The following is a 144,179-nucleotide window of genomic DNA, read 5'->3' on the forward strand; positions in this document are numbered from 1 at the left end:
CCTTTTATTATTAATTTTAATTCATCTTTTATGTGAACTTGGGATCACTAAGGCAATCCGAATTCCACACAAAAGAGACTGACAGAGTCGCCACCTAGATGTGGGATCTAGGACCCATAATTAACCAGAAATCTAGACTCGCTACCTGGTTACAAGAATGGAAGGTATGGGGATTTATCCACCACATGCACCATTCCTGCCCGATAATCGGTCTTCAATTCCAAAAGTTAACTCTTTTAAATTCATTTTTAATGGCTCATTCAACTCTCTGTTAATGTGCTATCTATGTGACATGCATCCTATGATCTAATTTCAATGTGAATCCTAAATGTGTATCTTGATTTCTTAATTGGTTTGGATTCAATCTAAGTGAAAGTTCTCATAAAATTCTAATTTCATGGAAAATCCTAAGTGATTTGATTGTTTCAACAGTTTTAAAAGTGATTAGCCCGAGTCCTCAGATGATCTGGTATTCATCCAAAGAAGCCTACGTATCCCCGCCTCCACGAGAATCAAGGCAACGTAGTTCTCCGCGCCTATTCTAAGCTAGGATGCCTAAGACACCTAGACTTCTATCCTAGACTCGATCTAAAAGACCGAACCGGTTATTAAAGTTTCTTGTACGATTATTTAAATTTCAGTGAATTGTGGATTTTATGACACCCTATATGCCCTAACTAAATGCAGATTAGCCCTAAGCTAATGCAGGTGGTTCTTACAACCTATGTGTGACTAGGCTGTATTTCCTAAGGAAAACCAAGGGTGGACTAGCGTATCCTACTCTAGTCATCACTCGGCGATATGGATCGCCGACTGACCGGACGGAGGCGCTCCTATAACTCTAGGACAGACCCCTAACTCTAAAAACAAGCACACAACAAACAAACAATCAAACAACCTATCAAAAGAAAAAACCCTAACTCTAAAACTCTCTATCTAGGAGAAACTCCTAACTCTAGAGGAAGATCTTTTGAAAATAAGATTTTAAAGGTTTTTGAAGAAAGTTTAAGATATTATTTACAAAAAAGGTTTGGCTGGACTTGGGATATAAATCCCAAGCTGCACTACGTACCTCGGAAGAGGATCAAGCCAACGTAGTTCGAAACGAACTCTCAAACTACGCTTCTAAAAGAAACACTCAACACTTTAGATTTTTTTAAGGTTTTTGATGTTTTCAAATGTTTTTTAAGTTTTAAATTTCTAATGTTTTTGGATTTTAAAGCTTTTCCAATGCTCAGGACCTTAAAATATTTTTAATCTTAAAGGGAACACGCAAGTAATACCACAAACTAGGGCAAAGCCCTAAAGCAAAAGGGGAAACCCCGAATAAGCAATTAGCGTCTCAAAGAGACAAACCACAACAAGAAAGATAGCGTCCCAAGAAGAGAGAAAACGATCCAAGATCCCAAGCAAGCAAAGCTCTAATAAGACTGAGTTAGCCTCTAATCAAAGCGAAGTAATCAACAACTCTAAAGGAGAAACTCCGAACTAACAACACTAAAGAGGGGAACAAATGAGTCAGAGACTCTCTAATACTACAACTTAGAGGAGGAATGAGTCAAAGACTCCCAAAAAACGCCAACAGAAGAACCAATGAGTCAAAGACTCCCTAGTAATACCACAAAAGAACGAATGAGTCAAAGACTCTCTAAAAGAAATGGAAACATGAGTCAAAGACTCCAATAACACCAACTAAAGGATAGATGAGTCAAAGACTCTCTAAAAGAAAAGGAAACACGAATTTGCACATTTGGCAGAGGTAAAACACCAAGCCGGGCCGGACAGCTACCTAGCCCTAGGGTGCAACAAATGTGCAACCCAATACCCATAAGGGTAGGGGTATGAAGCCAAGCCGAGTAGGGTGTTCTCCCAAAACCAAACGGCGCACAAAGAGGACTAACGAGAGAATGAGACCTGGCGGGTCTCCCAAACACACACAAAGATGGGCTCCAAGTAACCTTATCATTGCCCTTGCAAGGGGGAAGCAAGGCTAAGACAACTAATTGACCAAATTGGTCTCTAATTAACAGAGGCACAAATTGAGGTGCAACCTCAGAGAGGATTCTACAAATGAGGCAAAGCAGACCTTCTTAAGGAATTAAGATGTGACAGAATTTAAGGTCCTTTAAAGATTTTAAGATGATTTTCAATTAATTTCGGATTTTCAATGAATTTTATCAATTTTAATCATATGAGTAATTTTACAAGTGAAGTTGTTGCAAACGAACTCGAAATGAGTTGAAACTTCTCCAGAAACAAGATATGATGAGATGTAACTTACTGGAATATTTTTACAGATTATTACATTAAACTCATATTTAATTTGGATTTAAAAATTAATTGACCAGATTGCAAAAATAACACAGAAACTACTAGAAATAGAAATCTAAATTCCATGAAATTTCTACAGTAGTAAGATATAAGTGAAAATAGCATGCTGTGAGATTTTCATGAATTTAGAAAACTATTTACTATCAGTTTCGGATTTTTCAAATGTCAAACCAGATTATGAATTAAGACTACAGCTCATAGGAAAAAAGATCAAAATCACTTGAAACTTTTACAGAAGCAAGAAGTATAGAATTTAAGACTACTGTAAAAATTTGGAGAATTGTATCTGTGATTTGACATTAGTAACAATTCTCCCAAAATCTGATAATTTTCAAAGAATGCGTAAAATAATATACCAAACAAAATCCAAAAATTCTCACAAATTCATGGTAGAATGTATCATTATCATATTATTTTCTCACGAAATTTCATTATTTTTGGAATCTGTTTAGTATATCGTTTAGTTTTCTTTGTTAAAAATCATGCAAAAATCCGAAAATATACCAAATAATTCTAAAAAAAATTCCGAGAACGGTGTACCTACCTGTGATCGAAATCCCCGCCGAATCCGAGAGCCGAAAAACTCAAAAATTCCGCCTCCGTGCGATCGCTTCCGCTTTCTTTCTCTTTTTGCTTCTTTTTTGTTTCTTTTTCTTCTTTTCTTGTTTCTTTTCTTTTTTTTTCTTTTCAACCCCTCATAGCAACTTTGTTAGAACACATGATAGAAGAGAAATGAGTTCTCTCCCTCTTACTCACCCTCATTGAACCATTTATAGCAAAGGAATGGGAGGGTGGTGGCCACCATTGTGGACTTATTCCATGGTAGGTGGCCACCATTGTGGACATATTCCATGGTAGGTGGCCACCATTGTGGACATTGAATTTTGACATGTGTGTGGCCCCATGCATGTTTTTTAAAGTTCTTTTGAGTAGGTAAAAGATAACCCAAATGGGTCCCATATGTGACCAAATTCCCAATTGTGCATAAAATCATATGCCCCACTCCAAAGTATGATCGGAACCGTTCATTTGATGGGCGACAATGTGATTTAATTTGTGCTCCGCTAATCAATCCTATGGGCTGATCCAAGCCATCCAATAGATCAAAATGTGAATATGTTACCCCATTTTTAAATCACTCCTATTTGATGATCCGAACCGTCCATTTGATGGGCGACAATTGATGATCTTGACCGTTCAAATAGTGGGCTGCGATGTGATTTAATTTGTGCTCCACTAATCAATCCTATGGGCTGATCCAAACCATCCAATAGATCAAAATGTGAATATGTTACCCCATTTTTAAATCACTCCCATTTGATGATCCGAACCGTCCATTTGATGGGCGACAATTGATGATCTTGACCGTTCAAATGGTGGGTCGCAATGTAAATTGGTTGTGCCCCCTTAAATCATTCCTCTATGAAGATCCAGACCATCCAATTGATGGGTCCCCTACCTAAGTAGGTTGTGTCCTCCTAAATCATTTCAATGGGCTGATCCGAGTAACTCAACCTGATGATCGAAACAAAATTGGTTGTTAAAACGACTTCTCTGAGATCTTGACCGTTCTCTTGATGATCATCTTTAGGTGTTGGATCGAAGTAGGTTCAAAACTCATTTTTCACTAAAACAATGTGCGGGCCACCCTGTTTGATCCAAATCTAAACAAATGCTCAAGACGGGCCCATCAATCGGATCCAAATTCTCTCTTGTTCGGATTCTTGGGAATAATCTCTCTCAACACTTAACGGAAAAGTGCGAAACATGGCGGAAATGATTGAACGGGATTTCGCCCAAGCATAGCGAACTTGGGTCCGGTCAAAATGGGGTGTCTACAGATGCCCCTCTTTGGCAGAGCGTGTGTAACACGCGAATGGCAAAGCTGAACAGACGACACATTTTGACTGACCCAAAAGCAAAGCAAATTTTTGGGTTCTCGGTTTCTAAGGGTGGTATTCACAAGGGCACACAACAAAGTAACATTAAGAGACTCATAAACAACAAGCAAATGGGAGATAACCTCTCACCGACCCGTAACTCGGCAATCACGACATCTCAATGAGATGGCTTCTCTCTAATACTCACAACTCAACTATTTAAATCAATACGCAAAGACTCTTTTAAAGCAAACACAAACATACTCTGTTAAAATAAAGCTTTTAAGAAAACGAACCCAATGAAATTACCTCAAAGAAAGCAGACCACTATCGATGCAGACGTAAATCAACCCTTCAAACAATATCAAATCAAATTACTCAAAGAGTATGTAACACTCATAGAGTCTCAAATCAAACACTCAGAGAGCTTCAAACACATAGAAATCTTTATACTCAAAGAGCCTCAACTACCCGAAGAGTCTGTAACACTCAAAGGGCCTTAACTACTCAAAGAGTCTCAAATTAACGCAAAACATTTATACTAAAAAAAGGTCTCAACTACCCGAAGAGTCTGTAACACTCAAAGGGTCTCAACTACTCAAAGAGTCTCAAATCAACACAAAAAACATTTATACTCAAAGAGCCTCAACTACCCGAAGAGTCTGTAACACTCAAATGGTCTCAACTACTCAAAGAGTCTCAAATACATCAAAAACTATTTATACTCAAAGAGTCTCAACTACCCGAAGAGTCTGTAACACTCAAAGGGTCTCAACTACTCAAAGAGTCTCAAATACATCAAAAACTATTTATACTCAAAGAGTCTCAACTACCCGAAGAGTCTGTAACACTCAAAGGGTCCCAACTACTCAAAGAGTCTCAAACCAACACAAAACATTTATACTCAAGGAGTCTCAACTACCCGAAGAGTCTGTAACACTCAAAGGGTCTCAACTACTCATAGAGTCTGAAATCAACAAAAACATTTATACTCAAAGAGTCTCAACTACCCGAAGAGTCTGTAACACTCGAAGGGTCTCAACTACTCAAAGAGTCTCAAATCAACACAAAACATTTATACTCAAAGAGTCTCAACTACCCGAAGAGTCTGTAACACTCGAAGGGTCTCAACTACTCAAAGAGTCTCAAATCAACACAAAACATTTATACTCAAAGAGTCTCAACTACCCGAAGAGTCTGTAACACTCGAAGGGTCTCAACTACTCAAAGAGTCTCAAATCAACACAAAACATTTATACTCAAAGAGTCTCAACTACCCGAAGAGTCTGTAACACTCAAAGGGTCTCAACTACTCAAAGAGTCTCAAATTAACACAAAACATTTATACTCAAAGAGTCTCAACTACCCGAAGAGTCTGTAACACTCAAAGGGTCTCAACTACTCAAAGAGTCTCAAAACAAATCAAAACATTTATACTCAGAGAGTCTCAACTACCCGAAGAGTCTGTAACACTCAAAGGGCCTTAACTACTCAAAGAGTCTCAAATCAACACAAAAATATTTATCGATCTTATATCGAGTTCATTGATAGCATAGCGATCTCCTGCCGAGAATAAATGGAGTGCATGATCTTTGCTGAAAGCAAAACTCAAGTAGATTGATGAGATTTTTAGGTGCTGACTCTCTTTAACAGATGAAAAGCATTCTAATGAGGTTTGAAGGATGTAGGAGTAGATTATATACCCCGCTGGAAATTGAAGTTTATGAAACTTTGACTCCAAAAGAAACAACTTGATCAAGGAATTCAACTCAAAGAGTATGTTCAAGCTTCTCTGGTTTCTATTTGCTAAGAATAGATATCCCAGTTATCATTGTGTAATATCTTTTATGACGCAAGTCATAAAAGATGCCCCTAGTATGATGTGCTTCCATGACAAGGTCTTAAGAAAGCAAAACCAAGGTAAGTAGGAAAAATTTGAGTTTGCATGGGTTCTTTCTTTGGTATAGTGGTAAAACCAACTTCACAAAGGCTAGATCTAAGATTCTTCCTTTCATTGCTGAACATTACTTGAGGCTTGATGTCTCTGGTAGGTTTGGACCAAATGTTTCTTGCCCCTTCCTTGATTCTTAAACCAGGATCTACTCTAGATTTTTCTTTACATTTCGGAAGGTGTACATCCATTCTCTCCAGTGCCAAACACTTTGGATTCTAAAAGAAAACAATGAGAAACAAGGAACAGACTCCTAAGGACTCTTTCAAAAGAAGACTTACAATATTCAAGGGACTTGACTAAATTTTGATTCACCCTTAAATCAAATGTATCATTTTTTAAATGGTAAGGTCAGCCACTCTTAGACTAGTCTCAAAAACCAAGTCAAGATGCTCTAATTTCCTCCATCGGGATTTCCGTCATGGTTACTACCCCTTCGGATTGCTCGGTTTTAATGCCCCTAGTTTAAAAAGGTGTCAAAGTAAGCCTTGCTGACACTATTCGGATTCCAGGATCCTGCCCTATAGAGGTTGCTTCTCAGTCTCCTTGATTTGTCTTTTCGGAAGAAGTCAAAATTAATGTCTTCCAAGTTTTCAGTCTAAAAGACCACTTATCTCAACTTTTGCTTTCCAAGCTTTTAGTCTAAAAGACTACTTATCTCAATTTTTGCTTGTACTCAAACTTGGGAATTCTACATAACTGATGAACTCCTTCTGCTCCTATTCAACTCAACTTTTCATAGGAAGTATTTGCCTCTGACTAGATTGTCTCTTCAAGTTTTCAATCCAGCAGACCACTACCCTTATTTTCTGATAAGTCAATCTCTATGCTTGTTGACTAAGCAAGAAAAACGACTTTCACCTTTCTCTAGGCCGCCCTTTCGGGTTTTCAACCTAGTGGGTCTTCAGACTCTCATTCTTTTCTTTCTGTTTTTCTTTTCATTCGCCTCGAACCTTTACTTGTTTCACCAGAAGGACTTTCTAGGTGGGCTCGGGTTCAAAAGGGTTGAATACCTAAGGTTCTAAGGATTTGGACCGAATCCGGTCTAGCCAGACTACCTACGTACCCCAAAAATGGAGGATCAGGTCCGCGTAGTTCGCTTAAGGATTTTTCAAAGAATGGTTTAGCATTTAGCTTCAAAATTTTGAAAAGGGATTTTATCCCAAGGTTTGACCGAACCTGAATTAATCAAGTTGCCTACGTACCCCTGAAGAAATGGGGATCAGGTCCGACGTAGTTCGGGTGCATAAATGCCCCGGATTTATAATGTGTTTGAAAAGAAACATTGGCTTTAAATTGTTGGCCCAAAGGGTTCTCAAAAGGATTTTAGGATTTTGGCTATTAAGGCTCAAATGTCCAATGATGGCCTACTGATGTATATGATGTACAAGCTCTTGAATGCTGAGGTTCAAAGACTTAGAATTTTTTTTTTTTTTTATCGAGGAGTCTGGCGGTTTTCTGGCAAAACTTCAACCACTGTGCTCCACTCTCATCTCAAAGATCTTGGATTTATGCTCAAGATTCCACAACTCCTTGTCCGAAAATCTTCTCTCAGTATTTCATCAGCTCCACAGGATGTCTGATGCTTATCTCTTTAAAATTTTACTCTTCAACTGGATGTCTAAAGCAGATGAAGTCTTGCTTTGCTCAACGACAGGGCATTCCCCTGGTTTATCCTTATAGGATCAAGCAAGACTACCTCAAACCCCTCTAAACAGGTTTATCAATTCTTTGCGCTCCTTAGGAGATAAAGTTTTTCCAATCCATTTCTCCCGAATTTCGGATTTCGATACCACTATCAATGGCTTCGATTTCTTCTTTAAGTGGCTATGCTCGACGCTCTTCCTCTCGTTCGACCATCTTTCAGATCTCGAGGTGAATTTCGTCTGCATTCTCATCCGAAAAGGGGGTCTTTAGTTGTTTAAACATTAGATCTAAGAGTGAATCATAGAGTATCAAAGATACGAAATCAACCATTTTATTGAATTGAAGACTGTAAGTACATTGATGATTTTTGACACACCTCAATGGGCTCTTTATCAGTTCTGATAGAAAACAGAACACTGACTCTATATAAGAAAGACTGGCAGATATGACACTTCTCTCTTCTTCTTTTTTAACATCTACATAACTGAACTTTTTCAACTTAGAGAGAAGAAAGTTGATGTACACTCAATGAAAGATAAATCTAAAGACACAGGACACTTCTTCAAAGGTAGTGAACTGACACTGAAAGTTTATAGATGATACACCTTTCCCCATGATAATGATAACTATAAAGTTCAATCCCAGAGTAGGAATCCCAGAAAAGGCAACTCCACAAGGTCTAGGTTAAATGGGGCAACAAAGGCTTATGTTGACAATGTGGGTAAAACAATAGACTGCCTGGATCAAGTATGATTGGAAATGGTCAGTCTTTAGAAAGAATGGTCTTTCGCTAAACATAGACTCTTGACTTGGAAGCACACACACTAGATCAATAGTCATGGGATAAAGATTCTGAACAAATAGAGAAAAGAGTAATCTTGAAACACACCAAAGGGTATTTTATTCTGAAAATCAAAGAAATACTGTCTATGAAGGTTAAAGAAAAATAGACAATGATAATATGACCTACATCAACAACGTCTCAATGAATTCTCAATCCACACCTTTAAGTCTCATTTGAGTATGACTTGTCTTCTTTTGGGAATGAAAGAGTCAGGAACGATAAACATCCCTAATCAAAATAAGTTTCGATCTCAGCAACGATCATGCACTCAAAGAATACAGGTGAGATCAAACTTTTTCATCAATGATTTCGATATGATCCAGGGGTAAAAGATATATGATAAACATTGGATCAATCAATGGCTCAGATAATAGACCATGGCCATAAGAATGACAAAAGTAGGGTCAAGGACCAGATCTAAAATCTGAATGATGGATATCAACAACAAGATGAGATCAAGATGAGATGAGATAGCATAAGATTGCTTTCAACAGATGGATCATGAATGAGTAATCCTATGAGATCTTTGTAAATGAATGGGATTTACATCCTAACCCCAAAGGAAAAGTTTTTTAATCTTCGCACATTTTATCAGTGTTACCTGAAGGCATCAACCCTAACCCTAATCTAGCGGAGTGGAGAGAGGATCTCGACTCATGACTTTGTTTGTGTACCTAGGACCGATCGTAGCCATTGGAAGATGGACTACGGCTTAATCTAGACACAAATGGGTTGGATATCCTAAACTAGGCTCACACACGTGATGCACATGTGTTCGTATACTACATGCATGTGTGGGTTAATCTAGGGGTAAGGCCAAGAGTTCCCTTAGCGCGAATCCATGTTCGATATACTGTACCAGTGTCCGGTGTATCAGTACGTGAACAAGAGATCCGTTTACGTACCATAAAGGTACTAGGCTAAGGGTGGAATGCTTCTCTAGCACAGAGGCACCAGGTGATGAAATCCCAGTCAACCATGCTAGATAACACTCCGGGTTCCTAAAATAGGACGTGTGTGCATGTGAGATGCAGGGGTTTAGATGAAAGTGATGTAAGTGTGTGCAATAAGTTCGCGCAATCTATGATGCCTTCAGGTTTTGTTAGATTAAGTTTGAGTAAATGTGATGAGAAAATAAAGCATACAAAGTAATCTAACAAGCATAAAAGAGATAGAGTTTTCATGAGCCAGTTGAAATAGATTCAAATGAGTAATCCTTTGGAATTGTAATGAAGTTAGGTTATCCCCAGCAGAGTCGCCAGTCTGTGGGCCCCGATCCCGCGAGAGGGGTGGTGGCGCGAGAGCCGCCACGCACTATCTCTTGGTCTCTCGTACCCACGCGATTGGCGTGTGCCTTTTATTATTAATTTTAATTCATCTTTTATGTGAACTTGGGATCACTAAGGCAATCCGAATTCCACACAAAAGAGACTGACAGAGTCGCCACCTAGATGTGGGATCTAGGACCCATAATTAACCAGAAATCTAGACTCGCTACCTGGTTACAAGAATGGAAGGTATGGGGATTTATCCACCACATGCACCATTCCTGCCCGATAATCGGTCTTCAATTCCAAAAGTTAACTCTTTTAAATTCATTTTTAATGGCTCATTCAACTCTCTGTTAATGTGCTATCTATGTGACATGCATCCTATGATCTAATTTCAATGTGAATCCTAAATGTGTATCTTGATTTCTTAATTGGTTTGGATTCAATCTAAGTGAAAGTTCTCATAAAATTCTAATTTCATGGAAAATCCTAAGTGATTTGATTGTTTCAACAGTTTTAAAAGTGATTAGCCCGAGTCCTCAGATGATCTGGTATTCATCCAAAGAAGCCTACGTATCCCCGCCTCCACGAGAATCAAGGCAACGTAGTTCTCCGCGCCTATTCTAAGCTAGGATGCCTAAGACACCTAGACTTCTATCCTAGACTCGATCTAAAAGACCGAACCGGTTATTAAAGTTTCTTGTACGATTATTTAAATTTCAGTGAATTGTGGATTTTATGACACCCTATATGCCCTAACTAAATGCAGATTAGCCCTAAGCTAATGCAGGTGGTTCTTACAACCTATGTGTGACTAGGCTGTATTTCCTAAGGAAAACCAAGGGTGGACTAGCGTATCCTACTCTAGTCATCACTCGGCGATATGGATCGCCGACTGACCGGACGGAGGCGCTCCTATAACTCTAGGACAGACCCCTAACTCTAAAAACAAGCACACAACAAACAAACAATCAAACAACCTATCAAAAGAAAAAACCCTAACTCTAAAACTCTCTATCTAGGAGAAACTCCTAACTCTAGAGGAAGATCTTTTGAAAATAAGATTTTAAAGGTTTTTGAAGAAAGTTTAAGATATTATTTACAAAAAAGGTTTGGCTGGACTTGGGATATAAATCCCAAGCTGCACTACGTACCTCGGAAGAGGATCAAGCCAACGTAGTTCGAAACGAACTCTCAAACTACGCTTCTAAAAGAAACACTCAACACTTTAGATTTTTTTAAGGTTTTTGATGTTTTCAAATGTTTTTTAAGTTTTAAATTTCTAATGTTTTTGGATTTTAAAGCTTTTCCAATGCTCAGGACCTTAAAATATTTTTAATCTTAAAGGGAACACGCAAGTAATACCACAAACTAGGGCAAAGCCCTAAAGCAAAAGGGGAAACCCCGAATGAGCAATTAGCGTCTCAAAGAGACAAACCACAACAAGAAAGATAGCGTCCCAAGAAGAGAGAAAACGATCCAAGATCCCAAGCAAGCAAAGCTCTAATAAGACTGAGTTAGCCTCTAATCAAAGCGAAGTAATCAACAACTCTAAAGGAGAAACTCCGAACTAACAACACTAAAGAGGGGAACAAATGAGTCAGAGACTCTCTAATACTACAACTTAGAGGAGGAATGAGTCAAAGACTCCCAAAAAACGCCAACAGAAGAACCAATGAGTCAAAGACTCCCTAGTAATACCACAAAAGAACGAATGAGTCAAAGACTCTCTAAAAGAAATGGAAACATGAGTCAAAGACTCCAATAACACCAACTAAAGGATAGATGAGTCAAAGACTCTCTAAAAGAAAAGGAAACACGAATTTGCACATTTGGCAGAGGTAAAACACCAAGCCGGGCCGGACAGCTACCTAGCCCTAGGGTGCAACAAATGTGCAACCCAATACCCATAAGGGTAGGGGTATGAAGCCAAGCCGAGTAGGGTGTTCTCCCAAAACCAAACGGCGCACAAAGAGGACTAACGAGAGAATGAGACCTGGCGGGTCTCCCAAACACACACAAAGATGGGCTCCAAGTAACCTTATCATTGCCCTTGCAAGGGGGAAGCAAGGCTAAGACAACTAATTGACCAAATTGGTCTCTAATTAACAGAGGCACAAATTGAGGTGCAACCTCAGAGAGGATTCTACAAATGAGGCAAAGCAGACCTTCTTAAGGAATTAAGATGTGACAGAATTTAAGGTCCTTTAAAGATTTTAAGATGATTTTCAATTAATTTCGGATTTTCAATGAATTTTATCAATTTTAATCATATGAGTAATTTTACAAGTGAAGTTGTTGCAAACGAACTCGAAATGAGTTGAAACTTCTCCAGAAACAAGATATGATGAGATGTAACTTACTGGAATATTTTTACAGATTATTACATTAAACTCATATTTAATTTGGATTTAAAAATTAATTGACCAGATTGCAAAAATAACACAGAAACTACTAGAAATAGAAATCTAAATTCCATGAAATTTCTACAGTAGTAAGATATAAGTGAAAATAGCATGCTGTGAGATTTTCATGAATTTAGAAAACTATTTACTATCAGTTTCGGATTTTTCAAATGTCAAACCAGATTATGAATTAAGACTACAGCTCATAGGAAAAAAGATCAAAATCACTTGAAACTTTTACAGAAGCAAGAAGTATAGAATTTAAGACTACTGTAAAAATTTGGAGAATTGTATCTGTGATTTGACATTAGTAACAATTCTCCCAAAATCTGATAATTTTCAAAGAATGCGTAAAATAATATACCAAACAAAATCCAAAAATTCTCACAAATTCATGGTAGAATGTATCATTATCATATTATTTTCTCACGAAATTTCATTATTTTTGGAATCTGTTTAGTATATCGTTTAGTTTTCTTTGTTAAAAATCATGCAAAAATCCGAAAATATACCAAATAATTCTAAAAAAAATTCCGAGAACGGTGTACCTACCTGTGATCGAAATCCCCGCCGAATCCGAGAGCCGAAAAACTCAAAAATTCCGCCTCCGTGCGATCGCTTCCGCTTTCTTTCTCTTTTTGCTTCTTTTTTGTTTCTTTTTCTTCTTTTCTTGTTTCTTTTCTTTTTTTTTCTTTTCAACCCCTCATAGCAACTTTGTTAGAACACATGATAGAAGAGAAATGAGTTCTCTCCCTCTTACTCACCCTCATTGAACCATTTATAGCAAAGGAATGGGAGGGTGGTGGCCACCATTGTGGACTTATTCCATGGTAGGTGGCCACCATTGTGGACATATTCCATGGTAGGTGGCCACCATTGTGGACATTGAATTTTGACATGTGTGTGGCCCCATGCATGTTTTTTAAAGTTCTTTTGAGTAGGTAAAAGATAACCCAAATGGGTCCCATATGTGACCAAATTCCCAATTGTGCATAAAATCATATGCCCCACTCCAAAGTATGATCGGAACCGTTCATTTGATGGGCGACAATGTGATTTAATTTGTGCTCCGCTAATCAATCCTATGGGCTGATCCAAGCCATCCAATAGATCAAAATGTGAATATGTTACCCCATTTTTAAATCACTCCTATTTGATGATCCGAACCGTCCATTTGATGGGCGACAATTGATGATCTTGACCGTTCAAATAGTGGGCTGCGATGTGATTTAATTTGTGCTCCACTAATCAATCCTATGGGCTGATCCAAACCATCCAATAGATCAAAATGTGAATATGTTACCCCATTTTTAAATCACTCCCATTTGATGATCCGAACCGTCCATTTGATGGGCGACAATTGATGATCTTGACCGTTCAAATGGTGGGTCGCAATGTAAATTGGTTGTGCCCCCTTAAATCATTCCTCTATGAAGATCCAGACCATCCAATTGATGGGTCCCCTACCTAAGTAGGTTGTGTCCTCCTAAATCATTTCAATGGGCTGATCCGAGTAACTCAACCTGATGATCGAAACAAAATTGGTTGTTAAAACGACTTCTCTGAGATCTTGACCGTTCTCTTGATGATCATCTTTAGGTGTTGGATCGAAGTAGGTTCAAAACTCATTTTTCACTAAAACAATGTGCGGGCCACCCTGTTTGATCCAAATCTAAACAAATGCTCAAGACGGGCCCATCAATCGGATCCAAATTCTCTCTTGTTCGGATTCTTGGGAATAATCTCTCTCAACACTTAACGGAAAAGTGCGAAACATGGCGGAAATGATTGAACGGGATTTCGCCCAAGCATAGCGAACTTGGGTCCGGTCAAAATGGGGTGTCTACAACACCCCATTTTGCTCTACCTTAATCGATAAAGAAATTAGGGTTTGTTTTCCGTCGGTTTTCCAATGTCTTTCTTTCCCGCATCCGTTTGTTACATTTCTAAATATTTTTGGTCGTTTCCGTCGTGTTTCGTATTTTCCCGCTAAATGTTGAGAAGGATTATTCAGAAAAATCTAAACCAGAGAGAATTGGGACCCGTTTGGTGGGCCCGCATTGGGTGCTTCGATTAAATTTGGATCGAGAAAGTTGGACCCATTTGGTGGGGCCGCATGATGCATTTTGATTAAATTTGGACTCGTTTGGTGGGCCCGCATTGAACATTTGCTTAAAATCGAATCAACCGAGGGCCCACATTGTGGGGCCCGCGTTGTGGGGCCTCAGTGGGGCCTCTTGTGAGGCCTCTTATGAAGAGCAATGATGGTAGCTCTCCACTAAGACAACATGATGGGCCCTCCACTAAGAGCAATAATGATGGACTCTCCACTAAGAAACATGATGGGCCCTCCACTAAGAGCAATAATGATGGACTCTCCACTAAGAAACATGATGGGCCCTCCACTAAGAGCAATAATGATGGACTCTCCACTAAGAAACATGATGGGCCCTCCACTAAGAGCAATAATGATGGACTCTCCACTAAGAAACATGATGGGCCCTCCACTAAGAACAATAATGATGGATTCTCCACTAAGAGGGACAGCATGATGAGCTCTCCACCAACATATCTCTCTCTCTCTCTTTCTCTCCCTATATATATCTCCCTTCCCATCCATAAGAGGGAGGAAAAAAAAAAGAAATTTATCTTCCATTATCTCTTTCTCTTCCATTATCTCTTCTAATCACTCCCTCCAATCCCTTTCCTCAATATATTCTTCCATCCCTCTCCCTAATATTCTTCTTCCATTATCTCTTCACTCCCTCAATCACTCCCTCTAAACACTCCAGAGAAAGCGAAAGACGGCGGAGCGGATCGGCGGCGGCAGGATTTTTTATATTTTTTTGGATTGGGCGGAGATCTTCACCACAGGTAGGTGCATTGTTCTCAAAATATTTCTGTATTTTTCCGAATTTTTCTGATTTTTTTCCGCAAATTGTGTTTTAAAAATGGAAAACTCTTCAAAAAACATCTTTTGACGAAGAAAAATTAAATTATATACCAAACAGATTCTAAAATTAATGAAATTTCGTGGGAAAATAATATGTTACTGATTCATTTTACCATGAATTTGTAAAGATTTTTGGAGTTTATTTGGTATATTATTTAATATTTTCTTTGAAACTTATCAGATTTTAGGAGAATTTTTACTAACATCAGATCATCATTAAAATTCATAAAATTTTTACAGTAGTCTTATCTTCCATATTACTTGTTACTGTAAAGTTTTCGTGTGATTTGGATCTGTTTTAATATGGGATGTAGTGTTAATTTATAATCTGGTCTGGAAATTGTAAAATCCGAAATTGGTAGTAAATAATTTCTAAAATTCATGAAAATCTCACTGCATGCTATTTTGATTCATATAGTATTTCTGTAGAAATTTCATAGAATTTAGAGTTATATTTCTACTAGTTTATGTGTTAATTGTGCAATCTGGACATTTAATGGTTTAATCAAGATTAAATGTGAATTTAATGTAAAAATATGCAAAACTCATCCTGTAAGCTACATACATTTTCATCTTGCTGCTGTAGAAATTTCAAATCATTTCGAATTTATTTGCAACAATTTCACTTGTAAAACCGCTCATATGCTTAAAATTGATAAAATCCATGGAAAATTCGAAATTAATTGAAAATCATATAAAAATTCCTAAAGAACTTTAAAATTCTGTCACATGTTCACTCCTTAATCCATTGAAACAGAAATTTTAGGATCTTTAGATTTTCCTGGAAAAATGGCCCGTGCATCCATAATCGTATCCCAATTGCAACTTGATCTTTGACAATTTGAATATTTAAGTTATAGCATGTTGTTGGCTCCGAGGTTAGTGTCCACGGAAATCCTGAGATTCTGCCAGGCAATAAGATGCTATAACCTAAGTATTAAATTGCACAAGGAAAGAGCGCACGATTCCCTCCTTTGGATGCCATTCAAGGCCGAAATTGGCGAACCCTAGAACCATTGGTAATCCTTAAATGTCTAGAAACTGAAAATCTTCGAAATCTGAAACTCATTAACCTCGAGAACTTAAATCGATTTATCTTGTGTCTTTCGGAACCATTGGATTATGGTTTCCAATCTAAGAACCATTAGAGCCCAATTTAGGAACACTGGTGTCGTGCCGTGTCCTAGGTTTTAGGAAGTCCTATAGTTAGGAGTTCAGCCTCATCACGGACGCTTGCTATGAATAGCAACCGTACCATAGGTCTAGTTACACTAGTCACCCAATCCTTCCCTAGGACAAGCCTAGTAAACTAGGATGTAGGCAAACCTGCATTAGTCTAAGGGACAACTTGCATTCAGATAAGAATCATATAGCATCTTAGATGAAATCCTAAGATAATAAAATCCTCAACTTGAATTAAATAATTCCTCTTAAAACTGTTGAAACAGTCAAATCCGTCTAAGTCGGTGTCCTAGTTGAGTTAGGCATATGTAGCTTAGCTTAGGTGCACCGAACTACGTCGACTCTGATCCCAGTGAGGCTTGGGTACGTAGGCAGCTTGGATGTCTGACGGCATACCACCCGCGAGTCGGCACCACAACAAATTGTGGTGTTTTGTATATTAATTTTCTTGTAAATACTTAATCAAATCAGTTAGGGTTTTCCATGAAATTAGAATTCTAGGAGAACTTTCACTTAGAATGAATCCAGACAAATTAATAAATCAAGATACACATCTAGGATTCACATTGAAATTAGATTCTAGGATGCATGTCACTTAGTTCGCACATTAACATAGAGTTGAATGAGCCATTTAAAATAAATTTAAAAGAGTTAGCTTTTGAAATCGAAGACCGATTATCGGACAAGAATGGTGCATGTGGTGGATAACTCCCCATACCTTCCATTCTCGTAACCAGGTAGCGAGTCTAGATTTCTGGTTAATTATGGGTCCTAGATCCCACATCTAGGTGGCGACTCTGTCAGTCTCTTTCGTGTGGAATTCGGATTGCCTTAGTGATCCCAAGTCCACAGGAAAGACGAATTCAAATCAACAAATAAAATGCACACGCCAATCGCGTGGGAACGAGAGACCAAAGGGAGCGCGCGGCGGCTCGCGCCCCACGCCCCTCTCGCGGGATCATGTCCCACAGACTCCCCATTTTGCTCTACCTTAATCGATAAAGAAATTAGGGTTTGTTTTCCGTCGGTTTTCCAATGTCTTTCTTTCCCGCATCCGTTTGTTACATTTCTAAATATTTTTGGTCATTTCCGTCGTGTTTCGCATTTTCCCGCTAAATGTTGAGAAGGATTATTCAGAAAAATCTAAACTAGGGAGAATTTGTACCCGTTTGTGTGGGACCCGCTGATGTGGGACCCGTTTGTGTGGGACCCGCTGATGTGGGACCCGTTTGTGTGGGACCCGCTGATGTGGGACCCGCTTGTGTAGGGCCCGCTGATGTGGGACCCGCTTGTGCGGAACCCGCTGATGTGGGACTCACCATTAGCATGACTTAACTTTCTCTACCATTTCCACTAACTTCATTTTTCCCTTTAAAATAACACCATTATCTCCATTACCATTATATATTCCATTATCCCCACCACCATTCCCACCATTACCATTATATATTCCATTATCCCCACCACCATTCCCACCATTACCATTATATATTCCATTATTCCCACCACCATTCCCACCATTACCATTATATATTCCATTATCCCCACCACCATTCCCACCATTACCATTATATATTCCATTATTCCCACCACCATTCCCACCATTACCATTATATATTCCATTATTCCCACCACCATTCCCACAATTACCATTGTTTATTTCCATTATTCTCCACCACACCCACCATTCACATTATATATTCCATTATTCCCCACCACAATTCCCACCATTACCATTATATATTTCATTATTCTCCACCACACCCACCATTCTCATTGTTTATTTCCATTATTCTCCACCACACCCACCATTCTCATTGTTTATTTCCACCTCTCCACTAAGTTTTTCACTATATAAAGAGAGGTGATGAGAGGAAGAAAAAAGAAAAAACAACACATTGTTTTTGGATAGTTTTCTCTTTCTCTCCCTCAATATCTCTCACTCTCTCACTCTCACACTATCATTATCTACTTTCTCTCCTTATTTGTTTCTCCCCATCTCTCTCCCTTGTTCCATATAAAAAAAATATAAAAGAAAATAAAACAAAGAAAAAGAGAAAGAAAGCGGAAGCGGATCAAGCGGCGGTGCGATTTTCGAATTTTTCGGCTCTCGGATTCGGCGAGGATTTCGATCACAGGTAGGTACTTATTTTTTAGATTTTTCTAGAATTATTTGGTATATTTGCATGATTTTTAGTATTTAATTGGATTTAGTTGAAAATTAAATATGTATGCTCAAAATCATGATCTCCATGAGTGTTTCGAAAATAAAATATATACTAAATGAATTCCAAAATTAATGAAATTTCGTGGGAAACTAATATGATACCAGTACATTCTACCATGAAATTTTGAGAATTTTGAGAATTTGTTTGGTATATTATTTTATGCTTTCTTTGAAATTTACCAGCTTTTGGAGGAATTGTTACTGACATCAGATCACAACTAAAATTCTTAACATTTTTACAGTAGTCTTCAATCTCACATTTCGAGTTACTGTAAAAGTTTCAAGTGATTTGGATCTGTTTTCATATGGGATGTAGGGTTAATTCATAATCTGGTCTGAAAATTAAAAAATCTGAAACTGATAGTAAATGGTTTCCAAAATTCATGAACATTTCTCAGTATGTTATTTTTACTTATATCTTATTAATGTAGAAATTTCATTGAATTTAGATTCATATTTCTAGTGGTTTCTGTGTTATTTGTGCAATCTGGTCAATCAATTGTTAAATCGAAATTAAATATGAGCTTAATGTAAAAATCTGTAAAACTCTTTCCATAAGCTACATTTCATCATATCTTGCTGCTGTAGAAATTTCAACTCATTTCGAATTCGTTTGCTACAATTTCACTTGTAAAATCACTCATATGTTTAAAATTGATAAAATTCATTGAAAATCCGAAATTAATTGAAAATCATCTGAATATTTCTAAAGAACCTTAAATCTCTGTCACACATTAACTCCTTAATCCATTGAAACAGAAATCTTAGGATCATTAGAATTCCCTGGAAAAATGGTCAGTGCATCCATAATCGTATCCCAATTGCAACCGATCTTTGACAATTTGAATACTTAAGCTATAGCATGTTGTTGGCTCCGAGGTTACTGTCCACGGAAATCCTGAGATATGCCAGGCAATAAGATGTTATAACCTAAGTATTAAATTGCGCAAGGAAAGAACGCACGATTCCCTTCCTTGGATGCTATTCTGGGCCGAAATTGGTGAACCCTAGAACCATTGGTAATCCTCAAGTGTCCATAAATCGAAAATCCAGGAAATCTGAAATTAATTAACTTCAAGAATTTGAATTGATTTGTCTCGAGTCTTCCGGAACCATTGGATTATGGTTTCCAATCTAAGAACCATTAGAGCCCAATTTAGGAACACTAGTGTTGTGTCGTGTCCTAAGTTTTAGGGAGTCCTAGAGTTAGGAGTCCAGCCTCATCACGGACGCTTGCTATGTATAGCAACCGTACCATAGGTCTAGTTACACTAGTCACCCGATCTTTCCCTAGGACAAGCCTAGTAAACTAGGATGTAGGCAAACCTGCATTAGTCTAAGGGACAACTTGCATTCAGATAAGAATCATATAGCATCTTAGATGAAATCCTAAGATAATAAAATCCTCAACTTGAATTAAATAATTCCTCTTAAAACTGTTGAAACAGTCAAATCCGTCTAAGTCGGTGTCCTAGTTGAGTTAGGCATATGTAGCTTAGCTTAGGTGCACCGAACTACGTCGACTCTGATCCCAGTGAGGCTTGGGTACGTAGGCAGCTTGGATGTCTGACGGCATACCACCCGCGAGTCGGCACCACAACAAATTGTGGTGTTTTGTATATTAATTTTCTTCTAAATACTTAATCAAATCAGTTAGGGTTTTCCATGAGATTAGAATCTTAGGAGAACTTGCACTTAGATTGAATCCAAACAAATCAAGAAATCAAAATACACATTTAGGATTCACATTGAAATTAAATCATAGGATGCATGTCCCGTAGATAACATATTAACATAGAGTTTTCATGAGCCATTTAAAATAAATTTAAAAGAGTTAGCTTTTGGAATCGAAGACCGATTATCGGGCAGGAATGGTGCATGTGGTGGATAAATCCCCATACCTTCCATTCTTGTAACCAGGTAGCGAGTCTAGATTTCTGGTTAATTACGGGTCCTAGATCCCACATCTAGGTGGCGACTCTGTCAGTCTCTTTTATGTGGAATTCGGATTGTCTTAGTGATCCCAAGTTCACATAAAAGACGAATCTAAATCAACACTAAGAAGCACACGCCAATCGCGTGGGTACTAGAGACCAAGAGAGCGCGTGGCGGCCCGCGCCCCACCCCTCTCGCGGGATCATGTCCCACAGTCTGGCGACTCTGCTGGGGAACACCTAACTTCATTACAATTCCAAAGGATAACTCATTTGAATCTATTTTAACTGGCTCATGAAAACTCTATCTCTTTTATGCTTGTTAGATTAGTTTGTATGCTTTATTTTCTCATCACATATACTCAAACTTAATCTAACAAAACCTGAAGGCATCATAGATTGCGCGAACTTATTGCACACACTTACATCACTTTCATCTAAACCCCTGCATCTCACATGCACACACGTCCTATTTTAGGAACCCGGAGTGTTATCTAGCATGGTTGACTGGGATTTCATCACCTGGTGCCTCTGTGCTAGAGAAGCATTCCACCCTTAGCCTAGTACCTTTATGGTACGTAAACGGATCTCTTGTTCACGTACTGATACGCCGGACACTGGTACAGTATATCGAACAGGGATTCGCGCTAAGGGAACTCTTGGCCTTACCCCTAGATTAACCCACACATGCATGTAGTATACGAACACATGTGCATCACGTGTGTGAGCCTAGTTTAGGATATCCTACCTATTTGTGTCTAGATTAGGCCGTAGACCATCTTCTAATGGCTACGATCGGTCCTAGGTACACAAACAAAGTCATGAGTCGAGATCCTCTCTCCACTCCGCTAGATTAGGATTAGGGTTGATGCCTTCAGGTAACACTGTTAAAATGTGCGAAGACTAAAAACTTTTCCTTTGGGGTTAGGATATAAATCCCATCATTTCCAAAGATCTCATAGGATTAGTTATTCTTGATCTACCCGTTGAAAGTAATCCTATGCAATCTCACATTTTGATCATGTGTCTATCATTCGTCTCTTGTGGGATTCGATTGTGTCTTCATTGGCGGAAATTGTGTCTCAATCATTTGATCGTGCAATCTTGATGATCCAATCTTGCCTGTACCCTTGATCTCTTCCTCCTCTAGGGGCTACCTTTTTCAAGAATATTTCTGCTAAATCCTTCAGAGTTTACTCTCATAATCCTTGAACTAAGGGCATTCCCCTCATCATTTGGATTCATTCTATTGTCCCAATTACTTGCTTAAATGTGTAATATTTTTCAGTCATTGAGAAGAAACACTCCATGAATGCCAAGCTCATATACCTCGTGTTCATTATTTCCATGACAGGGCACTAAACACCATAGCTAACCCTACTATTCCTTGGGTTCGGATCTCTTCTCGATTGCAGAGGAAATCTGTCTCCCCGCCACCTTCTCTGAGGACCCCAGCATCTCCTTCTTTCCCATCCTCATCCTCCCCAATGGCAGAAAACCAGAACAGTAGTCTTCCACCCGCTGCTATTACCGATACTCTCACCTTGATTCTCCGGCAGCTTCAAGAACTCAAAGAAGAGAACCAAGTTATCAAGGCCCAGCTTTCTGAAAAGTTGGGGCCATCGTTGTCCAAAGATAAAGGGTCCATGCACCATACAGTTACTTCAGCCGCACCTGCCCAGCCAGTGTTCATTCCTATCCCTGACAAAACTGAAGAAGATTTTGAAAAAGAGCAGTACAGCGAAGATCGCAGCAGGCCTTCTCAGTCCATGGTTGATAAAGTAGTTATGGAGAAATTAGAAAGTCTTACCAGGAAGGTTCAGGACATTCAGTTTCAGGACCAGGGTGGTTTCAATCCAAGTGACCTCACACTGTTCCCAGAAATCCGTCTCCCAGCCAATTTTCAAATGCCGGACTTTGATAAATATGATGGTGTGGGTTGTCCAATCACACATTTGCAAATGTTCACCATCATGTGTCAACCTCAAGGCTTATCTTCTGAGCAAATGGCTCAATTGTTCCCGGTTTCCCTAACCAAGGTTGCCAGGAGGTGGTTCATGGTCTTGGACAAGACTCGTTACAGGACATGGAAGGATATCGGCGAGCAGTTCATCAGGCAATTCAAATATGATGACGGGACAGAAATCACCAGAAAGGATTTGGAAAGGACAAAGCAAGACTTGAGGGAATCCTTTCTGACCTTTGTGAAAAGATGGAGGAGAATAGCAGCTCAGATGATGGAGCGCCCTTCTGAGGAAGAGCAGGTCCAAATAATCATGAAAAATATTTCCCCCCAGCTCCAGTATCACATGTCGTTGCAGTATTATCCGGACTTCAAACACTTTATCGTGGCAGGCACCCAAATAGAGGAGGCTATGGCTCAAGGTGTGTTCAACCGAAGTAACCCGAATACCAAAGAATTCAGGAAGCCTCCATCAGCTGAAATTAATAACCTTTCCCGCTCCAAGCCTCAGCCTTCAAAACCTCAGAACCCCATGGTGATGGATTATACCCAACCTGCTGTCGCACCTCGGCCACAGGCCCAGACAGAATTTACCCCTCTCCCTCTTCCACCATCTGTGATACTCAAGGAGTGTCTAGCCTCAGGTCGCATAATCCTGCCCGACATTAGGGCTCTTCCTAATCCTTTACCAGCAAATTGGCGAACAGATCAACACTGCGAATACCATAGAAATTCTGGCCATCTCACTGATAATTGCATTGCCCTAAAATTCAGAATCCAGAGGTTGCTCGACAATAAAAGCCTTGTGTTTGAGCCAAGTCCCGTTGCTACCAATAACCCATTATCAAATCATGCAGTACTGCCGCCAGCCGTTCGCAATGCTTAAATAACTGAAGGTTCAAAGGGGCACAGGTCCGGTTGCAATGAAAAGAATCAGAAGTTGAAAGTACCATTTATGAGCCAGCTTTCGCCGAGCCTCCGAAGCTAGACAGTTGCGGCAGTTAAAGTTTTAGTCGTTTATTATTTTATTTTGAGTCAGCCATCATGGTCAGTACAATTGTTGAGTCCGGTTCTACAGTTCAAGGTTAATGCCTAGTCCAGGCAAGTTATCTTTTGCTTTTCTTTTAGAGTTGTGAATCATGAACATGTTCAGGATAGGTTGTGAGATGTAGTATCTTTTTCTTTAAATAAAATTTCAGTTCCAAGAGTTCACTTGTGTCTATTTCTTAAGTGTGCTTCTGATCTTAAAATAAGACTCCCTCATCAAATGAGGACAAAATTGACGAAACTCCACTTGAGTCACAACGATTACTTGAACAAGAGGAGGAGCGCCAATCTCAGCCTTTCAAAGATGAAATTAAAGTGGTAAACACTTGCACTGAAACCTTGATCCAGTAAATGCCGATTGAAAATACATTACCCTCTGAAGAGTGTGAAGAATTGGTAAACCCATTTTGAGGATAAAAAGATGGTCCGGTAAGCGTTACCATTAATGCCAAGAGAAAGACCCAGATAGAAGGTTCAAGAAAGAATGAAGTGAATATCATATGCTATGCAAAGGGCATGGAGTGGAAACAACTTTCATATTTCTAATCAATGACCTTGGTTCTCAAATTCATAACATGAAGCTAACAAATTCAAGATAAGAAGTTCAAGAGCAAGTATTGAAAAGTGGTCATCAGATATCAAGAGTTACAAATCCATAAATGGACGATGTCAAAGAACAAGTTTCGCTCTATGAAAGTCGAAAGCACGTATTAGAATCTTGAAAGAAGAAGATCCATTATCTCTTACCTGGAAATGCCGTCAAACTCCGAAAAAAAAAAATGAAAAAAAAAATAATAATCAGTACCAGAGGGACTCTAGTAACCTAGATCGATTCCCAATCTGAACATCGGAAGGCCTCCTTTGGCTGAATAAATCCCAAAATCAGAACCCAACGTCAAAAGAATACTGGTTTGCAAACCCTTCGAGCCTAAATGAAATTTTCTTGAAAACCCATCAAACTAGGGGCATTCGCCCCGAACTACGCGAGACCTGATCCCTACACTGGGGTACGTAGGCAGCTCGGTTAAACTGAGTTCGGTCAATTCAAAAAAGAAAAGCAATTCAATCAATCCAAAAAAAAAAAAGAAATTCAATCCTTTCAGAAAAAAAAAGGGGACAAGTTCCTAAAGAAGAGAAGTCAATTATTCCAGAAAGAAGAAAAAAAAAGAAAAATCAATAAACTTTCGAACAATTTATCTTCAAACTAGGGGCATTCGCCCTGAACTATACACGACCTGATTCCTACCTTGGGATATGTAGGCAACCTATTCACAGGTTCGGTCGAAATCTTTGTTGAACCTTAAGCCATTCTTTGAAAAGCCCTATCCTACCTATAAAGTCCTTCCGGTGTTCAGAACTAATGATCTAGGTCCCGAAACAAAAAAAAAAATGATGATGAATAAAAAAAATGGAGTTTGAAGATCTGCTAGACTGAAAACCTGAAAGGGCGGTTTAGGCAAAATTTAAGATCATTCCCTGCTAAGTTGAAAACGCGAAAGGGCGGCTTAGGCAAAAGCTAAGGGGATAGCCTGCTGAATCGAAAACCTAGAAGGGCGGTTCAGGCAAAAGTTAAGGCTACCACGGTCCGCCAAGTTAAAAACCCTGAAGAGGTGACTTGGTCATGGTAAGAGAATCATTGTAAGAAGGCTACAGCCGGTATCAGGACTGAAGATCAACTGAAGTTCAAGCAAATTCAAGTGACATCCTCAAAACTGGGGGCATTGGAGCTAAGCAATCCTAGGAGTTGTAATTAAATCATTGAGGCATTACTATTTTAAGGAAAAAGTCCAGTGTTTACCAATTGAAAAAAATATTCCTTGAAAGGATAGACTTACCAAATAAAACGTTAACTAAGTCAGAAGCATTACTGTGTCTGTCAGTGTAGTTAATCAATCGTTGTTATTCTATGTTCATTCCTTCAGAGCTCCTCAATCCTTTGAGTAGTGTCTTTTATCTAAGTTTTCTCTTTAAAAAGAGTCAATCGTCGTCCTTGTGTCCAAAATGATGCAACTGTCTCGGTGAAGGAGGCCCGGCTTCGTCAGCTCCCTGCGATTGTACCTGAAAGAGCTTGAGAATCCAGTCAAACAGCTTCATTTCAAAGATGATCAACTCAGAAGAGTTCAGAAGTAGAAACATCAGAAAGCCCAGCTTCCGTAAAAAGATCATACCCCAGGAAGGCATCTTAAGCTTGGAAGAGCCTCAGATGCAATGATGGTCGAGCCAATTTCTCAGAAAGATGAACCGTTAAAATTCAGAATTTCCTTCCAGTTAGTTAAATACTTTCCTGGTCAAGAAATGTTTATCTAAACACCTATCAAGAGGCAAGTCCCACTTTTCCATGATTATATCCAAGAGAGCCGTTGTTCTAGATTACCAATTTCAAGTGTCTTGTTCAAGGTTTCAGTCATTCAAATCCCCAAAGACAAGACCAGCAGTCTCTTTGAGAAAAATCTTGTTGAAGTTTCATAAAAGTGTTTCTAATCCATTCTTGTTAGTAATGGTTCTTCGGTTTGCCGTTTCATCATTCGTCAAAGTCCTAGTTTCCGATATCTTTGTCAGGCACGATCTATAACATCCTCGATTTCATTAAGTTCAAAAAAATCAAAAATTCATCAAATCCAATCCTATGTCAAATTCAAGTTCATGAAAAATCTCTAAATTCTTCGTTATTGAATTCATCAATCAAAGCTATCTTGTTTCTTTGAGCCTGTTTGTGAACGGTGCCTCTTTTCTCGAGTCCATTTGTAAATGGTCTCGTCTTCTCCTTGAACCCGTTTGTGAACGGTGTCTCATTTTTCTGAGTCCATTTACGGTCTCATGTCCTCCTTGAGCCCGTTTGTGGACGGTGCCTTATTTCTGAAAAATCAAAAATTCATCAAATCCAATCCTATGTCAAATTCAAGTTCATGAAAAAACTCTAAATTCTTCGTTGTTGAATTCATCAATCAAAGCTATCTTGTTTCTTTGAGCCTGTTTGTGAACGGTGCCTCTTTTCTCGAGTCCATTTGTAAATGGTCTCGTCTTCTCCTTGAACCCGTTTGTGAACGGTGTCTCATTTTTCTGAGTCCATTTACGGTCTCATGTCCTCCTTGAGCCCGTTTGTGGACGGTGCCTTATTTCTGAAAAATCAAAAATTCATCAAATCCAATCCTATGTCAAATTCAAGTTCATGAAAAAACTCTAAATTCTTCGTTGTTGAGTTCATCAATCAAAGCTATCTTGTTTCTTTGAGCCCGTTTGTGAACGGTGCCTCATTTCTCGAGTCCATTTGTAAATGGTCCCGTCTTCTCCTTAAGCCCGTTTGTGAACGGTACTTCATTTTCTGAGTCTATTTGTGAATGGTCTCATGTCCTCCTTGAGCCCGTTTGTGGACGCTGCCTTATTTCTGAAAAATCAAAAATTCATCAAATCCAATCCTACGTCAAATTCAAGTTTATGAAAAATCTCTAAATTCTTCGTGGTTGAAGCTATCTTGTTTCTTTGAGCCCATTTGTGAACGGTGCCTCATTTCTCGAGTCCATTTATGAATGGTCTCATGTTCTCCTAGAGCCCGTTTGTGAACGGTGCCTCGTTTCTCGAGTCCATTTGTGAATGGTCTCGTCTTCTCCTTAAGCCCGTTTGTGAACGGTACCTCATTTTCTGAGTCTATTTGTGAATGGTCTCATGTTTTCCTTGAGCCCGTTTGTGAACGGTGCCTCGTTTCTCGAATCCATTTGTGAATGGTCTCGTCTTCTCCTTGAGCCCGTTGGTGAACAGTACCTCATTTTCTGAGCCCATTTGTGAATGGTCTTTTTATTCTCCTTGAGCCCGTTTGTGAACGGTACCTCATTTTCTGAGTCTATTTGTGAATGGTCTCATGTTTTCCTTGAGCCCGTTTGTGAACGGTGCCTCGTTTCTCGAATCCATTTGTGAATGGTCTCGTCTTCTCCTTGAGCCCGTTGGTGAACGGTACCTCATTTTCTGAGCCCATTTGTGAATGGTCTTTTTATTCTCCTTGAGCCCGTTTGTGAACGGTACCTCATTTTCTGAGTCCATTTGTGAATGGTCTCATGTTCTCCTTGAGCCCGTTTGTGAACGGTGCCTCGTTTCTCGAGTCCATTTGTGAATGGTCATGTGTTCTCTTTAAGCCCGTTTGTAAACGGTACCTCATTTTCGAGTCCATTTGTGAATGGTCTCGTCTTCTCCTTGAGCCCGTTTGTGAACGGTACCTCATTTTCTGAATCCATTTGTGAATGGTCTCTTATCCTCCTTGAGCCCGCTTGTGAAAGATGTCTCATTTTCTTTTTTTTAAAAAAAAAAAAAAAAACCGCTTGAGAACGATCTTTGTTCTTTCTGTTCGGAATCCATTCGAAAGTGGTATCTCATTCTCTCGTTGCCCGTTTGTGAACGGCACCGCATCAGGATTTCTTATTATGTTCTAATTCTAGGATTTCATTTAGGGCCTTGCATTAGGTAGTAAATGTTTGCGTCTAAGTTCCGTTTGTGTAGAGTCTTTTGTCGATTAAAGCTACGCAAAATGGCTCTGTCATTTTGACTTTGGTATTCGATGACTACGTCATCTCTACCAAAGAGGGGCATCTGTAGACACCCCATTTTGCTCTACCTTAATCGATAAAGAAATTAGGGTTTGTTTTCCGTCGGTTTTCCAATGTCTTTCTTTCCCGCATCCGTTTGTTACATTTCTAAATATTTTTGGTCATTTCCGTCGTGTTTCGCATTTTCCCGCTAAATGTTGAGAAGGATTATTCAGAAAAATCTAAACTAGGGAGAATTTGTACCCGTTTGTGTGGGACCCGCTGATGTGGGACCCGTTTGTGTGGGACCCGCTGATGTGGGACCCGTTTGTGTGGGACCCGCTGATGTGGGACCCGCTTGTGTAGGGCCCGCTGATGTGGGACCCGCTTGTGCGGAACCCGCTGATGTGGGACTCACCATTAGCATGACTTAACTTTCTCTACCATTTCCACTAACTTCATTTTTCCCTTTAAAATAACACCATTATCTCCATTACCATTATATATTCCATTATCCCCACCACCATTCCCACCATTACCATTATATATTCCATTATCCCCACCACCATTCCCACCATTACCATTATATATTCCATTATTCCCACCACCATTCCCACCATTACCATTATATATTCCATTATCCCCACCACCATTCCCACCATTACCATTATATATTCCATTATTCCCACCACCATTCCCACCATTACCATTATATATTCCATTATTCCCACCACCATTCCCACAATTACCATTGTTTATTTCCATTATTCTCCACCACACCCACCATTCACATTATATATTCCATTATTCCCCACCACAATTCCCACCATTACCATTATATATTTCATTATTCTCCACCACACCCACCATTCTCATTGTTTATTTCCATTATTCTCCACCACACCCACCATTCTCATTGTTTATTTCCACCTCTCCACTAAGTTTTTCACTATATAAAGAGAGGTGATGAGAGGAAGAAAAAAGAAAAAACAACACATTGTTTTTGGATAGTTTTCTCTTTCTCTCCCTCAATATCTCTCACTCTCTCACTCTCACACTATCATTATCTACTTTCTCTCCTTATTTGTTTCTCCCCATCTCTCTCCCTTGTTCCATATAAAAAAAATATAAAAGAAAATAAAACAAAGAAAAAGAGAAAGAAAGCGGAAGCGGATCAAGCGGCGGTGCGATTTTCGAATTTTTCGGCTCTCGGATTCGGCGAGGATTTCGATCACAGGTAGGTACTTAATTTTTAGATTTTTCTAGAATTATTTGGTATATTTGCATGATTTTTAGTATTTAATTGGATTTAGTTGAAAATTAAATATGTATGCTCAAAATCATGATCTCCATGAGTGTTTCGAAAATAAAATATATACTAAATGAATTCCAAAATTAATGAAATTTCGTGGGAAACTAATATGATACCAGTACATTCTACCATGAAATTTTGAGAATTTTGAGAATTTGTTTGGTATATTATTTTATGCTTTCTTTGAAATTTACCAGCTTTTGGAGGAATTGTTACTGACATCAGATCACAACTAAAATTCTTAAAATTTTTACAGTAGTCTTCAATCTCACATTTCTAGTTACTGTAAAAGTTTCAAGTGATTTGGATCTGTTTTCATATGGGATGTAGGGTTAATTCATAATCTGGTCTGAAAATTAAAAAATCTGAAACTGATAGTAAATGGTTTCCAAAATTCATGAAAATTTCTCAGTATGTTATTTTTACTTATATCTTATTAATGTAGAAATTTCATTGAATTTAGATTCATATTTCTAGTGGTTTCTGTGTTATTTGTGCAATCTGGTCAATCAATTGTTAAATCGAAATTAAATATGAGCTTAATGTAAAAATCTGTAAAACTCTTTCCATAAGCTACATTTCATCATATCTTGCTGCTGTAGAAATTTCAACTCATTTCGAATTCGTTTGCTACAATTTCACTTGTAAAATCACTCATATGTTTAAAATTGATAAAATTCATTGAAAATCCGAAATTAATTGAAAATCATCTGAATATTTCTAAAGAACCTTAAATCTCTGTCACACATTAACTCCTTAATCCATTGAAACAGAAATCTTAGGATCATTAGAATTCCCTGGAAAAATGGTCAGTGCATCCATAATCGTATCCCAATTGCAACCGATCTTTGACAATTTGAATACTTAAGCTATAGCATGTTGTTGGCTCCGAGGTTACTGTCCACGGAAATCCTGAGATATGCCAGGCAATAAGATGTTATAACCTAAGTATTAAATTGCGCAAGGAAAGAACGCACGATTCCCTTCCTTGGATGCTATTCTGGGCCGAAATTGGTGAACCCTAGAACCATTGGTAATCCTCAAGTGTCCATAAATCGAAAATCCAGGAAATCTGAAATTAATTAACTTCAAGAATTTGAATTGATTTGTCTCGAGTCTTCCGGAACCATTGGATTATGGTTTCCAATCTAAGAACCATTAGAGCCCAATTTAGGAACACTAGTGTTGTGTCGTGTCCTAAGTTTTAGGGAGTCCTAGAGTTAGGAGTCCAGCCTCATCACGGACGCTTGCTATGTATAGCAACCGTACCATAGGTCTAGTTACACTAGTCACCCGATCTTTCCCTAGGACAAGCCTAGTAAACTAGGATGTAGGCAAACCTGCATTAGTCTAAGGGACAACTTGCATTCAGATAAGAATCATATAGCATCTTAGATGAAATCCTAAGATAATAAAATCCTCAACTTGAATTAAATAATTCCTCTTAAAACTGTTGAAACAGTCAAATCCGTCTAAGTCGGTGTCCTAGTTGAGTTAGGCATATGTAGCTTAGCTTAGGTGCACCGAACTACGTCGACTCTGATCCCAGTGAGGCTTGGGTACGTAGGCAGCTTGGATGTCTGACGGCATACCACCCGCGAGTCGGCACCACAACAAATTGTGGTGTTTTGTATATTAATTTTCTTCTAAATACTTAATCAAATCAGTTAGGGTTTTCCATGAGATTAGAATCTTAGGAGAACTTGCACTTAGATTGAATCCAAACAAATCAAGAAATCAAAATACACATTTAGGATTCACATTGAAATTAAATCATAGGATGCATGTCCCGTAGATAACATATTAACATAGAGTTGAATGAGCCATTTAAAATAAATTTAAAAGAGTTAGCTTTTGGAATCGAAGACCGATTATCGGGCAGGAATGGTGCATGTGGTGGATAAATCCCCATACCTTCCATTCTTGTAACCAGGTAGCGAGTCTAGATTTCTGGTTAATTACGGGTCCTAGATCCCACATCTAGGTGGCGACTCTGTCAGTCTCTTTTATGTGGAATTCGGATTGTCTTAGTGATCCCAAGTTCACATAAAAGACGAATCTAAATCAACACTAAGAAGCACACGCCAATCGCGTGGGTACTAGAGACCAAGAGAGCGCGTGGCGGCCCGCGCCCCACCCCTCTCGCGGGATCATGTCCCACACTGGCCATCAATACTGGAGGTCTTTAGGAACTCCATGCGGATTTCTCTGAGAGCGGTGTAGCCTGATGCCGCTAGCTTTGAGAGCACATCAGCCTTTGTATTTTCAGTCCGGGGGACTCTGATGACCTCAAAACTTCCGAACTTGCTGGCCAGGCCACGGACCCTTTGCAGATATTTTATCATTCGCTCTTCTCGGGCCTCATATACTCCTTGGATCTGACATACGACTAACTGTGAATCGCAGTACGCCTTCAGTCTCTGAGCGCGGGCCTGAATGGCGAGGTTCATTCCTGCGATGAGCGCTTCGTACTCTGCCTCATTGTTTGACGCACGGAATCCAAACCTCAGGGCATAATTCAGGACAAAGTCCTCTGGTCCTGTGAGAACTAGTCCGGCACCGCTGCCACTTTTATTTGAAGATCCGTCGACATATACCTCCCAGAGCGGCTCTTCAGAACATCGAAGCGGGCTGGTTGGTGGAGCTGCACTCTCAAGCCCGGGAAGCGGAACCGCTTCGGCTTCGGTCTGCTGCTTGGATATAACCGGTTCTGCTTCTGAAGGAAGCGCTGCTTCTGACCCGGGGTCTGAATCTGGCATTGTACATTCAGCTATGAAGTCTGCAAGAACCTGAGCTTTGATTGCTGGCCTGGGCAGATATTTGATGTCAAACTCACTGAGGTCCACGGCCCACTTCACAAGTCGGCCTGAAGTGTCTGGACGGTGGAGGATCTGCCTGAGGGGCTGTCCCGTCAGGACCTTGATCGTATGCGCCTGGAAATACGGCCTTAATTTTCTGGCCGCCATAACGAGGGCGTATACGAGCTTCTCGACTTGCTGATATCTCGTCTCTGCATCATGAAGGACCTTACTGACATAGTAGATCGGCTTTTGCTGGTGGTACTCCTCTCTGATCAGTACTGCTGCAACTGCCAAAGGTCCCGCTGAGAGATACAGAATCAGCTCTTCTCCTGGCTCTGGCTTGGACAGCAACGGCGGAGAGGACAAGTACTGCTTCAGCTATTCAAATGCCGCTTGACACTCCGAAGTCCAGGGCGCGGTTTTTATACCCTTGACTGCGTTGAAGAACGGAAGGCATCTTTCTGCGGACTTAGAGATGAACCGCCCTAGGGCAGCTACTAATCCGGTCAGGCACTGTACTTCTCTGATAGTTCTGGGCGGAGTCAGCTCCATCACCGCCTTGATTTTCTCAGGATTTGCCTCTATCCCTCTCTGGCTTACCATGGAGCCCAGAAAGTTGCCTGTTCCGACGCCGAACGTACACTTGGTCGGATTGAGCTTCATGTTGTGCTCCCTCAAGACTTGAAACGCTTCTTTGAGGTCGGCAACATGATTGCAGGCAGCTCTGCTCTTGACCAGCATATCATCCACATACACTTCCATATTGCGGCCGATCTGCTCTTTGAACAGCCTGTTGACGAGCCGCTGGTAGGTGGCTCCTGCGTTCTTCAGTCCAAAAGGCATAACTCGATAGCAATAAGTCCCCTGATCGGTTACAAAGGATGTCTTCGGAATGTCGGACTCATGCATTCTGATCTGATTGTATCCTGAGAAGGCGTCCATGAAGCTTAGCAGCTCGTGACCTGCAGTAGCGTCGATGAGCTGATCGATCTTTGGGAGCGGGTAGCTGTCCTTCGGGCAGGCCTTATTCAGATCCGTAAAATCTATGCAGGTCCTCCACTTCCCATTAGACTTCTTCACCATCACAACATTCGCGAGCTAGTCCGGGTACTGGATCTCGCGGATGAAGTCGGCCTTCAGAAGCCTTTCCACCTCTTCTCTAATGGCCCTTCGCCTTTCCGGTGCAAAGTGCCTCCTCTTCTGTTTCACGGGCTTGCAGGTCTGATCAACCCCGAGCTCATGGGTGCTGATTGCAGGGACGATGCCGGGCATGTCTGAAGGAGCCCAGGGGAAGACATCTGCATTGGCTCTGAGGAACTGAGCAAGATCCTGCTGCGCGGCCTCTGGCAGGGCAGAGCCGATCTGAACAACCCTCTGGTCGTCATCGCTATACAACGGGATAGATATAAGGTCCTCGGCCGGCTCGTTTACTGTGATCTGGACTTCGTCCCTTAGATCAAACAGCTCGATCGGCAGAGACTCGGACGCATTCTTCCCTTTCAGTGCCGCTGCATAGCACTGCCTCGACTGGGGCTGGTCCCCTCTGACTTCCCCTACGCCCCCTGGTGTACTGAACTTCATCTTCTGATGATAGGCGGAGGGAACGGCTCGAAGGAGATTCTGGCCGGGGCGACCCAGGATAGCATTGTAGGCGGACTTGGCCCTTACCACCAAGAAGTTCACCATGGCGACGGACTGGCAGGGCGGCTCCCCAACAAGAACTGGAAGCTCGATCTGCCCTTCAACTTTGACAACTTCTCTGGAGAACCCGAACAGATCAGAGTTGGCCGGCTTCAGACGGTCGGTTCCGATCAGCATCCGCTCGAAGGCGTGATAATAGAGGATGTCTGCGGAGCTCCCGTTGTCGACCAAGATCTTCTTCATTTCCCAGTTCGCCACCAGCATGGTGATGACCAGGGCATCATCATGCGGGAGGATCAGGCCGTCGAGATCTGCATCTGAAAATGATATCTCGTTCTCTAGCCTGGCCTTCTTGCTGCAGGTATGGACGGCGTTGATCTGACGGGCATAAGTCCTGCGGGCTGATGATGAGGTTCCTCCTGCGGTCGGCCCTCCTGAAATGGTACCAATAACACCATGAGGTTGAGGTTGAGGTACCTGAGGAGGGGGGCTGGCCGGGGCCGGAGCTTGAATGCGGTCGCCTAGAGGTTGAGCGCTCCGGGGGCTTCTGCCTCTGGGCCTCGGCTTGTCCTTGCGCTCTTTTTGTTGTCATCATTTTTCAAGTACCTTCCGAGGTACCCTCTACTGATCAGCTGCTCGATCTCCTCCTTCAAATGAAGGCACGCGTTGGTGTCGTGGCCGTGGTCTTTGTGGAACCTGCAGTACTGGGACATGTTTCTTTTTGCCGACGAGGTCTGCCTCTCCGGCCACCGGATGAAGTCCTCTTCCCGAATGGCTGCCAGGATCTGTGCTCTGGACGCGGTCAGCCGCGTGTAGTGCTCTCTTGGGTGGGGGCTTCTCCCCTTTCGAGAAGGGCTTCTCTCCCTGCGGGAAGGGCTTCTCTCATTCTTCTGAGACTTATCATCCCTACTCTGCTTGGTAGGGTTCTTCTCCTCGGGCCTTCTCTTGCTAGCAGAGTCTAGGGCGGTGAGAGTTTCCTCCACCGAGATGTACTCCTCCGCCCAGGCCATCAGGTCTGCGAGGGACTGCGGATTGCGCCGGGCCACTGCTCGCCTGAAGTCAGTTGATCGGGCACCGGCCAGAAGGGCATTCGTGGCCGCGGAGGGATCCAGGTTGGGAACCTGAAGGGCTTCCCTATTAATGCGACCAACGAACACTTTCAAGGCCTCATCATCTCCCTGCTTGAGGGCCATCAGCGAAGCCGTCGTCTTCCTGGGTCTTCTGCTGCTCATGAAATGACGGGCCAGGTCGTCCCCAAAATCATCAAAATTGTCCACGGATCTGGGTTTGAGCCGCGAGTACCAGTCCCTCGCTGCTCCAGTCAACGTGGTGGGGAATGCCCAGCAAAGGAATCCATCCGACGCCCCGTGGAGGAGCATTGTGGTCTTGAAAGTCTCCAAGTGGTCCACGGGGTCGGTGGTCCCGTCATACTGCGAAATCTGCGGCATCTTCCAGCCCGCGGGGGCCTCCGCGCTGAGCACTCTGTCCGAAAATGGTTGAGCGCTTGTGAAGATCCGGGAGGTAGGCCGGCCCTGCTCTCTAGCGAGCTCTTCAATCCGGTGGTCGATCTGCTGGATCCTTCGTAACATCGGGTCGTCTCTTTCCTCAGCCCGGTGGACGGGCCTCTCTCTTCTTGCTGGCGGGCTCATAGCCGATCCAGACTGACTGGACGGACTCCTTCGCCGGTGCCGCGATCCCTCTCCTTGCGTGGCGTCTCTCTTGCTGCCATGCCTTTGTACGGAGGGAGATCTTGACCGGTGATGTAGGCGAGGCTCGGGGCGCACATGCTTGTCCCGGGAGAGGTGATCTCATCTTGTAGAGTGACGAGTCTGCTCTCGGGGCGGGGGCGTGTACTCTCTGCGGGAGCTTCCCCTCCTCTGAGTGGGTTGAGAGGCCTCGGCTGGGTGCTGCTGGAGTGCGGGGGCCGGATTCCTGAACTGCGCAATCACAGCAGTCATTTCCTGGAAAAGGGCCCGCATCTCCCTAGGGGTCGGGGTAGGGTCTGAACGGTCCGAGCGAGTCGGACTTCGCTCCCCTGCCGCCCCGACCTCTATCTGCGAGGCCAGTCGCTCGCTTCTTCCTTCGCGGGGGGCTGTAGCCCCTGGTCGTCCGGGAGGTTGGCACATGCCTTCCGTTTTTCCCTACCATTTCTTAAGTGAGGTTCCGAACAGCTTTTTGTTGCGGGGTCCCACGGATGGCGCCAAATCTGTTAGGTCTAAAATTGGTAACAGGTTATAGTAGGGCCGGAAGGGCTGATCTGACAAGCCACAGCTGAAGGGCTGGTGGAGTCCTGCGCTGCACAAGGGCACAGACAAGAAGACAAAGGGTTAGAAGACCAACCCGGAGTGTTGCTCCGGACGGGCGCTTCGACACTCAAGTCAGTATGAGCAGGAGTGCAGAGCAATGTCAGAGCAGAAAGCTTAGGGTTTTTTATTTCAGATCCCTCACCTTAGCACAAGTGAAGGCTATTTATAGTGATTTTGAGCCACCTGTCCAGGACAGGTGGTGGCCCCTGTATGGACCAGGTCTCATACCTAGGAGGGGCAGGTGGAAGTCCCTGATTGGTCCAGGTGTCACACCTAGCAGGGACAGGTGTTGGCTTTGCAGTGGTCCCTGTGAAGGCCACGTGTCAACAGCCAATTGGTTGCTGAGTTCGGACCCCATCGCTGAGTTCGGACCCCATCACAACTCAACTGAGCTTTGTCCCAAACTAGTTGGGGTCGGCTAAATGAATCCTTTAGAAAAGCTAAATGAGTCCTTTAGAAAAAAGGAAAAAAGGATCACCATACCATTGCAAAAAAGGAAAAAAAGAACAGAAAAAAATAATCACCATTAACAAAAATAAGGAGACTCTAATTTCTCCAAATATGAAAAGAACCAAAGATATTTCTATTAAACATGGAAATCTCAGTAACCGTTTCGTCATATAAGGCCACTTTAGAACAGGCATCTTCTGCATACAGTGACTTTAGTTAACAGAATCACGCATGAAATAAAAAGATCTCTAAATGAAATTTTAAAAGTTGAAAACTACTAATAGTTCTGGATAACTCAACAACTAAAATTACCATTTTGGCAAATGTGCAACCGAATGAGTACATAATACTATTGAAATAAGATAGCAAAAAGTAGACAATAAACAATACAAATATGAAGGTTATGAAACCTCCATGTGACCACATTGACAGGGTCACTTCACATTTTTTTTTTTGAAAAGTGATATATTTCATTAATATTAAGATAGCAATCGGGACCAGTAGTCCCATCCTTCATTACAAAATATTAATGTGGGCTGGACCGACATGCCGGCACTTGTCCAAAGTAAACATAACATTGACATTGGATTTTATACATCCCTGTACTGCACAAAAGCTGTAATCTTTACATTGTCTTTTGACCACAAAACATGTACCATCTATTCTTGATTAAGCCACCACTCACTACTAACCAACACCCTGGAACCGGACTAGACCACTACAGACTCATGGTTTTATTTGCCAAACCCATGAAAAGAAACACAAATACAAAATGGACTATCTGATATATCTTACTTAGGAAGCCCAGTTTTAGGATGGATAAGAGCTTGACCTCTTTAACCTCGTTTTCTTTTACTAACAATCTTTGATTCTCATCTTTGATGCATTTTATATGATTCAAGTCTCTGCTCTTCCTTTCTCTCATCTTAGCAAGCTTGTAAACATCTTTTTCACCCTCTTTCGTACCTAACATGTGGTAGAAATCCTCATATGCGTTGCCTCTAGCTTTTCTTACTGCATTCTTAGCTTCTTTTCTAGCCAATCTATACTTCTCCTATTCTCCTCATTTTTATACTTATGCAAGCATTTATAACACTCTCTTTAAGACATAATCGCCTATTGGACCTCCTCATTCCACCACCATGCACGAACAATATTATTACAAATAATAATAATAATATATGGGTTAATTAAGAATCAAGAGCTTAAATTTATGGGTCAGCTATCCAAATGATCATTGTTAAAATAAGATTCTTGTGATTAACTGTAAGCCCAAGGGTCTACTCTCCTATCTTGTTTTGATGATTCTAAACATAATTGATTGTGTTTTTGAATACTAATCAATTTGCTTTGAAGTGTTGTGTTTGAGATAGGATTGATCATTGAAGAAACCAACACACAACATGGTCATGCTTGGAGATATCCCATACAAGAGTCAAAGGAGCTAAGTGAAGCTCACCTCATCTCTCAAGCAAGCATACACAAGATGGAAGATCAATTGAAGACCAAGACTAAAGAGAAGTTGGAAGCTACATAGGTATCATTGTACATCCTTTCTCTTTAGATTTTCAAGTCAAGGCAAAACGTTTTTCAAAGTGTTTTCAACTTGGTTTTCAAAGAACACTTAAGAACTTAAAATGCATTAGTGAATGGTTATGTGGTGGACCAACATGTTGGGACCCTCATAAACATTCCAAAATAACCATAGGAGTTGAGTTCCAAAAGCTAAAAATCAAACAAGCAATAAAAATCAAAAACTGCGGATTTTTAGGCTTCTCGGAGCTCCGAGCTCGGAACTCCGAGAGTTCCCTCGGAACTCCGAGAAAAGGTGGGACATTTTCTCGGAACTCCGAGAAAATTTCTCGGAACTCCGAGAAATGGTCCAGTAGAAATTTTATTTCTTCTGGCCGTTGTCTCGGAACTCCGAGAATATTTCTCGGAACTCCGAGAACCTTGCGACAGCTCAAAAAAGAGCCGTTGGGTTTTGAATTAAAATTTGATTTTTGTTATCTACACCCCCAAACGGTCATATTTTGAGGAGAGACTATTTATACAATATCTAGAGGATTATTTCCCCTCTCTTAATTTTTGAAAAACCCTCTTAAGCACTCAAGCAAACTTGCAACCCTTTCAAGCTTAAGATTTTTGATTTTTCCCAAACTTGCCTTTTACTTGTGAACCTATTGAGTTTGGATTTAGAGCTATCACTTGCAATCTTTGTTGAAGAGCAATCAAGGAACTACAAAGGGCATCAAGCTTTCAAGAAGAAGCCAAGCTATCAAATCTTCCATATCTTGTATAGGTGGCTAGGGCATTCCTTTTTTAATTCCCTAGAGAGCAACCGCTTAGAACTCGGCGGAGAAGGAGAGTCTTTGTAAAGGTGTAAGGGCATCCTTGTTTAATATCCCTTGGAATTGTAACCGCCTCGGAGCCGGGCATCGTGGAGGTCTCCAATAGTGGAATCCCTCAAGTGCGACCTTGAGTAGAGTGGAGTAGGCCGTTGGCCGAACCACTATATATCGGTGTGTCATTTCTCACTCTTGCATTTCCATTATTGTTTTGGTTTGGCATTTCACTTTGTTCTTTCAATTATATTTGCACTAACCAAATATTTAATTAAGTGAAGAAAAATTCCAATTAGGGTTTATAGATAATTTTCAAAAGGCCTAATATTGAGTTAAATTCAATTCACCCCCCCCTCTTGAGTATTTCAATTGGTATCAGAGCCTCGTCTCTAATTTTTAGAAAACCCTAACCGGTCTAGAGTAAAGATTCTAAAATGGCAAACTACCCTCAACACCATGAAGGTTATTCAAACACTAGGCCACCCTATTTTGATGGAACAAACTATAGTTTTTGGAAAACCAAAATGAAAATCTTTTTAACCCAAGACTATCAAATGTGGAGAGCAATTAATAATGAATACATCTTACCCACAAGAAATTTAAATGATTGGACCGAAGCCGAACAACAAGCTTCGAATTATAATGCCAAAGCCATGAATTCTCTTATTTGTGCTCTATCTCCCGGAGAATTCAATAGAGTATCAAATTTGAATTCGGCTAAGGAAATTTGGGACACTTTAGAAGTCACCCATGAGGGAACCAATCAAGTAAAAGAATCTAAAATGAACCATCTCTTTCGGCAATACGAACTCTTTCAAATGACATCCGATGAAACAATTGCCGACATGTACACTAGATTCACCAATCTTGTAAATGGATTAAGGGGTCTTGGAAAACAATTTTCCAATAGAGATTTAGTGACTAAAATCCTTAGGTCCTTACCTTTGTCTTGGGAATCCAAAACCTCCGCAATCACCGAAGCCAAGGACATGAACACATTGAACCTAGATGAACTAATAGGGTCCTTGATCACCCATGAAATGATTTTCAAAACAAAAGCACCCGAAATTGAAACTAAAATCGAAAAAGGAAAAGGAATTGCTTTTGCTTGTAATATAGGTGAAAATGAAGATGCAAAAGAAGACATGGAAGATGAAGTTGCCCTCCTAACAAGAAGGATCAAATTCTTGCAAAGGAACATGGGAGGGATGAGAAATAGAAGGACAAACCCTCCATTCAAGAAGAAAGAAGAACTCGGTGATAGATCTTCTCAACCACGATGTTACGGTTGCAAGAACCTTGGACACATTCGCCCGGATTGTCCACTCAACAATGAACCCACTTCAAACAACCGCTTCAAGAGAAGAGAAGGCAAGAAAGGAATGACCGCCACGTGGGATGAAGAAATTGAAAGCGAAGGCAAACAAAATGATGGCGAAGATTGCTTGATAGCAAGGAACGTATGCTTCATGGCCTCAACAAACGACAACAATGAGGTAAACACTTTAAATGATGTTATTGTTTTAAAAGAAGTTCTTGATTCTCTACAAAATGCAAATGATGAACTTGAAATTCAATTTGATAAAATTGCATCTCTTGAAAATTCTCTTGCTAACATGACAAAAGAATTTGGTTGGTTGAAAAAGGATCATGAATTTTTAGATGATAAGAATGAAAAATACAAAGTAGAAATTCATGAGTTAAATGCTTCTATCAAAATCTTAAATAAAAACCGACAAGAACTCTCAAATGAAAACAACAATCTAAAGCATGAAAATGGTAGATTATCTTTTGAGTATGATGAACTAAAGAAACTTTTTGAAAAATTTGAAAATAGTTCATTAAAATTGGATAGGCTTGTAAATCTTCAAAGAATGTCAAGTGACAAAAGTGGACTTGGACATAAATGGAACACCACAATATCCAACTATAAAACTAAACTTGAAAAGGTTTCTTCTAGCGGTACCAAAATTTGCTTTTATTGTGGTCTAGAAGGTCATTACAAGGTTGCTTGCTTACATGCTAAACAAGATAAGATTAAGTTGAACTCTAATGTGAAAACAAATGAACATAGCAAGATTAGGAAGATTTGGGTACCTAAGGGATCTCACTTGCCTATTCATATGTAGGTATGCCTTAAAAGCCATAACAAGAAGAACACATGGTACCTTGATAGTGGATGCTCTAGACATATGACCGGAGACCTTACTCAATTCGCATCCCTATCGCTCAAGGATGGTGGAGACGTTACCTTTGGAGATGATAAGAAAGGAAAAGTCAAAGGTGAAGGCACCATAGGTAACTCTACCTCTCCCATACATGATGTACTATTTGTTGATGGCTTGTCCCATAATCTTATTAGCATTAGTCAATTATGTTGTAATGGTTTTGAAGTTGTCTTCAATCCCGATAAATGCATTGTTAAAAATAAGATAAATGGAGAAGTAAAATTCATAGGGTCTAGAGACAATAACATTTATACAATTGGACTAGATGATCTTAGACTCCAAAATGTGACTTGTCTAAATGCCATTAGTGAGGATTCTTGGCTATGGCATAGGAGGTTGGGTCATGCCGGAATGGATCTCATTTCGACCCTCTCCTCAAAAGAAAGTGTTAGAGGATTGCCTAAGTTCAAATTCATCAAGGATCACATTTGTAGAACTTGTCAATTAGGAAAACAATTGAAAAGCTCTTTTGCACCTAAAAATATGATTTCAACTTCCTACCCCTTGGAGCTACTTCATATGGATCTTTTTGGACCAATGAAGACTAGTAGCCTAGGTGGAAAGAGGTACGTGTTTGTAGTTGTTGATGACTACTCACGATTCACATGGGTCATATTTCTAGGACATAAAGATGAAACTTATGAAAACTTTCTTACATTGTGCAATCAAATTCAAAATGAAAAAGGTATTGCCATCTCCCACATTAGAAGTGATCATGGAACTGAATTTGAAAATGTACATTTTGACACTTATTGTAATGAACATGGCATAAAACATAATTTTTTCGCACCTAGAACACCTCAACAAAATGGAGTAGTAGAAAGAAAGAATCGAACTCTCCAAGAAATGGCTAGAACTATGTTGCATGAAAATGATCTCCCTAGATATTTTTGGGCGGAAGCGGTTAGCACCGCTTGCTATATCATAAACAGGGTATATCTAAGGCCAATTTCTAAGAAAACACCTTATGAGCTTTGGAAAAACTTGAAACCAAATATAAGCTATTTTAGAGTGTTTGGATGTAAATGCTTTATTTTAAACATCAAAGATAATCTACACAAATTTGATAGGAAATCGGATGATGGAATATTCTTAGGGTATTCTTCTCACAGCAAGGCATATAGAGTATTTAATAGGAGAACCCTAGTAGTAGAAGAATCCATGCATGTGACATTTGATGAAAGAGAGCCAACATCACAAGAAATGCCACATGATGAGGATGAACCCATTGAACATCTTTTTCCAAAATTGAGTGCTCCTCCTCATGCATCAACAAGTCATACATTACCTAGTGAGGAAGTAGAAAATGAAATTGATGACTCATTGCCTAGGGATAGGAGAACATTGGTAGATCATCCTGAATCCCAAATTTTAGGTGATGCCACATTGCCAGTAAGAACTAGATCATACTATCGTAGTGTGAGTAACAATTTGGCGTTCCTATCCGAATTAGAACCAAAATCCATCAAGGAAGCTGAAAAGGATGAATATTGGTTGATGGCCATGCAAGAAGAGCTAAGTCAATTCGAAAGGAACAAAGTGTGGAGGCTAGTACCTAGACCTAGTGATCATCCAGTCATTGGCACGAGATGGGTGTATAGAAATAAATTGGATGAAAATGGAATTATCACTATGAATAAAGCTAGGCTTGTAGCCCAAGGGTACAATCAGGAGGAAGGGATAGATTATGATGAGACATTTGCTCCTGTTGCCCGTATGGAGGCTATTAGGATACTTTTGGCATATGCATCTCATAAAGGATTTAAACTATATCAAATGGATGTCAAAAGTGCCTTCCTAAATGGCTATATCCAAGAGGAAGTGTATGTTGAGCAACCTCCAGGTTTTGAAGACTTCAAACATCCAAATCATGTCTTCAGGCTTGATAAAGCTTTATATGGATTAAAGCAAGCTCCTAGAGCTTGGTATGAGAGGCTTTGCACTTTCTTAGTTGAAAAGGGATTCGAGATGGGAAAGGTGGATAAAACCTTATTTATCAAAAGAGAAAATCATGATATCCTCCTTGTCCAAATCTATGTGGATGATACCATCTGTGGCTCAACTAATCAAAAATTGTGTGATGAATTTGCAACCTTAATGAAAAATGAATTTGAAATGAGCATGATAGGAGAGTTAACCTACTTCTTAGGACTCCAAATTAAACAATACAAAAATGGAATATTTTTAAATCAAGAAAAATATACAAAGGAGTTATTAAAGAAGTATGGCATGGATAGCAGTAAGACATCAAAAATTCCCATGAGTACTACTGCTAAGCTAGAAAAAGATGAATTTGGCAAATCTGTGGATCAGAAATTGTATAAGGGTATGATAGGTAGTTTGCTCTATTTGACAGCCAGCAGACCAGACATTATGTTTACTGTCTGTCTCTGTGCTCGATTTCAATCGGATCCTAAAGAATCTCACCTATCAGCAGTTAAGAAGATCTTCAAGTACTTAAGAGGAACCCAAAGTCTAGGACTGTGGTATGAAAGATCATCTTCCTTCACTCTCATCGGATATTCAGATGCAGACTTTGCTGGATGTAGAGTAGATAGGAAAAGCACTAGTGGGACTTGCCAATTCTTGGGTAAATCACTTGTTTCATGGTTTAGCAAGAAGCAAAATTCAGTAGCTCTGTCCACAACAGAAGCAGAATATGTGGCAGCTGGAGCTTGCTGTGCTCAAGTCCTATGGATGAAAAGCACATTGATGGACTATGCAATCAAAATGGAAAATATTCTCATCCAATGTGACAATACTAGTGCTATATGCTTAACAAAGAACCCCATACAACACTCAAGAACAAAACACATTGAGATTAGGCACCACTTCATCAGAGATCACTCACAAAAAGGGGATATTTGCTTAAAATATATCAACACTGAAGATCAATTAGCGGATATCTTTACAAAACCCCTTAGTGATGATAGAATTTGTTATATCCGAAGTGCCTTAAACATTTGGAGTGCGGATCAAATTAAAGAAATTGCCAAATAAATACTTTGTGCCTTTAACCAGCTTATTTATATAGTATTTATATATATAATCTTTGTTTGGTAGTATCTGCATGAATGAGATGTCAAACTTTTAATCTTAAAAATCACTCAATTGATATTCTTAGCCTTCTTAGTTTTTCTAAGTTGGAGAGGTATCTTCACTTTAATTAAAATACCTAACATCTTGACATATGTCAACATCTCGATCATGAACAGGTATATGTGCATTACTTGGTTAAATATTTTTATACCATAAGCATTGATTTAGGGGGAGTTATCTACTCCTAAATTTTTTTTACACCCTTTCTGTTGATGACAAAAGGGGGAGAAGGTTTGAAATTGATTATCTATTCAAATTTACTATATGCACCTCATGCTTATAACTTGTATCATTTATATGTGTGCATATATTGAGGGGGAGTTCTAGTATTCACTTGCCTACTATGTCACTCCACACACACCTCATAATCAATTTTGTTTGTCATCATAAAAAATGGGGAGATTGTAAGCCCAAGGGTCTACTCTCCTATCTTGTTTTGATGATTCTAAACATAATTGATTGTGTTTTTGAATACTAATCAATTTGCTTTGAAGTGTTGTGTTTGAGATAGGATTGATCATTGAAGAAACCAACACACAACATGGTCATGCTTGGAGATATCCCATACAAGAGTCAAAGGAGCTAAGTGAAGCTCACCTCATCTCTCAAGCAAGCATACACAAGATGGAAGATCAATTGAAGACCAAGACTAAAGAGAAGTTGAAAGCTACATAGGTATCATTGTACATCCTTTCTCTTTAGATTTTCAAGTCAAGGCAAAACGTTTTTCAAAGTGTTTTCAACTTGGTTTTCAAAGAACACTTAAGCACTTAAAATGCATTAGTGAATGGTTATGTGGTGGACCAACATGTTGGGACCCTCATAAACATTCCAAAATAACCATAGGAGTTGAGTTCCAAAAGCTAAAAATCAAACAAGCAATAAAAATCAAAAACTGCGGATTTTTAGGCTTCTCGGAACTCCGAGAATTTTTCTCGGAGCTCCGAGCTCGGAACTCCGAGAGTTCCCTCGGAACTCCGAGAAAAGGTCCAGTAGCATCTGGACATTTTCTCGGAACTCCGAGAAAATTTCTCGGAACTCCGAGAAATGGTCCAGTAGAAATTTTATTTCTTCTGACCGTTGTCTCGGAACTCCGAGAATATTTCTCGGAACTCCGAGAATATTTCTCGGAACTCCGAGAATGGTTCTCGGAACTCCGAGAACCTTGCGACAGCTCAAAAAAGAGCCGTTGGGTTTTGAATTAAAATTTGATTTTTGTTATCTACACCCCCAAACGGTCATATTTTGAGGAGAGACTATTTATACAATATCTAGAGGATTATTTCCCCTCTCTTGATTTTTGAAAAACCCTCTTAAGCACTCAAGCAAACTTGCAACCCTTTCAAGCTTAAGATTTTTGGTTTTTCCCAAACTTGCCTTTCACTTGTGAACCTATTGAGTTTGGATTTAGAGCTATCACTTGCAATCTTTGTTGAAGAGCAATCAAGGAACTACAAAGGGCATCAAGCTTTCAAGAAGAAGCCAAGCTATCAAATCTTCCATATCTTGTATAGGTGGCTAGGGCATTCCTTTTTTAATTCCCTAGAGAGCAACCGCTTAGAACTCGGCGGAGAAGGAGAGTCTTTGTAAAGGTGTAAGGGCATCCTTGTTTAATATCCCTTGGAATTGTAACCGCCTCGGAGCCGGACATCGTGGAGGTCTCCAATAGTGGAATCCCTCAAGTGCGACCTTGAGTAGAGTGGAGTAGGCCGTTGGCCGAACCACTATATATCGGTGTGTCATTTCTCACTCTTGCATTTCCATTATTGTTTTGGTTTGGCATTTCACTTTGTTCTTTCAATTATATTTGCACTAACCAAATATTTAATTAAGTGAAGAAAAATTCCAATTAGGGTTTATAGATAATTTTCAAAAGGCCTAATATTGAGTTAAATTCAATTCACCCCCCCCTCTTGAGTATTTCATTAACCTTGAGTATACATGTGTGATGGGTGTTAAATACGGCACGACCATAGGATCTCGCCACATGTCATTTCCTCATCGTCAAAATATCAGCCATAATCACTCATCATTACGATTATAAGGAAGCTTACACGCAAGATTAGCAAGCCATGCACGCTACTAATTTCCTACAACGATCAGAGTGCAGCCTAATCTAAGAAAAGAAGGCCTTTTCTCCAAAATGATTAAAAGAGTCCACGTGGCATGTGATAAGGGAGAACTGTGTACAAAAGGAAAGGATATATGCGATACAAGGCTTACCAAAAGGGGGATCCAATCTCGCTAGGAGAAAAAAGGACCCAACCAAACAAAGAAGCACCATTAAAGCCACAAAGATGCACAATTAAAAGGCAAGCTTTAATTGCCCATAAGGCCATCTTTTCCATAGGAGAGCGAGGAAAAAAGGTGCTGGAAGCGCGCTCCCTCCTCCCCTTGGGCCCCATGTTTAATTTGACCGCCCAAATGACAAATAAAGCACATGTCTAATCCTGGTAACCTAGCCATCCATTCCATTAATCCTGCTATTTATTTATATGATTGAGCTGGAATCTGACTTGGGTCTCGAAGTGGTCGTCCGGGACCCACCCCTGATCCCCTGACCCCTTTTGTCTGTGATTGTAGATACTGGACGGAGGCTCTTTACCCACCGCATGATGCATACCCAGATTTCGACACCATCATATTGGCGCCATCCATGGGACTCGTTTGAGCTTGAATACTTTGCGACGATGAGAAACCACAACCCACAACAGGAAGTTGGAGTGGTGACTAGGAGTCAGGCTCAGCATGCGCCAGCCGATGTTTCTATTTCTCGATAACAGAATTCTCGTGCTTCAGATCAACATCTGCCTACCTCAAGCGCACCCCAAATGGTTCCTACCATGGAGATGTTCAATGAACTTCGCCAAGAAATCCTTCTACGCTTATCTCCCCGCCCTGCAACGCCGGTTCCTGAAATTCCCCCTGCTCCTCGTGGACGGACGGAGGTCTACGAGGTGAACAGTGAGGAATCGCCGGGAGATAGTCATCATCGTCGACAGCGGGAGCGGGTTCGAGCCGCCTCCCCTTCGACTAACAGCCTCATGTCTCCTAATGAAGGGGCTCACCAGACTAAGGGATGCCGGCCGCCCAGCTTCAAGCAGACCACTCAAAGTCGTGCTAATCTTACCCGGGCCGCTCAACCCCAAGGGTTGGCCCCCGCGCATGCAGAGGAGGTGGCAACCTCAACTCAATTAGTGGGTATGGATCAACTGGCTGAATTACAAAGGCAGATTCGAGAGGTTAAGCGAGAAATGAAGAAGCCGTACGCTAACGACATTTTAGAAGAGTGGGAGAGGGAGACCTCCTCCCCTTTCACCTCGGATATAATGAGAGCTCCCGTAGAAAAGGGAATAGACCTCACACGGTTTGGTTGCGACGATGGCACTACCGACCCGTTAGAATTTCTGCAGACTTTTAGAAACGTAGTGACACTTCGCGGCGCATCGGACGGGTTCATGTGCAAGGCCTTTGCCTCCATGTTAAGAAAAACTGCTAGTGATTGGTACCTGCGTCTGAAGCCCGACTCCATTGGGTCCTTTCATGAGTTTGGGAGAAAATTCACAACACGGTTTGCTAATAATCGCCTTCGCCATGTGTGGAACCCGATCTGAGGACGGTGAGGGAACGAGTCCCTCCCTAACACCCTCTGGATCATCCACAAAGTGAATGAGAGCTCTGCCAAGGAACTCTCGAAACTGTTGCCACCCTCACAGCATAGCATGGGCGGCGATATATGAAAAGAATGAGATACATCCTGATCCGGAGCCAGAGCTCGAAACCAAGATATATCTGAAAATAACTCAGAGTCGCCATCCATGGATGCGCCATGGAACCAAAACAAATGCTCTGTTTGCAATGGATAACCAGAGATACAAAAGATCCGTGCCTGATGACGAATGGAGAAGGTCCGAAGAGCGCCCCCAATTCGCCCGAGTGCGAACACTTGGTCTCTTATGCCATTTTTCATTAACTTCGAAGAAGTTTGGGTAAAAATCATGTGAAATGGGGACAAATATCCCCGAGTGAACGTCTACCTAATCATGCATGACTCGGGGATGAAATAATAAACACACATAAAGTAAGATTAAATATGTGTCACCTAATGACAACTAGGTTATGAGTGACATGCCTAACATGTGTCTAAGTTCTGGTGGACGAACACATGCATGCTACAGCTAAAGGTATAGGTCTGCACAAGAAAGTAAGAAAACACAACAAAATATACAATATAACAACACAACGAATCCTAAGACTCTAAATGATTTAGCCCGAGTCCTCGGATGGTCTGATATTCATCCAAAGAAGCCTACGTATCCCCGCCTCCACGAGAATCAAGGCAACGTAGTTCTTCGCGTCTATTCTAAGCTTGGATGCCTAAGACACCTAGACATCTATCTTAGACTCGATCTAAAAGACCGGACTAATTATTAAAGCTTCTTGAACGATTATTTAATTCCAGTGAATTGTAGATTTTAGGACACCCTATATGCCCTAACTAAATGGAGGTTAGCCCTAAGCTAATGCAGGTGGTTCCTACAACCTATGTGTAACTAGGCTGTGCTTCCTAAGGAAAACAAAGGGTGGACTAACGCATCTTAGACCTAGTCATCAGTCGGCGATGTAAATCGCCAACTGACCAGACGGAGGCGCTCCTAGCTAGGACAAACTCCTAACTCTAACACAAACACACAACAAAAGACAAACTCCTAACTCTAAAACTCTCTATCTAGGACAAACTCCTAACTCTAGAGGAAGATCTTGTTGAAAACAAGGTTTTGAAGAAAAAGGGTTAAAACATTTATTTACAAAGTTTGGCTGGACTTGGGATGTGAATCTCAAGCTGCACTACGTACCTCGTGGAAGAGGATCAAGCCAACGTAGTTCGAAACGAACTCTCGTAACTAGAACCTAACACTCCAAATGATTTAAGGGTTTTTAATGTATTTTTTTAAATGTTTTTGATATTTTTAAAGTTTTCAAATGTTTTTGAGTTTCAAATTTCTAATGTTTTTGGATTTTAAAGCTTTTCCAATATTTCAGACCTTTAAATGCCTTCACTCTTAAAGGGAACACGCAAGTACAACCACAAATTAGGGCAAAGCCCTAAAGCTAAAGGAGAAACCCCGAACAAGCAACCGGCGTCTCAAAGAGACAAACCACAACAAGAAAGTTAGTGCCCCAAGAACAGAGAAAACAATCTAAGATCCCAAGCAGGGAAGGCTCTATACGACTGAGTTAGTCTCTAATGGAAAAACTCCTAACTAATAACACTAGGGAGGGAGTACAAAATGAGTCAGAGACTCTCTAATGACACTATCAAGCCAAAGACTCGCTCTCTAAAAGAGGAGGCCACTCTAACATGAGGCTAGGTAAGCCTCCTAAAGGGGAAACTCTCTGTATGAGACAAGGCTCGTCTCTGAGACACAAATGACATAAACAAGGGCTCTGATGAGATTGGGCAAGTCTCCTATAGGTAAACTCTCTATGAATGAGGCCAGGCGTGCCTCCTATGGGTAAACTCTCTGTAAATGAGGCCAGGCATGCCTCCTATGGGTAGACTCTCTGTCAGACTAATACAGACTCTCAAAGGGGGAGGCTCTAAACAATAAGGCTTGTATCCGAAACACTCAACCTGAACCAAAGCTAATGATAAAGATATCACTGCGATATAATAAACCTTGTGTCTATATAGTCAAAACATACACATCCAAATCATTCAAAACAGAATACAGCCAAAGTAAAATCCAAATCTTACACTCATATTTCAAGTAAAATGGGATTTCAGAAGAAAGATTATCCTCATGCGCAAAATAAGCAAAGCTGCCTGAACGTCTACTTTCTAATAATGGATGTAATGCTCTTTTCAAAAAGCTATCATAAATCTCAGGTTGCTCCCACCATAAACTATGATTAGCTACATGGCCTTAAAGCTTGCAAAATTCATAAAGAAGATAACTCTGTTTGGAATTTCTTAATGTAGAATGCGAACAAAACTTTGAAAAGAAACTCTTATGCAAAGAATCCATTCAAATATCCTTCATATTTGTTCAAACATTGAACACACAACATAGCTCACAAGTCCCTCAGGATCAAACTAGGCCAAGCTTTCACATAGACAGAATCTTAGAGCCAAGAATAAGTTCATGTATCACTTCAAAGTCTTAGAAAAACTCAATGACCAACTATAGAAAGAATTGAAACCTTCATCATATTGAGATTGAAAATAATGGGATAATTTCTAAGTAAGACTAGATTGCCTTCACCCGTACATATATTTATTTTTATTTTTTTGAAACTAGGCAAACATGGTACTCAGTCATACAAACCAAAGCTACAAAGAAACTGAAATTGAGTTGGGAATTTACTCATGATCTCATCTGATTTTTCTATCATTTAGAAATGACGAAACCCAAAACCAAATGAGATTTAAACTGCCTCATCAAAGCTCTTGTGAAACCCATTTGCATATATATAAAAAAAAATGCGATCAATCATCCTCGCACAGCAAGCAAATAGAGAGCAATCAAAAAAAGATTAAGCATGAGAAGAGAAGCGAAATTACCTTCTTCTTAGCTTTGTCTCTTTTATGACATGGGTGGAGATTGGATGACGTGGGGATGATGATCGGAGTTGCGGCGAACAATACGATTATATACGATGATGGGCTGTGAAGATGACGGCCAAGTTCCGGCAAGGTCACCGGAATTAACGGAGATAGAGGTGAGCTGTGATTGATATGGGCTGTTCTAGAGATGGTGAAATGGGGAAGCAAATGGGCTTTTAAGCTAGATGGTAGAGGCGATGGTGCTAATGACCAGATTGAATGGGGCAGATGGCCGAACCTAGGTTGGAAAATGATGAAAATGGAATGGGTTTAGGGAAATGGGAATGGGGTTTGGATTGGAAAATGGGTTTGGGTTTGAGGAGGTGGTTTGAGAAGAGGGTGGTGACCAGTGGTGGAGATGAACGGTCGGAAATGATGGGGTTAATGAAATGGGTGGAAATGGGAGAGAATGAGATGAAGGTGATATTGGGTTTGGCCGGAGCTCCGATGGAAGATGGAGCCGGAGGAGATGGGGGTTTGCAGAGATGGTAGTTGGGGTAAAAATTGAAGAGGGTTTGGTGGAGATGAATAGGTTGTGGTGGCTGGTGGAGCCAAGGTGGAGGCACGGTGATGGAAGATGGAGAAGAGAGTAGATGCGTGGCCGGATTTGATGGCGGCTGAAGTAGTGTTGCCGGATTCCGGCGAAATCCGCTGAAGAAGATGATGGCTTGGCCAGAGGTTGGAGGTGACGATGAGAGAGGTGGCCGGAGATGGGGATGGTGGCCGTGGATGGTGGCTGGTGGAGGCAAAGGGGGAGGCACGGCCGGAGAAGGAGGCCGGAGCTTCTTCCTCTTCTTTTTTTTTTCTCTGCTCTCTGTTTTCTCCCTCTCTGTTTTCCCAGAAAATGGGTTTTGGGTTTGATGGTGGTAGAGTTGCAGATGAAGGGTTTGGGTTTGGTGGTGGAAGGGTGGTGATGGTGTTGGGGTGGCTTTGATGTAGGTGGCCAGAATGGTGCTGCCGGATTCCGGCCAATGGGTGGTCGGGGGGTAGAAGAAGGAGAAATGGAGGTGGTTTGGGTTTAATGGAGGTGGAAGAAGGGTGGCGATGGTGGCTTAGATGGGTGGAGGTGGCTGGTGGGGTTAGGGTGGTCGGATTCAATGGTGGACGGGATGGAGAGGGAGGTGAGGGAGATGTTGCAGAGATTTGGGGGTTTTGAGATCAATTGAAATCGGTCTGTGGAAAAGAAGAAGAAGAAGATATAGGTGATGGTGGCTGGCCTCAAACCCTCTCTTGTTCTCTCCCTGGCCAAAATGAGGCTCCCTCACCTTCTCTCTCATTTTAACGAAAATGGGCTCGCCCTTTTGTAGCCCTAATTCAATCCTATTTTAAGAGGAAATGACATGCTTACCCCTCCTATTCCTTCCCTTGGACAACCTCATCTAGTGTATTTCTCACTCTCCTTCATCCTAAATACGGTGGTCTCGGGTAAGAAATAAGCCCTTCATAAGCAAAGCGATGATAAATTCAATTCCTTCTTTCATTTGGACAACCACTTTACATGAATTTTGACATCCTTTCTCCTGGCTAGGGGTGACCTTGGGTAAGGGGAAAGGATTAGCATTTAAACACTCTTTTGCTACACAAAGGATTGGTATTGGCACTCTCCTGATGGATATCCCACCCCCCCCCTTCTATGATATTTCAACTTAAGCTCGTCCTACACCCCAAACATGGGTTCGAGTACCACTCATGTCAATTTTCTGGGATTCAAGCTATGCTTTTAACATAAAATCGAATCGGGTTCGGGCCGATTAAGCTCATTTTCTCATAAGAATTTTAATTTGAGATGACCTGAATTGCACACTTAAGCGCGAGGTATCAAAGACAACAATTCAAGGCTCGAATAATGGGGTACCAACATCAAAGCCATTTGAGCCTCATAACAATGGTCAAGGATATTGGGGCGACTAAACAAGGGTCTCAATTGGCGCTTGGGAACCATTCAAGCTTCAAGAGATTTCGAAAATTATCCACCAATGAGAACTCTTCGGGTTTATTTCACACTCAGGATTCAATTTTTCTGAAATTTCAAAATTCGGTTTTGAGAATTTATTCAATTTTTGGGGGCTTTTAGGGTCTGGTCAAAATGGGGTGTCTACACCATGATCCAGCGGACGTCCTCTTAGCTCTCCGGCAAGGAAGAGATTTTGTGCTTAGGTTCAACCCCGAACTATTGCAACTTGTCAACATTGACATTCAGATAACGGTGGCAGCCTTGAAGCATACCACCATTGATCAAAATCTTAAGGTACATCTCACGTTTCAACCACCACGGGACCTGGAAGAGCTTGAGTCCGGAACCAACAAGTTCATCCGGGCGGAGGAGGCTTGTGGTCAGGAACAGAGTCGATGGGTCCCAATGAAAAGAAAAGAGAAGATTTGATGTGGGCAGGAAAGTTACGGACCGAGGACAGACCGGCAAACAGGAACACCATTCCAGTTTTCGAAAGGTTGGAAAACACTCCATTGAAAGTCGCTCTTTCTCACGTCCTCTTCGCAATTAGAGATCAAGGCCTTTTGACCCTCGCCCCCCCCCCCCCAAAAAAAAAATAAAATAAAATAATGAGCACCGATCCCAAGAAACGTCTTACCGGAAAATTCTGCTATTTCCAATGGATCACGGTCATGAAACTGACCATTGCTATCACCTTAGACTACAAATAGAGAAACTGGCCGAGAAAGGCCTTCTGAATCAGTACCTCAGAAGCCCTACAAGAATCGAGCGATCACATCGCCAACTGGAAGTGCATAACCCTTCTCCACCTCCCCGCTCGAGAAGCAGGCATCGATCCAGTAGTAGACACCGCTCTCGAGATCGTCACTGCCACTCCAGACACCATCGATCTCCCAGGAAGCGTCAGGAGGAGCTTCCGAACCAAGCGCCCAATCCCGTACAGCCTCCCACCATAGCCGGGAAGATTAATATTATCGCCGGGGGACCAGCGGCTGGAGGACCAACCACCGCCGGACGGCGTGCGTATGCGGAGCGAGTGCTCTCTCTTGAGATGCCATCGAAAAAGGCTCGGACAGACCCACCTCGAGAAGATGAGGTCATCTCCTTCTCCAATAAAGATTATGATGGATTACAGGTCCCTCACGACGATGCGCTGGTCATCCGGTTGATTATCTCCAATTGCGACGTTGGGAAAATTCTGGTCGACACGGGTAGCTCGGTAAATGTGCTACACCTCGGAACATTTGGGGAGATGAAGTTGGGCAAAGGAAGGTTGGGGGCCATGAAATATTCCATATACAGATTCTCTAGGGCATCCGTATAGATCAACGGCAAAATCGACTTTCTCTTCACTTCCGGAACATATCCCCTTTAGAGGACAATCATGACAACTTTCTTAGTTGTTGACGTACCTTTCACATACAGCGCTATCATTGGGCGACTGGTCATGAGAGATCTGGGAGCAGTGGTGTCCACCCCCCACCTCAAGATGAAGTTCCCAACCTTGAAATGTGTGGGGGAGGTACGCGGAAAGCAGACGCGGCAATGTTATTACACCAGCTTGAAAGGAAGTAATGCTCTGGAAGAAAATTTTGCGATTGGCAGTGAGGACCCCAGGGAGCGAGCCCAGACGGTCAGGGACGAACCCATCAAGGAGTTGGATTCAATCCCTATATATGAGGATTACCCCGGAAAGGAGGTCCGGATCGGTTCCCTATTAACAGGTATGTTACGAACCCAACTAATCAGTTTCGTAAAAGCTAACGAGAGTGTTTTTGCATGGTCCACCTCCGACATGCCTGGCATATCTCCGGAAGTTGCGGTTCATAAGTTGAGTGTGAACCCAACTCACAAACCTGTTCAGCAGAAGAAAAGGAATTTCGCTGTAGAACGACAAGCACACATTAAGGTCGAGGTTGAAAAGTTGCTACAAGCTAGATTCATCAGGGAAATCTGGTACCCCGAGTGGCTGTCCAACGTCGTAATGGTTAAAAAGGCCAATGATAGTTGGCGGGATTGCATAGACTTCACCGACCTGAACCGCGCTTGCCCTAAAGATCCCTACCCCTTGCCCCGTATAGATCAACTAATCGACGCCACCTCTGGACACGAGCTCCTCATCTTTTTGGATGCATTTTTCAATTACAACCAGATGAAAATGTATGAGCCGAACGTTCCCAAAACCGCGTTCATTACTGTAGACACCCCATTTTGACCGGACCATTTTCCCCAAAATTGAATAAATTCTCGAAATCGAATAAAATCCCAATCCCGAAGTTGAGTCGAGATCTCGGAACCGAATCTCAAAATTTTTCGAAAAATCAAACCCGAAAACCATAAAAATGCCCATTTCCATATATTTTGGAAATCGTTTGAAAGCCTGGGTGATCTCTGAACCCCATTGGCACCCTTCGTTCAATTGCCCTGATCCTCTTTCTCATTTTCGCAAAAATTTGAAAGAGTTACAAAATACCCCTGAGTTTTGGTATTGGCACCTCTCTATGTGAATTTCTCAAGTGTGGATGATGCTAACTCGACCTCTCCTTGATATTTTACTGACTTACCTTGTCTCTTAGTGTTTAGACCGTGATTAAATGGGTACATTTTTCGAATTAAAATCTGTCAAGGGACAAGCTGAGTTTGTGTGATTATCAAAGCGAGGGTGAGGTTGTTTCATTTGCAAATGGAAGGGGGTTGATTTAAACAAGGAAGGTGTGACAATACCAAGCTCTTGTATTAAAAAGAGAATGATATATTTGTCTTTTTTTTTTTTTTTTTACTTGGGGCAGCCCACTCAAGTGCAAAAGAAAGAAATAAAATACACTAGATGGGGGGGCTGCCCATGAGAGAGAAGGGGGGGCATAATATTTCACTTCCCATTTGCACGAGGGCATTATTGGAAATCTCCATTGCTTCCTCTGCAAGCCACAAACATAGGCCATTAGATTAAAAAGATGAGGTGTAGGGCTTGGATCAGCTAGGCACTCTAGGTTTTAGGGTTTCTAGGATAGAATTAGGGCAAGAGGGATAAGGAATCAAGGGTGGGGATGATCCAATTCATCAAAAAGGGAATGGATGGCTGAGATTAAAAGACGGTTTCAACCCTAGCTATAAAAAGAAAATGAGTCTCGTAGGTAGAAGGGGGAGCCCCATTTTTGAAGAGGAGAACAACAGCAGAGGAGGGGTTTTTCTAAAAAAAAAGAGAGAAGAAGCAGGAGGAGGGAAGAGGCCATCATCCCAATCCACCACCATCCTCAAATCCACCACCACCAAACCCTCTTACCACAGCCACCCCCTACCTCCCCAAAGTTCAACATTTAAACCCATTTCAAACTCACCCCAACCTCCATTGATTCCGGTGGCCTTACCGGAATCCGGCACCACCACCACCGTCCTCTACCTCCATCTCCACCCCAACACCACCCTTCGAAAATCCTCCACCATCCTCCACCTTCACCTCCCCCAACCACCGAAGCCCAAACCTATTTTCCCCAACCACAAAAAACCGAAACCCATTTCTGCATTTCGAAAATCCGGCACCACCACCACCGTCCTCTACCTCCATCTCCACCCCAACACCACCCTTCGAAAACCCTCCTCCATCTCCACCTCCACCTTCCTCCAAACCCAAAACCGACCCCCCTTTTTTACACCCCAAAAAATCTGAAACCCATCCACCATCCTCCACCCACCTCCACCATCCTCCACCTCCAGCTCCACCACCACCCAACCCTTCGAAAATCCCCCACCGTCTTCCACCTACACTTTCCTCAACCCCCAAAGCCGAAAACCATTTTCCCCACCTCCAAAAACCGAAACCCACTTCGAAAAACCATCTCTTCTCCTCCCTCCACCACCATTACCCCCATTCAAAAAAAAAGGGAAAAACAGAGAGAGAGAGAGAGAGAGAGAGAGAGAGAGATTTGTGGGTTTGGAGGTCAGCCATCACTGACCACCACCATCATCTCTACAAATCCGGCCGGTTTCGACCACCCTACCTTCGATCCGACCTCCGACCATTTTCTTCTACCTCCGTCCACCATCCCGGCCACCCCTTTCTTCCGACCCCGCTCCACCTTCGACTTCCAAAACCGAAACCCACGATCTCCTCCAACAGCCACCTCCCAATCTCAACCATCATTCTTAAACCCATTTCGTTTTTTTTATCTATTGAAAACCCACAACCTTCTCCGACCACTAACCCATTAGCAGCCACCAAGAAGGCCCACTACAGCCACCAGGCTCATCAATTCCATCACCCTCCCTTGCTGTCAAACCACCTCCTCTTCAAATTATTACCATCAGCCACCTCCGACCACCCCATCTGCAACTTCCTATCGAATTTAACCCAAATCCTATTCTCCACTACCTCCCCCCCTCTTTCCTCACCAATAGTCACTGTGACCATCATATCCACTGCTCATGTATTTAAATCCTTCATCGTTTGGATAGATGAATAGAAAAGATATTTTCTAAGGAGCTTTGATAAAGGGAAACGAAGGCCAAAGTCCACCCACTGTCCACCCACTCTGGACATCTACTCAGGTAAGGTTCTACCCTTCAATTTAGCATATGGTTCAAATGCGGATCATGTTTGCCATTCTAATTTAGAGATTCCTTCTTTTTCGGGTCATTCTTTTCAAGTTCCTCGGGATTCTTTGCGTTTCGGGATCCTATCGATTTTGGGAACCCTTGTCGGGTTTAGGCGATGACGGACGGCAACCTCTTGAGCCAAAACCCCCTTTCGATCAAAAGGGATAAAAATACATAAAAATCAAATAACAAAAATTTAAAAACAACAAAAGAGTTTTTCGAAAAGCTGATTCGAACTACGTTGGCTTGATCCCTTTCTACAGGGTACGTAGGCAGCTTGGGATCTTCATCCCAAGTTCAGTCAAACTTTTCAATAAAATCATTTAAACCCTTCAAAAACAAAAAATCATTCAAGCATCCAAAAAATATTTCAAACCTTTCACAACAAAAAAAAAAATTAAAATGGGAAAGGATGGTGATTGCCAGGTCACTCGGAGCCTTCTTTTCATTTCATTTCCGATTTTGATCGTGGTTTGCCGGTTTTATCGGTTTTCCGACGTTCTATCGGGTTTTGGGATGGGCGATGACGTAGCGTGGCCCCTTCACAGGGATTGTCCTCGCTGAGCCCAACGATAGGCTATGACGATCGCGAGACTTGTCCGATCTTTAGCGGATCAGGATCACTGAGCTCGATTCCTTTAGAATCGCTCCCTGAGTCTATCGTATGTCCCACTTTCTTTTTCCTGGCATTTTGGGTTTGCGCACACCGTCTATTTTCTGATCCTTTCTTTGCCTCGCATCTTTTAGCTTATTGTGTGTTTGTCTTTGGTTCCTTGTGTGTTTACTTTCAGCTTGCTTATTCTTTGTGCGTTTAGTCTCACATGCTTAGCTGTAGATATTTACTGCTTTTCTGCTTATCATATCTGCCATTACTTGCTTAGCTGTAGCTGTGCATGCGGATGTTATTGCTTTCCTAGATGTGATGGGTTAGGAGTAGATACGGTGAGTTAGGATTTGGATGTTTATTTTCTTTTGCCCATCCCCGGGTCATGCATGCTTAGATAGACGTTTCTTCAGGGATACTCGTTCCCATTTCACATGATTTTAGCCCAAAACTCTTCAAAATTAATTAAAAATGGCATAAGAGACCAGGTGCTTGCACTTGGGCGAATTGGGGGCCCGTAACACCTTCCCCATTCGTCATCAGGCACAGACTTTTGTATCTCTGGCTATCCATTGCAACAGAGCATTTCATGGGATCCAGGGCCTACTTCCCTGGATGGCGACTCTTCTTTGTTATAGGTACATCTGGGTTCCGGGCTAGTCCTGGAATCGAGAGGTATCTCACTTATATCGCCACCCATGCTGTGAGTGGCACCATTTCGAGAGTTCCTTGGTAGAGCTCTCCTTCACATTGTGGAGATCTTAGAGGACCGGACGCGGGACCTCGTGTCCCATGCCCACATTCGTCCTCGGGATCTAGGGTCCACAGGCTGGCGACTCTGCTGGGGAGTTCTTGGAACATTGCCTAACTCTGTAAAAATGCCATTTTTACTAATTTTGAAGAAATTTGGACTAAAATCATTTAAATGGGAACCTTTTCCGTTAGAATGCCAGGGGCACCAAATAGATACAAAATAAAACAAGGGCTCACACACTCACTTTCATCCATTGCATATATTATCTGTTTTGTGGTTACTTTTCTGCTGTGGATATGCTATCAGGTTACTCTCGGAGAGATACTATGAGTCGGAGCCGTGAGGGCTATACCCGCCTTCTAGCGCCACTGCACCAGTAGTATACTCAACACCTGGACACCTTGTGTGTAAAACGGACATAGTTCGTATGCTGGGCGATAGTCACAGCATTCAAGTAACTATGCACCCGGCCAGGTGGACCTCGCGACATTACTCTCTCTATATATTGCATGGTCCTTTTGTTTGCATTTATGGACGAACATATGTGTTGCTTACACATGTGGAGCCTAGAGTTAGGGACCTTATCCCATTTTTTAGACTAGGGTAGCTCACTTTATGTGGCTACAGATGCAGTCCTAGTACACTCACATGTCTGTCTTGAGTCAAGACTTCCTTGACTCCTCTAGATTAGACTAGGGTTGGTGCCCCTGGTTAGGATGTATATATGTATATATATATATGTATATATATTTTTATTACTAGTTTAGGGCTTGCTTCATAGTTATGTTTTCTTTCCTAATCTAATCCATTTTTCTTATCCATCCGTCTTTTGGATTATGATCAGATCATTGGTTTCACATCATTATCTTTATAGCCATGATCTATCTTTCCTGAGCTTGATCCTTTGATCGATCTTGATCAGATCGCTCTGCTTGTCGATTATGAGTCTACTTTGCCATTATCACTACCAGAGTGTGCGTTCTTGCTGAGAGCCCTGTTTCATCTTGACCTTATCGGCATATTCTTTATGCTTGGTTGCCGAGACCCTCCTTGTACAGTTGTTATGCTGCCGGATTTTGCCCAGAATATTGAGTATGACCACTATTCTTTAGGGTTAGTGATAAACCATGAGTTTACCGTGCCATGATCCTTTTTGTAAGGCCGTTATGCTGCCGGTTTTTATCTGAAACACCCTAAGGGTGATGATTATCCGTTTAGGTCTGATGGGCCGTCATGACCCTTCTTACAATTGTTGTACTGCTGGTTCTTACCCAGAGGAGAGATGTGTTTGTATTATTCTTTGTTTCAATTTGTGCATAACATTCTTTCTGATTATCTTGATTTAAATTAGTGTCCTTACTCCCATTTCAGGAGTCCGAGTTAAGCAATAGCCATTGCTTCGAAAAAAGTTACCATTTCACAGCCTACTTGGTCCCGGCAATCTTCTACGTCGAGGCTAAGTCGTAGATCTTCTTCGCCTATCCCACCAGCTTTATTTCCACTTATCTCCCCTAGTCTTAACCAAATGGCCGAGTCAAATGAGATGCTGGCTGAAATGAGAGACATGATGAGGAACCTTACAAGAGAGGTATCTACCTTAAAGGAAGAGGTTACTCAGTTGAAGAGCGAGAAAGCCGCTACCTCGAAACAACCTGTTGTCCAAAATCCTCCCAATGTGATTCCAGGCTTTGGTCGGTCTGTCATTTCCCCTGAAGATGAATTCTATGACGAGCAGTATGTAGAGGAGAACTGTCTCCCGCAATCAGTAAAGCCAAGCAAAGAGAAAGAATTGGTCGATAAAGTTGAAAAATTGACCCAGCAAGTTGAAAGCATGCAAGTTAAGGGACCAAAGAAGGTCAATATGTCTGATTTTTCCCTTTTCCCTGGTGTCACCCTTCCTCCAAAATTCAGAATGCCAGATTTTGATAAATATGATGGGACGGGGTGCCCGTGGAGTCATCTGAGGTCGTTCATTTCAAATCTAGAAGGGTATGGGCTGTCTCCAGAGCAGATCGCCAAGGTGTTTCCGATGTCTCTAGCAGGAGTAGCCAAGAAGTGGTTCCTTCATCTGAAACCCAAAGAGCTCGGAACTTTAGATGAAATTGCTAACAAGTTTGTTGAGCAATTTTCGATGGAAGAAGGAATTGAGGTTACGAAGAGGGATCTGAAAGCGATCAAGCAAGGGCCCCAGGAAACATTTACGTCTTTTGTAAGAAGATGGAGGAGAAAAGCGGCCCAGATGACTAACCGCCCTTCTGAAGAAGATCAGATCAAAATTGTGGTCAAGAACCTGTCTCCGCAGTATTACCACTTCATGGCGACGCAGTATTATTCTGATTTCAATCACTTGATCAAGACAGGAACCATAACTGAAGATGCGTTGCTGAAGGGTTCTCTGGCGAAGTCATCTTTTGATCCGAGGAATGGAAAGAAGCCAATGGTAGTTTCAAAGCCCGAAGTTAGCAATGTGGTTGCTGCTTGTCCTATGAGAAGAGTTGTAGCAGAAGCAGAGCAGCCAATGAGGAAAGCGCCAAGGCATTTTGATCCGCTACCTTACCCTTTATCTGTCGCTCTCAAGAAGTTACTAAGAGACAAAAAGATCACTCTCTTAGAACCGAAACTTCCCCCACCTATTCTCCCCATATATTGGCGTGAAGATCAGCATTGTGCATATCATCAAGGGACAGGGCACCTAACAGATAATTGTATGGCCTTGAGGCATAAAATTCAGGACATGATAGAAGCGAAAAAAATTGCTGTATATGCCAAACACTACCCAGAATCCATTACCAGCTCATGTTGCGCGCCCTCCACCTACAGTTGGGGCGGTTTTTACTGAAGAGCCTATCCTTGACCCTGCTTCCTTGATTTGTGCTATCGCTTTCGATTCACCGACTGTCTTGGCATTTGGCGAGGAAGTTGAAGAAGTAGAGGAAGAGAAGCCTTATGTGCTTGGTGGAGATGAAGATGATTATGCTGAGTCTTCTACTGGTCCCTACATCCTTCAATGTGATGAAGAGGAAGTTCAAGATGTGGTTCCGTATGTTCTGAGCTTTGATGGCGATGACTTTGATTTCTTGAACGATCAATGTGACGAAGTCCGCCATGTTACTCGAGGTGGGCGAATTTTCAAACCCGCCGAGTTAAGAGCTGAGAACCCAGCTGAAGTTGTAAGAGCCACAGAAGCGCAGAAGCAGAGCAAGCTGGGTTGCGAAGAAGAGGATGAGAGTCTTTTACGCCAACTCAAAAAGACCCAAGCTAATATTTCAATTTGGGGTTTGCTTATGGCTTCCCCAAAGCACCGTCAAGTTGTTCTAAGAGAGTTGAATGCTGCACAGGTCTCTGTAGATATTACATCTGATGAGCTGGTTGGTTTAGTAGCAATGGCTAGGGTGTCCAAGACTCTTTCTTTCACTGATGAAGATCTGACACCTGAGGGTCACAATCATACGCGTCCGCTGAAGATCACTGTTGTCTGTAACGGGAAGAAGGTCCCAGATGTATTAGTTGACAACGGGTCCACACTGAACGTATGTCCGTTAGCCACTGCTACTGTCCTGGAATTTGGGCCGAATGACTTTATCCCTTCTGAGCAAGGAATTTTGGCGTATGACGGTACCAGACGCGATGTTATTAGAACGCTAGCAACAAAAATTCTGATAGGAGGAGAAATCTTTGAAGTAGAGTTCCAAGTGCTCGATATCAAAGTGTCTTTCCTTCTCTTGCTTGGCCGACCTTGGCTCCATAAGGTTGGAGTTATCCCTTCTTCACTACACCAGAAACTGAAGTTCATCAGAAACAACAGGGTGATAACAGTCAAGGGTGATCCTGATTTAGAGGTAGGCCAAATTTCGCAGGAGGGTACCTCAGAAAAGAAAGGTGACGTTAGTCTGACCGGGTTCTCTGTAGAAGTCACAGCCATATCATTTGAGAAAGCAAAGAATGAAGAGATTTTGTTCCTCACCAGCACTAATCCCCGGGTTGTAAAGATGATGCGTAAACAGGGGTACCTTCCCGGTGCAGGTCTGGGTCGCAATCATCAGGGGATAGTCGAATGGCCTGTAATGAGAAAGAATGAAGGGTTGTTCGGACTCGGATATGAACATTCTCGTGATGAGATTAGAGAAATGAGAAATTACATGCGGAAATGGTCCGAGCTCCGTCGCCGGGGTCTAGAGCTGCCGATGAAATCATTCAGTCTGATCAGAAATGGTAAATACCGCAGAGAGGGAGATGACTTCGCATTCTGTGGGTTCGCAGAGCTGTGGGTTGATGAGTTAACAGGACAAGAGCTGCCGGGGTTTGAGATATTTTTCGATATGGAGCTGCCAGATGAGTACCCGAGTTTGCAGATTCATGAGATCGAACCAGAGGTTGATTGGGCTGATATTCTTGAGTCGTGTCTTCTAAATTCCCTGTTTCAGGTTGAGTTACCGATTGTAGCCATGATCGGAGGAGATGCGCTGATCCTTGATCCTGAAAGCCTTATCACCCCAGCCGAGGGACCTCTCACGAACTGGAGTTCCCAGGTCATACCCCGAGTCGTCATCCAGTACAGTCCTGTTTCTATCAAAGAGTCTGTTGTCTCTAGCTATATGTCCATTTCCGAGTCAAAAATAGAGTTTGCTTTATCTGATGTTTCTTTTGATGCAGGTACAGTCGTGATCGAGCCCGTTGATGAGGAGTCTTTTGATGCCGTTGTTCAGTCCGATGCAGAGTCCGTTGCATCTTCCGTTGAGTTTACTGGGTCTGTCGAGTCTGTTCATACGATAGTCCAGTCTGATGAGTCTGTAAAGATCTTTAAAGATTTCAATACTGAGCCCATTGAAGGCGCGTCAACAGATGTAACTTCGATTTCTTTGAATGAAATAAAAGACTCTTCTTTTTATTCGCCTGTCTCTACTTCAATTTCTGCTTCTTTATCTGATCAAATTGATAATAATAATAATCAAGACTCCCCCTCTAATGAGGATGCCGACGAAACTCCCCCTGAAATCAAACACATGATTAGGCAGGAGGAGCAGCGTTGAGCAAAACCATTCGAAGAGGAAATCGAGACCATCAATATTGGTGATGAAACCCTGATTCGAGAAATTCGAATTGGCAAAACATTAACTCCCGAAGAGCGTGCGGAATTAATTGCCCTGTTAAAGGAATTCAAAGAAGTTTTCGCTTGGTCCTATGATGACATGCCGGGATTAAGTGAAGACATTGTTCAACATAGACTTCCCCTAATCCCGGGTGCCAGACCGAAAAAGCAAAAACTTCGAAAAATGAAACCAGAGTGGGACTTGCTAGTCAGAGATGAAGTTCAGAAACAATTGGATGTTGGCTTCATACAAGTTGTTGAATACCCTGAATGGCTAACCAACATAGTACCGGTGCCCAAGAAGGACGGAAAAGTCAGAATGTGTGTGGATTTCAGAGATCTGAACAAAGCAAGTCCGAAAGATGATTTTCCTTTGCCACACATTGACATCTTGGTGGACAACACAGCGGGCCATGCTCTCCTTTCATTTATGGATGGATTCTCAGGATACAACCAGATCAAGATGGCTCCTGAGGACATGATCAAGACGGCTTTCATCACTCAATGGGGGACATATTGTTACAGAGTTATGCCATTTGGACTCAAAAATGCTGGAGCAACGTATCAGAGAGCTGCTACCACTTTACTGCATGACATGATACACAAAGAGGTCGAAGTATATGTTGATGACATGATCGTTAAAGTGAAGACCAGGGAAGAGCATGCAGGGGCATTGAGAAAGTTCTTCCAGCGAATCCAAAAGTTCAAGCTCCGTCTCAACCCGAATAAGTGTGTATTTGGGGTTACGTCGGGAAAAGTGCTGGGATTCTTGGTCAGCCAGAGAGGGATTGAAGTAGATCCACAGAAAATCAAAGCTATCCAAGAAATGGCTCCGCCAAAGACTGAGAAGCAGATCCGTGGGTTCTTAGGAAAGGTCCAGTACTTGAGAAGGTTCATTGCACAGTTGACAACGACTTGTGAACCGATTTTCAAGCTCTTCAAGAAGAATGCTCCAAAGAAATGGAACGAAGAATGTCAAGAAGCTTTCGAGAAAATCAAGCAGTGTTTGGCTTTACCACCAGTTTTGTCACCAATCATACCAGGACAACCGATGTTGCTGTACTTGTCTGTTACTGACACAGCGATGGGGTGTATGTTAGCGCAGCAAGACCCAGAGTCGAAGCGAGAAAGAGCCATTTACTATGTCAGCAAGAAAATGTTGGAGTACGAGCAAAAGTACACTATTCTTGAGAAGACTTGTCTAGCACTGGTTTGGGCTACTCAGAAGCTGAGGCATTATTTGTTATCGAATAGGGTTCTTCTACTCTCACGGATGGACCCATTGAAATACTTGTTCGAGAAGCCAGCCCTCACCGGAAGAACTGCCAGGTGGTTGTTGTTATTGTCTGAGTTCGATATCACTTATGTCACACAGAAGTCAATTAAAGGGCGCGTGATAGCTGAACAGTTAGCCGATTCACCAGCAGAAAATAATGAATTTTTGAAAGCAGAGTTTCCAGATGAGGAGATAATGACTGTGGAAGATGAAGTTCCAGACACAAAGTGGTTGATGTACTTCGATGGAGCAGTCAACAATCGAGGCCAAGGTATAGGGGCGGTGTTGGTATCACCAAGAAAAGAGTATATCCCTATATCCATCAAGCTTCAGTTCAAGTGCACAAACAATATGGCAGAATACGAGGCATGTATTGCAGGTCTGGAAGCAGCCATGGCCTTGCACATTCAGAACCTAGATGTATTCGGGGACTCAATTCTGATTATCTGTCAAACCAACGGAAACTGGAAAACAAGAGATGATAAGTTAATCCCGTATAATACGTACCTAGAGTCTCTGGTCAGAAAATTCGGAAATATCTCATTCACTCATTTGTCCAGAACAAAGAATCATTTTGCGGATGCATTAGCTACTCTGGCTTCAATGCTCGATATTTCTACAGCAATGGAGGTTCAACCATTAGAAGTACGGCTTCAATGGGCCCTGTCACATGTTAACGCTATTGAAATAGCAGCGAGGTGTTCAGATGGCAAGCCTTGGTACACGGATATCAAAAACTTCATCTCAGGCAAAAGACATCCGTCGGAAGCTTCAGGAAAAGAGCGAAGGTCTCTCCAGAAATTGGCCTCTAGCTTTGTCATCTGCGGTGAAGAATTGTACAGAAGGTCGTTCGATGGAATCCAACTTTTGTGTATAGATGAGGATCAAGCCGCTGAACTCATAGAGCAGACACACGAAGGAGTCTGTGGACCTCACATGAACGGAAAGATGCTGTCAAGGAAGATTCTCAGACTTGGTTATTACTGGCCGACAATGGAAGCAGATTGCTACGCCTATGTGAAGAAATGTCACAAATGTCAGGTCTACGCCAATCTCATCCATGTGCCGCCTTCTCAGTTGCATTCTCTCACTTCACCGTGGTCGTTCTCAGTATGGGGAATAGATATCATCGGGAAGATAAGTCCGAAGTCTTCTAGTGGGCATGAGTATATCTTGGTTGCCATTGATTACTTCATAAAGTGGATAGAAGCTGCTTCGTATGCATCATTGACCTCGGCTTCTGTTGCAAAGTTCATCAAAGCAAATATTATTTGCAGATATGGAGTGCCACATGAACTAATTTCAGACAATGGGTCCCATTTCAAGAAGGAGGTAGCGCGCTTGTGTGAGGAGTTTAAGATTAAACATCATAAATCGTCGCCTTATAGACCTCAAACAAACGGAGCTGTTGAGGCTGCTAACAAAAACATCAAAGTGATCATCAGCAAGATGACTGAGACTTACAAAGATTGGTCGAACAAGCTCCCGTATGCTTTGTGGGCCTATAGAACGTGAATCAGATCCTCTACAGGTGCAACTCCGTATTCTCTGGTGTACGGAATGGAAGCTGTCTTGCCTGTTGAACTGCGAATTCCCTCACTGAGAGTGATGATGGAAGCTGGATTGCCAGAATCTGTTTGGGCTCAAGCCAGATATCAGGAGTTACAAATGATTGACGAAAAGAGGTTGAAAGCATTGTACCATGTTCAGGGGTATCAGCGCCGTGTCGAGAGAGCCTTCAACAAGAAAGTTCGAGTTCGAGACCTCAAGAAAGGAGATCTTGTTCTGAAATCGTTCCGGGCACCGGTATATGATCCCAGAGGTAAATTCAAGCCAAAATGGTCAGGTCCATACATTGTTGACGAAGTCCTGCCTAGAAAAGCCGTCAGACTCCTCGATGAAAATGGAGAAAAACTAACAGAGCCAACAAACCTTGACCAACTCAAGAAATACTATGCTTAAAGCACCAGAAGGCCTTCCTTGGCCGACCAGAGCTTCAAACTAAAAATCCTTACTTAACATATCAAAAGAATCCTTTGCAAAACCCTTTTGAGCTTACACAAAATCAAAACATTCTATTTTCATAACCCATAAACTAGGGGCATTTGTGCCTTGAACTACGCGCGACCTGATCCTCATCCTTTGGGGGTACGTAGGCAGTCTGGCTAGTCCGGATTCGGTCGAAACCTTGGAGAACTTATCAAAATTCCGTCCCTTCAAACCCTAACCTACCTAAAAGGTCCTTCCGGTGCAATAGGCAAAGGTTTGTAGCTAAAAAAAAAAGTAAAAGAAAAAAAATGGAGTCTGAAGGCCCGTTAGATTGAAAACCCGCAAGGGCGATCTAAGCAAAAGTTAGGGTCATTCACCTGCTAAGTTGAAAACCTGAAAGGGCGGCTTAGGCAAAAATCAAGGTGTGAGCCTGCTGGATTGAAAACTCGCAAGAGCAATTCAGGCAAAAATTAAGGCAAGCGGTCCGCCAGATTGAAAACTTGAAAATGGCAATCTGGTCAGTGGCAGTGACTTCTCAAGGAGCTGAACAATTGGAGGCAGACAAGACTGGTAACCCAATAATGGCATCATCAAAGTCTGAATAGTGCCAGCATGACTTACTTTGATATTCCTCTAAATTAGGGGCATTTAAGACTAAGCAATCAAAGGGGTTTAATGCCCATGACAGTAATACCAAACAGGGAATGAATCACTTTTAAGCATAGTATTCGATTCACTCTAAGAGTGGTTGACCTTCACCATTTAAAATATTTGTCAGGTCAAGAAGCAAGTTGAGTCTTTCTTGAAATCCAAGTCTTGTGCTTGTCAATGTCTTTTACTTGTCACTTGTCGATGAGGGTTCCACCTAATTAAAATTCCCCCTTTTGTTACTGTGTGAAGGTCCACATAACAAATTTTTCTTGCTTGTTACTGCGTGAGGGTTCCGCATAACAAATCTTCCCTGTGGTTAGCGTGTGAAGGTTCCACCTAACCAAATCTCCCGTTAGTGCGCAAAAGTCCCGCCTAACTAAAAATTCTATTTTCAGGGCGTGAAGGGTCCGCCTGATTATTCCAGCCTCATTTTCAGTGCGAGTGGGTTCCGCCTGATTGTTCAAAGTCCAAATTGCCATTCAATAAAAAAATCTAATCCCTTTTGTATCTTTTCATTTGAAATTTTGGGCCGATCAAAATGTGTTGTCTCTTCAGCTTTGGCATTCGTGCGACAAGCGCCCTCTGCCAAAGAGGGGCATCTGTAGACACCCCATTTTGACCAGACCATTTTCCCCAAAATTGAATAAATTCTCGAAATCGAATAAAATCCCAATCCCGGAGTTGAGTCGAGATCCCGGAACCGAATCTCAAAATTTTTCGAAAAATCAAACCCGAAAACCCTAAAAATGCCCATTTCCATATATTTTGGAAATCGTTTGAAAGCCTGGGTGATCTCTGAACCCCATTGGCACCGTTCGTTCAATTGCCTTGATCCTCTATCTCATTTTTGCAAAAAATTGAAAGAGTTACAAAATACCCCTGAGTTTTGGTATTGGCACCTCTCTATGCGAATTTCTCAAGTGTGGATGATGCTAACTCGACCTCTCCTTGATATTTTACTGACTTACCTTGTCTCTTAGTGTTTAGACCGTGATTAAATGGGTACATTTTTCGAATTAAAATCTGTCAAGGGACAAGGTGAGTTTGTGTGATTATCAAAGCGAGGGTGAGGTTGTTTCATTTGCAAATGGAAGGGGGTTGATTTAAACAAGGAAGGTGTGACAATACCAAGCCCTTGTATTAAAAAGAGAATGATATATTTGTCTTTTTTTTTCTTTTTTTTTACTTGGGGCAGCCCACTCAAGTGCAAAAGAAAGAAATAAAATACACTAGATGGGGGGGCTGCCCATGAGAGAGAAGGGGGGGGCATAATATTTCACTTCCCATTTGCACGAGGGCATTATTGGAAATCTCCATTGCTTCCTCTGCAAGCCACAAACATAGGCCATTAGATTAAAAAGATGAGGTGTGGGGCTTGGATCAGCTAGGCACTCTAGATTTTAGGGTTTCTAGGATAGAATTAGGGCAAGAGGGATAAGGAATCAAGGTTGGGGATGATCCAATTCATCAAAAAGGGAATGGATGGCTGAGATTAAAAGAGGGTTTCAACCCTAGCTATAAAAAGAAAATGAGTCTCGTAGGTAGAAGGGGGAGCCCCATTTTTGAAGAGGAGAACAACAGCAGAGGAGGGGTTTTTCTAAAAAAAAAGAGGGAAGAAGCAGGAAGAGGGAAGAGGCCATCATCCCAATCCACCACCATCCTCAAATCCACCACCACCAAACCCTCTTACCACAGCCACCCCCTACCTCCCCAAAGTTCAACATTTAAACCCATTTCAAACTCACCCCAACCTCCATTGATTCCGGTGGCCTTACCGGAATCCGGCACCACCACCACCGTCCTCTACCTCCATCTCCACCCCAACACCACCCTTCGAAAATCCTCCACCATCCTCCACCTTCACCTCCCCCAACCACCGAAGCCCAAACCCATTTTCCCCAACCACAAAACACCGAAACCCATTTCTGCATTTCGAAAATACGGCACCACCACCACCGTCCTCTACCTCCATCTCCACCCCAACACCACCCTTCGAAAACCCTCCTCCATCTCCACCTCCACCTTCCTCCAAACCCAAAACCGACCCCCCTTTTTTACACCCCAAAAAATCCGAAACCCATCCACCATCCTCCACCCACCTCCACCATCCTCCACCTCCAGCTCCACCACCACCCAACCCTTCGAAAATCCCCCACCGTCTTCCACCTACACTTTCCTCAACCCCCAAAGCCGAAAACCATTTTCCCCACCTCCAAAAACCGAAACCCACTTCGAAAAACCATCTCTTCTCCTCCTTCCACCACCATTACCCCCATTCAAAAAAAAGGGGAAAAACAGAGAGAGAGAGAGAGAGAGAGAGAGAGAGGAGATTTGTGGGTTTGGAGGTCAGCCATCACTGACCACCACCATCATCTCTACAAATCCGGCCGGTTTCGACCACCCTACCTTCGATCCGACCTCCGACCATTTTCTTCTACCTCCGTCCACCATCCCGGCCACCCCTTTCTTCCGATCCCGCTCCACCTTCGACTTCCAAAACCAAAACCCACGATCTCCTCCAACAGCCACCTCCCAATCTCAACCATCATTCTTAAACCCATTTCGTTTTTTTTTATCTATTGAAAACCCACAACCTTCTCCGACCACTAACCCATTAGCAGCCACCAAGAAGGCCCACTACAGCCACCAGGCTCATCAATTCCATCACCCTCCCTTGCTGTCAAACCACCTCCTCTTCAAATTATTACCATCAGCCACCTCCGACCACCCCATCTGCAACTTCCTATCGAATTTAACCCAAATCCTATTCTCCACTACCTCCCCCCCTCTTTCCTCACCTATAGTCACTGTGACCATCATATCCACTGCTCATGTATTTAAATCCTTCATCGCTTGGATAGATGAATAGAAAAGATATTTTCTAAGGAGCTTTGATAAAGGGAAACGAAGGCCAAAGTTCACCCACTGTCCACCCACTCTGGACATCTACTCAGGTAAGGTTCTACCCTTCAATTTAGCATATGGTTCAAATGCGGATCATGTTTGCCATTCTAATTTAGAGATTCCTTCTTTTTCGGGTCATTCTTTTCAAGTTCCTCGGGATTCTTTGCGTTTCGGGATCCTATCGATTTTGGGAACCCTTGTCGGGTTTAGGCGATGACGGACGGCAACCTCTTGAGCCAAAACCCCCTTTCGATCAAAAGGGATAAAAATACATAAAAATCAAATAACAAAAATTCAAAAACAACAAAAGCGTTTTTCGAAAAGCTGATTCGAACTACGTTGGCTTGATCCCTTTCTACAGGGTACGTAGGCAGCTTGGGATCTTCATCCCAAGTTCAGTCAAACTTTTCAATAAAATCATTTAAACCCTTCAAAAACAAAAAATCATTCAAGCATCCAAAAAATATTTCAAACCTTTCACAACAAAAAAAAATTAAAATGGGCAAGGATGGTGATTGCCAGGTCACTCGGAGCCTTCTTTTCATTTCATTTCCGATTTTGATCGTGGTTTCCCGGTTTTATCGGTTTTCCGACGTTCTATCGGGTTTTGGGATGGGCGATGACGTAGCGTGGCCCCTTCACAGGGATTGTCCTCGCTGAGCCCAACGATAGGCTATGACGATCGCGAGACTTGTCCGATCTTTAGCGGATCAGGATCACTGAGCTCGATTCCTTTAGAATCACTCCCTGAGTCTATCGTATGTCCCACTTTCTTTTCCCTGGCATTTTGGGTTTGCGCACACCGTCTATTTTCTGATCCTTTCTTTGCCTCGCATCTTTTAGCTTATTGTGTGTTTGTCTTTGGTTCCTTGTGTGTTTACTTTCAGCTTGCTTATTCTTTGTGCGTTTAGTCTCACATGCTTAGCTGTAGATATTTACTGCTTTTCTGCTTATCATATCTGCCATTACTTTCTTAGCTGTAGCTGTGCATGCGGATGTTATTGCTTTCCTAGATGTGATGGGTTAGGAGTAGATGCGGTGAGTTAGGATTTGGATGTTTATTTTCTTTTGCCCATCCCCGGGTCATGCATGCTTAGATAGACGTTTCTTCGGGGATACTCGTTCCCATTTCACATGATTTTAGCCCAAAACTCTTCAAAATTAATTAAAAATGGCATAAGAGACCAGGTGCTTGCACTTGGGCAAATTGGGGGCGCGTAACACCTTCCCCATTCGTCATCAGGCACGGACTTTTGTATCTCTGGTTATCCGTTGCAACAGAGCATTTCATGGGATCCAGGGCCTACTTCCTTGGATGGCGACTCTTCTTTGTTACAGGTACATCTGGGTTCCGGGCTAGTCCTGGAATCGAGAGGTATCTCACTTATATCGCCACCTATGCTGTGAGTGGCACCATTTCGAGAGTTCCTTGGTAGAGCTCTCCTTCACATTGTGGAGATCTTAGAGGACCGGACGCGGGACCTCGTGTCCCACGCCCACATTCGTCCTCGGGATCTAGGGTCCACAATTACCGACCAAGGCCTATACTGTTACACGGTAATGTCGTTCGGTCTAAAGAACGCTGGTGCCACTTACTAGAGGCTCGTCAACAAACTATTTTAGAAGCAAATAGGGAGAAATGTGGAAGTCTACGTAGATGACATGTTGGTAAAGAGTTTGGAGGCCCGACAACACATCGCCGATCTCGATGAAACCTTCGATGTCTTGCGACAATCACGAATGAAGCTTAACCCGGCCAAGTGTGCCTTTGGCGTAACGTCGGGAAAAATTTTAGGCTTTATGCTAAGCCAGAGGGGCATCGAAGCCAACCCGAAAAAAATTCAGGCTATCTTGAACATGGAACCACCCACGAATGTTGTGGAAGTCCAACGACTGATGGAACGGGTTGCTGCCCTCAACCGTTTCATGTCTAAGTCAGCCGAGAAGTGCCAACTCCTTTTCAAACTCTTAAAAAACATACAGGAATTTGAATGGACCCCCACTTGCCAGGAAGCGTTCGACTCTCTGAAGCAATACCTGCAGGCACACCGGTACCCACCAAATCTGAATCGGGAGAGGAATTATTTCTTTACCTGTCGGTAAGCTCAACTGTGGTAAGCGCTGTTTTGGTCCGGCAAAAAGGGAAGCAGGAGCGCCCGGTGTATGATGTGAGTCGGATCCTCCACGGTGCGGTGGTCCGGTACCAGAATATCGAGAATTTTGCTTTCGCTATTGTCACCGCTGCCCGAAAACTTCGTCCATACTTTCAAGCTCACACCATTGTGCTCCTGACGGATCAGCTCCTGCGAAAAATTCTGCAAAAGCCAGAGACCTCGAGACGATTGGTAAGCTGGGCGATCGAGTTAGGAGAGTTTGACATTCAAGTCCGACCGAGACCAGCTATCAAATCACAGGTCCTCGCAAACTTCATCGTTGAGCTCACCGCACCTACACCAGACCCCCCAACAGAGGAAGAGGCCATGGCCTCTATGGGTCCTTTAGCTGCTGATAGAGGACATACCGAGTCCAACCCCACCTTCGGAGCCTGAAAAGCGAGCGGAAACGGATACGCCCTCCTGGGTATTACATGTAAACGGTTCGGCAAGCAAAGGAGGGTGCGGTGCGGGCGTAGTGCTCATGGGACCGGACTAGTTTCTAGCAAAGTACGCCTTGCGATTGGACTTCAAAGCCTCCAACAATGAAGCCGAATACGAGGCCCTGTTGGTAGGGTTAAGGTTGGCCATGGAGTTGAGTGTAAACAGGCTGAAAGTCTACAACGACTAGCAATTAGTGGTCGGACAGGTGAACGGAGTTTACATTACCAAAGAACCAATGATAAGATATCTGGAGAAAGTAAAGGAGAAGTTGACAGGGTTAAAAGAAGTCAAGATTCTGTAGATCCCAAGGGGATTAAACACCCGGGTGGATGCTCTCTCTAAGATGGCCGCAGAGGAAACGTTCAACTTCGGCTCTGTCTACACAAAAATTCTACTTCAACCCAGTATCGAGGAAAAATAAGTCATGGAAATCCCAGCAAGACCAAATTGGATGGACCCCATCGTGCAGTACCTGCGAGACGAGATACTGCCCAAGAACAAGTTGGCAGCACGAAGATTGATTTCAAGGGCAGCTCATTCCGTGCTTCACGGAGCTAAGTTTTATAAACGCTCATATACCTGGTCGTACCTCCAATGCCTAGTACCCTTTGAGTCAGAGCACGCTCTGTGGGAAGTGCATGAGGGAATCTGCAGTGATCATGGAGGGGGAAGAATGCTAGCGCAAAAAATTGTAAGGCATGGGTAGTTTTGGCCAACTATCCTACGAGATGCCCAAGAATTTGTCAAGAGGTGCAGCCTGTGCCAGAAGTTTGCTGTCGTTAGGGGTGCAACTCAAGCGGGTCGGGTTGAGGTTGAGGCCAACCCAAACCCGACCAGAGTTCCAACCCGATGAGGTTCAATCCAACCTGACCCGACCAACCCGAACCTGACCCAACCCGAGTTCAACTCGACCCAACCCGAGATTTTAAGCTTAAAAATTAAAAAAATTATTAAAAATTTCAGGTTGAACTTGGGTCGGGTTTCCCAAGCCTTCAACCCAATCCGAACTCAACCCGGGTTGTGAAAACCCAACCCGAACCCGACTTGAACTCAACCCAACCTTAGTCTTTCCGGGTTGAACCCGCCGGGTTCGGGTTGAGCCCGCCCTAGTTGCACCCCTAGCTGCCGTACCCCGACAACCAGCCACGCCCCGTACACCTCCATATCTAGCCCTATGCCTTTCGCCATGTGGGGGGATGGACCTGGTCGGTCCGTTCCCAAAGGCTCCAGGAGGGCACACCATGTTGTATGTAGCCATTGACTACTTTACCAAATGGGTCGAAGTCAAAGCCATGGTAAAGCCGAACTCAAAAGCGACTGAGAAGTTTTTCTACCAAGATGTAGTCTGCAGTTTTGGCATTCCAAAGGTCCTTATAACGGACAACGGGTATCAATTTACGAGCGCAGAATTCAATAAATTATGTGACAAGCTCAGTATCGAAAATAGATTCGCATCGGTAGCACACCCCCAGGCCAACGGATAGGTCGAAGTAACAAACAGGATATTGCTCCAAAGTCTCAAAAAGCGGTTGGAGGAAGCCGGAATATCCTGGGTGGATGCGCTCCCAAATGTCCTCTGGGCCTACCGAACAACACCTCGAACTACGACTGGGGAATCTCCGTTCAGTTTGACATTTGGAGTAGAGGCGGTCATTCATGTGGAAATTGGACTTCCGTCCTTTCACGTAGAAAATTTCGACAAGCGGGAAAACTCTGAACTCCTCAAGAATAGCCTCGATTTGATCTTAGAGAAAATGGAACAAGCTAGGCTTGGAGTCGCATCCTACTAACAAAAGGTCGCTCAGTACGACCAGGGGACTTGGTGTTACGACAATCAGAGGTCTCAGACCCTCGAAACTCAGGAAAGCTTGCCCCAAAGTGGGAAGGTCCCTACCGAGTTACCCGTGCACTCCGACCTGGAGTTTACTAGTTGGAACACCTCGACGGTACTCCGATCCCCCGAAGTTGGAGTATGGATAACTTGCATGAAAGGGTAAGTTTTTATTTGAAAAGATATCATGTGTATGTTTTTGTTTTTTCAGAGCGGAGTCAATGTCATCATGTAACCTCCTTCAAGATCAATGAAATGACGTTTTCTCCATATTATACGCATCTCCACCCTCCGGTCCATGCTGTGCGCTGGGCCGGAAGGGCACAAGAAGTGAAGAGGTAACATCAGGGATGATCTCCTAGATAATACCCTAGAACGCTTCCCAAAAGGACAGGCAGATCCATCAGCTCTGAACCGATCACTCGAGATGAAGATGACCTACCTACAAACAGGGTACCCAAACACGACATCCCACGAGGATGTGGTAGAGGTATTCCTTCTCTCCCACCGCTATTACTAGAAGTCAAGATTAACGTTATCCATGTAAAGAAAAATTCACAATGAGATTTCCAAAAGATGACCCACAACCACTAAAGATGGTTGGGAATCACAGTAAAGTCATACAAGAAAAAAGAGGGGGGGGGTCAAGCTTGACTCCCAAAAAGCAGAAGTATTGTTTAAAAAAATTATTACAAACCCAATGTATCGACCTTAACAAGACCATCTAGAAAAGGTTCGAGGAAAAGTTCAAAGAATGCGGAATGAACACTCACCAAACTACTACTTCTTTGGAGAAAGCACAGCCTCGGCTGGGATGCTCGGAGCTGCTTCGCTCCCTTCCTCTTTCGCTGGCTCCACAGCAGTCACCCCTTCTTGTGGAGCTTCTTCGAGCAAAGGCACCTCGGAGTCATGCATCAACTTATCCAGGGGAAGGATGGGTCGATTTCTCGCACTCGTCGCCGGTACTCAACAAAGGCATCAATTTCAACAGGTACGCAGAAAACTGCTGCAGCCATATGGAATTCACTAGAATCCCCCCATTCTTCCGGGGCCTTGGCCAACTCTTTCGCATGAACAGTGCATGCGACGACCAGGTTGTTCTCTGCCTGATCCCTCTTGAGCTCGGCAAACTTGAGTTTTTTATTGAGCTCCTTCACGGCATCCGCAAATGATGAGTTCTCTGCCTGGGCTTTCCCTTAAGTCCTCTTCCATCTGACAGACACGTTCATCATACTTCTCTCTGAAAGTATCCATCTTGGACTCGTCCTCAATCATATACTCCAACATCTTCCTCGCGTAACTATGAGCCTGTGAAAGGATATTCTGAAAACGATCAACAATTGGTTACGAGCAAAAGGAAATTTTGGGCTAAATAATACCTACACAGTGCGCAGCGTGGAGGTAATGGGCAACCACTCCCGTCGAGGATAGCTCTCCAACTCGGCCTCATCACAAGGAAGAGCAGTCATGAGGCCCTTCTCCACTCCGACCCGAGGATTCTTAAGGCCGCTATCTTCTAATCTGGTCTAAACACCTCGCCGTGCATCTTCAAGTGTCGGTCGGATAACTCTATTTGGTTCAAAATTAATTTGGTCATGCTAGACCCCTCTATCTGGCTAGGAGGATCAGATAAGAGAACCGACTGAGTCTTGGCAGACCGAGCGGATGTCCCTTGCGAAAAACGGGGGGGAGTGGTTTTCTTTGTCGGGGGCTCCCTCTCCTTGACAGGAGGTCTTGCTTTGTCCTCGGCCTCAATGGTACGACCAGAAGCTCCTAAGGGTACGGACCCCTGGGCCACGTTCACCGTCTTCCGTGCCGCAGCCATAAACTCTGAAGGAATCCACGCCAATTCAGAGGAACTCTTCGACGACTCCCCCATAACCGCCTTTCCCTTAACAAGAGTGTCTTGGGACGCCATACCTACGGAAGAAGAACCAAGGAAAGAGATTCAGGAACGAGAACGAGCATCCTACTTAAAATATAGAAGAAGAAAAGCCTTTGTCGAGGAGAGGGGCTCACCATGAATATTGGCCGAGCTCTCTCCCACATCCTCGGCCACCTTGGAGGCTCTCTTCTTCGGAGCGCGGTACAGCTTATACTTCTTCAGATTTTTCTCTTCCTTGAATTCGGAAAAGTCAATGGGATTCCCGGTTGTGAGTTTCGCTAGGTCAAACTTATTGAAATCTGAGAAATCTGGCATAAGCTTATCCCATCGATTCTAACTGTGGTGATCAACAGACTTGGGTGGTCATTGGTACTATTTCCGATAGTCGATAAAACTTTCTTGTTAGACTCTTCTTTATCCATTAAAATTCGTATCACTTATAATAAACACAATTTAAAGAATTCTTCAAAAGAAAGCAGAAAAAATAACCAAACTCAAAAAATGGTTTGAATCTGATTGGTGTAAACCACTTTAACAAGCTTATGGAGGGTTCTGATCAGACTTCAAATAGAAACTCACTATGATACCAGGATATAAATTAAGATTAGAAGTTGAATAATAAGAAGAAATAAGAGCTCAGAAGAAGAGAAGTTGAGAGATGAAGAGCAGAGGAGAATTAGAGGAAGAAAAGAGAGAAGCGAGAAAAGGAAGAAGGGAAAAGGTTTTCTTGCTGTTGGAAAACCCAACAAAAGGTAAAACCCAAAGAGGACCCAGAGTCACTTAATAAACTTAAGTGGCTTAAACACACAAAATACCCCTCTACAAGAATAAACATAATAGCCCGTGCGACTATAAAATAATGGGCCCCATATATTCTTCTACAATCTTAGCTTTTAGTTTTATATAAAATCTATTGATGTTGACTACATACAAATTACAAACTAAGAAAAGAAAAACAATTACCACTCTATTCTGAGGTGCATTCAAAATGGAGTGAAGTAAGCATTTCCTTTTCTGGCACAGAAACGAACTCTCTATCACATTGATTCCAAAGTAATGCGGAAGAAAAAGTAAAGGTCTATAGTTCCATTCAAGGTTTAAAATTTCGGTTTCGGTACCGGTTTCGGACCTTGAAATTTCAAAATTTCGACCTAAATTTCGAAAGTTCGGTCAAAATCTGGTACAAAACCCGAAATTAATATTTTATTCAATATTAAATTTCGGCCGAAGTTTCAGTAATTTCGGTCGAAATTTCGACCCAACCGAAATTTCATCCGAAATAAATGACCATTTTGGTTTTGGGTGATTTCGGTGTCGGTCTCCACCGAAATCCGTCGAAATTTAAAACCATGGTTCCATTTACAAGCCTGAAACCAGCCTGTATAGTTTATCAAAAGTTAAATTTTGGAGTTACCAAGAGAGGTCAGTGGTCCCTATTAATTCTTTTGGTAGGGCTGCCATCAATGATGTTCTTTCACAACATTTTGGGAATTTAGGTGAATTTTCATCTCCATAACTCAACTAAGCCTCTATCCCAAACAGTAGGGGTCGGCTAATGAATCCTTCGGAAAATTTTCATGAAGAAGGTGAAAGGATCTACCCGTCTCAAATTGACTAAGTATAATTCTGACACTAGTTGTGTTCGTCTACATAGATCATTTTCTTCCATTCTATCCTATCCAAGGTCATGTTCTATGTTACGTTCCTAGCCCTTAAGTCTTTTCTCACTGTTTCTACCCAAGTTGTATTCGGTCTGCCCCTACCTCTTTTTACTCCGTCAACTTGTAAATGGAACTATAGACCTTTCCTCTAGTCAATTTTCATCACCATACCATTGTAAAAAAAGGAAAAAGAAAAAAAAATCATCACCATTGACTCCAATTTCTCAAAATATGAAAAGAACGAAAGATATTTCTATTAAACATGGAATTCTTAGTAACCATTTCGTCAATATAAGGCCACTTTAGAACAAGCACCTTCTGCATACAGTGGCTTTAGTTAACAGAATAATGCATGACATAAAAATATCTCTAAATGAAATTTTAAAAGTTGAAAACTACTAATAGTTGCTGGATAACTCAACCATTAAAATTAACATTTTGGCAAATGTGCAACCGAATGAGTACATAATCCTAATGAAATAAAATAGCAAAAAGTAGACAATAAACAATACAAATATGAAGGTTATGAAACCTCCATGTGACCCCGTTCACAGGGTCACTTCACATTGAATTCAATACATTATGAAGGCTACAAGACTAGGCCACTACAGACTCATGGTTTTATTTGCCAAAATTCAATACATTATGAAGGCTACAAGACTAGGCCACTACAGACTCATGGTTTTATTTGCCAAACCCATGAATAGAAACACAAATACAAAATGGACTGTCTGATATATCTTACTTAGGAAGCCCAGTTTTAGGATGGATAAGAGCTTGATCTTCATCAGTGAGCAACACTGGACCTCTCCCAGGTTTTGTGCAGATAAAATAACTGACATCACCTATAAATTTTTTAGATGGAATGTTCTCTTTCATTTCTGGAGGTGGAGGCAAGGCTTCCACATCTTTCAAAGACTGCAAACCAGCTTCTTGTAGTATTGACTTATCCCCTATTACGTAACTGGAATAAAATAATAACAGAACTATCAAAAACAGAGATTTCATATATTAATATATTAATCTTGATATCAATAAGATCACAAAGATTTCATATATTAATATCGATATCAATAAGATCAAAACCTGAACCAAATACAAACCTAGACAATTCATTTTCGGGAAGTGGAGGGAAGTAGAAGAGCAGCCTCTGAAGCAGAAGAGTAGCGGCTTTTCTGTTACGTGCAATTAAAACAGCATTAGGCCCCGCATCGAACGTGTAAGCCACCTGTCATGGGTCCCATATTAGTATCGTCACCAATTGCTTACTAATGATATCCCTCAGAGATATGCAAAGGCTGCAAATAGTTTATATTGTTCTATGTGACCATACATGGTTGATGGACCTAGAGTTGACTGATTTTCCCCTGCTCTTATGTAGTTATAGCAAGAGTAGGATCAATAGCAGGAAGCAGCAGTTTCCAAAAAAAATCACAAAGGTGGAATCCTTACAAAAAATCAATAATCTTAAACATGTTTCAAATTAATAACTCAATTTTTATTATTATATTAATTTAGTTCGATTTTCAGCAATATTTTGATTTCAAAGATGTGAAATTCTTAAATGAAATGGCATTGGTGGAAGTGGAGGAACCGATGGATTCATGGCACAGATATTATTTGTTCGGAGAGAAGAGGTGATGGGAGGTCAAGGAAGCAGAAAGCAGGAGCAGTGGTTTCAATGGCCATTTAATGATTTCAAACAAAGCATGTCAGTAAACCAACAACATTCCTATGGTTAAATTCAAAGTAATTGGAATAAAGGACGTCAGTCACCCCGACTAATATTCTGACAATGGTAGCAAAGCTATCCTGGATCCTGTAGGTTTTGGGTTATTTACATGACAACACTACAATCATGTAAATTTCACAGACTGCCTATCAAATGAATTACTATCCAAGACTAACAGTTTCATGGACCATATATCAAGCATAATTTATTCAAATATTGCAACCAATGGAAATCATTCCACTAAAGGATCATGCAATGAGGAGACCTGCTTGATTAATTAAAAAAAAAAACATGAAGCACAAACAGGTCAACTCTTGAGAAGAGGAAAAATTGTACCTGTGGTGTTCCTTCAAACCGATTCCATCTTTCCATGTAGCTTATTATCCTGAAACATAATTGTTTTTTGAAATCAGATGGTCTCAAATCCCAAGTAAAATGTAACAGTCCCTCACATGTAATATCAAGAGTAGCTGAAGACAATCTAAGTGCCTAATTTAGTGTTGTTCACCAATGTAACAGGATGTGGAACTTCAGATTTATTAGCCCTTCAGGTATGTATTGAGACAAACATGCATAAAAAAATATTGTGAAAATTAAAATCAGATGGCAATAGGCATTGAATTGAATTGAAAGCAGATTGAACGGCATCTGGCTTTCAGGATATTTTAGAATGTTTAGAAAATGAGAAAAATAGAATTACAAAAAACAAAGTCTGACTAACCATCTTTTTCCATCCATATCCATCAATTACAGCTAACATTGAACACTATCATAAGACAAGTGAACAAATTGATTGACTGATGACTGATGAGTGATGAATCAACGACATGGGTTTCTAGGGATCCCAAAGCTCAAATTTCAGCCATCAGAACTCCCACAAGATGCATCATAAATAATCCTCTTCTTGATTTAAAAAAGTGTCGAAAGGCTGATTTAAAGTTCTTTCAAGTACGAAGGGAGTACTGAGATTGATTTGTTATAAGCTTATATCAAAAAATTAAAACTCAAAAAATCACGAGCAAGTGCTTAATGAAAGTTAGAGATTTTAATTTTAGGAAGCAACCATGATAAAAAAATCATTATAAAACATAAATCAAATTTTACAGGTCACGGCTCTTTCTGAATTGACACCTTGTTAGTGGTTGAGTCATAAGATTCAAGTGATGCTGTAAGAGCTAGAATCCAAATATTAAATAATAGAATTCAATTATGACTTTAGGTAAAGGATTCAAGCATACAACTCAAAGCATTTTACGTAGAAGTATCTCCGAACCAAAAGAATGAGTCCAACCATGAATCATAAAATTCATTGGGCATGTCAACATGAATGCGTGGATTGAGATCTAGTTTTTCAACAAGTTTTTCTTAATTTTCCCTTTCCCCCTGATTTAATGGTATTTAAAATTGAATGGCATTGATTATAATTTAATATTTATACATAAATTTTAGCATAGCAGGCATCTTGTCACACCCCGTTTCCCACAATCCATGTCTGGAACCAAAGAAGTCCATGCCCAAGTTATATAGATGAGAAAAGTCAAATTATGCAAACTACATAGCAAAACTTGCCTGCTGGAAGTATCATTCATGTAGAATATTGGGGGGGATGTATCCAAGCAGACAGCATGAAACTGATTACTGTCTGCACAAGTTAACTTTGCAAATGATTCAAACTCGCGATTTCTAATGGCTTCTTCCATTTGCAGTATGCGTTTTGGGGCGACCTCCTGAAACCATCCAAGCAAAGAGTGAGCTAATATAGCGAGTTTGTAATAACTTTTCCAAACTTAAACGAGTTACATATAGATCAGAATGTAATACAACCATGCCACAAAGAAAGGCTTCATGAATATGTGGTATATTATAGCACTAGAACCATAAAAAATATAACATAGACTTCCAAATGATCATCAGCAGGATAAATCTTCAAGGTATTATTTGCATGAGGAATTTGGAAGTACTTCACCTTTGACCTATGCTGTAAAAGAGTACTCGTTTCAACACTTTCACGCATTCCTGTAGTGCTGCTTGTTTCCTTCTGCCGTGAACTTACCTGGAATAGACAAATTGAAACAGATTAGTTCAATGAAGGCGATGCTTGACCATCGCACCATGCATGATGGTCATCTTATACATTCTATGAAAGCTGATATATTTTTCAAATTGGAAATGTCAAATAAAGAGAACCCATGATAGCTAAAATGCAATAATATCGGCAACTGAATATGTCATGAATACAACTTATGGGTTAAAATGAGCTACCTAGCACATGCCAATATGACTTAAGGAATACCCTTGGAAATGTCAGGAATACCCTTGGAAATGTCAGGAATACCCTTGGAAATGTCAGGAATACCCTTCTAATATTGTCACAGCCGAAGTAAATAGTTGTGGAGCTCAAAGCATGCCTATATGGATATGTAGTGATGCCTCGATTGCAGTTCTCACATCAATATCCAGCTTCAGCTAAAAGGTTAATAATCCATAGTCAATGCATCAAAAAAAAAAAGGGCGGCCCAGTGCACGAGGCTCCTGCCATTACAGGGTCTGGGGAGGGCTAGATGTATGCAGTCTTACCCCCTGCTTTGCAAAGAGGCTGTTTCCGTGACTCGAACCCATGACCACCAGGTCACAATCGAGCAACCATAGTCAATGTATCAAGATTCCCGTATTATTGTAAACATGTGTGTTGCAGGGAGGTTAGCAGGTTGGCTTACGCTGTGCATCTATTAGACTAATTAACACCACTTGGAATATGAAAGTATGCATCTATTAGCCTACTTAACAATACTTGGAATATGAAAGTATTCCATTCATATCAATTTTGCTCAAAATATGCTAGTCACAAATTTAATTCCAATGATTCAACACAAAATATAAAGAATCTGATAAAAGATACACATTAAAAAATTTCATTGTAAGATTCAGAATCGGAATTGGGTGCATTCATTAGAGTCACTTTGGAGTGTGTACTTTCTAGAGGACATCTCAGGTCCTTAAACAATAACTTCGGTTTCATCATGCTACTTTTAATTCTTTTGAATGCTACTTAGAGGAAAGGAGCCATTTCTTGGCATTCAGATCCCTTTTTTTAATGCCAACATTCAGATCCTTACAGAAATAAATCTTTGTTCCATTTTCTATTATAAAATGTATTTATCCAAATTGACAGAAGAAAGAGCATATAATAAATATGAGGTGATCAAGATAAGAATCCATAGCAAGGAAAGCAATCTAAATAAATAGTTGCTGAAACCTTCTTCAGCTTCTTACCAAAATTACACTGCTTTATAATGAGGTAACCTTCTTATATTTCTTCTCAAAATACACCGCTTTGAGATGAATTCATTTATACTATAAATTGATACTAGAATGAAGGGATGAGGTGCATTTATGGGTTATTTCCTAAGGTTGTTTTCTGTGCGATTTTCTCAAGCAATCACTCCGAGCATGAAACACCACGGAATTGAAGATTATGAATATTTCAATAGAAATGGCTACAAGTCCACTATTACCTATTTTTCTTTTTCCTTGTTTTTTTTTTTACTTTCATAATTTTAGAAGTCATATAGAAATACACACAAGTGCGTGCACACCCACACCCACCGTAGCAACCGAATTTATGATAACAACCAAACTTCAATAATAACATACGGCTCAACTAAAATATCAAGTAAGTTTAAGGTAACTACAAAGGTATTACCTTGAAAAGAACACTTAAAGCATAATTTCCTCTACAGTCTCAGAATCTCTAGAAGGTAAGAAGATTAGCGCACCAGGGGGTGGTCTGTACTGTACGAGGTAACCATTTTCAATGTTAACTAGCATTCGTAAACCTATGTAATAGTAATACTAAATGGCTTTTTTTCCATAAGACAGAGCCTCAAACTTATGAAATTTAAATCATGGACTAATAGTGACGATCTCAAAGGGGGAAATGGCCTAGAATTTCAGAACCCAAAACCTATTCAGTCCCACCATATAGAAACATGAGATGGTGGGAAGCTATAAAGAACGGATGCGGGTACGGGTAAGACACGATTCAGGTATGTGGATACGTGATATTTTTTAAAAATAGTATACAGGGACATTGGGGGTACGCTAAATATAATATCTTTTTATATTTTATTATATATTTATTAAAATTAAAAATTTAAATAGCGAAATTTAATGGTCAGTCTCCTTCTCTCGTCTCCCAACTACGATTTTGTCGGTCTCCTGGAGAAGCGATACAGTCGGTCTCTTTCTTCTCTCGTCTCCCAACTACGATTTTAAGGAAATCCAAGATTCTAAAATCCGTGTACCCAAATGGCCTCTAAATGATCTTATCACTATGTTGAAAATGATCAACAGTGGGGAATTATAACAATAGGATACAGGTATGTTGGGCCTCTGGAGAGTGCGGGAGCGCCTGGGTACGCCCTCATCCTCCCGATGATGAGGGTGTACCATGGCACACCCGCACCCAATACGCACGCCTCCGGAGAGTACCCGTGCTTCATAGGTGGGAAGTGTACTTGTAAGACTGTAAAATAGGGACACCCTATTTCTAACGTTGTTCACAACTATGAGAAAGAAATGCCTTAATTTATCTTTTTGTTTTGTGTATTCCCTATATATACTATTAATACACTTTTTAAGGTATTTCTCAAGGAAGCAAGATTCTTCCCCGGGAGCCTTCGATTCCCGCTTTCGATTCCCGCTCTGGCACCCTTGAGCAGGATTCTTCCCTGGGAGCCTTCGATTCTTGCTTTCGATTCCCGTTCCGATTCCCGATTTCGATTCCCGCTCTGGCAACCTTGGTATTTCTAGCTATGAAGATAGGTTTTATGCATGTCTTATACTTTTATGAATTAATATTTATACATAGAAATATATCTTTCAGTACCTTTTCCACTCAGCCTTCCCACCCCACACTCCCCTCCACCCCACGCAACTCATGAACACGCCTTGATAGCTAACACACATTCCATGTCTAAGATACATTAATTGGGGAATTTAGAAACCTTTCAACATGAATACCAATACTCATCCATAGCAATATTTTAAATTTCGGTTTCGGTTTTGGGTTCGGTCGACATGAAAATGGAAACATTTCGGTTTCGGTGGAAATCTTGTAAAATTACGGAAATGTGTGTAAACATATGCAAATGATGAAATTTTTTAATCTTGTAAAAAAGATGTGTAAATGATGAAATTTTAAGATGAAACTTTGGAAAATACAAGAATAAGCACAATTTTAGGGAGTCGGAGACAAATCAAACTTGCATTGAAAGTCAGATGTGAACTGACTGAAAGATAGAAGACTATTCTTGACTCTTGGATACATACTTAGAAACCATGACATAAGCAAGAAAGACATCCATAATGGGTTAATCACATCTAACACCTAGTGACATGCGTTGTCGCACATATCTGGAACAATGAAGTCAAGGAAGTATAAGAGAGTACAATGACCCATCTCCCCTCAAAGAACCCCAACGCTATGTCAAAACAACATAGAGTTACGAGGTATTATTGGTCCCATGCCGATTTGACATCCTATGCATAAGATACGGTCACTTTGTTGTGCACTTCCATGATGTTGCCTACCAAACATCATTCCCTACAATAATAAAACGAGATGAAGTGCAAATAATAAAATCTTTTCATTTTTGGTCGTTCTGACTATTTCGTTCAAATTTCTGGAATTTCGGTCAAATTTCGAGAATTTCAGTAAAATTTTGGAGATTTTCGGTCGAATTTCAAGGCTTTCGGTCAAAATTTCATGGAAATAAAAACATAAAAGGAAATTATTTAGATTTCGTTTCAGTGGTTATGGAAATGAAAATATTTTGATCACAAGCAGCATGAATAATGCAACCATTTGAAATTTGAGACTTTGAGAATTGATATAATCTTGTATTTTAGATTATTTTTATTATTATTATCCAATATGCATGGGTTTAGATGGGAATTAAATTATTAGTTTTTATGGGAAATAAATTATTAAAGTGTGAGAATTTTGTTAGCAAACAATTCCTATTATGAAATTGAATAAATAATCATGGTAGTTTTGATTTAAATTAATGGTTTTGGATGAAAAATGAAAAATTGGCTATTTTATTATTCTATGATTTTTATAATGTTTTTATATTTTTTTTAAATAGATACATAAATAAGAATGAATCATACGATTTACAATCTAATACTTCGACCCTATTATGATTTACGATTTGATTCAATTATCAAAAAATTGCTCGAACCTGTACCCAAGCAACATAGCTTCAGGCTACCATTAAAAGAAAACATAGGTCTGGGCTAAATTTTGTTGGTGACCATGCCACAGATCAAAGTAAACGAAAAATGAAAGAACTCATCCGCCAGCTGCATCATCTTATCAAACATAAAAGACGTGAGCCAAAAACCAATATTTTTGTATACAAGGCTTCTACTTTCACCGAAGCATGGGTTGAATGTGTTTTACAATATGTTCATTGCCACCTATTAAGATATGCTACTGGAAACCATTAGCATATTCTCGTCATATGTTCATTCTTGAGGACCATGTTGTTCTTACTTTCTAATAGACTATGAAGCACGGGTACGGGTACGGAGTGCGGGTACGACACGACACGGGTACGTGGGTAAGTGATTTGCCAAAAAACCCGGGTGCGGGTACGTTCGGGTACGCCGAATATAGTAATATATTTTAATATTTTATTATATATTTATAAAAATTAAAAAAGAAATTGTAGAGCAATTAAATAACAATAACATCACCAAAATGGAAAATTCTAATATTACTCTTCATTCCATAAGTGATTAAGTTCCATATTTCATTACATGAGGCATCAATACATCATTCATTAGAAATAAAAGTCTGTCACCAGTGTGTTGACCAGTGCCTGACAAGATGAATAATTTTTAGAGACCAAATTATGAGATTTTTTTTACCGGACTTTTGGGATTTAATAATGTTTGGACACGATAGATTTTATGAATTTTTAAAATTTGAAAAATACCCGACCGTTTGGAAGTTAAGAAAGTTAAAATTTTGACCCGACTCTTTTTCTTGAATTTTGTACTAGAACTGGAGAGTTGACTTTTTTTCCTTTTAGATTTGGGTGTTGAAACTATTTTTAATAAATCCAAAAGGGGGGTATTCCGTTATTTACATGTAAATCTTAAGTAAAGACATTTACTTAAATGGTTTACATGTAAATACAGAGTACAGGAAAGTAGAGAAAAGTACAGGAGAGGAAAGAGAAGCAGAGTACAGGAGAGGAAAGAGAAGCAACAGGAAGAAGCAGGACGTGTCGGGTACGCGTGGTGCGCACCCGACACGCACCCAACCACCAAAACTAGCTTTTTTTTAATAAAAAAATGGGGTACGCACCCCGGAAGTACCCGCACCCCATACGTGTCGGGTGCGGGTGCGGGTGCGGGAGCCCCAGGAGAGTACCCGTGCTTCCTAGCTAATAGAGTGTCCTTGACTTATTATTTCTTTCAACATAAAATACAGATGGGAAAAGGCACAACAACATGCAGCATGCCTAAATGATTGTTAGTTTCCTTTTCTTTTCTTTTCACCCTTTTTTTTGAATGACAACGACATATTTGAAGAAAGAAAAGGGAAGTGTCTGGGGACAGAGATGGTCAACAAGAACCCAAAACAAAGAAGGAAACAAAAAGAAAAACCAAACATAGATCAATGGAGAAGAAAATTAAAAAATCAAGCCGAAATGGTTGTAAGTTCTCAAATTTACACTTATATTCATCTGACATGTTGAAGGAGACCTTAAAATTTGTAACTTCTGAGAGAAAACAAATGTGTACCCATAGGTTGAACATCTGTGTCTAATTTCCTAGACTAGTGTATGCTGCTATCTACTTATCAGTTGAGGTGGTCAAATATTTAATGTCCTGAACTGACTGATTTGCCCTTTTAATTTCAACCCCACCAGCAGGCTCATTGTCTACTTCAAAAAAGAAAAAAAAAATTATCATACATAAAACCAATGCTGTTAAAAAATTCATTAAAAATATATATTTAACTTAAGAAATTTGACCTGAGTTGCATTTTTTTGTATGGCACTATGAAGAAATGCACTTGTGGATTGCACAAAATCAATGGACGCCACTAAATCAGTGAGGCAAATATCTTAAACATTGGGAACACTCATGACTTATACCAGGGCCCAATGAGTGGAATGAACATGCAAAAAAGTAAAGAAAGTTTTTTTTTTTTCTTTTGAGGAATTGCAAAAGGTAAAGAAAGTAACCAAACATGTAATCAAGAAACACAAGATACAAGAACACAGGGAAAAAAGAGAGCATAAAAAATGCAATCCAGTTTTTTTACTACATAATGACCATGTACCATGAAAAAACAACCAGTACGGACAGAAATCAAAATTCAATAATGGCACTTACCACTGCAATAATAATAACAAGATCATCCCAATGTGTTTCATTTGCAAGTTGAACTGCAATGCTGTCACTTCCAGACACATCCTGCACATGATAAAATGTTAAAATTAAAATTCAATGCTCAAATGCATAAGATGCTTACTGAACATGGTAATAAGGAGGCCCAAAATATAAATAAAACTCAAAAAGCAACCGTACATTTCCCATGACCCACTTTACGAATCCACCATACAGACTGCGACAAGCACTGCCCGATCCTTGCCTGCAACACAGAACAATGAAAAAAAGGTTTACCGTTTCAGTGACAATAAATCTAGGGATATGAGGATGAATACAGTTGAAATTCTTGAGTAATAGAAAATTTGTAAAGAAGACATGCACTTAGCAGCTTCTCTTGTCTAAGAAATAAATTTATAAACATTGTACAAGCACTGATATATATATATATATATATGAGGAAAATGATTGTGAGCTTGAAGCTCATATAGCCTATATGAGCTTGAGGGCCCAAACACATGTGGGCCCACATTGTCAGGATGATCCAAAGCATTCATTTGAAAGGCCCTTACATAGATAGGGTGTGTACAAAAAATCGGCTCCATAGGATCATAATAACCCATCCAAAAGTGGAGGGCAAAATGGACAGACACCGTTTGCCACAAATCTGCCCATTTTTGCCCTCCACTTTTGGAGGGGTTAGGATGATCCAATGGAGCTGATTTTTGGTACACACCCTATCTATGATGGGGCCTTGCAAATGAATGATTTGGATCACCACAAACAATGTGGGACCCATGTGTTTGGGCCCTCAAGCTCATATAAGCTATATGAGCTTCAAGATCACAATCATTTTCCTCTATATATATATATATATATATATATATATATATATATATATATATGTGGGTATATATATCACTGTATATATGTATGTGTATAGATTCATACGTGCATGGAAAAACTCACAGGTACATATTCCACAAGCAAGTATGTATACAGATATACACATGAGCATGCAAGATATGCACACTCCATCATTCAAGCACAGATTATATAGCATGGTGAAAGCACAACCATTATTAAGCTATAAACCAAAAAAGAAAAAAGAAGCTAACCTTGCAATCGAGGAAAGTTGTCCAAGATCATCCTTCACCTGCATCAGTTTTGCAAGGGAAAATACTGCAAAAGAACAATGCCATAACTAGTTAAACTGCATAATCCTTTTTTTAAATTAAATTTCAAGCATTATCCTCAAACATAATCATACAATCTGGACACGCCCAATTTATCTTGCACGGCTTACTCTGATATCCACCTATGCATGCTAATTTTTGTATTATAACTAAAATTGGAACCCCTGAGTATAATGCATGCACAATAGAGCAATTCAGCACCAAAATTATCCTGGAAACCTAACTTAGTGAGATGAGCCAATACGGATACTAGATATAGGAACCAATATAGTTGTGGTTATGACACTGCATATTCTAAAAACATAAGCATAGATAGAAGCACTGGAACCACACGTCAAAGAAAGCCAATCAAGATAGAGGCACTGGGCTGTACTCCATCAAACTATATAAGTGTCAAAAAGTATCTCAAATCATCTTTGTCATGACTTTACGCATTGTTACAGGCTTACAATCATTCTTTTCATTGAAAAGATCACCAACGATTTCTTCTTCAATGCAATCAATATCCCCATATAATGCAACAGAAAAGCCATTGTCAGACTCAAACATTTGTATAGCCTTAGCAAGATAAGAAGGTGGTCATGATGGAAGATCACCTAGCTTCTCAAGAGGGCTTCCTACATCAACTAATTCCACTACCTCCGCTCCGTCCTTATTGGCATGTGAATTAAGATCCACTCTCAAGAAAAGCATAAAGAGTATAAACACACTTGGTAACAGTTGCTCTGAAAATATCGGCTGCAAATAGCACAATATCAGGAGGTAGAATGGAAGTCTTCTCTAATAATAACTTGAGTAGAAGTTTTCTCATTAAGCTTAAAAATATCAATGACTATAGCATATGCTTCTCAAAACATCAATAAACGTCCCATCTCAATAGAAAAAATTAAAAAAAGCAACCCTTAGCACAAACAAATGTAACCTCACCAAGCCACAACATAACATCTCTTCCTCAATAATCGTAAACCTACTAAACTCCCACAAAATATCCAGTTACAGTAAATGTTTAACCCCGCAGAAACATGTTTGAAACTTGTTTCCAAACACAATTCTAAAGTCTAACAACATCATATATATATATATATATATATATATATGAGAGAACTGTTGGTGCGCTTAAGCTCACCATTTTTTTGGTGCGCTTAAGTTGTTATAACGCCTCCCATTCGTTTAAATGTTTGGGTCCTGCTGGGTCCCGCTTAAGCGCACCAATGGGAGGCGTTATAACAACTTAAGCGCATCAAAAAAATGGTGCGCTTAAGCTCACCAACAGTTCTCTCTCTCTCTCTCTCTCTCTCTCTCTCTCTCTCTCTCTCTCTCTCTCTCTCTCTCTCTATATATATATATATATATATATATATATATTATTTTATTATTTTTATTATTTTTTTTTTAAATTCGCAAGTACCCAATTAAAAATGACTAAAACCAATCTTACCAAGACATGCGAAGCCGGCAGCAGAGGAAGCCAATCCGGCGGCTGTGGGGAAATTGTTATACGAAGCGATATGAACATGCAAGTTCTCCCAATCTTCTCTACGAATGTGAATTCCCTTCTTCTCATCCACAACATCATTTGCTCTACGCCTGATTTCCTTAAGACAGTTCTGATACCGACCTCCACCAAGGGAAATTTCCTACTCTGACAAGAAAATAGAAAAATAACCAACTAAACTGAAAAAACTACATCCTAACTAAATCAAATTCCCTCTGAGAAATAAGGCCTCGTTTGGATTGCAGGAATTTTCTGGAAAAGTTTGGAAAGAAACAATATTTCTAAATTTTCTTACTTTTTTTACACTAAAAAAAGAAAACTTGAACCCAACATATTCAATTTTTATTTAGTGGGTCATTCAATTTACAATGATATCCCTCTAAATTAACCATAATCCTATCAATTCCCTCTAAATCATGGTAGGAAAAAATTTCCCAAGAAATATTTTTGTTTGAAATGTTCTTTCTTGCAATCAAAACAGGGCCAGACTGAATATATCGACCTCCACCAAGGAAAATTTCCTACTCCGACAAGAAAATAGAAAAATAACCAACTAAACTGAAAAACCATTCAAAAAAAAAACAACTAAACTGAAAAACTACAGACTAACTAAATCAAATTCCCTCTGAAAAGAAATAAGACCACGTTTGTATTGCAGGAATTTTCTGGAAAAGTTTGTAAAGAAACAATATTTCTAAATTTTCTTCCTTTTTTTACACACAAAAAAGATAACTTGAACCCAACATATTCAATTTTTATTTAGTGGGTCATTCAATTTACAATGATATCCCTCTAAATCAACCATAATCCTATCAATTCCTTATAAATCATGGTAAGAAAAAAATTTCCTAAGAAATTGTTTTTCCATCGGAAATGTTTTTTCTTCCTTTTTTTTTTACACATAAAAAAGATAACTTGAACCCAACATATTCAATCAATTTTTATTAAGTAGGTCATTCAATTTACGATGATATCCCTCTAAATCAACCATAATCCTATCATTTCCCTCTAAATCAAGGTAAGAAAAAAATTTCCCAAGAATTTTTCTTCCTTTTTTAACACACGAAAATGATAAGTTGAACCCAACATATTCAATTTTTATTAAGTGGGTCAGTCAATTTATAATCAACCATAATCCTATCATTTCCCAAGAAATTTTGTTTCCATCAGAAATGTTTTTTCTTGAGATCAAAACAGGGTCTAAATGAATAAATTAAACATGAAAAGAAATAAATGCATACCTTTCCGTTGAGCCACATCCGATCTTTCTCGAAGCTAGGGCTTACAGCAACTGTTGTAGTTGTGCAAAGATGATCTGGATCTAGAGTAACGCTAATACTATCGTTTATAGGAAGAATTAGGGTTTCATCTCGTTTTCCCCAGTACTTGATCACGGCTATGTTCGTTGGAGTTCTCGCAGTCACCATCAGAATCCATTTCTGTGATTCTTCGGCCATTTCTCAGAAATTCAAAAAATAAGGAGAATCTAAAGTGTTGTGAGTTCAAAAGGAGTGGAATTGAAGAACCGAAGCAGAAGGAATTTCAGAACATAAAGACAAAAAAGAGAATCGGATTCTAAGTAGGAGAAGAAATAGAGATCTAAATTTCGTTTTTTGGATGGAAAGATGGAAGGTTTTTTATACAACGGCTTCTGGTCTGGAAGGAGGGCAGATTATATAGAGAGGGGTTTATATGAAATTACCGAAATGGCCCTTCTGGGGTTCGAAAGGTAAAAAATTCAAATTCTACTTCTACTAGCATTGAAAGGAGCCAAAACGGGAAAAAAAATATTTTTGTTTAGGAGATAAATGTTTTTTCGCCCCATTGTAGGATAATACACCCCCTTTTAAAGTTATTTGACGTCTCAAATTTCACGTTAACAAGGGGGTATATTATCCTGCAGGGGGGCGAAAAATCATCTTCCTTTAGTTTTTTTTTTCCTTTTTTGGGTTTTTTTACGTATAAACTCTTTTCTAAGAAATGATAGAATGAAGGGCGCCGTTGAAAAATCAGCTTCATGGGTGCCCCTATTGGTTAATCTCTACAAAGTGTGGCCCTAAAAAAAGTGATAGTGCCTTAAAAAAGTAGAAACCGTGTTGACTTTGAATAAATAGACCAATAAGGGCGCCCTTGAAGCTGATTTTGCAAGGGCGCCTTTCATTCTATCATTCCTCAACTTCTCTTCTCTATTTTTAGAACAAAAATATAAGGAAATGATAAATTCGCCCCTTTTTTACATGGGATGAGAGAGCCCCTCTAGTGTAAAAGAGTAGTCATAAATCCACTTGTAAATTTAATAAAAGGAAAGGAGATTTTTGTACTTTACTTAAATTTTAGTATAAGCATGAGGCTTCTCCTTATCACATGGGCGGCCCTCGTGTCCCGACACAAAAACCATGCGCAGCTTTTAAAATGAAAGGGTTGGTACTGCCTTTTTTGATAATTGCACTAACTCATCTTGTCTTTTAGTTTTTAACCAGATGTCATAGCCATCTCTTTTCCTCCAAACCCTAGCTCCGGCCAACCCGAACCAGCTCCGACCACATCTCCACCCCTACAAACCCCAACTGCCATTAATTCCGGCAAACCCCATCGAAATCCAATCCCAATCTCTAACTTCTCCGGCGGATTTTGTCGGTATCCGGCAACACTACTTCAGCCACCATCCCCTAAATCCTAGATCTAACTATAGGTTATTATAATTCCCAAATAGCTCTAGGAAGCCAATTAAAAAAAAAAAAAAAGACAATGTGAGTTAGTGCAATTATCAAAAAAGGCAACTGATTTTTTTTTTTTAAAGCCAACCTACCTAAATTAAGCAGAACTTCCTCAGGAGGGAGCTTGGTGCAGAGTCAAATTGAGTGGGCGAAGACCAACCACTCCTCTTTTTTTAATCTTATAAAGGTCCCAGTTTAGTGGTCCTCGACCCTACCAAACAGTTGGAAACAACTAATTCAATTCAAGTGGGTCCATTTGAACAGATAATATTAGCCATTAGATCAGTGGGCCCTACAGATGAATACTTAAAAGGGTACGGGATTTTGTAGTAAACTTGCATTTTTTCAGTTCCATCTCATCTGGTTGGGGCATGACTCACATTTATTAGGCAAAGCCTATAGATTGGATGGTCAGGATTGTCTGATTAGGCCACATCAAATGATTGGTTCAGTTGGGATTGTGCCGGACTATAGAAATGCAAAGTCATGAATGGAAAGTGAGGTACCATAAGAAATAGAGTAATATTTTTTAGAGGATTGATATCGGCACTACCATATTTTGAATCTTTCCGTTTCCATGGAATTGGATTAGGATCCTGATTTCTAATTTCTGATTCTGGCAATAGAAAAGCAGCCCTTAGATTGTTGCAATTGTAACAGCTAGGAAAAGCTAATTAAAAAATGTAAACCAAAGTAAGCAGTGCCATTATCAAAATATTGTAGTGCACATAGCACCCCTTAAAATTATTTATTTTTAAAAAAAATTCATTTTCAGTAAAATAATGGAGTAATAAAACATAGAAAAGTAGTCAAGCACTACTCATACTTCCATTCCATTCCATTCCGGCGGCTTTTGATTTTCTTATGTTGGGTGTCGTCAAATCGAGACAAAAACAACTTGCTGTTATCTAAGTGGGCTGTGACTTTGGTAATGGAACCATTATCAAGGGGTGTGAATATCAACAATCTTGGGTATGAACAGATGATCTCATCATAACTCCGAAAATCAAGGGTCCCAATCTTATGTCCTATGAACCCATGACCATAGTTTAAAATTTCGACCGAAATCCGAAATTTCAGATACCGGTGGGGACCGAAACCGGAATTTTCCAAAATTCCATTTTTCGCCCTTTACCAAATTTCAGACCGAAATTTCAGTTTAATGACATTATTTATTAAAAAAAAAAAGTGATACAAAATTTTGGCCGAAATTTGGAACCAAATTACCAGATTTCGGTTTTTGGTGGGGTCCGAAACGGTGACCGAAACCGAAATTTTAAACCTTGCCCATGACTAGAAAAAACTAATTCTAGTCCTATAAAAAATAGAAATTAAAAGCTCATTCGAGTTGGAGTTTGGCAAAACTTAATACAAACATATAGAACAAGAAAACAAAGAATCAAGGGCTTAAATTTATGGGTTAGCTATCCAAATGATCATTGTTAAGATAAGATTCTTGTGATTAACCTTGACTATACATGTGTGATCAAGACCATTGATTTGGTGGATCCAACTTCTTTTGGTTCACTCTTAAAAGACACCGTATTTGACTAAAATTATAGGAGCATTCAATCATGGCACCAACTCTATTAGACAACACTTTTCATAGCCCACTAATTCATCTGCTTCGATTGTATACAACGTTGAATGCATGGACCTAAACCCATCTTTCCTTCTTCCTTCTTTCTTTTTTCTTCCTCTTTTTTCTACTTTTGCGTTCGTGACAACAAAATCCTTGGATTTAGATTGTTGGGTAGGGTTTTTCAACTTTTCTTTTCAATGGGTTTTCTTATTTTTTAAGAGATTTTGTTTCATGTCTATAATATTTACATGGGATTTGATAGCGTCCATCGCGTAAGGCATTTCGCAGACCAGCTGTTGCATGGAGAGAAGAATTAAATGAATAAGACAAAAGTTGAGACTATGTGAGTGCTCTCTCATGCAACAGCTCGTCCACAAAATGTATTCTGCAAATGGTCCCTAGCAAATCCCTAGTATAATATATAATGGTTACTAATATTGGCACTACCGTGTTTTGATAATTGCACTTACTCACCTTGTCTTTTTTTTTTTTTTTAATGGGCTTCTTAGAGCTTTCTAGGAATTGTAATAAAAGACTAATCATTAGGATTCATTTTCAAGAAAATCTTATGCAGTCACAAGCTCCATAGTTCCCATAGCTTCTCCATTAATGGTTAGGTCTTCTTCTTTAACAGTTAGGTCAGAACTCGGATTCCCGAATCAATCTCCTCAGTGTCTATTGCAATAACCAAAACATTGTAGTGCCAATATTAGTAGCCTATATAATGAGGGATTTGCAATAACCAAAACATGGTTGTGCCAATATTAGTAGCCTATATAATGAGGGATTTGCTAGGGACCATCGCAGAAGGCATTTCGCACAGCGAATGTTGCATGAGAGCAGCCACATGGGCTCAGATTTTGTCTCGTTCATTTAATTCATCTTAGGTGGCTGCTCTCTCATGCAACAGACCTCTGAGAAATGCCTTCTACAAGGGTCCCTAGTATATTAAGTATGCAGGAAGAGACATGGGAACTTCTTTTTGGGCAAGTACCCTTTTGTTAACCTGTTCATAATTCTTGAAAAAGATATTAGTCAATGTAAATAGAGGGCATTCATATCCTTAATTGAATAATCGTTTGGAGAATTGGTAACCTTGGAAGACATCTAGTAAAAGTGTGGTGCAACTAGGACCTTTTAACCTGACCCTAATCACTCTATGTATATATCTCTCATTGATGAGAGGTGACAGTGAGATAACTTTTAAAACATATCATAGAGACTTCTCTGATATGTGGAGAGAGTATCATTCTATCAATCTAACCATCAAGTCTCCATCAGATCAATAGGTGAATTGAACATAGAAGGGTAAGCAACTGAATTTAACATCTTAGGATCATCTGGTAGAAATAGAACTGCAAGACTTCTTCCTTGGCTTTAGATGGTTGATCTTCATTTTATCAAAGGTTACATACATGCAGAAGTAGTTGGCATAAACTACAAGGGAAATACATAAGGAACTTCCACATCAAATAGGGGCTATTTATTGCTATGACATAAAAGTTGTATACAAAACAAATAGAACTAAGCTCCTGTTTGGATGAAATAATTTTGTCGAAAATTTGAAAATTTCTTGCTTTTTGTTTTTTATTACACAGAAAGTAACTTGAACCACCATATTTCAAGTTTTATTTATAGGGGCCTTCAATTTATAATGGTATTCATCTAAATAAATCCATAACCATAACATTTTCCTACAAATCATGAAACAGACAACATTATAAGAAAAAAAAAATTCTGCGAGAAATATTTTTCCAGCAATCCAAACTTAGTGCTCTCTGTTTGGTTAGCAGAAAGGACTGGAAAGTAATGAAAAAGAAAAGTTTTATCATGTTTTAAAGCATTTCCTTCGTTTGGTTATGTATTTACGTACCTTTGGAGTAGAAAGATTAATCCATATGGGAAGGAAATCACATCATTTTCATCCAAATCAAGTCCTGCTAAAAAGTTTGGAAGCACCTTTCCTTTCCTCTGTGGAAAAAAATATTGGATGCCTTCAAATATGGGGCCGAGGTGAGACGCTTCATCTCCTTCTCAACCAGTGGCATGCGTCTATCGCTCCCTCTTTCATCTTCCAGGTTTTCAGCTTCCACTCTCTCCCTCTTTCTTCCTCTTCTTCATCCAAATTAGTTTAAAAGAATGGAAGAGTGCCCACCTGCTCCCCTAAAGTCTCTAAAAACCCTCAAAAGCCAGTCTAATCGTCTTTCCTCTTTCCTCTATTTTGTACGTCCCAATCCTTCAGTTTTCCCTGCATCAAATCTACAAGCTAATGAACTCAAAGCCCCCTTCTGCCAATATTCTCTTTTATATTCTACTTTCTTCCTGCTATCTCCCGCAATGTTTTTCTTAGTTTTTTTGGCAATCTTGCTGTTCTATATGGCTTTGATTGTGAGTTACTAGCAAAAAATTCCAGTCTTGAACTTCTTGGATCCATGGCTTCTCTTCAAATTCTGCACCTGTTTTTTTCTCTTTTCGTTATTTTCCACATTTGAACTAAAATTTTTGCACACGGGCAAGTAGAGATTGCTTCTTTATCATTTTTTTTCGCTGAGAATGAGCAAAAGTGTTCTCATGTGCAATGTAATTGTTGTAATTTTGTTGTTCTAACGGCATTTTGCTCTTCTTTGCATGAATCACTTTTTATTCAGCTGAAGACCCCTATTCATTTCGGCATATTCTCATGTTCATTTGCTCACATCTTCCCATCTGTGGCCCTTGGAGGTCACTGGGAGACTTGAGCAAAGGATTCGGGCCCAAGGATCAGGTGAAAGTGGCTATGGATCGGGCCCGGGTTGCTGAGGAGGCGGTGGATGATGGCACAGAGGAGAGGGTAATAGCAGCAGAGTATGTTATTTGGGATTCTATATCTCGATTTTATATTTTGCTATCCAGACTACTTGCTTTTCAAGGGCATGTAAGGCTTCATAGTGTCCACATTTGTTATGTTAGAATTACTCAAGCAGGTGTTACGATATTGGAGTTTTCATATGTTTTAGCCATTTTCTTGTTCACTGATTTTTTTTTTTTTGAATGGTAACTGAATATATTAAAAGGGATAGACCGAAAAAAGGCCACCCGCACCCCCCACTAGGCCAGAATTACACACAGAAAGAAAGGAAAAAATACAAAAAGAAATTAAGAGGGAAGAAAGTCGAAAAGCTCCAGAGACTGCTTAACCACACTCGCTTTAGCCAAACTATCAGCGATTTCATTAGCTGATCGCCTAACATGAAGGAAATCTACCGAGCAACCGACCGATATATCCTTAATTTCATCGAATAAACGAAGAAATCTCCAAGGAGGATTCACCGAACCCTTAAGCCACCTAATGACATTTACAGAGTCTCCTTCCATGATAGTGTTTGCTACCCTCTCGCTTCCTAACATCAGGAATCCTTGATAAACGGCTCTGACTTCAGCTTCGGTAGAATCTGCGACACCTATAGGCCCGGAAAAAGCCTGCACAACATCCCCCTCTGAATTCCTTAAGACACCCCCGATCCCAGCTGGACCAGGGTTGCCCAAGCTTGATCTGTCAAAATTCAGCTTAGAAAAACCGACTGGAGGATTGACCCATTGCTGAGAGATTCTAGGAGTGGGTACTTGACTGTTGCATACCACTCTCCATCCCGCCCACAGGTCGAAAGCCGAAACAAATTTGAACATGGGCAGTGCCCTGCCCATGAAATCGACAAGGCTACTACCTTGATATACATGTAATAGGGAGAGCTTGAACGCCCAGCGAAAATCCTATTGTTTCTTTCCGACCACAAAACCCGCAGCGTAGCCATTAATGAAATCGACCATAATACTTTACCTTTTGACCTCCATGGATTAAACGCCCACCCCTCCAATAGATCCTTAACTTGGGAAGGGAATACCCACTCGATGCCGAATCTCGCCAGAACCCTTCCCCATACCTCTCGCGCGACTTTGCAATGGATGAATAAATGCTCCACTGATTCTCCAGCTTCGATACACATAGCACAATGATTGACTATGATCATATGCCTTGCCCTAAAAAAATCTACCGTTTGAATACGGCCTTGAATCACCGTCCATCCGAAGAAACAAATTCTAGGAGGAATCTTCATCTTCCACACTTTTGCCACAAACCGATTTGCCGCGCACGGATACAGTCCTTTGTAGAAAGATTTTACCGAAAAATAACCCGATGAGTCCCACACCCAGAGCCTTTTATCCGTCCCTGATGAACTGATGTAGTTGTCGTCCAAGAGCTGAAGGAAAGAAACCATCGAGAGCAATTCCCTGTCGAAGAAATTTCTGCGGAACATCGGCTTCCATATCACCTTATTGGCCCGAAACTCAAAGCAATCTTTGACTAACGCTTGTTTGTCCCTGGCCACCACATATAAATCGGGGAACAAATCTTTTAAAGGGATGTCGGAACACCATACCATATTCCAAAAAGAAATTCTATCCCCCGAGTATACTCTATATCTTATGCCGCTGTCAAAACGTGGACTCAGTCGCATAATATCCCTCCACAGAGTCACGCCTAGTTTGTTGAATCGGTTTAGGGATCTCCAATTTCCCACGTCTGCGCCATATTTGCCACCAATAACTTTCGCCCATAACTGAGTCTGTTCTTCGCCAAACCTCCACAGCCATTTCCCCAAGAGAGCGTCATTTACGTTTTGATCTTACGGATCCCCAAACCTCCGCTGAGAACCGGCTTACAAACATCTTCCCAGGAGACCAAAGAGAAACTCTTTTTTTCCTTTGAACCTCCTCACAAAAACCTCCGCTGAATTAATTCGATTCGCTTTGCAATAGAAACAGGGCACTTGAATAATGATAATTGGTGAATAGGAATATTCGACAGCACGGCCTTTATCAAGGTCAATCGTCCCCTTTTTGATACCAAACTCCTTTTCCATGTATCTAGTCTCCTTTCGATTCTTTCCACAATGGGCGCCCACGAACCTATTTTCGGCCTGCCGCCTCCCAAAGGGAGACCAAGATAAGAAGTAGGGAACCTATCCATCAGGCATCCCATGAGATTTGCCAAATTCTTTGCTTCCTCCTCCCCCACATTCACAGCATACATTCTGGACTTTGAAAAGTTCGATCTTTGACCAGTGATGATTTCGTAGCACCTCAAAACTGCCTTAAGATTCAATATTTTAGAAATCTGAGGGGAACTAAATAAAAGTGTATCGTCTGCAAATTGCAAATGAGACACTTCGAAGCCGTTCGGGCCGCATTGGATCCCTTCGACTAATCCCACGGATTTGCCTTTTTCCATTAAGAGACTCAAAGCTTCAGCAACGATAACGAACAGGAAAGGAGATAAAGGGTCCCCTTGCCTCAAGCCACGAGTCGATCTAAATAATCCTTTTGGAGAACCATTAATAAGGATGGAGAACCAAGCCGACGATAAGCAACTTTTTATCCACCTCCGCCACCGATTCCCAAATCCCATTTTCCCAAGGAAATGGTCCAAACAATGCCATTCAACTCTATCATACGCTTTTTCCATGTCAAGTTTGCACACAACACCCGCAGAACCCGACTTAAACTGATATGAGTTATGAGTTAGTTTCTTGTTCACTGATATGTATATGAGTTAGTTTTTTTGTTTTAAAACCCCTCTTATTATTTAGTCCTTTATTATTTAGTTTTGGCTTTATTTTCCTTGTAATTATTTTATTTACCTTTTAACTCTAATGCTTTGTTTCGTCGAGATTGAATGGTTGAAATGTGGATTCTTCAGCTACTTAGTGCTAACAAATTCATCCAGATATCACTCCATTTATTATTAAATATTAGTGTATTGGGAATCTAAAAACTTGTTTGTGTAGTACATGTGAAGTCAAGACAATTCAAATGTTACGTTTCTACTACATTAGCTTCCTATTCTACATTCAAGGCTTAGACGACCTCAACACTCATTGAATTAGAGTGAAGAAAATGATGTGTTGGAGATGCCCTCAAAAAAAAAATTGACGTGTGGGAGATGATCATGAGATATAAGATACAAAATCTTCAATGATGGGTCGTGGTCGCTCGTCTAAACAAAGAAAAACATGGGATATATCACCAGAACCATCAATACAGCCAAAGGACACTGATGACATTATAGTTGAAACATTGGCCAATCTGACCAATGCCCTTTATAAAATCTCTATTGATTAAAGTTTATTAGTAAAGGTCATGGACGAGATCCAAAAGATTAATAATAACTTAAGAGCCTTCATTTTACATTAAAGCATCACGATTCTTGATCGTGAATAATAAGGATACATTATGGTTCTGGAATCTTGATGAAGAAGAAGACATCCACGGTTGAGACTTGAACTTGTAGATTGCGTTTAATTGAGTCCAATAATCAATTTTGGACTCAATCATTTCTAAAAATCCAAAACGAACAGGGACTTACAGTTTACTTGTTCAGCGAATTTAGGAGGCGGTTCTCAAATGGTTCGAGATGAAATGGGATTTTGTAGAATTTTTTGGGGACCTTCTTCAAAGTAAGTGGTGTAGGCATTTTGGGCAATGGACGCAAAATAATATGGGCTTCTATTCTAAACCCAGCCATATGGATGCTTAAGAAGGAAAGAACCAAAAGATGATTGAAGATTTGCATGCTCCATATCATAACACAATGTCGGAAATCAAATGATTGATGGTAAATTAGGCTCTTACAAAAGTACAGTTGAGGGGTCTACCCAAGATTTCTTTCGAAAATAGAAACAAATTTTGGAAGTGACATATGCCTAACAGACATGAGGTGTGTACAAATCCCCCTATGAACTCCATTAAGTTCAAGTTTGATGGGGGCTAATTTGGTAAACTGGGTCTTGTGGGTATGGGTGGGGTGTTTAGAAATAGTAGTAGGGAAATGGTAAAAAGGGTTCAGATAAGACAGAGACGAGTTTTGAATGGTAAAAGAAGTAAAGGAAGAAAAAGGAAAAAAGAGACGATGGGTCTTCTCATGGGATTGCAGTTGTTTTACATTGAATTGGGGGTAGGCTCGTTGCGAAGGAGAATAATGAAATTGGGGGCTTCTAGTAAGAGTTTTAGGCTATGGCGTCCAGATATTATTATTGATGAAATTGTCTATTCATGTACAGCTAGAGGTATCCATTTTGCTCATGTTCATTGGCAAAATTGGCCAACTTCTTAGCTAAGACAGGGAGGATAGGGATAGCTTAGCAGAGGAGAAATCTATGCCCCTTTGTAAATTTTTGTGTATTGTTGTTCTTTAGTAAATTTTTGTTTGCTTCTTCAAAAAAAGAATAATTACTGTAAATATGTTGGTCAGTTAGAAAACAAAATTAAGGGACAGAATCGGATCCTAATTGCTCATTTATAAATGCAGATTTGGAATCTTGTTAATAATAGAATATCACCATTTACATCAATAGACAATGGAAAATGAGCAAGAGATGTTATACCTTTGTTTGTGATGTCTGAGATGAGGCCATGGGCTTTTAAAGATCTGGTAGTGGAAAGGAATGTGGTACTGAAGATGGCAAGGAGAATAACCTGGTAGAATATAAAATCCAACAAAGATAAATCATAGAGAATGCAAATGTAAATTGCGGAGACTGACAAGCAGCCATTGAGAAACTAGAAGAGGGAGTGTCAGTTTAAAAAAAGCCACACATAAATTCGAACAATTCTGCCCAAATTTACAAACAATTCATTGGACAGCATCAATATACTAATATAGACTCTGCAAACCTAACAGGATGTTACGAGAAGACGGTAGTTTCTTCCAATCGCATGCAAATGATAAAATTCCAGGGAGAAAAGGCTAACTATATAATGAAAAATTAGGAAAAAACCAAGATTGATGGAATTCCAACTTCTTGACGATGAATGTTCTCAAACAAATATTAATAGCCAATAGAATATAGAATCAATAAGAATAACTTAAATTGTTAGTCTTGTACATTCATAACAAGTTGACAACTTGCTCAAATGGGTCGGATACCTTGTAAAATCAGAATAATTTTTTTTTCGGATAACAATGTGCACTATGATTTCGCCGACACTTTGAATTTATTGACGACACATGTATCGTGCAGTGTCCGACACGACAAGTGTGTCCACACGTGTCGATACTACTTTAGACACTTTTAAATGTACTGCTAGAAGTGTTAGACTTAATGTGGACACATTTTTGTACCATGTTAAGTGTGACATTTTGTTTTATTATTGAATATTGTATCTACCTCTGTTATTATTAACTCTTCTTTTAGCTCTTCTTTAACTAATATTTGTTGTTATATCCCCTCCCCTAAACAAACTCTTATCCCAATACTATATTCAGTGTATCATATTGGTCTCCCTTTTTCGATTATAGTTGATTAATTCTAAGATGCATTGGTTTGTTAAATGAATACCATATTAATAATGTTACGTAGTAATCAATAATTTTATATGTATACACATGTCACGATTTCTAGATTTTTAGATGTTGCCATGTTATCCATGTCGAAACTTGGCACACGAATCCATATTCACAAATCATGATTAAGTATACTTTCTACTTAAGCCGTGTCCCTGTTTCTAAATTTTGGTGGTTTGCCATCTTCGACACTCCGGGCCATGTCGACATGCGACACTCATGTCCGTGTCCACAAATCGTGTCCGTGTCCACAAATCATACACATATAGGACCAGATAAATAAAAAACATATGCAGTAGATAGACACTCCATCCCTTTCTCTTCCCCTAAGACCCCAACCTCGTTTCACCTAGACGATTCTCATCAACGTATCTTCCTTCTTCGCTCCTTTTGCAAACTCGTCTGCATGTTCATTAGCTAACCTCAGCATATGCTGAAAATCTGGAGCAATTTTGACGCATAGATCTCTGACTTCTGCAATAACACATGCTAATTTCCACAGAACGCTAGCTTTGCTTGATGGCCATACAATAACATTTGAAGAATCACCCTCAATGATTGATTAATGGGACATCCATAGCAGCAGCAAACCACCCCAGCCCCCAAAGAAGGGCATTTTGTAGTTGGAGAATCTCATCATTCCTTTCCCATTGAACGAGGTCAATTTTGATTTCTAATAATATTCTTCCCAAAACGCCTCTTTCTTTCCTCAAATGTGCATGCGCTCTTTTCTTTCCATACATGACAGATCAGTGCATATGGCACCAATCCCCACAGGATTTGTCCTTTTTTGCCAAAGAGTTCACCACCCCAATTTAGGATGAACCTCTTGATAGATCTTTAAAACACCCCCTCAAATATCTCTCTCTTAATCTCTCTCTTTCCTTGTCTATAAAACCTGTTTTTTGAAGAAAATCTCTCTCGCTCGTCCCTTTTTGCCGAGACCAATAAATCTCCCTAAAATCTCACTCTTTCTCTCTCATTTCGTCAAACCCATTTCATGCTTAACCGATTCTCTCTGTCGTATATCTCAAAAAAAAAAAATCATGTCAGTGTTACTTGTGTAAACCCATTTTGGGTTCTCTTCCACTCCGAAGCTCTCTTTATTTTCTCTTCCCTATAGCTTTTTAGCCTATGGCCTTTGTCTTTCTTATCTCATCTTCATGGTGCACCACAAGTGTTTGATGAAATGTCTCAAAGTGGTTTTTGCGCCTTAAAAGACATCTTTTCGTTTCAAGTTGACGGCCTTCGGCCTCAACTTGAGGGGGAGTGTTGTCTTGTATTGTTTATTGTGGTCCTCTTATTTTTTGTGTTGATGTCATCTCTTTCTTTACATTGTCTTCTATGTATTGTTTTCTATGTCTTTTATGTAGTTCTTCAAGGCGCACACCAAGTGTTTGCTTAAATGTCTAAGAGAGGTGTAATGCCTCGTTCGTCTTCGTTTCTTTGTCTTCTTCAAGGCGCACACCAAGTGCTCGATGAAATGTTCGAGAGAGGTGTGGTGCCTTGTTTGTCTTTGTTTTTCATTGCAAGTTGAAAGCATTCGGCCTTCAACTTGAGGGGGAGTGTTGCCATGTTTTTCTTGGAGTTGTTCATTTATCTTGATGTTGTCTTTTTCTTCGTATTGTCTTCTTGGGGGAGTGTTGTTATGTAGTTATGTTGTCCTTTCTTGAGGGAGAGTGTTATCCAAGGTTACCAGAGCGGGAATCGAAACGGGAATCGAAGGCTCCCAGGGAAGAATCCTACTAAAGGTTGCCAGAGCGGGAATCAAAAGCGGGAATCGAAACGGGAATCGAAGCGGGAATCGAAGGCTCCCAAGGAAGAATCCTGCTTCCTTGGTGTTATCATCTCTTTATGATCTTCATTCGTCCCCTTGGTGGTTGTTATCGTCTTTCTTTTTGTCTTTTCTTGTCTTGTTCGGTCTCATATAGTTTCGCCCGAGGGAGAGTGTTGTTGTGCTCCCCAGTCAGTTTTTGTCTTCTCGGCTTTATGCCTTATCCCCTCTTTTCTGGGCGATGGCTTCCATATCCATTGTTGGTTGGCTCTCTTATAGGCGACGGTCTTTTCCCATCGACCTTTCTTTTCCTGGCGATGGTGTCCCCATCGTTGGTCGGCTCCTTTTCAGGCGACGATGTTCATGTTGTCGACCTTGTCTCCAAACGATGATTTTCCCATGGTTGGTTGGTTATCTTCTCCCTCATTTTTCGAGTGATGGCTTCCATATCTATCGTTGGTCGGCTCTCTCACAGGCGACAGTCTCTTCCCGTCGACCTCTCTTTTCATGGCGATAGTGTCCCCATCCTTGGTCAGCTTCTTTTCAGGCGACGATGTTCATACCATCGACCTGGTCTCCAGACGATGGTGTTCCCATCGTCAGTCCCATCATTGGTTGGTTTATCTTTTCCCTCCTTTTCTTCTTGTCTTGAGGCGATGATTTTCATGTCGTTAACCTAGTCTCCAAATGATGGTTTCCCTATCATTACATGATTATCTTCTCTCTCCTTTTCTTTTCATCTTTGGGCGACGATGTTCATGCCGTCGACCTTGTCACCAGATGAAGGTTTCTCCATCGCTGGTTGGTTATCTTTCTCCTTCTTTTCTTCTTATCTCCAGGCGACGGTTTCCCCATCGCCCTTGTCTCTAATGGTTTCCCCATCTATATCTTCTCTTGGCGTTGTACTACTTCGCCGATGTTCGTTGTGTGCGCCTTTGGTGTGCCTTTTTTGCTCGATGGATCGCTACTATTTCCCTATTGAGGTGCTTCTGTTCCATCCTTTGTGGTTTGCAGCTTTATTGGACGGGCGCTCATTTAGGGGGAAGCTCTGTTCTGTTCGTTCTCGCCGTAGTGCACCTTCAGGGGGAGCTATTCCTTTTTTGTGGCCGCTAATCTCGACGACCGTACTCTCATGGTGGCCGTTATCTTTTGTTATGCTTTTCATTATGTATTCACCACCGGCTTGAGGAGTGTTACCAAGCTGTGTATGAGCATATTGTACGTTTGTTGTATGGTCTCTTTTTGTTGTACTTTTAGTTGTTGTAGTCTCCCTTGTAGCAAGATGGAGTTCCATAGAATATACACTCCAGCTTGGGGGGGGTGTTGAATAACATATATTAGGGTAGTTTAGTCATTACTTGTAGACTTAGGGGTATTGTAGTCATTGTACACATGATGCCCTATTTGGGCCTATATATGCATCATATTCATGAGGAGCTCCCAAGTGGATACTCTTAATCCTTCACTCATCTTCTTCTTCCTCTCCTCTAACCCTAATCTCATTTCTAACAAAAAGAAAGAAGAATATAGGAGAGGCAAAGAAAGTGAAAGGAGGAAGAAATAGAGGAGAAAAGAGAGAGATAGGAGGAAGGAGGAAGAAATCCTAACCTTGGGCTGCTATTCACGTGTTTCTCCAATAATGCTCCAATTAGGGCTATAAAAAGACATTTATAGTTGATATTTGCCTTAAAAATGAGGGTCCCATCAATAACCAATAGGATATAGAGTTTTTAAGTCATATATCATTGATAAATGACTTAAATACCCTTACTTAAGTCATAACTAAATACTACTCACTTAGGGCTAATATGGTCCAAGTATGTAATGAAGTGGGGTGTGAGTGGTGTGGGCCCTAGGTAATGTGGACAAGCCCCCACATCTAGGCTCCAAAATAGCAAAAATAACAAAAGAAAATGTGCCTAAAAAGAAAAAATAGAAACAATAAAAAAAAATATCCCTAAAGATGTCAAGCCATCAAGCCCGGATCACATCAAAAGGTAACACGTTCTGCTCCATCTTTGCCACGTGGTATAGGCACCTCCTCACCCAATAATTTAAAATTTGAACTTCCTCTGTCCTTAAGAGGTTTTAACAATATACCGACCCTAGGCTGAACACTTACGATTTTGCCAGCGTACTGATTGAGTCTTGGCTCCAATCCGACGCACAGGAAAAGATCCACATTCTGATCCAAATTGCTTCGCCCCGCACCATCCACTTCCGTGATCCTTTCCATGATGCAGTTCCTAGCACCACTAGATGGTCCGATACACCCCACTCCTTTCGTTGATCACATGATGCAGTTCCTAGAACCACTAGACGATCCTATGCGATCCATTTCCATGGTGCAGTTTCTCTCACGACTAGACGGTCCAATGTGATCCTCTCCGTTCGTGGGACCGTCGAGAAGAGGAAGCACCGTTGTCGGACTCAACCTCCATCTTCAGAGACTGAGCTGGTTCCTGCCAATAACAAGTTTTTCTTAGATTCAAAAAGGATACAACCCTCATCTTGATGCGGAGCAGGTCCTGGACAAAAAGTACGAGCATCACTAGATGTAGGAAAGTTGTTCATTTCTTTCATTTCCTACAGTAAGGCATGCGTATGTGCATGTAAAAGCCCACATGAGAGGCATGGTCATATCGTGTGAGTATGTGTTGTGGGGAGTAAGTGAGATTGTGAAGTTGGGTGTCTGTGTCTATGTAGAAGAAATGTCATTTGGAGCCTATAATGGCTGAGATAGAGATGGTACAAGTGAGCTGCCATATGGGAATGCAAGTGGGATGCCACTTGGGCAAAGAGGACCGTTGTCCTCTAACTAACCACTTGCCACCTCAGCATGGACAGCTAGCAACAATTGGCTCACTCTAGAAGGTTCTCTATTGTCTATAAATAGTGGAGTGTGCTACGATTGTTAGTTTTTTGGAGTTTGTAAACCACATTTTTCTCCTAGAGAGTGGAGTTTCCTTTTTGTTGTAGAGCCTTGGGCTCAAAGGAAGGAGAGAGAGAGAGAGAGGCTTTGGAGAAAGCTTGGAGTGGTCGTTCTTCCATTTCTTTCCTTCTTTCTATTTTATTTTGGATTCAGTCATCTCTGTGCTCAACTTATTTTTGCTTTCAATTCAAACTCTTGTAATAACCTTGCTCTGTTTTTTCTTTTATTTGAATCAAATCTTGTTTCACTGCTTGAAATCTTCCACGACAATGTTGACAACAAATAAGATATGAGATCCTACCAGATCTTAATCTAAATCGGATTGTTTGCTGCTAACATGGTCTGAAAGTACTCCCGGACTCCGGGGTTCATGTTCTGAATTTGAAGAAAATCATTAATAAATTCCACCACTTTTTCAGACATGGGATGCGGTCCAACTGGCTGAGGGACTGGAGCCTCGCCGGGAATCGGCTGGTCCAGCAGCAGATTAATAGTGTTGAGTACAAATCTCTCCAACAACACCATCGTCTCGTCGTCCCTCTTGCATCATGTTATTAAATTGCAAACGGAGGTAATTTATTCGGTTTGTGACACGATCCAACAATGAAGACATACCATGAAGAGGGTCATCAACCCTGGCTCTAGCTTCTCGGTAAAGTGTCTCAATGAACACATGCTTCTGTGGTCCATTGTGGGCATTTCTCAACTGGTTATCGATTACAAGCTTCCCCAGGACTCCGTGTGCCACTTTAAAATGCTCCATAGCTTAAGATATGTACCAGTTTTACAGATCCATAGGTTAAAACTTTCAGGCCTCAATTCCATAAACCTGAGAATATTTAGCTCTCGGTTTTAACCCGGTTGACTTGATTTCTTTTAGATAACTTCCTAAGGGTATTGCATCGATCTATAAGAACTCAACAGAGTTTACATGGATCTGGTTTCATTTCACAGATCAAAGGCACCTATTTTCAGGTTTCAGTCCAGCAGCTCTATGTAGGTTAATTAGCTCTCAATTCCTTGATCACAGCTCCTCGAGCTTTTAACCTAGTTCTTTTAGAGATCTGTCATTCTCTGAAAGTTATCCATTCATCCAACTAAATATCTATCCCAGATCTTCCACGAAATCCGAGCAAGAACTGAAAATTTGGAACCTATTCCCAGGCAGGCATAGGTCTTGGATAGCTTCGGAGCTTGAATTCCAATCCTATTTCTCAGCTCCGTTTTGAGTTCTACAATTTGCTGGCGATTATGAGGACTAAGTTCTATGATTTTCTCACAAAAGAATTCAAGATCTTAAGTGAGAACTTCAGCTGAAACCATCATTCTTAGATCCGGCCGCTATAACCAGCAGAACTAGTGTGATTCTCAGCTGGGAGAAAGATCAGTTGGAACTGATCAAGAACTCTCAGATTCTGATTTAATCTTGATTGTGCATGATGATGAGTTCCATTCTCAAAGATTCCCTTAGGAACAGTCCAACTCTTGAATAAAATTTGGCCAAAAAGAGCGTAAACTGAGTGTTCTTAAAGATGATTGCCTAGTGCAATCAAAACCTAGTGATGTGCTTCTGCTCTGATCCACTCCACATCACAGCTCCAGTGACCTTCTGTTTCTGCCCAGCACTGTTCATGGAAATTGGCAGCCACATCCGGTCTCCCCTTGGTTCTTCGGCTCCTAAGCTTAGTTCTTCCCCAAATTCTCTGCTAACTCCGATCAAATACAATCTGTTTCCAATCATTAAACTCACCAACAACCGGAGAAATGCCCAGTCCACGGTAAATATTTGGACTCTGGCAAGCTCCATACTAGCTCCCATCTCTGTTTCCATTTTGGTTTTCAACACCGTCCTGGAAAGATTGCCCAAGGCTTTGACCGTAGAGCACACCCACGCATAATGGAATTCTGAAGATTCGCACCCCAAAAGGAAACATAGTGAGGTTTATTTATGATAACAAGTACAATTATGTGTGCATTAGCTCTCCCAAAGTTCACCCAGATTGCCTCTCTACTCATTGGAAAGGAAAAGTAGGGTGGCCCAGTGCACGAGGTCCCGCCATTGTGGGGTCTGGGGAGGGCTAGATGTAACTAGCCTTACCCCTGCTTTGCAGAGAGGCTATTTCCGTGACCACTAGGTCACAATGGAGCAACCTTGCCATTGCGCCAAGGCTCGCCCTCTATTGGAAAAGAAAAGTATTGAACTTTAATTCAAGGGGACCTCTTGAGAAACTCCCCTTTCTGTGCGCGACCATTGACTGTCAAAGATATTAACAACAGATCTAGATTAAACCAATATTTACATCTCATACAACAAGAAATAGCAGAATTTATATATTAGTTTTTTTTGAAAGATAAAAGCAGAATTTATATAGTACAATGTAATATTCGATGTTACATCTCATACAATTAGAAATAGCAGAATTTTTTTATTTTTTTTATTTTTGAATGGCTAGAAATAACAGAATTTATTAATATATTTCCCTTTCGATGTTGCTCTTTCTTTCTTAGTTGTATCTTGACCATTTCGGTCCTTTTTATTAATATATTTTTCACTATCATTTTCAGAAAAAAAAAAATAGAATTTATTCAGTACAATGTAATGTTCAAAGTTACATCTCATACAACAAGAAATAGCAGAATTTCGTTAGTACAATTGAATGTTCGAATTTAAAGCAATTCAGAAGAGATGGATTTTAGGAAACTATGGAGATACAAATTTCACATATCAGCATACCTGTTGCATCTTAGCAATGATTTTCTGACACAAGGAAATTTATTTGCTTGATCTAAGGGCCAAAACTCAGTATCCATTGCCAAATTTCTGGCAAAAATTAAATCCAACACAAGGCAGTGTCTGACTACAAAATCTTTACGCCTGCAGATCTTTTTAGTCTCAGGCAATCAGAAGTCACAATAGGCATATCGGATCAGGCCCTAAAAAATGCAATGTGTAGCTCTGGAGTTAGTATTTTTTGCCATCCCCTTTATTATGGATCCAGACAAACAAGACCACTTGAAGAGCAAATCAAGAATCAATAGAACAAGGATTGACAACCCCACATGAAATTCTTTCGTACTGGAAAATTGTTATCATGTGAAATTTGGGGCAGTTAAGTAGTTGATGCTTTGAAGTAAAAGATTCTCTGGTGTGAATATTTTCAAATATTGATCCTCCCAGAAGAAGTGCCCTTCTCAAGACTGAACCACCCGGTCAGACTCTGCATGCATCACCCAAGCAATTGCTCTTTGCGACACTCTAAAGAATTAATCAGCTACCCAGAATTTCATTTTCAAGGTACTGAATTGCATGGATCTTACAGTCTTCACCAATTTGCTTAAACAATGCAGTATGTGTACAGAGATCTGGCAGAATATCTTTCTCAAGCATTTGGCTATACAACCTAAAGGCCTCCTGCCAATTTTCTATGTTGCAGTTCTCATTTATAAGTAAAGTGTAGGTATACTTATTGGGGGATAACCCCTTCTCTTGCATCTCATAAAAGAGCTCATACGCCTCTTCTATTCTACCCAAGTTGCACAGGCCATTTATGATAGCATTGTAAGTGATCTCATTTGGAAAGATACCTTTCTCCATCATCTCCGAGAAAAAAATAAACGCTGCTTCCAATTTCCCTTGGCCAGCATAAGCATGAATCAAAACTGTGTAGGTCACAACTGAGGGAGATAAGCCTCTCCTTAGCATTTCATAAAAGACCTTCCTAGCTTCTTTGAGATTTCCCTTCTCAGAATGAGCATTAATTATACAAGTATACGTCACGCAATCTGGAACAAGCCCAACTTGAATCATTTGTTGCATCAAGCTATATGCTTCTTCCAAATCACCTAACTTGCAAAGCCCGTCGATTAAAACATTGTAGGTGATTAAATTGGGTAGAACTCCCTTTGCTATCATTTCTTCACGCAGATGGAATGCCTCATATGCAGCACCGAGCTTCAACTCACCAACTATCCGGGTTGTGTACGCAAAGCAATCCGGGTGCAATCCTCTGCCCAACATCTCATCAAAAAAATCTCTTGCCATTGACAAATCACCCATCTTAAAAGACCCATTTACAAGACTAGTATAAGTCAACAAATCAGGTATGAATCCACAATCAACCATTTCCTGTTTGAGTTTTTTAGCCTCCTCCATTGCCCCAAGTCTACTAAGACCATCTATAAGTGTATTATACGTAACAACCGTGGGTTTGAGATGATTTCGTCTTAAATCATCGAATAACCAAAAAGCCTCCTTCATGTTTCCTACCCTACAATACCCATAAATTAAAGTGTTGTATGAAACAATATCTGGTACCAAATTCTTCTTAAACATATCATAAAACTGCTCTCCAGCCTCCACCATTTTTCCCCTTTTGCAGAGCCCATTGATAAACGTATTATATGTTGAGATTGTTGGTGCAGCACCGATCTGCTCCATCTTGACCCTGAATCCTAGAGCTTCAATAAGATTACCCTTTTCACAATACCCATAAATCAAAGGATTATACGTATAGGACGAAACCCTTAACCCCGCATTCAACATCTCCTCGATCAACTCCTTGGCTTTATCCAATTCTCCTTGCTTTGACAACCCATTAATCAACACATTGTAAGTAACATCATTTGGAACACAACCTTTTTCTTGCATTTCCAATAAGAGATTTAGGGCTTCTTGCACTTTCCCTCCTTTACAAAACGAATCCAACATCGTATTAAAAGTAACAATCGTAGACTGTATCCCAAATTCCCCCATTGCCTCATAAACCTCTCTCGCCTTATCCCAATCATTGCCATCTCTAAGAATCCTAAGAATTCTATTACAATTCCTCACATCTGGTAACAACCCATTTCTCAACATCTTATAAAAAGTCGATACGGATTGTTCAATCATCGATCCCTTGGTGTAAATCGACAACAAAAGATTAAGAAGCTTAATCGAAGCCTCCGAACACACGTACCCATCAATCAAAATATCAGAAATTCCTAATAAATTCAATTTTACAGCCCTCTCCATTACAGAATAAGCCGAAGGAATAAGATTGTTCTTAAAGAGAATCTCAAGAATAACACAAAAAGCAATTTCAGAATGTTTGAAGCCTTTTTGACACTCAGCCCAGCGAAAAAACCGCAAAGCGACTCTAGGGTTGTTACTAATCTGATTGATGATTGCTAAGAACAAATCACTGTCGAGAATTGCGGGTTTGAATCGATGGGAAAGCTGAAATTTGGGAGTGAAAGCCCAAATGTTCTTTTCTAGGGTTTTGAAAATTAGGGTTTTGAAATAGGTTTCTCGGGGTATTAGATGGGTCTGAAGATCTTTCTCTAATTTTTTTTTAAAGGGTTTTTCTGTGAGGAGAATGAGAGAACTTTTGTTGGAAAAATGAGAGGAATGGATTACCTGAGAAGAGGAGAGAAGGGAGGTGGCCGGAAAACGGATTTTGGCCGGGTATTTGAGGATTTCTGCCGGAAATCTGTTACGTAAAAGGAGTAGAGTCATTGACTGGTAGAGAGACGGCCACCATGGCCGAGTGAGGTAAAGCATAACCTAGAAGAAGCATTTTGGTTGAGTTTTATCGGAGGGAAGGAATGTATTGAAGTGTCATAGTAGTAAAACTAAAGTCTTTTGGGCCCATGTTATGCACACATGGGCGTAAAATGGTGGGCCCTATTCTATCAAAACATAAGGTGCAAAATGGTGAGCCCGGCTCTAATGAAAAGGTTTGGGTAGAGATGGTGGGTCCCACCTTATAAAAAAACTTGAGGGGGAAAACGGTGGTCCCATCCCATCAAAAGGTCTAAAATGATGGGCCCACCCTATGTATGGATTTGGTTGGAGATGTGGACCCGTTACATCAAAACATGAGGCCTACAATAGTGGGCCACTCAATATGCATGGGTTTGGGTAGAGGTGGTGGACCCGCTGATTAATGGGAAGATAGGCGGACCCTGTCCATGATATTCTTGAGAATAAAATGTTGGGCCCATCCTATGAAAACAAAACATAAGGTCTAAAGAAAAGGTTTTCCAATAAAAAAATGGCAATGCAAAGAAACATGCTTACTAGGGAATTGATATCTCCCCCCTCTCCCCTAAACGGATAAGATACCCCCTTTACTAAGATGGATTTGTTAGATTGGAAATAATAAGTGTGCCCCTTCTCATCACATGGGACACAAAGTGTACATGGCAATCAAATCCGTGAATCCTTCTGACATGAAGTACATTAGCCAGGGGCGGAGGCACATATAGCATGAGCCCCCCCTTTTATATTGCATGGATGTCCACGCATGCTTTAGCTAGTTTAGTGGCCATGGCCCCTCCAATGCCCAATGCAGCAGAGTGTAAATTAGTCCGGCCCCCAGTGTAAATTCCTAGCTCCGCCCTTGACATCAGCCCCTCTGCGGTCATTGATACACTGCTGTTGGGTGTCCCAAGTGATGAAAAGGGGTGCATTTATCATTTCCCTTGCTAGATATGTCTATTTAAGGTGGCCCACCATGCCACTTATTGAATTAATCGATATTAGGGTTAAACTGGGGTTTTATATAATTTGGACTAATCCATTAAGAGTCTATATTTAGGAGTGTGTTATATCGGTGACCGAACCCTAATCCCATTGGTATAAGTATATGTTGTTGCCTAACAAGACCAAGACATGGCCTTGTTTGGATTGTAAGAAAAACACCTGACATAAACAAAATTCTTGGGAAATTTTTTCCGTCCATATTTTAGAGGGAAATGATATATTGGTTCAAGTAGTTATATCTTTCGTGTGTAAAAAAAAGTAGAGAATTTTAGAAATATTTATTTCTTTCCAAACTTTTCCCAAAAATTCCTGCAATCCAAAGGGGGGCCTAAGAGAGAGAAAGAGGAAACAGGCTTTCTCTTCTAGACCAATTTAGAACAAGTAATTGGGTAGCAAAATTGATGCACCAGTGGGAGGGCTTGTATTTTAATTTGTGATGAAATACCAATCTCTAATGAACATCAGCTTGTGAAGTGCAACGACATGGAAACAAATAACAACAAGACACAACATTTTACAGTGACCATCTCCCTCAAAGGCTCGAAGGAATCTGAATGAAATAGTTTAAAAATATTTCATCCGATCAGCAACTAAGAAAACTCAAATCTAGAGCTGTAAATGCAAGCATTCCAATGAATTCAAACACATCTCCTCAACAATCTTCAAGGAAACAACGAATTTCAACTGATCCACTGATCGAGAATCTTAACCTTGAAGCAACCAGGTCAATTGTCCTATTCTAAAATTCTCATAATCCTCCGTAGATGCTCAATAAAATCCCTTCAAAACTATAAGACTTGATGAGATCAAAATTCGATGAGTAGATACTCAATAAAATCCCTTCAAACCGTTACAACTTGTTTACACCCTCAAATTCAAAATTTGAAAAGAAGGGTTAATGGTGCAAGCATATGGCGTCATGTGACTTTAAAGCTTGTTGTTAGCTTGTTGATAGCTTGTTGTTGTCGATTAAGTCACAAGGATATTTGATTAGTTTCCTAGAATCACAGGGCCATAAGATTCATTCCATAAAGGGATATACGTGTACTATTCAAACGTTATAACCATCAGCCATTCGAATTTGAATCTTCATATGAGCACTATTCGGACTCCAGAACTAGAAGATTAGAACAGGTGCATTATTTGAATGCTTGGACAATGGTTAGCAAGCAAGCAAATTAACTCACATGGTGATTGAAAACGGACGACTGGTTACAAAACGGTTGATCAACAACTGCTAAGACAGAAGCATACAAATCGGGAGTGGGGGTGTTTTTGTGTGTGTGTGTGTGTGGTGGGGGGGATTTCAGTTGATCATAACATCAATACACTACTTGTACTTTTTCCATTTCTTAGGAGTGTTCGTAATTTAGCCTTCGATTCCTTATCTCTCGTTTCTACAATTTGATTGTGTACTGTGAATATCAATGGACACATTGCTTTGAAGAAGGTATTCTCTAATCTTGTACTTTGGTGAATTTCTTTTTTCTTTACACCAGAAAAATTTCCCCACTCTATGCATTGGTTATGCTGGAGATTTGGGACCCTCCCATAAAAAACATGACTTAGTGCCCCCCCCTCCCCTCCGGAAAAAAAAAACAAAACAAAACAAAAAGGAAAAAGAAAAAAGAAAAAAAAAGAATTAGGTGTGAAAAGGTGGGACCCTAACATGTACAATTTGGGTGGAGATGGTGGGATCTATCTCATCAAAACATTGTTACAAAACGGTGGTCCCCATCCTAACGCATGGGTTTAGGCGGCGGATGTACAATCAAACCTATTTCTCAATTCAATCGAAGCCCAAAGAAGTGAATATGGTACCCAAATAACGATAGATATATAAAAAGCAGGTCCGATTACACCTATTTCTAATCCTAAATGGAGATCGAAAACATGAGGTTCGATCAACCAATGAAGCAGCAAGTTGTCTCGGGCATCATCTTTATGCCAGCCCTTTAAAGGGAACAGGGTTCGCTCAGTGGTGTTCTTTTCCGAGGAAAGAAGGGTCCTCTCAAAACAAATAACTAAGGAAAAAGTGTTTCCAAGGGACGGAGAGGAGGCTTTTGAGGAGGAGGAAAAGTCACAATTCTTTTTGGCTTTCCGATTCTATCTCTTGCGAAGGCATTTTTCCAACCTGCGACACCCACCCATGCACAAGGAATATCTCTTCTACTCTCAATTCATTGGATTCACTTCCTTTTCCTTCCCTGGAGGTGTAGTACGTTGGGGCTATGTCTATGTCCTGCTATTCTGTCCTGTCAACTAGCGAGTCATCTTAGCGTTCCCCGTACACTTTATTCCACGCTTCGCTTCCACCATGACTACCCTATGCATGGTTTGGGTGAAAATGGTGGTCCCTAAAACCGAATTAGTAGGGATTTCTTGGGGCAAAACCGATTTAGTTAGAGAAAGCTGAAGTTTAATGAGCGGCACACACGTTTGACATTTAAAAGTACTATGATTATTTTAACAATGAATTACTAGGGGACAAAATCAAAGTAGTAGTAGGAAATTAAAGTTAGTGAAAACGAAAACATAATTAGAAATGGCAATGCCAAATTAGTAGAGGAAAAATCAAAATTTGGTGGCAATTTTGTAGGGGCCAAATTAGTAGGATATACTGGGAAATGATTTCTGCGCTCAAGTGTTTTGATAAACATGCGCTCCACTTGTTTGTCGTGTAGTATTTAAGGGGATGTCAGAGGATATTACGGTTCTCAAAAAAGCTCTTAAAATCCTTTAAATTTCTCAAAAAGCTCTTAAAAACCTTTAAATACTACACGACAAACAAGTGGAGCGCGTGTTTATCAAAACACTTGAGATCTGAAATCATTTTCCTTGATAAATTGGCAAAACAGTTTTTGTTGGGGGCCATAAAAACGGATTTTGCAAAGGGGGAGGGATTTTGTAGGGGATGTGCTAAATCCGCAAGACCGATTTTGTAAAGGGGCTGAAAAACACAATTGATATCAAACCTATATTATAGGCGAACAATTTTTCCACAAAAAAAAAACATCTGAGGAAAAAAGCCAATGACAAAAAGAAACATGTGCTTATATATCTAGTACTAGTATCCAAGGCCCATGCATAGCATGGGTGTAAAATTGTGGGCTCTACCCTAAAGCATAGGATTGGGTAGAGATGGTGGGCCTCACCCTATGTATAAGTTTAGGTAGAGATGGTGGCCCCATCCCATCAATAACATGGGGTGCAAAATGATGCGCCTCAGCCATGCTTGGCATGGTCATTAAAGGTTGGGCCCCAGCCCATCATAGCATTAGGTATAAAATAGTGGGCTCCACCTCGATCATCATAGCATAAGATGTAAAATAGCGGGCCCCACCATATGCATGGTTTTGGGTAGAGCTAGCGGGCCCACCAGACAAGTGTAAAACTGGGGCCCATACAGATGCTATGCTTGAATATAAAATGTTGGGTCCCACCCTATCAAAACAAAACATAAGGTATGAAGTGGTGGGCCCCACCATATGCATGGGTTGGCGATAGATGGTGGGACCCATGGTGGGAGCCGTCATAAAATCATGAGGTGTGAAGTGGTGGCCCCCGCCACCCAATCAAAAGCTGAGGTATGAAATGTTGGGTCTACCCTATGCATGATTTCCGTGGAGTTGGTGGGCTCCACCCTGTGAAAACATGGTGTAAAGTGGTGGTACGCATCTTAATGCATGTGTGTGGGTGGCAATTGTGACCACTCAACAAAATATGAGGTGTAAAATGGTGGGCCATACTCAATGCATGGTTTGTGGGGAGATGGTGGCCCATCCCATTGTAAAACGGTAGGCTCCATCCATGCTGCATGAGTTGTAAATTCAATTGAACGGCATAGAGAGAAATGGGGCCGGTGTGTGTTGTTAAAGTATAAAAGATTAAATAAGTCTTCTCTAGCAACTTAAGCTTTTGGAGTAACTGGTCGTTTAACATGCTAACTCAAAAGAGGGGGCAACATGTGTGCCTAGTGTAGGCCAACCCTAAAAAGAGGCACCACACATTAAGAGGAGTGTTAAAGTATAAAAGATTAAAGAACACTTTCTCCAACAGCTTAGGCTTTTGGAGTAAATGGTAGTTTAACATGTGTGTGTGTTTGAGAGAGGAGATGTTTTCTCTCTCAATTTGTCTGCTGTAAAAAAACTAATTAATAGGGGTATATTCCACACAAGCTGCAACCAAGAATTAAAATGATATGGCTAAACGGGCTTAGTAGGCACAAAACCAAATTAGTAGCGGCGACGTGAGTGGCAAAACCTAAATTAATAGCCGGAACTTGATTTTGAAGGGAGAAAACTTTTTCCAAAAAAAGTTTTTTTTTGGAAGAGACGAGTGACACATGGAAAGAAACATGCTTAGTATATATTATAGATAGAGAGATTTGGATAATTTTATGAGTAAAAAAAATCTACCATGAGTAATTTCGTCATAAATAGATGACGAGAGGCAGATTTGCGAAATTCACTCCAACTTGATGACTATTTAAAAATTGACAAACTAGAAGACTGCTTTTGCAAATAAGGCAAGGAAGACTTTTTTGGCAAAACCACTCAAAGCTTTTCACGATTTACACAATGAAATGGCCCCGACAATTGCATGTGCGACCTCTTCGTGTTGGTTTTCCTATTCTAGTTAGTTTGAAACGTCATTTGTCGCTTCCTTAAATTAAAGGCAAATTTCTATCCTACAAGATTTTCCTTTTTCGTATGACAGGTATACTTGGATTGAACCTCCGACCTCAAGATTGAAGAACAGAGCCTTGACTCATTGAGCTAGAGGCTCATGCTCTGTTCAATTTGGATTTTGAGTCTAAAACTGATTATGAGATTCACAATTACATTTAATTTTTAGCCTAATAATCAAGTTTGGACTCTAAATCAATTCTAAAAATCCAAAATGAACAAGCCAAGGAAGAAGTGGAGAATTGTGGTAAGTAAACTTTGTAGAATAGTGGTAGGAAGCATGGTTTTGAATTTCGACCTAAATCCATAATTTCGGGTTTCGGCTGAGACCGAAACCGAAATCGAGTATGCCCGAAACGTTAAAAATTTCGATCGAAAATTCGTAATATCAAAATTTCGTTTTTCCCACCCAAAAAATCTCGATTTTGGCCATTACTTAATATTTTTCCGAAATTTTGGCCAGAAATAATGAAATTTTGGTAATTTCAGCCTAAATTTTGTATGAGATAAAATATTATTTTAATTGATTTTGTCAGATTTCGACCGAAATTTCAGTTTTGGTGAGGAGTGAAACTCACTCCGAAACCGAAATTTGAAACCATGGTAGAAAGTATCATTACTAATATAAAGAGAGAGGGAGAGGGTAGAGAGAGAAAAATAGAAGACATCATTCCCAAGAAATCCAAGCAAAATTTGACCTTTTTGTGGTTTTTGGTTTGGATTATAGGGAGGAGAAAAGGGTGACACATTAGCAAACACGCAATGATTAACCAGTAGACATCCCTGGCAGTTTTCAGGGAATTCACTACAAAGGCACCCGTTTGTCAAGTGAAACCCCTAATCCATCAGGATTTTGTGAAACCAAATAGAGGGTAAGATATATAGGCACTTTTAATGAGAAATTTAGCTAAAAATGCACACACAATAACTGTAGCGCCCATGCCTATTTAGCTTAACCACTACTTTTCCCGTCTAGGACCTTAATTCCCTCCATGTGGGGTATTTCCCCCATTTCCTTTTGCTACGCTATATTTCACAGAATTTAAGGACGGAATCACCAAGTTTCTAGTCTTCTTTGAAAATTAAAGCTGCTTAAATATCTGTAACGCACAGGATTTATTACCCATGACGCAATGCCTTTTTTCTTCACTGAACTTTAGATTTTACCATATTATCGTTCACAACTCATCCCAATTTTCTTATTCTCTTTAAAGTGATCATTAATCTTGCCCTCACTAACTAGAATATCGTTAAACTCACTTGAGGTGGTTTGCCTTATGTTGTTATTACATATAAGGGTGTATGTTTTATAGTTTTCTTTTGCAATGGAGTTTAACAAAGTCACAGTCATTATGTTGGATTTTTATTAAGTTTTGTAAGTATTGCAGAAACAAAAATTTGTATAAATAAATTAATATATCATATTAACAAACTTTTGCTCTTAAAATACGAATAGGCTATGGTCCGATGTGAGGCTTGCGTAGGCATGGGACCAGCTAGGTAGGACCCAGTCCGGTACAAGACATTTAAAAGGCTTAACCTAGACGGCAAGAATTGACCCGGACCTGCTGGTTGACCCGGCCCGCCCGTAATTTTCGGGTCCGGGTCAACATTTTGTGACCCATTTCTAAGTTGACCCGTGGGTGAACCCGGTCCGTCAAAACTGGGCGGGTCCGGGTGGACTCGCGGTTGCCCGTAGAAGTGAAATAAAGTAGTTTTCCGGTAACTGTCATATTTCTAAACCTGTTCTTTGTAGTTTTTTCCGTAATTTTTCTACTTTAGAGCATTTTTTTCATAATTGACCTCCAAAACTTTAGTACGTTATGATTATTTTTGCTAGCTTCTTTCGGTACTTATTATTGCTAGCCACCTTTCCAGAAATAGTATTTCCGTGCAGTTTTCACCACGTCTAATAAGACAAATCTCTCAACACACACAATTGCAAATGATGGGCGAGACTACCTTTGGAGAAGGTGGCTAGCAAACACCTATCAAAACAAAAACAAAAAAAAACAAAAATTTACGAAAAACACGGGTGACCCGCGGGTCGACCCGGCCCCATACGGGCAGGATCAAACCCGGCCCGCCCGTTTGCCAGGTCTAGCTTAACCTAACACAATGAATCCCTAAGTTTTTCTCTTATTGGTTAGGTATCTAACATTTAGTATCAGAACAACCACCACAGCACATATTCGAGTCGCGGATGAGGCCACGTGTGGAGAAGACGACCTAAAAAAGTAAACTTGGTAAAAAAACAAGAGTGAAATCCATCCAAGTGAAAGTTACCATAGAGTGGGCTGCCTCGGAAGGGGCTAATTGGTAAAAAAAGGCCAAAGGTGAAAGCCACCACATTATGGGCCACTGAGGATAGAAGATCCAAAACTAGAATATTACGATCCTAAGGCTTCGTTTGGATGTCAATTGCAAGGGAGACTTAAGCAATCACCGAGCAAAATAATGCACTTTTTGGCATTTGTTTGCCAATTTAGCATCACAACCCATGAAGACTACCAGACAAGAATCACAGCTAATTATTGCTTGTCTAGTGATGTGGCACCCATAAGCTCTCAATATACCCACCATGCCGCATTTCTGCAAAATGGTAAAATTCTCCAAGAAGAATTTTGTTTTTTTCTCTTTTTCTATCTTTCTCCCTCTCTACCTTCTCTCTCTCTTCTGTCTCGATATATTGGTAATGACACCCTGTAGCTCTTTTTCTTTAACCTGCAGGTTTAATCTCCGCTTGGTTGCCGTCTTTTGAAGTGGTTTGAAATCCACATGCAGATCAAACCAAGATCTTCGTCAGAATAATTTCTGATGAAGACTTTTGTAGAGTCGCCGCTTAGGAATTGCCCTTCAATTAACTCTTTTTAAGGCTTTGGCTTCGCCGAGATTCTAGGATGTACTAAGTTACACGAGTGTAAGGTGTTAGCCACCACTTACGCCCAGGAAAACCTGGTCTTTAGAATCAGATCTTGTGAAAGTTACAAAGATTTCACTAGCTTAGTTCTTTATTCTAAAATTTCTCACGAAATTATGTATATTCGATAATTTCGTAAAAAATAATCACAATTCCGTATGAGATCCCAATTTGAATTAAATTTTGAAAAAGTAATGACTTTTCGTACGTTTTTGAAATTATTTTCGTACAAATAATTTCATACAAAAATAAGTTGGAAATTTGTACGAAATTCCAGTTCTCAAAAAATTCCTGTTTAATTCTCTGAATTTTTCGAGATTCAAACTTTAGTGATATTAAAGGAGTTATTAGAAACCTAATTCTAACGATTTTCCTACTGAATCTCTTTAGATTTCAAATGATATCAAATTCGTTTGGAACAATTTGAAAATTATGGAAGAATTCTCCACAATAGACAAATTCTCATTGAATTTCCATAGGATTTGAATTCTAAGACCTTATTCTTAAAGTCCTAACCTAGATCTAACACATTTGAGGTGAAAATCTACCTTCGCCTAGATCTAGATGATTTTAACTATGAAACTCAAATGAAATGAAATTTAAACCTATTTTGTAGTTGAAATAGTTGGAGATGAACGATGAAATCGACGAAGATTTAACAAGAACGTAGTCGGCGCTCCGATTCCTCAATCAATCTTCGCGGATAATTCAATGAAGGATTCGAGAATGGAGATTGGACAAGGCCTTTAGAACCTTAGTGTCCTTCGAAATTCTTCTGGCGAATTCTCTGGTCAGATTCCCGCCGAGCTTTGGCAAGTGTTTCATTTTTGAAAATTTTGGAGGAAAAATTTGGAGGGACAGGTAACTCCAAAATTCTAACCTTTTGGCCAACCAACCAAAAGTTTTTTAAAGTATAGAGCTAGGGCCTATTTATAGGCATAAATGGGAGGAAAAATTCTCGCACAAACTTCAAAAAGTGGTTACATATCTGATTTTCGTATGATCTAAATTTCGTATATGGATTTCGTATGTTTTGAGAACATACGAATGTGAATTTCATACAAAGTCAAATTTCATCAAACTTCTAGAACTTCGTACATATTTAAATGCACGAAAATAAATTCGTACGTATTTAAACATACGAAATCAATTTCGTACACACTTGTAAATATACGAAAATTCAATAAACGGTTCGATTGAGCTCAGAAACTGGCTAATTTTCTGCTGCTTTGCTAGTTTTTGAGCTCAATCTAAGGGATCTCACTTATGCAAGCTCAGGGCTATGGTTGCAAACTGAATGGGTCAGACTTCATGCCGGATTTGAATGATATTTAAGATCAAGCAAAGGTTTTTGTGCAGAAATTTTTCCCACTCTTTATATTTACAATAGATCATAGTTCTATTTTCAGAAAAACACCAGCCAAAACTCTCCGGTCCTTGTGCCGAAGACACTTTACCACAATGGTAAGTATAAATCTCCTAACATGGATTCATCATTGGAATCATTATCACGCTACAAAACTATTATCAATCTGAACTTGAAAAATTTGGGTGTACGTACGATATTGGCAACCAAACATTACTTATCACTATTCTACTAGGTAAATCCTCGCTAGATCGAACATTACAAAAGTTTATCTCCTCCCTATTGAGTACTTATATATACCACTAATCTACATGGTAACCATCTACATGGTTGTGAAAACAAAAGTAGGAGCTTGCTTAGGTATGAAACTAAGCAAGCTCTAGAGAATAGTAATGGTAGAACGGAGACCAACATTACTTCACCGAGTTTAAGAATAGGCACAAGTCAAATATTCCTCACCGTACGCCCATCAGCCCCCTTCATGGTTGTGAAAACACAAGTACCCAAAAAAGTCTAATTTGCCCTTGACTTTTCTCATGAGTCATACATCTAAGAACACTTGTCATGGGTATTACGGTCAAAACACGGGGATCAACATCGCACATGCAACATTGGCACCTGATAGGGCAGGGAGTAAGGACACGACACGCGTTCGGGCAACGAGAATAGAAGAGGGCTGGTCCTACCGACACCTGTCCTCAACGTGTCTTCAGCCCCGTAAACCCTCCCTCAGAACGGACTCCAGTCATTTTATTAAATTTAATTTAATTGACAATTGAAAGTGGGGTCCACACTCAGATAAACTCATAAAGATGGTAAGAAAAGTTGAGCGATGATAAATTCGCACCCCCCCCTGTAGGATAATTGAAAGGAAGGTATTATCGTTCCTGCGGGGTGAATTATCCTACAAGGGATGCGAATTTACCATTCTCCGAAAAGTTCCTTCAGAATTATATATAAGGGCCAGAGGCTGAGGCGCTAAGCGTGTAATAAAGAGGCACAGCTCTCTCTCTCTCTCTCTCTCTCTGAAGAGATTATAGGATGGTTTTCTTCACTGAAACAAGTCATTTTGAGAGAATTGGAGTAATGTACGTTTTGTTGAGCCTTTGATATTGAGTGTGGAGCTGAAGAGAGGGTTTAATTAAGTAGATAATCTCTTTGAGAAATTACCCTTTTGACCTTTTATGAAGAGATTTGATTGCTGTTTTTCAGATACGAGCTGATTCAGGTAAAAGACATGATTTCTTTACTGTTCCTATTAATTTTACTGTTGGTTTTTCTTATATTTTTAGTAATTTTTGCTAGTGTTTATATGTTTGTTTGTATGATTTTCATGAACTGGAATCTCCTTTCTCATCTTATACATGAACAAATTTCTTATAATCAGATGTCTTTCCCAAATTTCTTACTGACCTCGGCTTTACCTTAAAAAAGGAAGTCACCTTGGCCTTTTTCAATTCCCAATCTGTTCAGACACCTTTCATTTAGCCTCTGTTTCTAAACTATCGGATAATGGAATGCTAGCTTTTTGCTGCATCTGCATGTAAGCAAGATTTATCTTTTTCTTCTTCTTTTGATAGTAGTTTTTCTTTGTTCCATGCATGTGTTTTATCTTTGTTTTCTTTTGATTGTAAGTAGCAAAATTTCTCCACAATATTCTTACCTATTAGTTTTGACCACTCTTTCTATGGTGTAAGACCACACCATAGGATGATCCAAACCGTTCATTAGATGGGCCACAACTTATAACCGAGGTTTAAAATTTCGGTTTCGGACCGTGAAATTTCGGAAATTTCGGTCGAAATCTGGTACTTGACCCGAAACTAATATTTTATTCAATATTAAATTTCGGCCGGTACCGGAACCGAAATTTTAAACCTTGCTTATAACTAGGTTGTACGTGCTAGAAAAATCATTTCAATAGGATGATCCTAGCCCTGCGATCCAAAGAGGAACTCCATATTATGGAAACTTCTATAGATCGGAGGGTTGGCATTAGCCTATGAAATGATTTTTTGGCGCACAACCTATTTACTTTGTGACCCATCAAATTGAAGGTTTGGACCATGCTATGTTGTGGGCCCGAAAGAACTTTTTTGAAAAATACGGGACTGTACGGGATTACCCAGTAATAAACAGGCATGAATTGTAAATTGTTGGGGGTTTTGCTAGGCAATTTAGCAAAAAGACATTTGGCTAATTGGCTGCTCACTTTTGCAGCAGAGAACAGCCACCTTGTAGCAGATTTTGTCTTATTCATTTAATTCATCCGAGGTGGCTGTTCCCTGCTGCAAAGGTGGGAACAGAAATGGCATTTTGCAGAATTGCCTTGCAAATCCCATTGTTTAGATGAGCAAATATTTTATGTTCTGTTGGAAGCTCACTCCAACAGTAGGCCCGAGTGGGGTCATTGGGACTATTGATCTTAGTGGGCCACCACCATTTACCCATTAAGTGGGTCCCACTCCGCATAGCAAAAATCCTATACGCCCCTCCAAAGATTTTCTTCAGAAAGTTTTTCATCTAAAAAATAAAACCGTGATTGCTGCTTCCAGGCATAGTTTGTGGCCCACCACATCAATGGCTCACATCTTCATGATGGCCCATACAAATGAAGAGTCTGGATTAAACCACGAGAAGCCAAATGTCGTGTGGAATAAATTGTACCCTAATTCATATGTTTCAGACCCATGGTTTTAAATTTGGACCGGAACGAAACCGAAACGTACGAAATCAAAATTCCCAAAATTTACCAAATTTCGTTTGAAATTAATTTCGGTTTCGGATAAGTTTGAAATTTTAGCCGAAACCGAAATTTAAAAGCGTATCCTGTATAGTCAAATAGTCAATATGCACAGAGAACAGAAAACCTTCCAATCTCTAGTCCAACTTCCTGTCTGGAAAACTATATCTGCTTTCTCTCTTGGTACTGAAACTAACTTCTCTTCTTTATTTTTCAAACATGAAAAGTAGATTTTACTCGGTTCAGCTCCCCACACACAGAAAAAAAATGAGCATGGCTTCCTCGGAAACTCTCAACATGGTGGAAGACCATGTGCCTTCGGATGACCATTTAAAAATGCATGACTTTCCATTGGCAAGACAGCCCTCTATCTACTCCCTCACCTTAGATGAATTTCAACACACCCTTTGCGAGCCCGGTAAGAACTTTGGCTCGATGAACATGGATGAATTTCTAGCCAATATATGGACTGCCGAAGAGAGCCAAGCAGTAACAGTAGCTGGGGCCCTTGAACAAACAAATCACATTGGAGTAGAAGAAACAAAGATTGATAAACCCCCACCAAATAACCAAACTGTTAGTAGCTTACACAGACAAGGCTCCTTCTCTTTACCAGCCCCTCTATGTAGCAAAACTGTAGACGAAGTCTGGTCAGAAATCCACCGAGAACAACCCCCTCATCAAAATCCTAATAACATATCCAACAGTGGAAATCCCGGAAATGCCACTCGACAGCCCACTTTTGGAGAGATGACTCTAGAGGATTTCCTTATAAAGGCAGGGGTAGTTCGGGAAGGCCATGGTACTGCTCCTCTTCCTTCTCAATACGGGCTTTATCAGAACAACAGCAACCCAACCATCTTGGAGTCCGATTTCTCGGGGCATGGTATGAGTTTCGGGGGGTATGTAGATCCCCGAAATGGTACTAATGGTGTGCCAGGCGGTATTTCAGGATACCAAGCTTTTCCTCAACAGGGTGGTGTTGGTGCTGAGGGGTCTCATTTTGGTGGGAATGGGAAGACAAATGCTGGTTTTCAGGGAGTTTGTTTTGGTGGGAGGATGGGGAATGGAGGTGGGGTTGGTGGGCCAGGGGGTTTTGGTGCTCAGGCATTGGGTTCCCCGGTGAGTCCGGTATCGTCAGACGGGGTGTGTACAGGTCACATGGATAATGCAGGGAATCCGTATGGGGTGGATGTGGGGGGAATGAGAGGGGGTGGGAGGAAGAGAATTGTGGATGGGCCTGTTGAGAAGGTGGTGGAGAGGAGGCAGCGTCGGATGATCAAGAACAGAGAATCTGCGGCTAGATCTCGAGCCAGAAAACAGGTTGGTATTACCTTTTGGTTTAAGTTTCATATATCTAGGTAGTTTAGATAGAAAAGTTACTTAAGAAGGCATTAAAAAAAAAAAAACAAAGAAAAGAGGAGAAATTATCTGGTGGAGGGACGTGTATGCACCTGCAGCCCCCACCAAAAAAATGGGCCCACATTTTTTTGGTGATCCTAACCGCTCATTTGGTTGGCCATGATGTATATAGGGTGTGCCCAGAAAATCTTCTTCATAGCGTTTTCCTAACCCTTCCATTTGTGGTGGTTTATGATGGACAACATGGTATAAAAACATCCAAGGACAGGAGGGCTAGGATCATTATGGAGAAGATTTTCTTGGCAGACCCTATCTACATTAGGGCCCAACAAATGAACGGTTTAGATTACCCAAACACTATGGGCCCACTGTTTTTTCTGGGCTGCGCGTTCATGCACAGCCCACCATATAAATTCTCATAAAGGAGTTACTAAAGGAGTTTTTATATGGTGTAAGCCAGGGGTGTAAATGGATATTCGAAAATTCGATTACCGTCCGCATCCGAATCTGTTTAAAGCGAATATTATCCGAATCCGTTTCAAGCGGATATTATCCGAATCTGTTTATGAGATATCCGGCTCTTAGTGGATGCGAATCTGGTAAATGGTATATCTGATCCGTTTAACATCCGAATCCGAGAAGTAAATCTTTTTTATTTATTATTAATAATATCATTAATATTTATTTTTAGTAATGATACACTATCTTTTGTTTCTAAAAGAAAAGTAAATTTTCTTTTTAGAAAAAAGACAAAAACAAAAAGTGTTTTAGGTAGGAAATGAAGTAATCTCTCATTTAAGGGCATTCTTGGAGTTTGACATGGCTTCTTTATGAAGCAACAAATGTGCTTTGTAGGATGAAAGAGACAAATGGATGATGGTGATTGAAAGAACATGTCATAGCTTCTAGAGAATTCTAAAGCAAAAAGGCCATCTAGGTCATTGATAGTAAATGAACGGCTCAGATTAATTTTTCAACTTAAGGTTATATAAAAACCCAAAATGCAATTAAAAGAGGGGACTTCTAAGGTTTGCAAGGAAAAACAAGAGAGGGGAGAAAGGAGGAGGCTGAGACACAATCTTCAACATTCCTTGGTGCCTTCAACCCCACCAAAATCCACCGCCGCCCCTCTCCACCTTCTCACAGCCGCCTCCATCACCACCAGTCACCTCCATCTCTAACCCAATCCCAATCTCCATCCCCATTTCTCTTCATCTTTCACAATCAACACTCCCACTTCCCCTGTTCATAATAGTCCAAACCCATTCCATCATATACACACAAAAAAGAAAGAAAGAAAAAATCCAAAGACCACTACCAACACCATCATCCATCCCCACCGCCTCTCTCTCTCTCTCTCTCTCTCCCTTCGTTTTAAAAGGAAGAAGAGGATCTCAAGTATTTTAGGGATTGAGAGTTAATTTTGTGAAGAGAATGTAGAGGCTTGGTTTTAGGGTTTGGTAGATTCATTCGAGGAGTAAGAAGGAGAAGAAAGATAGTGTGCTGCAGTAAAATGTTCAAATTTACCGGATAAACAGATATGGATAATATCCGAATTTGAACAATATCCGGTGGATACGAATTCGGTAATAGATATTAAATATCCGTCAAATCCGAATCTGAATCCGAATTTGGATAGTGTATACAGTAATCGAATTCGGATATAGCCATATCCGATTCGAATTCGATCCGTTTACACCCTTAGTGTAAGCTCATATAGTCCACTAATTTTCAAACTACAGTACGATCTACATTGTGGCCCATCTAATGGACGGTTTAGATCATCCTATGGTGTTAGCCGCACAGTACTTGTTCAAAAATACTGGACAATACTGGCTTACACCATATAAAAACCAGGGGATCGTAATTAGGAAGCTGATATTCGCACCGTGTTGGTTTTGTTATCGGGAAGCCTGCGCTTTAGAAATTGTGCTTCATCCAATGTGCGAGATAGATTTTTAATTGAAACATAGTTTTATTTTTTATTTTTAAACTCGGGAATGACATCTCCCACTCTTATTTCTATACCGGCGCTCGTTGTTTTCCATGCAGCTTATTTGATTGGCAGTTTAAAGCTCTTTCCTTTACCGGGAATTATACACAAGCCTTAACAGGGCCTTCTCGTTTTACAAACCCGATGGTAACTCGAGTCTCTTATGATGATTTAGGACTTAAAAACGCTATGGATCATAGTCATGATTAGTGTGAAACAACCAGTTGCTCCAAAAGCTTAAGCTGTTGGAGATGGTGTTATTTATTCTTTTATACTTTAACACTCTCCCTCATGTGTGTCCCCTCTTTCTTTGGGTTAGCCTACAAGTGGCACATGTGGCCCCACTTTTTGGGTTGACAATCGCATGTGGAATTTTTGGCATCAAGGGTGTTTGAACTCGGGACCTTTGATCTGATACCATGTGAGACAACCCGTTATTCCAAAAGCTTGCTGTTGGAGAAGGTGTTATTTATTCTTGGGGAGTGATAAATCGACCTCCATATATTCTAAACCGACCCCCCATGTGTCTTTCTCTCTCTAACCATGAGGAGAGAGAAAGACACATAGGGGGTGGATTTAAGATATTTGGGGGTCGATTTATCACTGCCCTTATTCTTTTATACTTTAACAATTGGTGTTTCCCTCCCATTTAATTTTCAATTGGTGACTCCTCAAATTCCGACCAACAAAATGACCCTTACGCTTTCTGAATACTATTTTTTCGTGGGAGAGGAGCGAAGGGTTGGTATAAATACAAATGTATTTTAATGATAATATATGCAGGCATATACCGTTGAGCTGGAAGCTGAGCTGGAGCAGCTGAAAGAGGAAAACACCAGGCTCAAGAAAGAGCAGGTATCAAAACAACAAAAAATAGTTCCCCACATATTTCTTCTCATTTGTGTTTTCTTGAAGAATTGTACTTATATTGCTTTCTTAAACTGAACCAGGAAGAAGCAGAAGAGAGGAGGAGAAGGAAGGTACGGTTGTTATTAACCTTCCCATTCACTTGAATAGCTAATGGTCATTTGGCATCATCATAAGTTATCTTCTCACTCTTTCCAAAACACCACCAAACCATTCACGTTACAGTTTTGCTTCCCTCTTGGAATATGACACCGTGAGGAACTACACGATTGATACCCCCAAGCAAATAGATTTTGCCTCATTTCGACACGATTGATACCCCCAACCAAATAGATTTTGCCTCATTTTCTACTCGTGATGCTGCTTATCAGAGTGTCACTCCCCCTTTTTTTTCAATGGCATGCCATTCCCCTTCTTATGTACACACTACACAGTATGCACCGAGTCTCAAACCACTTCTAGTATCTTATCAATGCAAATGTCTACCGTGAATTCCAATCAAATAGACACTTGGATAACCATGGGGTTGATATAACAGCATAAAGACTTCTTTGGATATCTCTAAACATTAATTGTGTATAATCTTGCATGCAAATGATTCTTAAGTTTGTTGGGAAAGTTGCCCTCTTTCCTGAGATAAGTTGTCTCATAAAACAGCTAGGTTTTCTAGTTGTTGTAGGAAAGTTCCTTTGCACTTACTATTAAGAGGAGAAAAACGTGTGGCATGCGGCTAAAGAGGGGAGGGAGGGAGGGAGGGAGGGAGGGAGTTTATTTGAGGTTTCCTTGTTATTGTCTCGTGGGTTTTTTCTCTCTCTGGTTATCCTTATGTATGGTCTTGGTTGAGAGGACGGAAAAACGGTTGTGATTTACAAGTTTGTGGGTTTTCAGATTAATCCCAATGTAATCCTAGTAATTTGTTTTCTCATAGTGTAAGATCGTACGTGTTTCAGTTGGTAGACATTCGCTTTGCATCTTGTGACATATATGTTTTTATTTGACTTTTCCATTTGTTTGTGCACTATCTTGGATCAGATTTTCCTGACTGATGTTCTCAACAAAGTTGAATGTGATTATATATTCAAAGAGTAGTGATTACAGTAGTTACAGAAATGATATAGTTAAAGGTCTAAAAGGGGCCTTAATGGCCCATTACAAATAAGATTAAATTAGGGAAATGATAAATGCACCCCTTTTCATCACTTGGGAAGGTGGTTGCATCAGCAGTGTGTCAATGACCCCAGAGGAGCTGATGTACTTCACTTCAGAAGGATTCAACGGATTTGATTGCCACGTATACTGCAGTTGGGTGTCTCATGTGATGAAAGTGCATTTCTCATTTCCCTTAAATTAGGGAGATGATATTTTCACCCCCTCTGCAGTACGCATTTGCCCCCTTTATAACATGAACAGTGGGAATGGGGGCGAATGCGTAAACCGGGGGGGGGGGGGGGGGGGTGACAATATCATTGCCCTTAAATTAAATTGGTGCTATGTTAATTAAATTGGTGCTATATTTAGTTTATGGTCCAAGAGGTGTCTTTCTATTGCATGCACTGATTATATGGACATCTTTAACTATAATTCTACAAGAAATCATTAAATCTAGGGAGTCAGACTACTATTTCTGTTGCATTCTTGTTACCTCATGAATTGATGGAGATATCTAAACACATACCGTTTTGTTCAGCTTCTTGAGATAATAATGGCAACGAAGGCAGCATCAACCGTGGAGAGGAAATCAAGGAAGTTAAGAAGAACTTCGACCGGACCATGGTGAATAAAGGTCACTCTGCTTTACTATTTCCTACATGTACAGCTCTAGGATTAACGAATATGTCTTAGCTGAACATAGTTGTGGCAGCACTGAGCTATGTTGCAAATAGCTTAAGACATATTAGTTAATCTAGCTACTAGTAGTCTCTCTTGTCATAGGGTGTCCTTCACAACCCGACGAGCAGGAGATTGGTGAGACCTATGAGGAGCAATAATCATCAAACAGTATAGTTATCATCTGTATTATAATGAGGTGGGCCACATAAGCTCGCATGGCCAACTTCGAAGGCTTAAACTCGAGTAGACTCGTTCCTGTAGAGTTCACTAGCTAGGTGGGTACGTACAAACTGCATAATGTGTAGGGATCGTTGTGAAAGAGGTGGAGGTGCTACTGCTTTGTCTACTTTTGGCTGTTAGAGGAAGGAGAACTCCAGTGAATGGTTAGGGGAGTGGACACCTTATTTCATGTGTTTTACTTATTATATGGAAGTATAATACATATGTCTGAATCTGTATTGTCACTTTCGTAAGATATGATAATAATTTTTCTTTTGGCTTGTAACATACTAGGTATAAATTTTGTGAAGACTAAGTGGGTGTTTGGGTACACGGATTTTAGAATCTAAATTTTAGTTTGAAAACAGTGTAAAAGTGTAAAATATGGTTCATGATTAAGCTAGTGTTTGCTGTCCTGACAGCATTTCTTGGATTGGAATTTAGGTAAGAAAACCAGGTTTTAGAACCCCCACCCCCCACCCCACACCACACCACACCATCCTGAGATTTCTAAAACGTGGAAACATGGGATGAGCTGCTGCTCTCTTGCTGTAGAAAGAAGGGCGAGAAATCAGAAAAAGACGGGTGGTCTCTTTCTTCTCTCATCTCCTATCTACAACTTTGAAGAAATCAAGGATTCTAAAACCCACGTATCAAAATGGCCCCTAAATGTCTTCTATTTGCTCGTGAGGAATCATCACTGCTTCTGACCAGTGATATTTTTTGTTACCCACTCTCTCTGGTTTAAGCCGTAGGCTGCTGTGAGCTGCGTTGAGTGTTTTTTCTGCAGCCCGTCCTTGCCTTCATCCTTTCTCTGACGCTGCCGCTAGGAGTCCATTTTATTGATTTTTTTTAGCTTTGCGACTGTTGTCTGCTGGGAAAGTTTGTCCTAAGCTCGTAGGTTGAACTGTTGAAGTGATGACATGAGGACCTTCAACTTTTCTATGTATTGGTGCACATCTATCCTTCCTGTTTTTGTCTTTTGTAGGGAACATTGGTTCCACGTTTGGGCTGGCAATTTCACCCGTTAAAACGGGGATCCGCCCTGCCTTGAACGGAGCGGGGATTCCCGACTTGGAGCGCGGACGGGGTCTTTAAAAAATTCCCCGAAGCGGGGATGAGGATGGAGATGGACCCGCCCCGCCCTATTTTAATATGCAAGCCATTATCAATATCCTCTTATTTTAATATTGTTTAAGTGTTTTTTAAGTTAACAGTAAATATTATTTTTATGCTAGTAATATTGGCACTAGCTACCATATTTTGATAAGTGCACAAACACGGCTTGTCTTTTCTTTTTTTGAGGTGTTAAAAAGCTTTTTTGAGGTGAGGATTTTTGTGTGAGATGGGGATGGGGATTAGGTATTCCCCGCGGGACAGGGATGAGGATTCCCCACCATCCCCGAAGTGGGGGGACGGGGACGGGGAATGGTCTTTCCGGCGGGGACGGAGACGGGGAATGCAACATCCAGCCCCGTCCCGCCCCGTCCCGCCCCATTGCCAGCCCTTTTCCACGTTAGAAAATGTGTTGGGAAGGGTAAAGTTTATTAAAGGAGGTTGGTTTGTTAAGGGTCGGTTTGATTAGCGGTGGTAAATTCACCCCCTTCTAGGACAACAAGAGGTAGGCCCCACTGTATTTAAAAAAAACCCCACTGTATTTAAAAAAAATATGTGCACCTACATGTGGAGACATTCTAATACTTATTTTATACAAACACTTGGGCCCACCTAATTTGAAGATTCAAACAGGTCATTTGTTAGGCTCCAATGTAAATATCGATAAGATCATCTCCACAGGAGAATCCTAACCCTCTGATCTATAGACAGAAGGAACTAGGGGTGCAAGTTTGGCCCTATCAGCCCTGACCCACCCTAAGCCCTAACAGGGTCAGGGCTGGATTTTCCAACCCTGAGGGCGGGTCAGGGTTCATTTTTTTAGACCTTGACTCAGTTCAGGTTATGGGTTAATGCCTCGGGTACCTTAACCCGGCCCGACCCAAGTTTTCTATTATAGAATTGAACCATCTGTGCATGTTTCTTTTGCTAATGTTTTCTATTATCTTGGATTGATGTTTCTTTAGATTCTTATTATTAATTGTCTCTGTTGCCCGTCATGTTGTTGAATTCATATTGTCTTATTTTGTTCCCTTTCTCTGTTTATTGATCATTTTTGTTCTATATGATAAGTGGTTGCTTTATTTTTGGCACTCTTAATAGGTATTTGCACTAGGGTCAATTAGGGCCAGCCCGGCCCGGCCCTACCCAATCAGGGCAGGCCAGGGCCAGCACTGAGCCCTGTAGGGCGAGCATTGGGTTGAGGTTTTTCGGCCCTGACTCAGGGTCAGGGCCGAGATAATGGGATCCAGGGTTGGGCTAGGGTTTTGAAAAACCCGACCCAACCCAACCCAACCCTGTTGCAGCCCTAGAAGGAACCATATGACAACTCAAAGAGTTGAGATCCCCCATGGAGATGATTTTCTAGGGGAGAGCCTATTTACATTGGCATGTCTAAGGGAACTAATAGTCCCATGGGGGATCTTCGTAGATCAGAAAAGTTAGGATATCAATGGGAAGGTTAATCAGGATCATCATATGAAGATAATTTATTTACTTTGAGCCTAACAATTGAACAGTTTAGATGTTTTAACAAGGTGGGCCCTACATTTTTTAAAAATATATATTCACCTATTGACGGATACTATAGATAATGCGTATTTATTAGAAAATTCATTGGACCCACCTTATTCAAAGATCCAAACCATTCATTTGTTTGGGCCTGGTGCAAATATCCTTTCCCTTTAAAACATATAAATAGGATGGTCCTAACTCTTGAATCTGTTAATTATATGCTGTCTTCTGTATAGAGATCGAAGGGTTAGGATTATCCTATGAAGATGATTTATAGGCAAGGCCTATTTGCATTTTGTTGCGGTCCCCGTCCTTGAGCTCATTAAGAGCATGGTAGAATACTGTGGGCGAGAGCGATCGTGACTCAAAACTATCCTCAATAGATTGATCAAAGCACTGAAAACATCCACAAGTCAAATCAATATTTTGAAGGAGAAGCATAAAAACATCAAATCCAAACATAGACTTGTCTTAAGGGAACTAATAGTCCCACGAGGAAACCGGCCATAAGTCTACATATCTATATGAGTTTATTACATCTCAAGAAAGTTAACATGGCACAAAAAAATTAAGAGTCTATCTCTCACCTATCAAGATATGGAGAAATTATATGGTGGCCGCCCTTTACATATAAAGGGCGGAGAGAGAAAATATCAACCTCCTTGATTTTGGGAAGTGATATTTACGCCCCTTTTCATCACCAGGGACACCCAGCGTCAGTGTATCAATGGCAAAAAGGTACCTAATGTACTTTATGTCAGAAAAATCCAGTGGTTTGGATTGCAAAGTACATTGGCAAATGGGTGTCCCTGGTGATAAAAGGGGCGTAAATATCATTTTCCTCCCTCTGCCCTTGTGGTTTGACGGTCGGCCACCATATAAATTCTCCAAGATATGAACAATAAGGTATCAAGAGTAAAGCATGGTGCTCGTTAAACATCTACAAACATTTGCAATATTAAATGTAAGAGAGTAAGCTCACACCCCCTTAAATAGTTTATTCTAAGAAGAACAAATAAACCTATCATGACATAACTAAGTAAATATGCATATATGTTAGTTCAACAAACAGTCGATTACACAACATAAAAACAAGTGCTTAGTACGTTATTCAATATCGATCAAGGGACCTGTAAGGACTAGAATATCAATCAACAAAGGCAATTACTAATCCCTGTCAAGCATTTCTCAAGTAAATAAACAACAAGCAATAGTCATCAATGACAATGAGATGCACAATGAAAGTGACCCACACATGCACCACACGCAGCAACCTCATCCGGATTCGGTCCAAGTGATAGGTAAGATCCTTGAGCAATTTCCCAATACTCATGTATGCTCTGTTTGGTTCTCTCTTTTTGAGAAAAATAGCAGGGAATGTAATTCTACTAATTCTCTGAAGGGTGTTTGGTTGGGAATTTAAAGAAATTGGGGACTTTGACCCCTGGGATGTCGGGCACTTGTCGGTGACGTGGAACCCTCAAAATTCGCCCCACGAATTTCTCCGAATCGAAGAAAAAATGAGAGAATTTCTCAGGCAAATTCCTTTTTCCCGTAATTGTCATAACTTTATAATTTTCAGTGTAGTTTTTTTCGTAATTGTCATATGTTATTACATGCTGTTTGTATTTTTTTTTTGTAATTTTACAACTTTGTAACAATTTTTCTGTAATTTTTCATTTAAAACTTTTATAACTTATGCTTTTTTACTATTTTTTTGTAATGATTACTATTTTTCCTATTTTATGTTTTTGCTAGCAGCCATAGCAACCGTTGCATCATGTGCCCATCTTTGCACAAAGGATGGGCCACAAGGATAGAAGTGGCCTCGGAGAAGTTGGCTAGCAAATTCCTTTACAAAAAAAAAGGAAAATATTATCAACACTACTGGTTTTTTATCGCATTCCTCACTTTATTAAAAGTACGGTATGGCGCACACCATAGGATGATCCAAACCGTCCATTAGAAGGGTCATAGCCTAAATAGGTTATGCCCCAAAAATCATTTCCATAGGCTGATCCTAACTCTCCAATCTAAATGTTAGAGGGTTGATCCTAACCCTCTATAGATTGGAGGGTTAGAATCAACATATGGAAATAATTTTGGGGCATAACCTATTTAGGCTATGGCTCATCTAATGGACGGTTTGGATCATCCTATGGTGCGGGCCATACCGTACTTTTAATAAAGTGAGGAGTGCCCTCATCAAAAACAGTAGTGCTAATAACATTTCCCCAAAAAAATCTTAAAAAGTACGGAAAAAAACCTCCTTCACATCTCCGGACTCAACCAAACAACGTCTGGGAGATTTGCTCTCAATCTCCCCGTTGCCTGATTTCCTTTTTATTTCCCTTTGACTTCTTCTTCTCTAAATTCCCCCAACATCTACCAGCATCCAAACAGAGCAGTAGGGATACCACTAGTCGAGTGGTTCAAGAATATAACCAACAAGTACAACCTCAATCCTATCATCTTGAGGTGTAGGGAAACACATTCAAGATCCGGCACATAAGAGCTCAACAAGTTCGATAAAAAGGATTAAAAACAATTCAATAATCATGTGGTTAAAATAGATTTTTGTGGGGAGGAAATGCTGAGAAAAAGGGGATATCCTTGGTGAGCTGGAATGATGTTTGTGTGCCTGTTAAGATGGGTGGTTTGGGTATTAGGGAGTTCAACCACGCTCTTTTGGGAAAGTGGTTGTGGAGATTTGGAGAAGAGCATCTCCATTTGTGGGTGAGGGTCATTTGTAACAAGTATGGATGTCAAAATGCAGGTTGGGAGTCTTTTGACCTATATAGGAATAAAGGGGTGACTGTGTAGAGAGACATTTTGAAAATGTCGGTCCCCTTTAATTCGAAAATTCGGTTTAGGCTGTATGAGGGCAATAGGATCAAATTTTGGAGTGATGTTTGGTGTGCTGAGGGGCCATTAATTAAATCTTTTATTCCCCAATATTTTTAGGGTGGCTGACAAGAAAGAAGCCTTTGTGAGTGAATGTTTTGATCGTAGTAGTGGGAAGTTACTGTAGTGCCCTTCCTTTAGAAGGAATTTCTTTGATTGGGAACTAGAGTCATATTCCAGTCAGTATCATCTTCTTGAGGGGTGGTTCATTAAGGTGCAATGGATAGATAGAAGAATATGGACCGTAGAACCATCCGGAAGTTTTTCTGTCAAATCTTTCTATATGAGTCTAATGCCCTGTACTTCTCCATCCTATTCAGCCAAGGTTTGGAAATATCATTGTCCGCCAAGGGTGAGTATCTTTGGATGGGTTGTTTGTCGCGACCGGATTCAGACAATTAATTTTCTGAGAAACCGTGGCATGTGGCTTTGTTGAACGATCCCTGTGATGAAGTTCGCCATGTTACTCGTGGTGGACGCGTCTTTAAACCTCCCGAGCTGAGAGCAGAGAATCCCACTGAGATTGCCAGAGCTGTTGAAAATCAGAATCAGAGGTTGCGTCCTGAAGAAGATGAAGACGTTTTGTTGAAGCAGCTTAGAAAGACCCAAGCTAATGTTTCTATCTGGGGTCTGTTGATGTCATCACCTAAGCATCGTCAGGTTATACTTCGCGAACTGAATACAGCACAGGTGTCTGTGAATATAACCCCTGACGAGCTGGTTGGGCTCGTATCTATGGCCAAAGCAGCTATGACCGTATCTTTTTCTGATGAAGATCTGACTCCGGAAGGTAAGAATCATACAAAATCCCTCAGAGTTACCGTCGTTTGCAATAAGAAGAAGGTACCAGAGGTTTTGGTTGACAACGGGTCAGCTCTGAATGTGTGTCCTTTGAGCACCGCTACTGCCTTGGGGTTTGGGCCAAATGACTACATTCCGTCAGAGCAGGGGATACTAGCTTACGATGGGACCAGAATGGATGTCATTGGAACTTTGGTCACCGAAATCGAGATTGGAGGTGAAATGTTTGACATAGAATTCCAAGTTCTGGATATCAAGACCTCCTTCTTTCTCCTTCTCGGCCGACCTTGGCTTCACAAAGTCGGAGTGGTTCCTTCCACTGTCCATCAGAAGCTCAAGTTCATCAAGAATAACAGAATTATCACAGTTAGAGGGGACCCAGAACCAGAGGTTGGACAGATATCCGAAGAGCAGATTGGTTCAAGCACCATAGATGTCAGTCTGACTGGGTTTTCACTCGAAGTTTCGACCATTACTATGGAAGAAGCTATGAGCGAAGAAATTCTGTTTATGTCCAGTGCAAATGAGCAGGTAGCCCGAATAATGCGCAAATATGGGTATATTCCTGGAACTGGTCTAGGGAGAAATCTGCAGGGTTTAACTGAGTGGCCGGAGCTGAAGGTCGCAAACAACCTGTTTGGGTTAGGATATGAACCCACCAAGAAAGAGATCAGGGAAAGAAAGCAGTACATGCTGAAGTGGGCAGAGCTGTGTCGTCGGGGCCTAGAGCTGCCTATGGGACCCTTCAGTCTGTTGATGAATGGTAGGTACATGAAAGAAGGAGCTGATCGCCCGTTCTGTGGTTTCCCCGAGCCGTGGTTGGATGAGTCTGGGAAAGAGCTGCCAGGTTTTGAAATCTTTTTCGCTGATGAATTGCCGGATGAGTACTTCCATGGGCAGATTACAGCTGTCGAAAAACAGGAATTTGATTGGGTGGAGAACTTAGAAGCGCGCCTTCTAGACTCCCTCTTCGAGGTTGAGGGACCGGTCATTGCCATGATCGGAGAAGATGCGCACATCCTGAACCTTAAGGGCCGAATTACCCCAGCTGAGGTACCCCTTGATAACTGGACCTCTCAGGTCATCCCTCAATTAGTTCTTCAGTATGGTCATGTTCCTCCAAAAGAGTCTGAAGTTTCTGAGTATGTGTCTGTTTCCGAGTCAAATATAAAGTCTGTTATTTCTAACAATTCTTTGGATGCAGGTACCTTAAGAAGCTTAGACATTCCTGGTGTGGGTGGCGAGTCCTCCGGTATAGATGCTGTCTATGAAGATGGGTCTGTTATAGAATATACCACAAAGTCCATACATAGTCCAGTTGAGTCAGGTGTCAACGTTTCAGTTGACGATACAAACTTTTCTTTTGAGCATACTGTAAAGCCTGCTGTGGGCCAATTGATCAATGATGTAAATTTTGATTCTATGAATGAAATGAAAGACTCGTTTCAGTATCTTCCTGTCTCTGTTTCTGCTTCTCAAATTGATAAAACTAGTAACAATGATCAAGACTCCCCCTCTTATGAGGATGCCGACGAAACTCCCCCTGAGATCAAACACATGATCACTCAGGAGGAGCAGCGTCGGGCTAAACCACTTGAAGAAGAAATTGAAACCGTCAACATTGGTGATGAAACCTTAATCCGGGAAATACGGATTGGCAAAACGTTATCCCCGGAGGAGCGTGAAGAATTAATCACTTTGCTTAAGGAATGCAAAGTTTTTGCTTGGTCCTATGATGACATGCCGGGATTAAGCGAAGACATTGTCCAGCATCGTCTTCCCCTAATCCCAGGTGCCAAGCCGAAAAAACAAAAACTTCGAAAATTAAAACCAGAATGGGAATTGAAAGTCCATGATGAAGTCAAGAAGCTATTAGATGCGGGCTTCATTCAAGTGGTTGAATATCCGGAATGGCTGGCTAACATAGTACTGGTGCCCAAGAAAGACGGAAAAGTCAGAATGTGCGTGGATTTCAGAGATTTGAACAAGGCGAGTCCCAAGGATGACTTTCCTTTGCCGAGCATCGATCTCCTGGTGGATAATACAGCTGGTCATGCTTTGCTATCCTTTATGGATGGGTTTTCCGGATATAATCAGATCAAGATGGCCGCTGAGGACATGATAAAAACTGCGTTCACCACTCCATGGGGAACATATTGCTACAAAGTGATGCCGTTTGGGCTGAAGAATGCAGGGGCAACCTATCAAAGGGCGGCTACCACCTTATTACATGACATGATTCACAAAGAGGTCGAAGTTTACGTCGATGACATGATTGTTAAATCCAAGACTCGACCAGAGCACGCCATAGTCCTGAGGAAGTTTTTTGAAAGGATCCGGAAGTATAAGCTTCGCTTGAACCCGAGCAAATGTGTATTCGGAGTCACCTCAGGGAAGTTGTTGGGATTCATGGTCAGCGAAAGAGGGATCGAGGTAGATCCTCAAAAGATCAAAGCAATCCAAGAGATGGAGCCACCGAGGACCGAGAGGCAGATCCGTGGTTTCCTGGGAAAGGTTCAGTACCTCAGAAGGTTCATAAATCAGTTGACAATGACGTGCGAACCCATCTTCAAGCTGCTGAAGAAAAATTCTCCAAAGAAGTGGAATAATGAGTGTCAGGAAGCATTTGAGAAAGTCAAGCAGTGTCTAACTTTGCCTCCTGTCCTGTCACCAGTTATTCCAGATCAGCCACTGTTGCTGTACCTATCTGTCACCGACACAGCTATGGGTTGCATGTTAGCCCAGCAAGACCCTGAGTCGAAGAAAGAAAAGCCTATCTACTACATCAGCAAGAAGATGCTGGAGTATGAAATCAAATATTCTATCTTGGAAAAGACTTGTCTGGCGCTGGTTTGGGCAACTCAGAGGCTTAGGCATTACCTGTTATCGAACAAGGTTCTCTTACTCTCACGGATGGATCCGTTGAAATACTTGTTCGAGAAGCCCGCCCTCACTGGGAGAACATCCAGATGGTTACTGCTATTGTCTGAATTTGATATTGCATATGTAACCCAGACATCAGTTAAAGGGCGTGTGATAGCTGAGCAGTTGGCTGATGCGCCTGTGGATGAGAATGCAGTTCTGACGGCAGATTTCCCTGATGAAGAGATCATGACTATAGAAGATGAGGTCCCAAGCACCAGGTGGTTGATGTATTTCGATGGTGCTGTGAACAACCGAGGTCAAGGGGTTGGGGCAGTGTTGATATCTCCGAAGAAAGAGTACATCCCCGTATCCATCAAATTGCAGTTCAAGTGTACCAACAATGAGGCCGAATATGAGGCGTGCATTGCTGGTCTCGAAGCAGCTTTGGCTTTGCATATTCAAGAGATAGATGTTTTCGGAGACTCAATCTTGATCATTTGTCAGATCAATGGTCAATGGAAAACAAAGGAGGATAGATTGATCCCGTATCACACACATCTGGACTCTCTGGTCAAGAGATTCAAGAATGTTACATTCACTCATCTGTCGAGGACAAGAAATCATTTCGAGGACGCTTTGGCTACACTGGCCTCAATGTTAGATATCTCTGCATCAATGGAAGTTCAGCCTCTAGCAGTGCGGTTACAATGGGCTCCAGCGCATGTGAACACTATAGAGATAGCAGCTCGATGTCCAGATGGAAAGCCATGGTACACTGATATAAAGAATCTCATTCTAGGCCAAGGGCACCCCCCTGAAGCGTCAGGAAAAGAGCGGAGGTCTCTCCAGAAGTTGGCGGCTAGCTTCATTATCTGCGGCAATGAGCTCTTCAGGAGGTCATTTGATGGAATCCAGCTTCTTTGCGTAGATGAAAATCGAGCAGCTAATCTCGTAGAACAGACGCATGAAGGAGTCTGTGGGCCTCACATGAACGGGAAGATGCTGTCGAGAAAGATCCTGAGACTTGGGTACTACTGGCCAACCATGGAAGCTGACTGCTTTGCGTTCGTAAAGAAGTGTCATAAATGTCAGGTTTATGCCAACCTCATTCATGTGCCGCCTTCTGAGTTACATTCTCTGACTTCGCCGTGGCCGTTTTCAGTCTGGGGAATCGATATTATCGGAAAGGTGTTTCCAAAATCTTCAAGTGGGCATGAGTACATCCTAGTAGCCATCGATTACTTCACTAAGTGGATCGAAGCCGCATCGTTCGCATCGCTGACTTCAGCCCTCAGTTGCCAAATTCATTCGAACGAACATCATCTGCAGATATGGGGTACCGCATGAGCTGATCTCAGACAATGGATCGCACTTCAAGAAAGAAGTGGTACGCCTATGTGAGGAGTTCAAGATTAAGCATCACAAGTCCTCACCATACAGGCCCCAGACAAATGGAGCCGTCAAAGCTGCAAACAAGAACATCAAAACCATCATCAGCAAGATGACAGAGACGTACAGGGACTG

At 40.8% G+C, this 144,179-nt stretch overlaps 7 protein-coding genes across 10 annotated transcripts; 5 read left to right on the forward strand and 2 right to left on the reverse strand.

The window, feature by feature from the left end:
* Window positions 1–53,550: 53,550 nt before the first annotated feature.
* Window positions 53,551–54,216, forward strand: LOC143863372 (uncharacterized). Its single transcript, XM_077374050.1, has one exon. The coding sequence runs from the start codon at window positions 53,551–53,553 to the stop codon at window positions 54,214–54,216; it is 666 nt and encodes a 221-aa protein (XP_077230165.1).
* Window positions 54,217–54,276: 60 nt separating this feature from the next.
* Window positions 54,277–55,107, forward strand: LOC143863373 (uncharacterized). Its single transcript, XM_077374051.1, has one exon. It carries the CDS (start codon window positions 54,277–54,279, stop codon window positions 55,105–55,107), a length of 831 nt encoding a protein of 276 aa, XP_077230166.1.
* Window positions 55,108–60,368: 5,261 nt separating this feature from the next.
* On the forward strand, window positions 60,369–66,665 carry LOC143863374 (uncharacterized). Its single transcript, XM_077374052.1, has 7 exons — window positions 60,369–61,548; window positions 61,637–62,535; window positions 62,623–63,687; window positions 64,390–64,493; window positions 64,587–65,479; window positions 65,567–66,540; window positions 66,654–66,665. Exons 1-7 carry the CDS (start codon window positions 60,369–60,371, stop codon window positions 66,663–66,665), a joined length of 5,127 nt encoding a protein of 1,708 aa, XP_077230167.1.
* A 103-nt stretch (window positions 66,666–66,768) lies between these two features.
* Window positions 66,769–67,170, forward strand: LOC143863377 (uncharacterized). Its single transcript, XM_077374054.1, has one exon. The coding sequence runs from the start codon at window positions 66,769–66,771 to the stop codon at window positions 67,168–67,170; it is 402 nt and encodes a 133-aa protein (XP_077230169.1).
* Window positions 67,171–79,131: 11,961 nt separating this feature from the next.
* LOC143863546 (diphosphomevalonate decarboxylase 2-like) lies at window positions 79,132–93,201 on the reverse strand. 2 transcript variants are annotated; one of them, XR_013240898.1, is made up of 11 exons: window positions 92,800–93,201; window positions 91,502–91,700; window positions 89,986–90,049; window positions 89,069–89,132; window positions 88,874–88,954; window positions 82,425–82,511; window positions 82,028–82,185; window positions 80,795–80,843; window positions 79,830–79,954; window positions 79,378–79,690; window positions 79,132–79,314 (listed from the first exon to the last, which is right to left on the reverse strand). XR_013240898.1 is itself a non-coding variant. In XM_077374251.1 (10 exons), exons 1-10 carry the CDS (start codon window positions 93,013–93,015, stop codon window positions 79,468–79,470), a joined length of 1,266 nt encoding a protein of 421 aa, XP_077230366.1. In that variant the 5' UTR covers window positions 93,016–93,201; the 3' UTR covers window positions 79,132–79,467. The 2 variants fall into 2 exon arrangements, 1 of the variants encoding a protein (XP_077230366.1); XM_077374251.1 differs by having other exon boundaries at window positions 79,132–79,690.
* Window positions 93,202–98,268: 5,067 nt separating this feature from the next.
* On the reverse strand, window positions 98,269–114,538 carry LOC143863476 (uncharacterized). Of its 2 annotated transcripts, XM_077374147.1 has the most exons (3): window positions 111,678–114,538; window positions 103,279–103,369; window positions 98,269–98,313 (listed from the first exon to the last, which is right to left on the reverse strand). In XM_077374147.1, exon 1 carries the CDS (start codon window positions 114,483–114,485, stop codon window positions 112,212–112,214), a length of 2,274 nt encoding a protein of 757 aa, XP_077230262.1. In that variant the 5' UTR covers window positions 114,486–114,538; the 3' UTR covers window positions 98,269–98,313; window positions 103,279–103,369; window positions 111,678–112,211. The 2 variants fall into 2 exon arrangements, with proteins under 2 accessions (XP_077230262.1, XP_077230261.1); XM_077374146.1 differs by lacking the exon at window positions 98,269–98,313 and having other exon boundaries at window positions 103,174–103,369.
* A 10,881-nt stretch (window positions 114,539–125,419) lies between these two features.
* Window positions 125,420–133,745, forward strand: LOC143863838 (protein ABSCISIC ACID-INSENSITIVE 5-like). 2 transcript variants are annotated; one of them, XM_077374617.1, is made up of 5 exons: window positions 125,420–125,671; window positions 127,414–128,509; window positions 131,325–131,396; window positions 131,492–131,521; window positions 133,096–133,745. In XM_077374617.1, the coding sequence occupies exons 2-5, from the start codon at window positions 127,454–127,456 to the stop codon at window positions 133,183–133,185; spliced, it is 1,248 nt and encodes a 415-aa protein (XP_077230732.1). In that variant the 5' UTR covers window positions 125,420–125,671; window positions 127,414–127,453; the 3' UTR covers window positions 133,186–133,745. The 2 variants fall into 2 exon arrangements, with proteins under 2 accessions (XP_077230732.1, XP_077230731.1); XM_077374616.1 differs by having other exon boundaries at window positions 125,421–125,671; window positions 127,417–128,509.
* The last annotated feature ends 10,434 nt before the right edge of the window (window positions 133,746–144,179 follow it).

This window comes from Tasmannia lanceolata, unplaced genomic scaffold, assembly GCF_043159265.1.
Source record: "Tasmannia lanceolata isolate RefF3 unplaced genomic scaffold, GAP_Taslan_0.1 ptg000044l, whole genome shotgun sequence".
Lineage (NCBI taxonomy): Eukaryota > Viridiplantae > Streptophyta > Magnoliopsida > Canellales > Winteraceae > Tasmannia > Tasmannia lanceolata.

Coding starts and splice junctions, on each gene's coding strand:
- LOC143863372 (XM_077374050.1), top strand. CDS start 53,551: ATGGATCACGGTCATGAAACTGACCATTGCTATCACCTTAGACTACAA.
- LOC143863373 (XM_077374051.1), top strand. CDS start 54,277: ATGACAACTTTCTTAGTTGTTGACGTACCTTTCACATACAGCGCTATC.
- LOC143863374 (XM_077374052.1), top strand. CDS start 60,369: ATGGCCGAGTCAAATGAGATGCTGGCTGAAATGAGAGACATGATGAGG. Junction 62,536..62,622: donor TCTTTGAAGTAGAGTTCCAA/GTGCTCGATATC, acceptor TCACTACACCAG/AAACTGAAGTTCATCAGAAA. Junction 64,494..64,586: donor CTCAAAAATGCTGGAGCAAC/GTATCAGAGAGC, acceptor AGTGAAGACCAG/GGAAGAGCATGCAGGGGCAT.
- LOC143863377 (XM_077374054.1), top strand. CDS start 66,769: ATGGAAGCTGTCTTGCCTGTTGAACTGCGAATTCCCTCACTGAGAGTG.
- LOC143863546 (XM_077374251.1), bottom strand. CDS start 93,015: ATGGCCGAAGAATCACAGAAATGGATTCTGATGGTGACTGCGAGAACT. Junction 82,512..88,873: donor TTGTTATTATTATTGCAGTG/GTAAGTGCCATT, acceptor TGTCTATTCCAG/GTAAGTTCACGGCAGAAGGA. Junction 82,186..82,424: donor TTTTACAGCATAGGTCAAAG/GTGAAGTACTTC, acceptor GGATGGTTTCAG/GAGGTCGCCCCAAAACGCAT.
- LOC143863476 (XM_077374147.1), bottom strand. CDS start 114,485: ATGCTTTACCTCACTCGGCCATGGTGGCCGTCTCTCTACCAGTCAATG.
- LOC143863838 (XM_077374617.1), top strand. CDS start 127,454: ATGAGCATGGCTTCCTCGGAAACTCTCAACATGGTGGAAGACCATGTG. Junction 128,510..131,324: donor GATCTCGAGCCAGAAAACAG/GTTGGTATTACC, acceptor TAATATATGCAG/GCATATACCGTTGAGCTGGA. Junction 131,522..133,095: donor AAGAGAGGAGGAGAAGGAAG/GTACGGTTGTTA, acceptor CGTTTTGTTCAG/CTTCTTGAGATAATAATGGC.